Source organism: Staurois parvus, unplaced genomic scaffold (assembly GCF_062004578.1).
Source record: "Staurois parvus isolate SC_StPar_1 unplaced genomic scaffold, SC_StPar_1.0 ptg001642l, whole genome shotgun sequence".
Lineage (NCBI taxonomy): Eukaryota > Metazoa > Chordata > Amphibia > Anura > Ranidae > Staurois > Staurois parvus.
In genome coordinates this window covers 1136778-1266564 of record NW_028319438.1, presented here as the reverse complement: position 1 = coordinate 1266564, position 129787 = coordinate 1136778, and the positions used below count along the sequence as shown (strand labels likewise).

Here is a 129787-nt window from a genome sequence, read left to right as displayed (position 1 = left end):
AGATTGCATTCTTTGTGCAACAGACTTCAGTGGAACTGCACCAAAAAAGCAAGTGTTGCGATTTTGATGCATTTTGGGTTTTTGGGGGTTTTTTTGTCAATAGGAAAGTATTACCTATGATGCCACTTTGCACACTCTGGCAGTCAAGTAGTATGAAAGTCGCACTACATGAACAGAACTGTCATTCTCCTAGATTGTAAGCTCCCAGGATCAGGTCCCTCCTATCCCTCTTGTATTGAACTGTATTGTTGCTGTATTGTCCCCCATTATATTGTAAAGTGCTGAGCAAACTGTTGGCGCTATATAAATCCTGTATAATAATAATAAATAAATCCTGTATAATAATAATAATAATAAATAAATCCTGTATAATAATAATATATAAATCCTGTATAATAATAATAATAATAATAATAATATATAAATCCTGTATAATAATAATATATAAATCCTGTATAATAATAATAATAATATATAAATCCTGTATAATAATAATATATAAATCCTGTATAATAATAATAATAATAATATATAAATCCTGTATAATAATATATAAATCCTGTATAATAATAATAAATAAATCCTGTATTATAATAATAATAATATATAAATCCTGTTTAATAATAATAATATATAAATCCTGTATAATAATATATAAATCCTGTATAATAATAATACATAAATCCTGTATAATAATAATAATAATATATAAATCCTGTATAATAATGATAATATATAAATCCTGTATAATAATAATATATAAATCCTGTATAATAATAATATATAAATCCTGTATAATAATGATAATATATAAATCCTGTATAATAATAATAATAATAATATATAAATCATGTATAATATATAAATCCTGTATAATAATAATAATATATAAATCCTGTATAATAATAATATATAAATCCTGTATAATAATAATTATATATAAATCCTGTATAATATTAATAATATATAAATCCTGTATAATAATAATAATAATATATAAATCCTGTATAATAATATATAAATCCTGTATAATAATAATAAATAAATCCCGTATAATAATAATAATAATATATAAATCCTGTATAATAATAATAATATATAAATCCTGTATAATAATAATATATAAATCCTGTATAATAATAATAAATAAATCCTGTATAATAATATTAATAATAATAATATATAAATCCTGTATAATAATGATAATATATAAATCCTGTATAATAATAATAATAATAATATATAAATCCTGTATAATAATAATAAATAAATCCTGTATAATAATGATAATATATAAATCCTGTATAATAATAATAATAATAAATAAATCCTGTATAATAATAATATATAAATCCTGTATAATAATAATAATAATATATAAATCCTGTATAATATTAATAATATATAAATCCTGTATAATAATAATATATAAATCCTGTATAATAATATATAAATTCTGTATAATAATAATAAATAAATCCTGTATAATAATAATAATAAATAAATTCTGTATAATAATAATAATATATAAATCCTGTATAATAATAATAATAATAATAATATATAAATCCTGTATAATAATAATACTTTCCTATTAGCAAAAAAAATGTTTTTAAAAAGTGGCATCAAAGTTGCACCCATCCAAAGTTGTATCAAAGACCCATAAAAAAAAATTTGCAAAACATATCAAAAACGCATAGAAGACGCAAAATGTGTTGCAAAATTGCCTCAATCACAACACACATTGGTGTGAACCTAGCCTACTTCAGCTGATCTGATTAGCAGCCCTATTTAAGGCTCCGTTCACACCAATGTGCTTTCTGGTGCTTTTTGCAGAAACGCACTACAGTCCATTTAACATGGTTCCCTATGGGACACATTCACATCTGTGCATTTTTTTGTGTTTTTGAAAAGGGTCAGAGACTTTTTTAAAAGCAAAAAGCAGCGTTTTTGCTACAATAGAGTTCAATGGAGAAGCTGCTGAAATGCATAGTAGTGCGTTTTTGCTGCATTTTTTGCATTTTTATTTTGTCCAGCAACAAACAAAAATTCCACTTTAACCACTTCCCGTCCGGCCCATGTATATAAACAGCCGGACAGTGGCAGTGCAGGGTCGGGTGGCCATTTCTAAACATCCTCCCCGCCCCCTGCTTGTGTGCTCTCCCTGGGAGCTTGCGGCACCGCGATCCGGTGCCCGCTGTGTCATTTGGACACAGTGGAACACTGATCGTTGTACGGGACCTCTGTGTGAGGTCCCGATCATGTGATCACTGATTGGCCAATCAGTGATCACATGCAAAGTAGTAAGCAAGATGTCACTTCTGATATCATTGCTTACAATGTGTGAAATCTGTGAATGATCACAGAGATCACATGGTACAGGGCTATTCACAACAGCCTTGTACCATGTGACAAGCTGTGACCAATCACAGCTCACACAGTATTTCTCAATGGCTGCAAGAATGCAGACAGAGAGAAAGAGAAATGATTTATGGGTGTAAAAGCAATCAGTGTAAAAAAAAAAATCTTCATCACCCCCCACAAGTAGTACAGTGTCACTATGGTGACACTACTGCTAGGTATGTAAAAAAAACCAAAAAAACATAAATAATAATATAAAAAGAAAAATAAAAATGTAAAAAAATTTAGAAAAAGTATAATTTTTGGTTATAAACTAATTTGGGTTATTTTTTTGTTTACCAAAAAGATAACGGAATACATTTTGGCCAAGATTTATGAAGAAATATTATTTATTTGCAATTTTTTTTTCAAAATTTTTGGACTTTTTCATTTATATAGCAAAAAAAAAAAAATCCCAGTGGTGAATAAATACCACCAAAATAAAGTTTTATCTGTCCCAAAAAAAATGCATATGGGTAGAGTGTTGCATGACCGCGCAATTGTCATTCAAAGTGTGATAGCGCTGAAAGCTGAAAATTGGCCTGGACAGGAAGGGGGTGACAGTGTCCGGACATGAAGTGGTTAACAAAAAAGAAAGAGCTAAACAAAACGTAAAACGTGGTAAAAACGCATCAAAAACGCATGTAGAGAAACACAAAACAAACTGCAAAAAGCACTAGAGAAAGCGTCAAACGCAAAATGCATATATGTGAACGAAGCCTTGAGAAAGGGCAATCAGGGTCCATATCCAAAATCAGAGATGAAAGGGTGTTGCCAGCCACTGATTTTAGGAATGTTGGGGGGGAGGGGGGAGAGAGGTAATTGCCTTGATCCTCCAGAAGACATTGGAAGGTGAGTGCGCATGCTTTTCTTTTTTGTACCTGCTTGAAAATAGCTGTATAGAGAGCCCATTGCTTTCAGCCAAGTCACACCTGACCAGGGGCGGACTGACAACTCATGGAGCCCCTGGGCAATAGGGGATCATGGGGCCCCTGCAGGGGCGGACTGACAACTCATGGGGGCCCTCGGGCAATAGGGGATCATGGGGCCCCTGTGTCCTTGCCCAAACTTCAAAAATGCCTATGAAAAAGGTACCAGGGGCATCTCATGGGGCTCCCTACTGACCCCGGGCCCCCGAGTTTCCAAATGGTCAGTCCGCCCCTGGGCCCCTGTGTCCTTGCCCACACACAAAACACACCCAAAAAAGCCTATAAAAAAGGTACCAGGGGCATTTCATGGGGCCCCCTACTGACCCTGGGCCCTCGGGCAGTGCCCGAGTTCTCGAATGGTCAGTCCGCCCCTGCACCTGACCCATAGACTTGAATGGCGAGAGGAGCAGTAAGGCTCTGTTCACAGCAATGCATTTTTCAGTGCTTTTTGCAGAAACGCACTACAGTCCATTTAACATGGTTTCCTATGGAACACGTTCACATCGATGCTTTTTTTGAGCTGCTGCATTTTTGGAAAGGGTCAGGGACTGTTTTAAAAAGCAAAAAGAAGTGTTTTTGCTACAATAGAGTTCAATGGAGAATCTGCTGAAATGCACGGTAGTGCGTTTTTGCCGCCCTTTTTGTATTTTTATTCTACCCAGCAAAAAAAAAAATTCCACTTAAAAAAAAGAGCTACACAAAATGCAGCAAAAACGCGTGTAGAGAAATGCAAAACGAACTGTGAAAAGCACTGCAGTTCAGACAAAAAGCAAACTGCATAGGTGTGAATGGAGCCTAAGAGCCCATTCACATGTCAGATTAGGGGCAGACTTATGCAGGCCATACACGGGTTGAACATCGGCCGATTTAAAAAAAAAAAAAAAAAAAAAAGACGAAAAATCGGTCATTTGATTGGCCGACGTTACCACCAACATTAAAAAATCATCCGATGTTTGACCCGTCTATGGCCGGCATTAGACAGAGATGGGAGCACACCATACAATGTGACAGCAATACAAATACATTATTTGGATTACAGTGTTTTTATTTGGATACATTTGTTGCAACCGCAAGACTTTTCATATAAATTATAATAGCGGACTGGACTTCCAGTTCATAGGAAGGATTCAGGTGTCTCCCATTTCCTCCTCCTCCTCCTAAAACGGCTGGCCAATTAACCCACTTATGCAGGCCATAGACGGGTCAAAAATCAGCCGAAAAAAAAATCGTCCGATTTTCGCACCTTTAGTGGGTTAATTGGTCGGCCGTTTTTTGGGGTTTTGGCACATTTTTTTTTATTGGTAAAGTTGGAAAAAAATTGGCTGATTTTGCCGATCGGCCGATTTTCCTGGCAATGATGGGCCAACCAGCCGATCGTTTTACTGATAAAAAATATGCGCATGAGCTGTGGCCTGCAAGAAGAAAAAAAAGAATTCCAGTCCGCTATTATATTTTATATGAAAAGTATTGCGGTTGCAACAATGTATCCATTTGTATCCAAATAAAACCATCTGTATCCGAAATGGATACAGTGTTGCAACCGCAAGACTTTTTCATGTCAAAAATAATAGCAGAGCTCTCTGCAAGGGACAGAAGTAATTAAATGTTGGCCATAGACGGGATGAAAATCGGCCAATTTTTTTTTTTTTTTTTTTTTACCATTGGTGGTAACGTCGGCCTATTGAATGACTGATTTTTCGTTTTATTTATTTTTTTAAAAAAACGTCCGGTTTTCAAGCCGTCTATGGCCTGCATAACGATGTGAAAATTGGCCAATTTTTTTTTTGGACCCGTCTATGGTCAGCATTAGGCTACTTTCACACTAATCTGCATATGCTTTTGCGGTGCACTTTTTGTACAGGACATGCGACTCAAAAACCTCACCAAAAATACATTGAGGGTGCATTTTTGATGCATTTTTGCCGCATTTGTCATTGATTTCAATAGGGAGATGCGTTTTTGGTGTGTGTGTGTGTGTTTTTTTTTGTTACCGCACCAGACCAAAAATACAGCAAGCAGGATTTTAAAAAAATGTGCCAGACCTACAACGGATCAGTGTAAGGAGTTCCATAGGAATACATGGTCGCACAATTTTCTTCTGCAAAAGCGGAAGAAAAACGGATCCATGTGAAAGCAGCCTTAGGCCTGCCAAAGAAAATGTGATTCTTTGGGCCCCCGGGCGGCGCCCGAGTTTTCGAATGGTCAGTCCGCCCCTGCACCTGACCCATAGACTTACATGCCGAGAGGAGCAGCGGGGGGTGCAGTCCGCACTGGGTGACACCAACCGCACGGGGTGACACTGGACCCGCTCCACAAAAAGGTAACTTGTAAAGCAAGGTAAGTTGTAAAGCAAGCCAATGATCCCCGCAGGATGGATCCGATCCATCCGCAGGATCGTCGGCATATAACCTATACGGGGTGACACCGGACCCGCTCCAAGAAATGTAAGTTGTAAAGAAAGCCGACGATCGTTGGCTTGCTTTACAACTTACCTTTTTGTGGAGCGGGTCCGGTGTCACCCCGTGTGGTCAGTGTCTCCCGGTGCGGACCGCACCCCCCGCTGCACCTGCCTCGGGACGCCACTGGTCCCCGGTGGCCAACCTGTGGCCCTCTGGTATATATTGTGCAGCCCTCAGACCTCAACAATTTGTAGTGGGAACAGTGATTGGGGTAATAGAATTGATCTCTACTAGCTTCCTGTCCCACGTTCCCAGTTTAATTTGCCTTCTGCAGCATATCCCCAGCCACAAATGTGGCATGTCCTCACTCTTTGACCTTCATTGTTTCTATTAGGTCTGCAGTTTCTAAATATTACATATATTGAACATTACGTGTGGCTCTTTGGTGATGCCAGGGGCCACATTTGAGGCCACCGGCAAATGAGTTGACAAACCACTGGCATACGTAATGAACCAATATGGCTGCCACCGTCAAACATTACCATCATTGATTAGGTTAGGTACAAGAAAGTGGACCTTAAAGTGCAACTACAGTCTGGCTCTCCGGTACCCCCACCCCTCCGGTGCTGCCATTATGATGCTTGTGCTGATGGGCACTGCTGGAAGCACAGTTGATTTCTCGTGTATGTGCAAAGACTGGAAAGGTGTGGGACTTCTGTGATAGCTGTCTTTCTGCATGTGAGGGAAAGTTTGCGTGTGCACAGGTGAAGGGGAAAATCAGCGCATGCAAAACTGTGCCGCAGGGTCTCAGGACATCTGCGCATGCACAGGTGGCAGGGAGGAAACTACAGAATTCTCGCCTAAATGAGAAATACGTAAGTACTAAGAAAAAATAATGTCCAGGTCAGGGGCGGACTGACAACTCATGGGGCCCCCGGGCAATAGGGGATCATGGGGCCCCTGTGTCCTTGCCCAAACTCAAAAAAGCCTATGAAAAAGGTACCAGGGGCATCTCGTGGGGCCCCATACTGACCCCAGGCCCTTGGGCAGTGCCCGAGTTTCCAAATGGTCAGTCCACCCCTGGTCCAGGTTTATGTAGCAGGGGCCGGACCACAGAAACATGGAGAAGAAGACATTTCCATCTTTATAATCTGTTTACCTTCACTTTCTGCTGTTGCGCTGCACTCTCCCCTCTAGTCAGCAGAGAGAGAACTATAGTCAGAAAACCCTATGGATTCCTAGACAGAAAACAGAAGATCATGGGATTTGAAGTCCAGAAAGTAAGCCTTGCTGTGGGGCTTATGGACCCTTTGCACTATAATTCCCAAGAGACACTAGGGCAGGGAGGAGCAGTGGAGCTGCTTTTCTGAGACTGTCCGGCTAAGTTCTTTCTCTTGGCGTCGACGGAACCAATGAGAGCACATGTGCTGCACACCAGACCGCTGAGAGGCCAGACCAGTGGAGGCACCAGAGGCAATGCAGCACAGACCTCAGCAAACGCATCAGCACTGTTGCCAAAGCAAGAGGCATCCTCTCACCCTTTACTTCCCCCCTTAATCTCTGGAGGCATTTTGTGGAGAGACTGAGGGGGGCCCTTTTCTACAGCAATAATTCACAGCCATACCCCAGGGAATGGTGAGAGGGCACTGCCAATTGTTCACACTGTTAGCAGGGACTGAGCTACTGGAGGCAGGACATTAAGTATACTGCACCTGTACCGCACCTATACTGCATACTGGCTTACTAAAACTGTTAAGTGCACCACTGCTTCTTAAAGGGCCCCAACGATAGCCAGCACAATGAAAACAGAAAGGACTGCCCCTCCCGTAAAAACATCCTGCAAGTCCCCTTTGTTCCCCTCTCCCATTTCCTTTATTTCTATAGACAGTGCACTTCCAGTTGGTCTAGGCCTAGCATAGTTGCCATCGATGCCTTTGGCAGTATAGTTCCTGTGTTCAGTAAATCAAGCTTTATTACTGCTCACTGCTACACTTTAGGTGAGTAGCCTTGCTACTTGTTTATACTGATCTGGACACCGATGGGTTTATTTTACTCAAGATGGCTTACTCAGAATTTCATGCATTTCTGCATAGTAACCAATCAGCTTCCAGGTTCTATTGTCAAAGCTTAATTGAACAAGCTGAGGTTAGAAGCTGATTGGCTGCCATGCACAGCTGCACCAGATTTCTGGGTGAATTAGCTTTAGTAAATAAACCCCCAAGTGTCCTCTTAAAGTGGAGTTCCACCTGAAAAAAAAAAATTAAAAAAAGTCAGCAGCTACAAAAACTGTAGCTGCTGCCTTTTAAAATACAGACACTTACCTGTCCCGAGGTCCAGTGGTGTCCTCACCATAGCTGGTTTCACCAGTGATCTTCTCTCCATGGCATCTTCAGTGTGGGCACTCGGGTGTGACAGCTTGCGGCTTCACAGCCCGGTGCCCACTACACATGCGCAAGTAGCCCTGCCCTTTGTGAATGGTCCGGTAGTCTTCTGGGACCCGTCACGTGTCTCAGAAGACTACGGGGAGGAAGGGGGGGAGGATAACTTCTGATCGTCTAGTCCAGTGGTGGGCAACCTTTTTTTTCAACTGAGCCAAATCTCGCCAAAACCACGATTGAAATTTATTTTGAGAGCCACATTTTTAAAACTGAAAATACATAGGATGGTACACTGTTTTTAGTTTCAATAAGTTTTTATAGTAATTCATCCCCCATAGTAATTCATCCCCCATATAGTAATTCATCCCCCATATAGTAATTCATCCCCCATATAGTAATTCATCCCCCATAGTAATTCATCCCCCATATAGTAATTCATCCCCCCTATAGTAATTCATCCCCCCTATAGTAATTCATCCCCCCTATAGTAATTCATCCCCCCTATAGTAATTAATCCCCCATATAGTAATTAATCCCCCATAGTAATTCATCCCCCATATAGTAATTCATCCCCCATATAGTAATTCATCCCTCATATAGTAATTCATCCCCCCCAGTACTATTCCCCCCCAAGTAGTAAGCCAAGTCCCCCCTGTGTCAATTCACTTACCTTTGCTCCGCGCGTTCCTCTCGCCGTATTCCCGCGCCGTTCCGGTCTTCAGGGCGGACTGTGAGAGGAACCTAGCTCCTCTCACGTTCGTGACGCTGCCCCGCCTACACACATCCTGACAGCCAATCACTGGCTATCAGGATGTGAGTGGCAGCGAGACTGGCCAATCATTGCATTTGAGCGCGCTGCCCTGGCTGTTTTTTTTTTTTGGATCACGCTGCAGAGTCCCTGCCGCCTGAGAGGAGGGAGGGGAGCGGGCGCCCGGCACACAAGAGCCTCATTAAAGCGTGTAAAGAGCCGCATGTGGCTCGCGAGCCGCGGCTTGCCGACCACTGGTCTAGTCGATCGCAGCGGAAGTGGGTGAGGGTAAATGTCAAATTCAGGTACCCGCTCCCCAAAGGTGCCAATCCTAATGGGAGGCGGGGGACAAAGGCTTAAAGCGGAACTTCCCCTTTTGGGTGGAACTCCGCTTTAAGTCTAATCCTCATTAGTAATCACTCTGTATGCTAACTTTTCTTACCATTGTTTATCCATTTCTATACTTCACTACCAAACCTATCAGATTGGTTATTACTAAATGGTTCAGTGCCTGTTTTCTGTGATATAGCATGACTACTGGATACAAAGTATTACTTTCAGTGATTTTCTATGATATTCCATGCTTTGTACAATCAACCTAGTGTGTCAGCGGGGCTGAAGATTTTAACCACTTGACCTCCAGAGGATTTACCCCCCTTAATGACCAGGCCTCTTTTTGCTACTTGGCGCTGCACTAATTCAACTGATAATTGCGCGGTCATGCAATGCTGCACCCAAACGAAATTTACGTCCTTTTTTTCACACAAATAGAGCTTTCTTTTGGTGGTATTTGATCACCTGTGCGCTTTTTCACGCTATAAACAAAAAAAGGCCAAACATTTTAAAGAAAAACAATATTTTTTACTTTCAGCTATAAAAAATATATAGTAAACTCAAAGTTGGTAATAAATATAGGCCAAAATGTATTCTGCTCCATGTTTTTGGTAAAAAAAATCCCAATAAGTGTATATTGATTGCTTTGTGTGGAAGTTATAGCGTCTACAAACTATGGTATAGATACTGTAATTTACGCCATTTTTTTGCTATACAGCGCTGTGCTAGTTTAACGGACAATTGCGCGGTTATGCAATACGGTACATAAATAAAATTTACATCCTTTTTTTCCCCACAAATTGAGCTGTCTTTCGGTGGAATTTGATCGCCTGTGCGGTTTTTATTTTTTGCGCTAAAAAAAAAAAGGCTGACAATTTTGGGGAAAAAACAATATTCTGGACTTTTTGCTATAAAACATGTCCAGTAAAAAAAAAATTAAAAATCAAATTTAGTCATAAATTTCTGCCAAAATACATTCTGCGACATGTCTTTGCTAAAAAAAAAAAAAACAATACGTGTAAATTAATTGGTTTACGTGAAAGTTATAGCGTTTACAAATGGCGGGAAAAATACTGGGATTTTTAGTTTTTTTTTTATACTAATAATGGCGGCGATCAGCGACTTATGGCGGGACTGCGGCGGACATTCTGACATTGGGGGGGTGACATCCCCAGTGACACCAATACAGTGATCAGTGCAAAAAAAAAAAAACACTGACACTGTACTAATGGCACTGGGGAGGAAGGGGTTAACTTTATTATTCAGGGAAAGGGTTAACTGTGTGAGGGGAGTGTTTTACTAGGGGGCGGGGTGTGTACTGGATGGAGACAGGCTGATCGGGAGAGAGAAACTCTTCTGCCCGATCAGCGTGTCCTGGAGCTGTCAGGGAACTGACAGAAAGCACAGCTACTGCAGCTGTGCTCTCTGTCAGTGATTGCTGCTGATCGCCGGGAGATAGCCGGTAAGGACCGGCTGTGACCCGGCGACTGACATCCGCGGCTGTGATCGGTGGGACAGGTAGGGCGGCGGCACGCCTCGCGCTCGCCCCCTACCTGTTTACAAAACACACGATTTAAAACGTGGTTTTGCCTGCCAGTGCCGCCCTGCCGCCGTATTTATACAGTGGCTGGGCGGCATGTGGTTAAGGAGGTCGAGACAAAAATCAGAAGACCTATCTCAACCAGCGGATCCTACAGGGGTAACTCGGCATGTAAGGGGGGAGGGAAACAGGCAGGGCAGCATGACGTGACCTTTTAAGGGTGAAGGTCCACTTCAAGCAAGTCTACACAAATACATTGTTAGTCCTCATGCACTCTGGACATTTTTACAGCCGTTGTTTTTGGCTTTTGCCATTTTTTTTTCTACAGCCAGTAAACCCCCCAGCATGTTATCCTATGTGTCCATACACACATAGACTGGAATCAGCATTTTTTGGCTGAAAAAAAAAAAACCCAGGACTAGTGGGTTTCTAGAGGAGTTTTTTAGCTATAAAAATGCTCTAGCGCTGAAAAACGCAGCAAACCGGTATTTTTGGTGTTAAAAAACAAAAACGTGGGAAAACTCCACTAAACTCTAATGCAAAAATGCTGAAAAACTCCGGTTTTTAATGTGAATTTACACTGCTAACGTTACCAGCGTTATCAAAACGTCAAGTATACATGAGGAAGTAATGTGTCAAGAGTAGCAAGAGTAGAATTCTATATGAAAGTGACACCTTCTAGATCTCCAGCCCAGTGACTATACCTAGGACGTGATTATTATTATTATACAGGATTCATATAGCGCCAACAGTTTGCTCAGCGCTTTGCAATATAAAGGAGACAATACAGCAACAATACAGTTCAATACAAGAGGGATAGGAGGGCCCTGATCCTTGGAGCTTACAATCTAAGAGGGAGGGGCTAGTGGTACAAAAGGTAGTAACTGTGGGGGATGGACTGGTAGAAGGAATAGAAGATTCCATTATTAGCTGAGGGCAGGATAGGCTTCCCTGAAGAGATAGGTTTTCAGAGATCGCCTAAAAGTGGGCAGAGTAGGCGATAGTCGGATAGATTGGGGTAGAGAGTTCCAGAGGATGGGGGAGGCTCTGGAGAAGTCCTGGAGACAAGCATGGGAGGAAGAGACAAGGGAGCTAGAGAGCAGGAGATCATGCAAGGAGCGAAGAGGACGGTTTGGGTGAAATTTAGTGACAAGATTGGTGAAGTAATTTGGGGCAGAGTTATAAATTGTTTTATATGTTATTGTTTTGAATTTTATCCATTGGGCAATGGGAAGCCAGTGGAGGGATTGGCAGAGAGCGGTGGAGGACACTGAGTGGAGGCCAGTGGAGGGATTGGCAGAGAGGGGTGGAGGCCAGTGGAGGGATTGGCAGAGAGGGGTGGAGGACACTGAGCGGAGGCCAGTGGAGGGATTGGCAGAGAGGGATGGAGGACACTGAGCAGAGGCCAGTGGAGGGATTGGCAGAGAGGGATGGAGGCTTCCCTGAAGAGTGGTTTTCAGAGATCGCCTAAAAGTCAGCAGAGTAGCTGATAGTCTGATAAATTTGGGTAGAGAGTTCCAAAGGATGGGGGAAGCTGTGGAGGAGTCCTGGAGACGAGCATGGGAGGAGGAGACAAGGGATGATGTCATCGGTCTGCTTCAGGCAGTGGAAGCCTTTCCTCGGTCTCCTCTCCTCAGTGATTAGACTGCCCAGTGCAACCTAAACGATCCATTCAATTTGTATCACATCCTGCAGCCCCTTCCACTACAAAGTTGGCATTTGTATAGTATATGGTCAGCCTAAATGTTACATTAACACTTTCTCTAGCATGCATGTACTCAACACAAAACAAGTCTGATGTTCTGTTTTTAACTTGACGTCCACACACACACATATATATATATATATATATAAGAGAAGAGTTCCTTTTTGCAATGACTATTATAATTCAGTTGGGTCAGGTCCTTGTCTGCGGCACGTTGCCACATCTGTATGTTCTTCATCGCTGGAACCGCTATCTTTCTATCTCCCTCTCTCTTCCTGATAAGTCACACGGTACGGCGTATAGGAAGTGCCTGGCCACATACTGCTGACATTGTGGCTTCAGACAGTTTTTATACGAAGAAAAGAACGTCACCAGAAAGAGGGGTGAGTAGGATCAACTCGCTTTTATACTTCCATGTACAGCAAGTACAAATCTCCTGCACTTCCTTCATGGAGGTGAGGTCCCTTCAGCTGGGACAGGCAACATTTACAATTAGTAAGCTACATTCCTCTCCTGAAAAGACAGGAGCTGGGAACCACTGTACTGGTGGCTACATCTGTGAGGACAGTGGTGGGCGGCCTGCCATTTCCAACCACTGGCTGAACTGGCAAAAGCAAGGGATGGAGTGTACATTTAGAGTAGGTTTTTTTTGGACCCCTTAAAAAAGTAGTAGGTGGGTCTGTGGGGGGGGGGGGGGTTAAATTCACACCAACCACTGTATGAGGAGCTTATGGGTATGTGTGTTTGTGTGTATGTATGTATATATTGGTGTCGTAGGGCGGCACAGTGGCTTAGTGGTTAGCACGTCTGCTGTGTAGTAAATGGGTCATGGGTTCAATTCCCAACCAAGGCACCTCTTGCATGGAGTTTGCATGTTCTTCCTGTGCTTTCGTGAGTTTTCCTCCGAGTACTCCGGAGACATGCTGGTAGGTTAATTGGCTCCTGTCTAAATTGTCCTAGTTTCATCCCCCTGGCCATGTGGGATCTCCTGCATGGTAGGGGTTGAGGAAAGACCTGGCAACCTACCCTGTAAAATAATTCATGGAAAAAAGTCGCTTATGAGTGACGGTCCATGCAATCGCCAAGGGTCGGATATGACTGAATGGATGGATAGATATATTGGTGTCAGTGGGAGGTACAGTAAATATGGTCCCATGATTGGTGTCATTGAGAGAAATAATGCCTCGTAATCGGTGGCATTAGTAGCAATAATGCATCATCAATGCTGTCAGTGGAAGGAATTGTGGTGTTGGGGAGAAAAATAGTGCCCCTTAGTTGATGTCAATGGTAAGAATAGTGCACCATCATGGTGTTCATGGGAGGAATAGTGCCCTGTCAGTGGTGTTGGTGATAGAAATAATGCCCCATCATTGGTGCCAGTGGGGAAATAGTGTCTCAGGTATCAGTTACAAAGTTAGTCTGGCTGAAAAAAGACAAAAGTCCATCCAATTCAACCAAAAAAAAAGAAAAAAGTTATAACCCTATACCCACAGTTGATCCAGAGGAAGGCAAAAAAAACCCAGCAAAGCAAGATCCAATCTGCTCCTGCAGGGGAAAAAATTCCTTCCTGATCCCCCGAGAGGCAATCGGACATTCCCTGGATCAACTTTACCTATAAATGTTATATCCAGTTATATTCTGTGTATCCAAGAAAGAATCCAGGACTTTTTTGAAGCAATCCACTGAGCTGGCCAGAACCAACTCTTGAGGGAGTCTATTCCACATTTTCACAGCTCTCACTGTGAAGAAACCTTTCCGTGTTTGAAGATTAAATCTCTTTTCCTCCAGATGTAAAGAGCGCCCCCTTGTCCTCTGTGATGACCTCAGGGGGAATAACTCTACACTGAGTTCACTATATGAACCACTGATGTATTTATACATGGAGATCATATCCCCCCTTATGTATTATACATGGAGATCATATCCCCCCTTATGTATTATACATGGAGATCATATCCCCCCTTATGTATTATACATGGAGATCATATCCCCCCTTATGTATTATACATGGAGATCATATACCCCCTTATGGATTATACATGGAGATCATATCCCCCTTATGCATTATACATGGAAATCATATCCCCCCCTTATGTATTATACATGGTGATCATTCTCCCCCCCCTTATGTATTATACATGGAGATCATATCCCCCCTTATGTATTATACATGGTGATCATATCCCCCTTATGTATTATACATGGAGATCATATCCCCCTTATGTATTATACATGGAGATCATATACCCCCTTATGGATTATACATGGTGATCATATCCCCCTTATGCATTATACATGGAAATCATATCCCCCCCTTATGTATTATACATGGTGATCATTCTCCCCCCCTTATGTATTATACATGGAGATCATATCCCCCTTATGTATTATACATGGAGATCATATCCCCCTTATGTATTATACATGGAGATCATATCCCCCTTATGTATTATACATGGTGATCATATCCCCCCTTATGTATTATACATGGTGATCATATCCCCCCTTATGTATTATACATGGTGATCATATCCCCCCTTATGTATTATACATGGAGATCATATCCCCCCCTTATGTATTATACATGGTGATCATATCCCCCCTTATGTATTATACATGGAGATCATATCCCCCCTTATGTATTATACATGGTGATCATATCCCCCCTTATGTATTATACATGGAGATCATATCCCCCCTTATGTATTATACATGGAGATCATATCCCCCCCTTATGTATTATACATGGAGATCATATCCCCCCTTATGTATTATACATGGTGATCATATCCCCCCTTATGTATTATACATGGAGATCATATCCCCCCTTATGTATTATACATGGTGATCATATCCCCCTTATGTATTATACATGGAGATCATATCCCCCCCTTATGTATTATACATGGAGATCATATCCCCCCCTTATGTATTATACATGGTGATCATATCCCCCCTTATGTATTATACATGGAGATCATATCCCCCCTTATGTATTATACATGGAGATCATATCCCCCCTTAATCTCCTCTTCTCAAGAGAGAATAAATTCAATTCCACTAATCTTTCCTCCATGCCTCTTATCAGTTTGGTTGCCCTTCTCTGTACTTTCTCCAGTTCCCCAGTGTTCTTTCTGGGAACTGGTGCCCAAAACTGAACTGCATATTCCAGGCAAGCAAATCATAAGTAGACCAAAAACATCCATGATGATCATAGTGCCAACTTTTTTTTTTATCTATAGAGTTCTTTAGCTGTGGGTGTTCCAACATTACAAAGTTCACCCAGAATGGATAACAATCAAAGTGACACCAGCCCGCTGCTCAGGATAATTCAAGAGCCCTATTTACCAACACCTATAACAAGTAAGTACAAAACTTTCAGACAAAAATGATAATTTAATGATCTTGCATTCAATCTGAGGTGCCCCTTGTGCTGCTGGTAGTAGGTTTAGTAGAAATCCAAAGTCCTTGATGCCCACCCTACCCCCGCAGCCGCAATATTCTGGAGCTGTAAGGGTAATACAAGCCAAGCTGACTTTGCCCGCTCTTTTTAACCCTCCTCCATTCATAGGAGCTGTGCTCTATCTTCTATCAATGAAACCAGATCCATGATGTTAGGGATCCGGGTATGACCAGAAATGTGTGGACTGACACAGGGAAACACAGGCTCCAGGTATAGTATAAACAATACAATTTATTAAAGACTAAACATAAACACAGTGCAACCAAACCTCCAACAGATAACAATAAGAACAATACTAAGCGTAGTCGGGCGGGCCGGGTCGGTAGCAAAAGGGCAGGCAAGGTACAAGGAGCAGGCGGAAGCGTAGTCAGGAATAGCCGAGGTCAGGACAGGCAGAGTTTATGCAGCGTCAGGATTAAAGCAGAATCAGGATCAGGCAGGAAGCAGACAGGATGCAGGTACAGGGGCTCATGGGAAACATACACCAAGGCCCTGATCACAGGCCTGGCCATTCCTTAAATACACCTGCTGTAATCAGCCTCAGGTGATGACTCATTGCAGGAGTAAGCCTCTGGTTGCTGAGAGCACCCGCTGGCCAGCCCTGGTACTGCAGCCCACAAGGCAGGTGAGTCCCACCACCACTGGCAAGTCCATTCCTGACACATGAATGGAGGAGGCGGGCCTTTCTTTCATCCTCCATTCATAGAGATCTTTTCATTTATGGAAGCTATAGTACAGCTTCTACAAATAGAGGAGGCGGGCAGAAAGGACAGGCACAGTTGGCAAGTGCCTATGACAGGTTCCTTGACTTGTATTAACCCCTGCAGCACTGATAGATTACAGCTGCGGGGTTAGGATATGGTCAGAGGACTTCAGATTTCAGCTAAAACCGCAATCAGCTGCACTAGGGACTCTTCACATTGAATGGAAATACCATCCCTTGTGTTTTTTAACCATTTGCTTTCCAAGCCTATTCTGACACTTCTCTCCTACATGTAAAAATGTTTTTTTTTTGCTAGAAAATGACTTGGAACCGCAAAGATGTGTGTATATATATATATATATATATATATATATATATATATATATATATATAATTTTAGGCAGAAGCCCTAGAGAATAAAATAGTGAGTGTTGCAATATCACATGGTATTTGTGTTTTTTTGTTTTTGTTTTTTTTCAATGCAATTTTTTTGAAAAAAAAAAACTTTGATTTTTAGTGCACACAAACACAATATAACACCCATTTTTTCAATAAAATATGAAAAAAGATGTTACACCAAGTAAATAGATGCTTAACATGCCGTGCTTTAAAATTGCGTATACCTGTGGAACAGCGCCAAACTACGGCACCTAAAAAATCTCTATAGGTGACGCTTTAAATGCCTTTACAGGTTATCAGTTTAGAGTTACACAGGAGGTCTGGGGCTAGAATTATTGCTCTCACTCTGACATTCACCATGATACCTCATGTGTGGTGCGATCCTCGTTTACGTAAGTGTGCGGCACCAACACTTGTATTCTCCTTTGTGCGTAAGTATGGGGATAGGGCACTTTTCCAATTTTTATTTATTTATTTTACACTGTCTCTAATTCTTTTTTATCACTTTTATTGCTGCCACAAGGAATGCAAACATCCCTTGTGACTATTATTATTAATTATAATACAGGATTTATATAGCACCAACAGTTTGCTGAGCGCTTTACAATATAAGGGAGACAATACAATTACAATACATTTCAGTACAGAAGGAATAGGAGGGCCCGGCTCGTGGAGCTTACAATCTAAAGGAAGGGGGAGGTGATTCAAAAGGTGATAGCTGCGGGGGATGATCCAAGTACAGTTCTTAGGTGGAGGTGGGGTAGGCTTCCCTGATGAAGTGGGTTTTCAAAGATCGCCTAAAGGCAGACAGGGTGGGGTCTGACCGGACATGCTGTGGTAGGGAGTTCCAGAGGATGGGAGAGGCTCTGGAGAAGTCCTGGAGGCGAGCGTGGGAGGAGGTGATGAGGGAGCTAGAGAGGAGGATATCATGGGAGGAGCAGAGTGGGCGATTTGGGCGGTATCTGTGGATGAGTTTGGCGATGTAGCTAGGGGCAGTGTTCTGGATGGCTTTGTAAGCTGTGGTTAGTATTTTGAATTGTATACATTTGGTTAGTGCAGTGTTTCTCAACTCCAGTCCTCATGGACCCCCAACAGGTCATGTTTTCAGGATTTCCATTATTTTGCACAGGTGATTTGATCAGTTTCACTGCCTTAGTAATTACCACAGCTGTTTCATCTGAGGGAAATCCTGAAAACATGACCTGTTGGGGGTCCATGAGGACTGGAGTTGAGAAACACTGGGTTAGTGGAAGCCAGTGAAGGGATTGGCAGAGAGAGGCAGCAGTCGCTGATCGGTTGGTAAGGTGTATGAGTTTAGCAGCAGCATTCATAATAGACTGAAGGGGGGATAGCCTGTGTAATGGTAGACCAGTTAGGAGGGAGTTGCAGTGACAACAATCAGCAGTGACAGGTCCTCTTTACAGAAAATGCACAATCCCAGATTATTTTTATTTATTTCAGGTACTTGTATAGCTCCATCAATTTACACAGCGCTTTACATATATATTGTACATTCACATCAGTCCCTAACCCTCAAGGGGCGTACAATCTAAGGTCCCTAACTCACATTCATACATACACATACTAGGGACAATTTAGACTGGAGCCAATTAACCTACCAGCATGTCTTTGGAGTGTGGGAGGAAACCCATGCAGGCACAAGGAGAACATGCAAACTCCAAGCAGGTGGTGTCATGGTTGGGATTCGAACCAATGACCGTAGTACTGCCAGGTGGAAATACCAACAATTTAGCTACTGTGCTGCCCTTTGCACACTTTCCTGCACGAAATGGCTGTATGCATGGGTGGGTGCTGCAGCGATCATCGGCTATAACTGAGCCAACGGAGAGAAATGCTTGATGAAGGGTCCTGCGAGACTCCGAAACGTTGCCTTACTGTAACTTTATAAACCTTCATTAAAGCCTTTTTGGACTCACATTGGAGATCCTTGGTGTGCCAGTGACATTTATCTCCGAGGGCCTCTTTACAGAGACATCTGGGGTCTCCCAGTTGTCTCCTCTGCCCTTAACAGCATTGCATCAGACCTAGATTGGTCTAATCCAGCAATGGGCAAACTACGGCCCGGCGGACCTTTTAATCCGGCCCGCGGAGCTAGGCTCCCGCTAGGCTCCTCTCACAGTCCGCCGTGAAGACCAGTGTAGCATGAAAATCTGTCCCCCTCGACGTATCTGCGCATGTGCCGGAGATCGCCGATTGGCTGCTAATGCCTGAAACTGGCACATGCGCAGATACGTCGAGGGGGACAGATCCTCATAGGAGACAGATTTTCATGCTACACCGGAACGGCGCGGGAATACGGCGAGAGGAACGCGCGGAGCAAAGGTAAGTGAATTGACACAGGGGGGACTTGGGGACTTAATATGGGGGATGAATTAATATGCGGAATGAATTACTATAGGGGGGATGAATTACTATATGGGGGATGAATTACTATATGGGGGATGAATTACTATGGGGGATGAATTAATATGCGGAATGAATTACTATAGGGGGGATGAATTACTATATGGGGGATGAATTACTATATGGGGGATGAATTACTATATGGGGGATGAATTACTATGGGGGATGAATTACTATGGGGGATGAATTACTATATGGGGGATGAATTACTATATGGGGGATGAATTACTATATGGGGGATGAATTACTATATGGGGGATGAATTACTATGGGGGATGAATTACTATATGGGGGATGAATTACTATATGGGGGATGAATTACTATATGGGGGATGAATTACTATATGGGGGATGAATTACTATATGGGGGATGAATTACTATATGGGGGATGAATTACTGTGGGGGATGAATTACTATGCTTACTATGGGCAGAATATTACTATACTTACTATGGATGACACATACACATCATTCATCTACTCTTGGTCCGGCCCCTGGGTCCAATATATGAACCCATTGCGGCCCTCAAGTCAAAAAGTTTGCCCACCCCTGGTCTAATCCCATTCTTGTACAAGCTAGTAATCGCTTGTAAACACAAGACAGGAACCAGAAGTGACAAAATACTGGCCACCTTCAGTTCCTAATAACAAAGAGGTGACTGGAGAAGATCTGATCTCTGGAAACCCTCTATGGTAGGCCAGAGCAACCGCAGGCTTCAGTGCCAGGCCACCCCGATCGCACGGAGGGCAGTAGGGGGGAGAATGACCTGACCCAACGTCTCCTGTCGCCTGTAAAACCAATCCAGCGGTTATTTCAGTTTTTACAATAAAAGGAATTGCCAGCTGAAAGCAAACCACAGGCATCATCCCGGTAGAACCACTTCAACCAGAGGACATGCGGGTCCATCCTATGGGAAGGAAGTGGTTTAACATAAGTGGCTAAACTTAGGCATTAAATACCCTTTGCTTTAACCCGGCTTTGTAATCTTATTGCCCTTTCTATAAAAATGCTGAGTTTACAGGGACTCCTAGTTGTATGACTTTTCCCTTCTGTGTTTTCTCCTCAGTTGTACTAAAGTGCATCCTGGTTGGAATTAATATAACCAGTATTGCTATAGGTGAGTACCACATGTGTGTTTTACTACAACATTCTATTACCGCCATTCCCAACCTTCTCTATCCTCAGGCTTGTAAGAGCTAGCTTACCAATACACATGACAGGGTATAGGATATATTTATTTATTTATTACAGGTACTTATATAGCGCCATCAATGTACGCAGCACTTTACATATATATTGCACATTCACATCAGTCCCTAACCCTCAAGGGGCGTACAATCTAAGGTCCCTAACTCACATTCATACATACACATACTAGGGAAAATTTAGACAGGAGCCAATTCACATATCAGCATTAAAGTAAAACATGGCACCTGCCCCAGTCTATAACTGGCTTATGAAGCAAGGACTACGTGAACTGGGCAACGTCAATATAAAAAGGAAAATTAAAAAACGGGTTCAAAAATCAACTTGCCAGCCAGCTTGCTTTTTTTATTCTCCTATTTTATTGACATGCGTTGCCCGGTTCACATAGTTCTTGCTTCATAAGCGAGTTATAGACGGGACGGGTGCCATATTTTACTTTACTGTTGATTTTAAGGTGAGTGGGTGCACTGGGTGCCCTGGCTGCCATTGCGCTACATGCTGGGTGTCCTTTGCACTCCTGTACCTTTAAGAGGGGTGGGCTCCCTGATGTGCACCCGCCCTTGGTCTATCCTTTAATTCATGTGCCTCTATTATGGGGGCTCTCGAATTTGTAGAGTTAGGACCACAGAATACCAGGGTGCCGTGACGAGGCTCTGTGGCTTACGTATGTATTTGCAAATGTGTGCTAACTAAATCCCTGTTTTTAACGCATACTGTTAGACAGGTTATTTTGGTTGTTGGCAAGCTGGCTGGCAAGTTGATTTTTGAACCCTTTTTTTTATTATCGACATAACCTATCAGCATGTCTTTGGAGTGTGGGAGGAAATCAGAGTACCCGGAAAAAACCCGCACAGGGAGGACATGCAAACTCCAGGCAGGTGGTGCCGTGGTTGGGATTCGAACGAACAACCCTAGTACTACCAGGCAGAAATGCTAACCGTTTAGCCACTGTACCTGTAGACTTATACCACAAGGATAACCACACAAGCCACTACAATAAACATATACAGAAACTGTCGCCCATCTAACATAATGCATTGCCAAAAAACTCATATTGCACGCAAAGGACTGTGGTTAGAGTGGCTCTTGTTGCACATGAAAGCCCCAAAATTCTCTTTCAGCCATGTTTTACTCCAAATTTACTGTGCTGAGCCAACTTGCCAAGCATACAAATCTAGTGGTGCCTGAACCTCAGAATATTGCTTGTTTTTTAGTTGGACGTGCAGAGCCATGTTTGGTGTAAGGTCAGGGCTGAGAGGCTCTGCAGAGCAGCTCTCTGGGACTCCCCCCCCCCCCCCCCCCCCCCCTCTGAAACTTTGGAGAAAGTTCTAGAAGCAGTGGATGGAGGTGAAGAGTGGCTGATCTGCACTTCTGAGGGATTCTGGCCAATCCCCAACAGGAAGCTTGGCAAGGGACCAGGACAGCCCTTAAAAATGTCAGATTTAGGAGCAGAAGAGTTCGGATGGAAGATGGGAAGAGAGAGGAAGTGAGGCTGGAGAGCAGGAGCCTGGGAGGGGCTCCAGATGGAGAGGGGCTCACCTAAAGGAGAGGACCTTGGACGGAGGAAAGCTCAGGACTTCATTGACCCCCCCCCCCCTGTACCTATGTCATGGCAAATATTGTAGTACCCTCCTAGTTTGGTGCTAGTAAGTTTAGGCAAATTTACTGATGGCTCCTCTGCAGCCAGATGAGCAGGTTGATTACTTCTGGCTGTTCTGGGTTTCACAGATTGCAAGTTTGATTGCTCCTCTCTGTATTCCAGAATTCTATTGGTGGTTCTGAAACATACTTGTGGAGTAACCAAATGAGCAGCCTGAATGTTTATGCTGCTTCAGCCAGTCCCTGGTTAGGAGAGTGCTCAGCAGGGGGCTGAGGTGTACATAAATAGTCTGGGTGCCTAGAACAGCAGGGTCCGTTGCCTGGTGGCGAGAGACCCAGCCTGGAGGGACTGTCTGCCCTCCTCGGCTATCCATTGGAGCCTGCAAGTGGTTCAATGCAGTCCCAGCTCAGGGAGAGCTGAGAGACCGGTTCCTAGAGTGAAAAGAACAGTCTGGAGTACAGCCTGCAGAGAATCTGGAGGAGAGGCTCATGGTACAGTGTCTGGCTGGTACTGGAAGGAGGCATCTGTGTATACAGGGACACAGTGAGTAATGGCTTCTGAGTGATCCTGGAGAGACTGTTGCTGTTTTGACCTCTTTTGTGAGAGACCATTCCAGAGTTCGCTGGCTCAGGGCTGTTTCCAGTGTAGTATCCCCCTGAAGCTGAATTGTCCACATTCTCCTATAAAAGAGGCTTACTTTGAAAAATTTTGTGTCACTAGAGAGTGTCCCCTCAAAGGTGTACTAGTTCTGGAGTATGCCAAGGCTCACCCCATTCCCCATCCCAGTTCTTCAACCAATAAACCCCCCAGAAAAGTTACTCCTGCCTGGTTGAATGGAGAGACTGAGAAACTACTGTGTGCCTGGCTTCTGTGCACCCAATCGAGAATAGAACGGGACCAGTTTGGGGTCTGTGCTACATACAGTATATATTGGAGAGCACAAATATACAGATCCACATATGGTTTTATATTTAATTTGAAAATTCAGATAGTTGGGAAGGGTTAGTTAGAACACGTCATGTTTTAAGTTCACTAAAAAATGTTGTGCTTGTTTTTCTGATGTTCATTATTATCCTAAATTATTTGTAGAAAGCATAGACTTAGCCCTGCCACCACTAGAGCTGCTATCTCTCTATTCAACATAGTAAGGGGTGCAGTAGAGGAAAGCTGAAAAAAAAATGTCTTCCTACATTCACACCACCACTGTCAGGAGACCTGGCCAGGAGAGGCACCAGCCCTTGCCACTCCCTCTGCACCTGAAAAACAAAGGAACCAAGAGTTGGGGCACTCAGGAAGCGACATCACCCCATACAAAAATGACTCGAGTGCACATAAACTGGCACATCCCCAGGGATGTCTATCAAAGCTCCAGCACCACCAGACAGAAGGATCCAAACCAGGCCAGTCCACCAAGGTGGTAGAGAGAAGGTCCTAACATCTTCCTCCTCATAAAGAGGAAGGGACTGTGGGGCAAAGATTAAGGAGGGTGCATGTAGTCTGGAACATCCTCAGGCAGGGATATCCATTCACTGCCCCAGTACCACTGACCAGAAGGACCCAAACCAGGCCAGGCAAGTCCTCCGAGGAGGTAGGGAGTAGTCCCTGACCTCTTCCTGCTCAGATATAGGAAGGGACTGTTGAGCAAGGGTTATCCATTCACTGACCCAGTATCACTGACCCAGTATCATTGACTGGAAGGATCCAAAACTGGCCAGGCAAATCCACCAAGGTGATAGGGAGTAGGCCCAGACCCCTTCCTGCCTGTAAAGAGGAAGGGACTGTGGAGCAAAGATCATGGAGGAAGAAGGGATTGGCTGGAGGATTGCAGATGAGAGCCTTGGGCTGAGCCTCCTTTCACCAGGTCCCAAATGATATGTCTTCTCATGCAGAAAACACAAAAGCTGACCAGTTCTGTAGAGGGACTTATTTTTTTAAATTTTGTGGTGATATGTTTCCTGTTCCTGATGGAAGCTATGATCATTTAACGTGCTGTCTTTGCCTGGTTTTCCTCTGTACATGATGGAGTGTAATGACAAATTTGGATCCTAAAGTCTGTTTTCATTCACAGGAGCCATTTACTTCCATGATTGCCCTGGACAGTACCTGATACCCTACTACCTGATCATATCAGGGGTGGCGGGTATCCTGTTCCTTTGCCTAACCTGCCTTCCATGTGGGGATGGACGGGAACCCCCAACAACCAGTCTGGCCACTCTCTGTGCTCAAGGAGTGATGCTCGTCTTCATGTTTGCCTTCTTCATAGCAGGTAAATATTCAGCAGAGCCACACAGCATCATATAAAGGGTGTGCACAAGACAAGGGACAAGGGGTGGCACAGTAGATTGGCAGAGGGGTTCTTCTTTACTCCCAGTTTGCTTTGCGACCAATAATAAGTAGAGGCAAAAGGGTGTTCCCAGAGTAGATGTTGCATATAAGCTTGGCAAAAACAGTCAGTTTCACAATAATTGTTACAGGGAAATCTTGTGACATAAGGTGTGCAGTGATGAGTGCTGCAGAAGAAATGGTACTGGTGTTCATAAATTCTGATAGGGGATTGCAGGCACACATAGTAGGGTGTAGGCATGAATAGTGAGGAGGGGGAAAAGTGCTGCGTTACATAGATTAGAGTACTGGCAGCCACATAGAGGGGAGGGTTCAGGCAATAACAGAGGAGAGAGTGCTGGAAATTACAGAGGAGAGCAAGCAGGCAATTACAGAGAGAGAGAGAGAGCAGGCAGTCATACAGAAAAGAGCATGCAGGCAATTACAGAGAGAGCGTGCAGGCAGTCATACAGAAAAGAGCGTGCAGGCAGTCATACAGAAAAGAGCGTGCGGGCAGTCATACAGAAAAGAGCGTGCAGGCAATTACAGCGAGGGAGTGCAGGCAGTCATACAGAAAAGAGCTTGCGGGCAATTACAGAGAGGATTGCAGGCAGTCGTACAGAAAAGAGCATACAGGCAATTACAGAGAGGGAGTGCAGGCAGTCATACAGAAAAGAGCTTGCGGGCAATTACAGAGAGGATTGCAGGCAGTCATACAGAAAAGAGCATACAGGCAATTACAGAGAGGGAGTGCAGGCAGTCATACAGAAAAGACAGTGCAGGCAATTACAGAGAGGAAGTGCAGGCAGACATACAGAAAAGAGCACACAGGCAATTACAGAGAGAGAGAGCAGGCAGACATACAGAAAAGAGCCCACAGGCAATTACAGAGAGAGTGCAGGCAAACATACAGAAAAGAGCACGCAGGAAATTACAGAGAGGGAGTGCAGGCAGTCATACAGAAAAGACAGTGCAGGCAATTACAGAGAGGAAGTGCAGGCAGACATACAGAAAAGAGCACACAGGCAATTACAGAGAGAGAGAGCAGGCAGACATACAGAAAAGAGCCCACAGGCAATTACAGAGAGAGAGAGCAGGCAGACATACAGAAAAGAGCCCACAGGCAATTACAGAGAGAGTGCAGGCAAACATACAGAAAAGAGCACGCAGGCAATTACAGAGAGGGAGTGCAGGCAGTCATACAGAAAAGAGCACGCAGGCAATTACAGAGAGGGAGTGCAGGCAGTCATACAGAAAAGAGAGTGCAGACAAAACAGAGAGAGAATGTAGGCAGGCATAGAGAAGAGTGAGTGCAGCAGTCCCAGTATAAAGAGCAGAGTTTATAGATTCAAGTACAGGCAACCAGAGGAGAGATGCAGGCAACCAAACAAAGGAGAAAATGCAAGCAGTAAAAGTGAGAAAGGTTCAGAGGGTTATAGAGTTGAGAGTACAGGAGGTCACAAAGAGGAGAGAGTGTAGAGCACAGGGCAGGCAGAGATAGAAGAAAGTATAATGTATGTCATGTTTCACATGACTGTCATATGCCTTTAAGTGTTCTTTGTATTTTATCTCTGCTCCTCCTCCTTTTCTTTTTGGTTTAGTTCATGCTGTATAGATAGATCCCTTTTATTAATTTTCTCAGTAATGCACCTCAGCTTCAAGCCTCATGTCATGAAGTAGATCACATATTATCTCTTGACCTATCCGATGTTCATTGTTGTAAGATTCTCTTAGTTTATGGAATAAACTTCACAAGATCTACAAGGTGTTGTCTGGATCGAGTCACGGCCTGTGTTATTCAACTAAGATTGGAGTTATCGCTATCTCATCACAACTGTAAGTTACAGAGATCACACTATCACTGCTTAGATTGGAGAGACAGAACAGTGTAGGCATACAGAAGAGAGTGCAGTGTAGGCATACAGAAGAGAGCGCAGGGTAGGCCTGACAGCAGACAGAGAAAAGAGCAGAGCACAGGACGAACAGACAGACAGAGGAGAGAGTGCAGGGCAGACAGACAGAAGAGAACCCAGAATACATGTAATGCCAGAGCAGGCAGCACAGGAAGTCATATTTATCCTTTCTCTCTCTCTCTCTTCTCTGCAGGCAATGTCTGGGTCTATTCCTTGTACACTGAACCCTGGGATTCTCCAACAGACCTGAAGAGATGTAACCGAGTCCTTTACCTCTACGCCTTCTGGATCACAACGGTGTGCCACCTGTGCTTTGCCGTCCTGCTCCTCACTTATCTGTGTTTACTGACCATCCTCTGTATTCTCAAGAGAACGTTTTCCTAAGCACCTTCACCATGAACCACAAGGACTTTGTACAATGTACATTTCTGGGATGTACACCCTATGTGTGTAGCATACATTGTATACAGCAGCTATTCTAATGGAGATAAACGACACATAAATTGGAGATGAATTGTGTAGCAGAATTTTAAAGTGCATCTAAATTCAAGCACAAAAGCAATATTTTGCAGCTTCCCAGACCTTAAGTGGCTGCACTAGTTTTCCTTTTTCGGGCTTCTTTTTCTACTTGGTGATCCTGCCAGCAACATACTTCCTGTCCTAGGATGACAATGCTCACTCACTGTACTGTATGGAGAAGCAGTGTTGTCACCCTAGGACTGGACTATAGAACACACCATTCTTTCCTTAAAATAAATGGAAGGGGTTCTGTAGTCCTCAGAGAAATATGGTAACAATGTAAATGATAACCGTTCAGCACAGGAAGTGCTAACAAGATTTCTGGCAGGACGAACAGGTATTTTTTTTTCTGTCTAACAGTTTGCATTAAAACGGGTTTAGTTAGCACACATTTGCAAATACATGGGGAGCCTCGTCATGGCACCCCAGTATTCTGTAGTTAATAACTTTCCAATTTTAGGAGCCCCCATAGTAGAGGCACATGTATTTAATGGATAGACCAAGGGCATGTGGACCTGAGGGAGCCCACCACTCCTTAAAGGTACAGGAGTGTACTGGACACCCAGCATGCAGTACCATGGCAGCCAGGGTGTCCAGCGTGCCCCCTCAACCAACAATTCAACAGTACAAAAACATCCACTGTCCCAGTCTATAACTGGCCTTCACAACAAGGAGCACATGGAAGGGCGATGCATGGCAAACAACAAAGAAGAAAAATTCCCAGCTTACACTTGCCAGCCAACCTGCAAACAAAGCGAATTACATGTCTAACAGTATGCATTTTTTTAATTAATCGCTCTGAGCGTTCACCACCTTTTTGTCCATCATTAGAGACCGATCTGCTCTCTCCATGGGCCATAATCCGTGGGCAGAAGCCTAGCCCCTAGTCCACTCCAAAAGTCCCTGTCCTGGCTGGGTCCCCCACACTGCTACACTGCACACTGCACACTAATTCAAAGACTGATTTGAACAGCTCAAAGTTCTATTTACAGCGCTGCAGTATATGTCAGAGATATATAAATGTCCAATAATAATAGGGTGTGACTGTGGGGACATTAACCACTTCCCATCCGGCCATTGTATATAAACGGCCGGACGATGGCAGTGCAGGGGTGGGTGGCCGTTTATAAACGTCCTCCCCACACCCTGCTTGTGCGCGCTCCCTGGGAGCGCGCAGCTCCATGATCCGGTGCCCGCTGTGTCCTCCGGACACAGTGGAACACTGATTATCGGACGAGACCTCTGTGCGAGGTCCCAAGCATGTGATCACTGATTGGCCAATCGGTGATCACATGAATAGTAGTAAGCAAGATGTCACTTCTGACATCATTGCTTACTATGTGTGAAATCTGTGAATGATCACAGAGATCACATGGTACAAGGATATTCACAACAGCCTTGTACTATGTGACAAGCTGTAACCAATCACAGCTCACACAGTATTTCTCAATGTCTGCAATAATGCAGCCAGAGAGAAGGAGAAATTATTGCTTTTACAGCCTTTATGGGTGTAAAAGCAATCAGCGTAAAAAAAAAAAAAAAAATCTTCATCACCCCCCACAAGTAGTACAGTGTCACCATGTAGTTCTAGTGTGACAAGTAAGTTTAAAAAAAACATAAATAATATAAAAAAAAAAAAAGTAAAACATTTTTTTAAAAATTATAATTTTTGGTTATAAACTAATTTGGGTTATTTTTTTTTTTTTTTTTTTACTAAAAAGAAAACAGAATAAAATTTGACCAAGACTTATGATGAAATACTATTTATTTGCAAAATTTTGTAAGAAAAAAACACTTTTTTTTAAATTTTGTGGACTTTTTCATTTAAATAGCAAAAAAAAATAAAAATATGAATAAATACCACAAAAATAAAGCTTTATCTGTCTCACAAAAATGCTAAAACATTAATATGGGTACAGTGTTGCATGACCGTGCAATTGTCATTCAAAATGTGATAGCACTGGAAGCTGAAAATTGGCCTGGACAGGAAGGGGGTAAAAGTGTCCGGACTGGAAGTGGTTAAACTGTAAGCTCTTCTGGTGCAGAGACTGATGTGTCAAGATCAACTGTAACGGGAGTATCTTCCAACTACTGTTCAACCAGCCTGGAATGGAACTTCTCACTGTCAGAAGGTGTGTGGCACTGGCACTCAGGGTCAGCCTATCCACTCTGTGCTTTAGTCCCTCCAGACTCTGTAGTTTATAATAGTCTCTTCTGGTCTGTGTGAAAATACAACGGCAGCAACTTCATGGACAGCACTTTCCCTCAGTTCTCTCTCAGTCTTCTTCTTGAAGACCCTCTTTATAAAGATAAAAATAAATATCAAAGCCCTCTAATCTGGGGTTTCTCACTCAGTTAGCAGGGACAGGAAATGATGTGCATAAATAAATCTATGATCGTAAGAAGCACAGCTACCTACAATTGCAGGCAGTAGAGGGTGTCACGATTGCACGGTCGCCGCAACCAACATGCGACAATCGCACGACCGCGACTAACAGTAATATGTCCCGCCCGCAGCGTCAGACCCCAGACCTTCTCACCAAACTCGTGACCGAAGGACCGGCCGATCTTAAAACCACAGTGTGACGCGCGTAACAAGGCCACACCCAGCTACACCCTGCACAGCGATTTTCCAGCTAATGGGCCACAATCGGTGCCTGCAGCCTGATGTGCGCTTGTTACTGGGTCGGGTTAATTACGCAACTAACCCTTTCAAACTGCCACCACCATCTTTGGTACAGAGAAGACGGAAACTCTGTCAGAAATACACTGTAATGATTGAAAAGTCACCTGTCGAATATGGTCAACTACAGGCCAATTGGGCAGGGAGTAAACAAACACAGTAGCGTCTCTTTAAAAGTCAGGAATTTGTGAATTGCAAGTAAGCGCTCAAAAACAGTTTAACACTTTCAGAAAGAAAGATTTATTACTAAAAGAGTCAAACAGGTGCAATAAAATATGTACAAAGATGTCACGAAAAAAAAATAAATTATATATATATATATATGTGTATGTATATAAAGATACAGCAAAGAGATAATAGGAAGGAAGTTACAGGGTTAAGTTACTTGCCCATATGCCTTGTTTTGCAGATCCAAGTTGCAGAGCAGGATGATTCTTTGATCTCCTTTTGTTACGATGTTCAGCTGAGGAGATGTGTTAAAAACTTAAACTTTCAGGCTTGCAGCCTGTCCTCTTTAAAAATCCCTCTGAAAGGGGGGTTGCTCTGACTACGCTGTGTTGGGAGGGGTCAGGGGAACTCTGATTTAAACTAACAGCTTCATACTCCATGATATGAAACATACAGTTGACCTGAGGAATGTTCAATTACTGCTGGTCAGTTTTATGATGTGTGGGCCTACAGTTTTGGGTCAGTGCTTCCCAATTCTGAGAAATGCTGGCCTTATCAGAACGTAGGTGAGAGGTTACATTTTCGCAGACGGCTGGCACCAAACTAGGAATGCCTAGCCTGTGGTTGACCCCCCACCATCTGTCACTCAGGAAGGGAGGGGGTAGGGAGTGTGAGGAATAAGGAATACTTCACTAAAAAAATAAAATAAAAGGGGAACTCCGCATCCAACTCTGATGAGCTAGTTTGCTACAGAGGGCAGCACATCCCTACATATTAGTTTATTGAATTATTATTGATATTAATAATAAATATTAAATAATTTAAAAAAATCATGAAATAAATATTATATTAAAGCGGAGTTCCACCTAAAAGTGGAAGCTCCGCTTACCTGCCTCCTGCTCCCCCTCCAGTGCCACATTTGGCACCTTTTGGGGGGGAGTGGGTACCTGGTTTTGACAGGTATCTGCTCCCACTTCCGGCCCCCCCCCCCCCCCACAGCCCTCTGGGAAACTCAACAGGTCCCAGAGGACTGCAGTCCGTTCACAAAGCACAGGGAGCTTTGTGCATGTGCCATTAGGAAACTGGCTGCCGGTTTCCCTTTGTCAAAATGGCGTCACCAGCACCCGACAGCTGATTGAAGAATAGGCTCGGGGTGAGGACACCGCTGGATCCCTTTACAGGTAAGTGCCCTGATATTAAGAGTCAACAGCTACAGTATTTACTTTTAATTTTTCTGGGGGGGGGGGGGGGGCTGGAACTCCGCTTTAAATATACATTATGATTTACTGCCATTGTGGTACAGCAGTGCAGTATAGGTCAAAGGTAACCACTTGCACGTCATGTGCACTTGTACGTCATGTTTTTGACATTAAATTCTGGGGTTATGGCTGCAGCCTTAGGTACCAGACTACAGCGGATTTGCTGCTGGATCACTTTTAGAAGAAGAGGGAGGTGTCTCTGTCCCCAACCCCCCCCCCCCCCCTCTGGTGGTTCCTGGGCTTACCTGGCTGATCGGTGGTGCCCAAGAACCGATCTGGCACTGGCGGCGTGGAGGCATAGAGACATTCATCTCTATGGCCTAGGAAGACTAGAGTGACGTCATGATGCCACTTCTGGTTCTGGTCAAATATTCAAATATATATGATTTTAATAGCTGAAAGTTCCTCTTTACAGCACTGCAGTATATGTCCGAGATATATAAATGTCCAATAATAATAGGGTGTGACTGTGGGGACATTAAAGTGTAAGCTCTTCTGGTGTAGAGACTGATGTGTCAAGATCAACGGTAATGGGAGTATCCTCCAACTGCTGTTTAACCAGCCTGGAATGGAACTTTTCACTGGCAGAAGGTGTTGTGTGGCACTAGAACTCAGAGTCATCCTATGTACCGATCTGGCGCTGGCGGCGTTGAGGCATAGAGACACTCATCTCTATGGCCTAGGAGGACCAGAGTGACGTCATGACGCCACTTCCAGTTCCGGTCAAATTTTCAATCAAATATATATGATTTGAATAGCTGAAAGTTCCTCTTTACAGCACTGCAGTATATGTCAGAGATATATAAATGTCCAATAATAATAGGGTGTGACTGTGGGAACATTAAAGTGTAAGCTCTTGTGGTTCAGAGACTGATGTGTCAAGATCAATGGTAACGGGAGTATCCTCCAACTGCTGTTCAACCAGCCTGGAATGGAGCCTTTCACTGGCAGAAGGTGTCGTGTGGCACTGGAACTCAGAGTCAGCCTAGGTATGTATTGATCTGGCGCTGGCAGCGTCGAGGCATTGAGACACTCACCTCTATGGCCTAGGAAGACCAGAGTGGTGTCATGACGCCACTTCCGGTTCTGGTCAAATATTCAATCAAATATATATGATTTGAATAGCTGAAAGTTCCTCTTTACAGCACTGCAGTTTTTGTCAGCGATATATAAATGTCCAATAATAATAGGGTGTGACTGTGAGAACATTAAACTGTAAGCTCTTCTGGTGCAGAGACTGATGTGTCAAGATCAAAGGTAACGGGAGTATCCTCCAACTTCTGTTCAACCAGCCTGGAATGGAACATCTCACAGGCAGAAGGTGCCGTGTGGCACTGGAACTGAGCCTATCTATGTACCGATCTGGTGCTGGCGTCGTCGAGGTATAGAGACACTCATTATATGGCCTAGGAGGACCAGAGTGATGTCATGAAGCCACTTTTGGTTTCGGTCAAATATATACAGTTGCAAGAAAAAAGTATGTGAACCCCTTGGGATTACGTGGAGTTTTGCATGAATTGGGCATAAAATGTGCTCTGAACGTCATCTAAGTCACAACAATAGAAGAACACAGTCTGCTGAACATTGATCTTGAACATTGATTGATCTTGATCGTAGGTCTTCTGAGAGCTCTTTTCTGCGAGGCACGGTTCACATCAGGCAGTGCTTCTTGAAACCAGTACACCCAAAACAGGTGTGTGTTTTTTAAGGGCAGGACAGCTGTCAGCAACACAGCCAATATCATCACACTGATTGGAATCAAGGTTGGCTCACTCCTGGCTCCAATTGTCTCTGGGAGAAGTCATTAAGCTAGGGCCTCACATACTTTTTCCTCCCTGCACTGTGAATGTTTACATGTTATGTGCAATTAAACCATGGCAACATCTAATGTTTGTGTAGTATTATGTTCAGCAGACTGTGTTCTTCTATTGTTGTGACTTAGATGACGTTCATAGCACATTTTATGCCCAATTCATGCAAAACTCCACGTAATCCCAAGGGGTTCACATACTTTTTCTTGCAACTGTGTATATGTATGTATATGTATATATATATATATATATATACACACACACACAGTATATAAATGTTTTTTCTGCTTTTAAAGATAGAGGAGAGATTTAGAGTCTTACAGACCCCAGATTTCTCCATAAAGAGGACCTGTCATGCTGTAATGTTACCTCAAGGGATGCTTACATTTCTTGCGAAAGCAATAAAAATGACTAAAGAAAATGTAATAAAATAAATAATAAAAGGAAATTATTTTTTAAAGTGCCCCCGTGCTCGCACACAGTGGTGAACGCATACATAGGCCTCGCCCACTTACGTAAACGGTGTTCGCACCGCACATGTAAGGTATCACCGCGAGATGGCAGAGTGAGAGCAATAATTCTCGCACTGGACCTCCTCTGTAGCTCTAATCTGCTAACCTGTAGACATTTTTAAAGCGTCGTCTATGGAGATTTTTAAGTACCGCAGTTTGGCGCCATTCCACAAGTGTGCGTAATATTCAAAGCGTGACATGTTGGGTATCTATTTACTCAGCGTAACATCATCTTTCATAATTTACAAACATTTGAGGTATATATTGTGTTTTGTTTTTTTATGTCATCAAAGTGTATTTTTTCCCCCAACAAAGTGTGTTTGAAAAACCGCTGCGCAAAAAAATTTGCAATGGCTGTCATTTTGTTCTTGGGGCCTCTGCTAAAACATATAACGTTTAGGGGTTCTAAGTATTTTCTAGCCAAAATCACAGATTTTTACTTGTAAACAAAGAGTGCCAGAAAAGGTCCTTAGGTGGATAAATGTATAATAACAGGGTGTCATTGTAATGACAAGCTCCTCTTGCAAAGATTGAGGAGAATGGTTTCAAAACAGCAACAGCAGTATATGATAGCGCTATATAAATGTATAGTAATAATAAAAATGTCTCCACTATCAGCGCCATAATACATGTGCCCATTCCGTTGGATACAGTGTGCTTTAGTCTCCAACAAAATGGCGGCGATAACCTCTCAGAAAACACCTCCTTCCTACTCCCAAAAGCAGAAGCTCTCTCACGTAGCGTAACAATACACAGCCAACAGTGCGAGGACAGCCTGAAGTTCTAAAGCAGAGCCAATCACAGGGAAGACACGAGAACAAATCAGAAACGAGAAACGGTCCTATGTTAGCTTTCCCCACTCATTTAACTCGGGGGGCGGGACTCGAACTATGATTGACAGCTAGCCTGGCCGAAGAGGTCCCTGGAACGAAGAAGTGGCCGGGGAAGGAACCTATGGGGAGAGGAGGGGTGGGATGTGAGGAGGCGGGGCGGGGAGTGAAGGAGGAAGTAGCAGCTGGGTGTAGAAGCAGCAGACATGGTGAGTGGTCATGTGATGTCTTGTACAATGTTTTTCTTTTATTAGAGGGAATGTTACCGAATTACTTTTGTGTTTGATAAAGTTGTGTGAATACAATACAATGTATAGAATACCATGAGCTGTCTAAAGCCAGCTCTTGCTGTATCTCAGTACCTCTAATTGTGTGTGTTGGTGGGGTCATGGCTCCATTCTGCCTGATAGAAGATACAACACCCCCAAGAGACCCCTCTAACCTCCACACTACCCCCCCCCCCCCCCCCCGTCCTGCTCAGATGCAGAGTATGGACAGCTAGATCATCTACTCAGCACTAATGACCCCCCCCCCCCCAGTGACACCAAAGCCCCCACCCTAACCACAGCAAGTGCACCACCTTCCCCCTCTGCAGAGCGCCCCCTTCCGCAGAGCGCCCCCTTCCCCCTCCGCAGAGCGCCCCCTTCCCCCTCCGCAGAGCGCCCCCTTCTCCCTCCGCAGAGCGCCCCCTTCCCCCTCCGCAGAGCGCCCCCTTCCCCCTCCGCAGAGCGCCCCCTTCCCCCTCCGCAGAGCGTCTCCTTCTTCCTCTGCAGAGCACTAGCATCCCCTTTCCCCCTCCAGAGCACCAGCGCCCCGGTTCCCCCTCTCCAAAAAGAGCCAATGCCCCTTCACTCTCCACAGAATGCCCCCGTTTTCTATCCACGGAGTGCCTGAGCCCTCCCCTTTCCATCAGAAGTCCTTGTGACAGGGTGACAACGCATAATCATAGCTGGAAGATGCGGACAGAACGTGGTCACCCTATACCAGGAAGTGTGTGGAACAAGAACCCTAATGGCGGGATCACCCGGGATTGTTTTAATGAAATCTGTGAACTTAAACGATTGAAAACAACTCTTGATAAGTTACGTGTTAGAGATTGTGTGAGGTGTCAGTGTTTGGATGTTCATCGACTTTAATAACATAGGAGCCCAATGTGCCTGAATTCCAGGGACAGGCTATGGAGCATAGTCCCTGCAAGTGTCCCTGGTGTTCAGGATTACAGGATGAATGTACTTCTATAATGAACACCTCTAACCCTCCCACACCCCTCCAGATATAATCTGCACTAACACCCCCACCCAACCACCCCCCCCGGAGCTATCGCCACTCACCTCACCCCACCCAACCACCCCCTCTGGAACTAACACCACCTGCTTCACCCAACCCAACCACCTCTCCGGAGCTATCGCCACTCACCTCACCCAACCACCACTCCGGAACCAACACCAACCACCTCACCCAACCCCACCACACCTCCAGAACCAACACCACCCAACCACCCCTTCGGAACCAACACCACCCGCCTCACCCTAACCACCCCTTTGGAACCAACACCACCCGCCTCAACCAACCCAACCACCCCTCCGGAACCAACACCACCCAACCCAACCACCCCTCCAGAACCAACACCACCCGCCTCACCCAACAACACCTCCAGAACCAAAACCACCCAACCACCCCTCCGGAACCAACACCACCCACTTCACCCAACCCAACCACACCTCCAGGACCAACACCACCCAACCCAACCACCCCTCCGGAACCAACACCACCCGCCTCACCCAACCACACCTCCAGAACCAAAACCACCCCTCCGGAACCAACACCACCCACCTCACCCAACCCAACCACCCCTCCAGAACCAACACAACCCAACCACCCCTCCGGAACCAAAACCACCCGCCTCACCCAACCCAAACACACCTCCGGAACCAACACCACCCGCCTCACCCAACCCAACCACACCTTCGGAACCAACACCACCCAACCACCGCTCCAGAACCAACACCAACCAACCCAACCACCCCTCCGGAACTAACACCACCCGCCTCACCCAACCCAACCACCTCTCCAGAACCAACACCAACCACCTCACCCAACCCAACCTAACCCAACCACCCCTCCAGAAATAATCTGCACTAACACCCCCACCCAACCACCACTCCGGAACTATCACCACTCACCTCACCCAACCCAACCACCCCTCCAGAACTGACACCAATTACTTTTGGTCCCTTGAAAAGGGGGGATTGCTACTCTTAAGTGCTAAACCCTTCCTCCAATTTGGAAGTACATACCCTCAAATTAAACCCGAGAGCGTGCACTTTCAGCCCATATCCATTATAGAGCTATAGCTGGAATATGTTTTGGTTATTACCTGAAAAAAACTAAAATTGTACCTGTGTCCAAATATATATGGACCTAACTGAACATCCCCACTCACCCCAACTACACCTCTAGAACTAACTTGCACCATCACCTTCCCTTCCTCAGAACTAGTCTGGACTAACACACCCAACCTTCACCCATTCCCCCCATATCTAACACCACCCACCCCCCACCACCCCTCCAGAACTAACCTGCACTAATATTCCACCAAGCCAACCACCACACTCCTCAAGAATTAACCAGCACCAACACCCTCACCTACCTCAATCACCCCTCTAGAACTAATCTGCCCCCCACTCCACCCAACCACACCACTCCTCAAGAACTAACCTGCATCCCACTCCACCTAACCACACCACCCCTCCAGAACTAACCTGCACCCCACTCCACCCAACCACACCACTCCTCAAGAACTAACCTGCACCCCACTCCACTGAATCACACCACCCCTCCAGAACTACCCTGTACTAATAGCCCACCAAGCCAACCACCAAACTCCTCAAGAATTAACCAGCATTAACACCCTCCCCTTCCTCAGTCACCCCTCCAGAACTAACCTGCCCCCCACTCCACCCAACCACACCACTCCTCAAGAACTAACCTGCGCAAACCCTCCTCATTCCACTCATCCCATCCTCTCCTCTCCTGTAATATGTTGTGGGCTGAGTCTGTGGCCATTAATGTAATCATTCTTTTTCCCTTTTTTTTTTTTTTTTAAGATTCTGCATTTTCAATTTCTGTTTTTTTCTTTCTCAGACTTCCACACTTACTCAGGGTCTGGAGCGGATCCCGGATCAGCTGGGGTACTTGGTGATGAGCGAGGATGGCGTGTTGGCGGTAACTTTTGATAAGTGTGGAGAATAGTTAAAAGCTCTGTTGGAATTTTATGTGCAGTCTATGCCCCCTCTGGGAAGATTTGCCCTCACTTCCTGTTGGGACAGCAAGTGATGAGAAGTCTGCAGTGGGGACACAGACTACAACAATGTTTCAGTTGAAGTACAGAAGGCTTAGAACCTCGATCAGGTTTTGTGTCGGCTTGCCCTGGTGACAATTGCTCCCCCCATTTTTGGTAAAGGGACAGGGAGGGAGGTGAAATCTCTGCAATGGGATCAAAGAGGGCAATAAAAAGTAATTATCAAAAGCCAAAAAATGATAAGGCCAATGATAGAGACCCTGTCACTGGGGGAGAGGGTGGCAAACTGCTGCAGGCAGAAGTGCAGAGCCCTAAAAGGTGCAGAGGCCAAAATTCAGGAGCTTCTAATAATGCTGACGTTTGCTCGCCACATTCTGGCCCCTTTCACACGGGGCGGACCCGTCAGCGGATTTGCTTGCTCAGCTGGGGATCCCTCCACTAATCCCCGCTGAGCAAGTGGATGACAGGTCACTCCACTTATGCAGAGCGGACACAGACACAGCCCGCTGTCCAATATGGGCAGTCAAATGGAAATGGACCGCCTGTACGTTTGTATCCGACTGTCATCCCATCCGGTGCATGGAAGGGAAATGGATCCTGATCCGTCTTTTTGGTGGATCGGATCAGATTGGATGTCGGCGGGTGTAAATGGACACGTGTCTGTTTACACCCACCATGTAATAGAGGAGAATAGACATTCCGATCAGGTCCGCCTGAAAAACATCCGTGTGAAAGGGGCCTCTGCCTCCTGCACATTCCTATTGGCTAGTCAGGCTGCCCATCAAAGTAAAAGGCCAATAAGGAATATGTGGGAGGTGGGGTGTGGCAGCAAGGTCTAACACTACCTGGAAGTGCTGAAGCTTTGCTTGTGAGAATGGACCAGAATTCAGCTGGAACATATGGCAGGCTGTTCCCTCTCTAGGACCTGCATCCTCTGGGATGGCGTCCCTTTGTGTGTCAACCACTTCAGTGCCAGCATGCAATACCCCTTCATTACCAGGCCATTTATCAGCACTGAGATAGTTTGACTGACAATGACTTGTCCTGCTACACTACCAAGTTCATCTGAGATCATTTTTTTGGAACAGATTGTTTTGGTGGCATTTAGTAATCACTGGGATTTTTGTTTTTTGTACTAAAAAAAGCCCCCCCCAAATTATTATACAGGATTTATATATCGCTGACAGTTTGCTCAGCGCTTTACATTATGGGGCGAGACAGTACACGAGACAGTACAGTAACAATACGATTCAATACACGAGGGGTTCAAGGGCCCTGCTCCTTGGAGCTTACAATCTAGGAGGGAGGGGATAGTGGTACAGGAGGAAATAGCTGTGGGGGATGGAGTGGTAGGAAGAGTAGAGGAGTTCAGTAATTAGCTGAGGGCGGGATAGGCTTCCCTGAAGAGATGGGTTTTAAGAGTGCGCCTAAAGGTGAGCAGAGTAGGTGATAGTCTGATGGATTGGGGTAAGGAATTCCAGAGGATGGGGGAAGCCTTGGAGACGAGCATGGGAGGAGACCAGGGAACTAGAGAGTAGGAGGTCTTGTGAGGAGCGAAGAGTGTGGTATTTGGAGACAATATCGATGATGTAGTTTGGGGCAGTGTTATGAACAGCTTTGTACATCAGTGTTAGCGTTTTGAATTTTATCCGTTGGGCAATTGGAAGCCAGTGGAGGGATTGGCGGGGGGGATGGGGGGGGGGTTGGCAGATACGATATAATGAGGGAGTGAACGGGCATATCTTGGAGATGTTGCGGAGGTGAAGTCTACGCAAGTTTGTCAGCGAATGGACCTGGGGTTGGAAGGACAGATTGGAGTCTAGGATGACACCTAGTACCCTGGCATGAGGGGTGGGACTGATGGTAGTGGTGTCGGTCAGTTTTGGAAAGATTTAGATTGAGGAAGTGGAGTGACATCCAATCCGATATGTCGCTTAGTAGGCTTGTGATACGGGTGGAGACTGAAGGGGTGAGGTGAGGGGTAGAGAGATAGATTTGCGTGTTGACGGCATAATGAAGAGAAATGACCTGTTTTTGGAAAGTGGATACTCCAAGGTGATCTCGTTCTTCCACAATTTTTTGGAAATGAAGAAATATGCTGCTATTTAGGAAAGGTAGGGGGGCACAGTGGCTAAATGGTTAGCACTTCCACTGGCAGTACTCGGGTCATTGGTTTGAATCCCAACCACGGCACCACCTGCCTGGGGTTTGCGTGTTCTCCCTGTGTCTGTGTGGGTTTCCTCCGGGCACTCCGGTTTCCTCCCACACTCCAAAGACATGCTGGTAGGTGAATTGGCTCCTGTCTAAATTGTCCCTAGTATGTGTATGTATGAATGTGAGTTAGGGACCTTAGATTGTACGCCTCTTGAGGGTTAGGGACTGATGTGAATGTACAATATGTATGTAAAGTGCTGCATACATTGACGGCGCTATATAAGTACCTGAAATAGCAATAAATAAATTGCTTGAGAGTTAGGGACTGATGTGAATGTAGAAAATATATATAGGTAAGCTGGAACATAAGAACTAAGAGGTTGCATGACCTAGCAGCAATGTCCTCCATTTCCTAGCGTTAATGTTTTCCTATGTGTCCATGTACACATCGTCGTTTACAGTCGTTTTTTTTTTTTTTAACACACCAAACTTCCGTTCAGGAGTAGATTTTACCGGCGTTTCAAACATCAAATGCTTGTAAACGCAGTTAACCACATTTATAAGCATTTGCGTTTAGAGCTTTTTAACTGTTCCATATCCAGATGCTGTCCAGAGACTTTTTTCATCACCAGAAATGCATGCAAAGTGTTTTCCATGGATTCAAATGGACCCGGTACACCAGCGCAGTCAGTTCCAGGTTTTGCGTGAAGGATAAAATGGTAGAACGTGACGCATTATGCTCATGATGGGATCCATAGTGAATACAACCAGAAAAGACAGGTCATCTCAACAAACACTGCTCTCTCTGCTTCTGCTCTCTCTATTCCTCTCAAAATGTCTCAAATAGTTAATTTGTTACTGTTTTTCAGTGCATTCTGGGCATTTGGGGAGGTCTCCTGAGGTTATCTTTTAAAAATGCTCATAAACGCGGTATGCAAACGTGGCCAAACTGACGTTTTTAGCCTACTTTTTCAACAGTTTCCATCGTTCAGAAGTTTTCCAAATGCCCCGTGTACATGAGCACTTATTGCATGTGTTTTATAGCAAAAAGTAAAAAACATTTTTTTTTTTTTTCAGTCTTTTTTTGTTTCTAGCGCAAAAAAAAAAAAAAAACAGTGGTGATCAAATACCACCAAAAGAAAGCTCTATTTGTGGGGAAAAATTATATAAATTTCATTTGTGTACAGCATTGCATGGCCACGTAATTGTTAAAGTAGCACATATAGCAAAAGAAAAGCCTGGTCATGAGAGGGGGTATATCTTCTGGAGGGCAAATGGTTAAACCAAATGAAATTATTTCACTTGTCTTTATAAGTGAGCTGCCTAGAATGTCACGTATTGTGCTTTTTGTCTTTTTTTTTTTTTTTTTTTTTCTGTGTATGTTCTTTCTGTGCTGTTTAAATCTTTATTAACCTCCCTGGCGGTATTCCCGAGTGTAACTCGGGGTAAAGTTTCAGTACCACAAGCTGTGACCCCGAGCTACACTCGGGAATACACTGCAGCGTTGCTCCGGGATCTCTTCTTCACTTACCTTGTTCTGCGTTCCCGCGATGTCCCTCCTGCAGTGTCCCCTTTTAATGTCCTCCGGCCAATGCCGGCATCTGTCTTCTGGGTTCCATCCCTGCAATGTCAGGACGTACGGGGGTCGGAACCAGCAGGAAATTAAAAAAATGTGGAAAAGTGACATTCACTAAAATCACATAGTATAACATTGCTGTATCAAACCATTTCACATACATTTTGTCCCGAGTGCTTTGTCCGGCGCCCTGCCTGCATTTTTACTGTTCTTTCTACCTGGAAACTGAGAAACGTCCATGGCGTCCAAAAAGCGTCCCTTTAGGTCAAAAGCGGTTTTAGACCGGCTAGAGAACAGCGATAGTAAATCAGAACCACTTGCAGAATTGAGTGATAATGATTCGTGGGGGAAATTCCTCATCAGACACTGAAAACGATTCTGCGACTTTGCTCAGTGATGTGCGAACTTGGCGCTCTATTTCACATTTCAGTGTTTTTGGTTTGATTATATTATTGAATTAAATTTATTTTATTATTTTTTATGATTACTTATTATATTATTATTTATGATTTCGTGTTTCTAATTTTAACATACCCGGGATGTTTACTAGACTCTTGTTCGGACAGATTTCAGTGAGTTATTCCTAAAAATTACAGGCCTACAATAAAAAAAATACATATTTCCATGAAAAAAAATGTACCGCTTTCAGCACAGAAATACTGACATAATCAGGCCGCTAGGGAGGTTAATGAGAATGTAATTTTGGGTGATCTCTTTCTGTATGCAGAGTGCCGGTGATCTAGAGAACGATGAACATTTTGCCGGTGTGATCCGAGAGATGGTGACTACAGCTTGCAGCTTCCGCAAACTTGGGGACCAGGTACCATTTAAACGCATGAGCAGTAAGTAACCGAATGCTGATAATTGGGACTTGAGGGGGGAACCCTTGGTGTTTCATGATGATACAACACATCCTTGTTTTCTGTCCTGCACAGTTGTGTTCGGGGAGCACTCCTTCTTAGTCACCGTCTCCGGACAGAAGATCTACGTGGTGAAGAGACACAATGTTGTCCGTGAACCAATCAACGTTTGATCGCTTGTGACCACACCCTCTGCGTTTCTTATACATACAGACTGGACTGAGCCCTGGTGAAGAGATGGTCCTCATTCTGGTCATAGTGGGAAATTCTGCTTTCAGATTGTAAACTGTCTCGCCGATAACCTGTTTGTAAATATTAAGGTTTTTTTCTTGCAGTTACATTGTCCCAAAACAGGTGCAAGTTCCCTCTGGGCAGTCATTTTTTTTGGTGCAATCATGGAAGACCTCTTCACTTTTGTGGTTGGCAGTTTTGTTTTGACAGACAGTGGAGGGAAGCAATGATAGAATAGTGAATAGAGGTGGGCTCATGCGTATTTGGATCTCCACCTGAGCGATCCCACCAGGAAGCTGTCACCTGTATGGGGCCAATTATCTGTGCATGGGGTATTCCCTGTCTTGCAGCCACACATATACAAGGGGGAGTGGAATGCCTCGGCTGCTCATGATTAGCCCAGAATAGTGACAGCTTGCTGGCGGGCTTGCTCAGGTGGGTTTGGGCTAGGATCTGAGCTCATTCCTAATAGAGAAGAGCTTTCTTCTACACAGTGGAAACTTGTCAAGGTCAATTTGGGTCTCTGTTTTAGGTTGAAGTACTGAAATCAATATGCAAGGTTTACTTTATTCTTCACATGATGACTTACTTTAAGGGTGCAGCTTAACCTGTATGCAGTTTGGAATGGTATATCTACTCTGCCAGTAAGATCGGGCATTCTACCCCACATTTTATTATGTGAATAAAAAAAAAAATAAAATAAAATAAAAAAAAGAGAATTCCACTGTGCTTGTAAAAGCGGGCATTGCACTTTCATAGAATAAATAAAATGTTAACATGTTTCATGTTTTATTTCTGCTTGGGAAAGTTTAAAGTGGTTCTGAAGGCTGAATGGTTTTTTGCATGCAGCCTTTTTTTTCCCATTCTGAAAAAAAATGGCATTTTCAAAATACTCATTAAATATACAGTGGGGTGTTTTCTTTCCAAACTGGGGTCATTTTGTGGGTGTTTCTGCTGTCCTGGTACTCCCAGGGCCTTCGAAAGTGTGATGGGTAGTCTGGAAATTAGATGTGTAATTTATGCCTCCAGAACGCCTGAAGGTGCTCCTTGGATGTTGGACCTCTGTATGTGGCCAGGCTGTGAAAAAGTCTGACGTGATATTCCCATGCTCAAGAGGAGTAGCAGAATGTATTTTGGGGTGTAATTGCAATTATGCCTATGCCGTGTGTGAGAAATAATCTGTTAAAATGACAAATTTGTAAAAAAAAAAAAACCCAAATTTTATTTAATTAATATTCCAAAGAATTGTGCTTGAGGTGATTGTAGCCGTATTAGTGCACTTGCGACAGAAACAATTGAGTACTGACGTGATACTTTTTTTATTTGCACTAACATACAATTTTGAGGACAAGCTTTCGGGGTATGTCCCCTTCTTCAAGGTCCAGGCAATAATTCTGCTAAAACGTTGTGAAGTAGTACTGCCGGGACCTTGAAGTGGTTAACCACTTCAAGTCCGGACACTTTCACCCCCTTCCTGTCCAGGCCAATTTTCAGGTTTCAGCGCTATCACACTTTGAATGACAATTGCACGGTCATGCAACACTTTACCCATATGAATTTTTTTACCATTTTTTTTTAGACAGATAAAGCTTTATTTTGGTGGCATTTATTCACCTCTGGGATTTTTATTTTTTTTGCTATGTTAATGAAAAAGTCCAAACATTTTGAAAAAAAGTGTTTTTCTTATAAAATTTTGCAAATAAACAATATTTCATCATAAATCTTGGTCAAAATGTATTCCATTATCTTTTTAGTAAAAAAAAAAAAAAAACCCAAATTAGTTTATAACCAAAAATTATAATTTTTAAACTTTTTTTTTTTACATTTTTATTTTTTTATATTTTTTTTTTTTGTTTTTTTACATACTGTCACCCTAACAGTACAGTGTCACCATGGTGACACTGTACTGCTTGGGGGGGGGGGTGATGCTATGGGTTTTACACCCATATAGAATGTAAAAGCAATCATTTCTCTTTCTCTCTGTCTGCATTCTTGTAGTCATTGAGAAGTACTGAGTGAGCTGTGATTGGTCACAGCTTGTCACATGGTACAAGGCTGTTGTGAATAGCCTTGTACCATGTGGCCTGTGTGATCATTCACAGAATTCACACGTAGTAAGCAATGATGTCACAAGTCTGGAGGACACCGGATCGCGCTGATGCGCGCTCCCAGGGAGTGTGCACAAGCAGGGGCGGGGAGGACGTTTATAAACGGCCACCCGACCCTGCACTGCCACCATTCGGCCGTTTATATACAACAGCCGGACGGGAAGTGGTTAATAAAGGTGCTAAGAGTGAGAGAGGTACGTGTTTGATAGTAACAAAGTTCACAGTAATAGAGGTGCAAGAAGTGCAGAGGGCTGGCTGTTGGTTGACTAAACAGTCAACAGTTCTGCATACTTCCTGGTTAGAGTGAGACAGTAGTAAACCTTGTGGCCTTTGACATCCAAGGAAGTTTTTTTTTTTTTTAACTTTATTGCAGGTTGCTTTTAATGCCTGAGTTAGGGCCTGATGTTGATGCCATGAATCCACTCGATTCTACATCTTATGGAATCGTTGAAGCCCTGCCAACACAATGGTGCCCTTTGCTGGAAACACTTGAACTTGGGGGATGCCCACCTATTTTTAGGTCGTATAGATAAGTGTGATGGTCAGGTGTTCACAAACTGTTGCCCATTATAGTGTAATTCAACATTCTACTTTGACCTATTGCAGTTCTGTCCGGTGTTTACCATGATATGATACAGCTCCCTACTAAAGGATTGGTGAAGGGTTACAACATGCACTGTAAACAGTAACCATAACTGGATGCATTTTTATAAATCAAAACATGGTGGTAGCTTCAGAACCTGATCAGATTTCACCATCATCGGGTTGGCATTGGTGTTTTTAGATTACGGCTTATAACATCGGTAACTGATCTCTGAGGCCTAGTTGTGTATAGAATTGGGTAGTGGTCCCAACATACTCCATCTGAAACTAGTGATGAGTCTGCATTGATCGGTTGTCTCATCTATACACCACCATCCTCAGTTTTCATCAGGGAAGCTGGAACACAAGAACTAAGAGGTTGCATGACTAGCTGCAATGTCTTCCATTGCTTAGCTTTAAGAACTGATGCCCCCTCCAGTAAAGAGGTCAGTGGCCTTGTCGATGGTGAATGCAGCATGCTGTCACAGAAAGGCATTTTTTAGTTAGTTTCATGCTGCTTTGGCGTTACTATGCATTTACAATAAGGGCTCATGTACACTGCAGCTGATAAACTCACGTTTAGGATCATTCAGCGTTTTTTCCAGCAGCCCCTGAACTCTCCCTAATGTTTCCTATGTGTCCATGTACACATCTTCATTTACAGTTGTTTTTTTGAATGCACCAAACTTGCATTCAGCAGTCGATTTTATCAGCATTTCAAACACAAAACGCTTGTAGACGTGGAAAATTGCGTTTATAAGCGTTTGAAATTTTTTTTTTTAACTCTTCCAGTTCCCGATGCTGTCCAGAGCCTTTTTTCATCATGAAAAATGCATGCAAAGCATTTTCAAGGTGCTCAGATGAGCAAAACACTGAACACAGGATGTTCCTACCAAGTTTGTCACACATTGTAATGACCAATTCACACATCAGACCTCTCCCACCCTTGGTTAATGACCATTCACACCTCAAATTCCTCATGAAGACCCCCTACCAGGTGACCTTAATGACTCCCTCCACCAGACACCTTTCCCACCCTTGGAACCAAAAGAAATGTTAATGAGCAACTTGCACCTAAGCTAATATCAACACATACTGCTGTCTCTGCTTCTACTCTTTGTATTTCTCTGAAACAATCTGAAATAGTTAATAATTTACCACTTTTCAGTGCATTCTGGGCATTTTGGAGGTTCTCCTGTGCTTATCTTTAAAAATGCTTCCGAACGCGGCTAAACAGACATTTTTTAACCTACGTTTTCCAGCAGTCAGTTTCCATCGTTCAGAAGTGTCCCGTGTACATGGGGCCTAAAATAGGATTTTGGTACGAACTCCAAAATAAAGTCCATTTTTTGAAATCCATTTAGGGACACTAGAAGCCTTTTACCTTACTGCTGCCTACAGGAGGATTGGACATTGTCAAACAAAAACATAAGACAGACCAAGCTAACCTCTCTGGTTAACCAGAATGCCTCAGTTTTGTAGTAAAGCAGTACCTACGGCATGACTATGAACACAGAAGAGTGGAAGAACTAGTGTCACTCAAATCATCTTCTAGAACATTTTACGGGGACTATAAAAATCCCATTTTCTTTCTCATCCATTAAGGAACACAAAGAGGTTGATTTACTAAAACTGGAGAGTGAAAAATCTGGTGCAGCTGTGCATAGAAACCAATCAGCTCCCACGTTTTTTTTTGTTTTTTTTTGTCAACCCAGTCTTTCATCTTTGGGACATCCAAAAGCAGTCCAACTGGGCAATCACAACAAACCAACTCTAGCAGACCTAATGAAAAACAGAGAACTGTCTGCAGCTCAAAGAGCCACCTGAAGGACCTTATGCCTGAAACTAGCATGTGATGAGGCTGATTCACGCCGAAACACGAACATGTTGTCATTTTGTTTCGGACACGTAGTTCATTGAAGAATTTTGTTTCAGATGCATTTGTGGTGTTGAACAGATTTTTTTGGGAAATATTATACAGGATTTATATAGCGCTGACAGTTTGCGCAGCGCTTTACAAAATGAATTTGTTTTGTATCTTCACCATTCAATTCATATATTTGTTGGTCTGCATGGATTCAAGACATTTTGCAATTTTTTTCCTGAAGATTGCTATATATTCGATTTCTGTTTCAATATTTCGGGTGGATTTGTTATTCATATATCTAAACTATTTTATATTTTTGGACACAATGGAATAAATATAATCTTCTCCCCAAATTTTCCAAACCTAAGAATTCGACTGTGGAGTTAAACTGACTGTGGCAACTACAAGTTCAATCTAATCACAACTTTTGAAAATTGAATTTATTTCCCCATGGGCCCCAACTACTATCTCATGTGACATCATCCAAATGAAACAAATGCATTCGTTAGAACTTTTTGGGGATTCGTTGACATTGCTTACTATGTCCTTCTGGAAATTTGTATACATCCGAATCTAAGAAAATCAAATTTTCTTCCAAAAATCGATTCATTACGAAATGAACTGCACATGTCTAGAGCCTGTAATGTCCACCTGATAAGTTGTGAACAGAAGACCAGCTGCGTCACTAAAACAGAATAGAAAGGGCAGAAAATCAGCCCTTGATAGTACAGAGAGCCAAACAGTAGTCTAGGCCCAGTTGTAGAGGACTGGATTTGTCCCATGGAGAATCAGCTAGGTTGGAAGCCCTGAGACTCACACCAAGTGAAGTAAGCCTTCCAGGACCGATAAGAGACCTTACAGGAAGTCGACTTCCTAGTTTTTAGCATGGCAGGAATCAGATTTGAAGATGGCCCAGTCTCCCAAAATCTGGGCTTCAACAACCTTGCCATTAAACCCAGCAGACAAAGAAGTTTCTAGAGAGGAAAGGCATAGATCAGGGTGTACTGACTAAGTGGAGCCACCAGTGCATGCACTACTTCCACTAGAGCACGGATGTCAAACTGGCGGCCCTCCAGCTGTTGCCAAACTACAAGTCCCATGAGGCATTGCAGGATTGACAGTTACAAGCAAACCTCCCATAAGGCAGAGGCATGATGGGACTTGTAGTTTCGCAAAAGCTGGAGGGCCACCAGTTTGACACCCCTGCAGTAGAGGATCATTGTACCTTTAGACAAACCTGTTCAGTTTCTTGTTAAACCTGGAAGCCAGGAGGTCCACATCTGATGTCTTTTGCCTGCAACAAAGGTCCTGAAACACTTCTGGGTGTAGGGACCACCCGGGTCCAAGCTCTGTTAACTGAGGAAGTTTGGCTGCCAACTCTAAGGGATATGATGTACAGTATATGGTGGACATATAGAGTAGGAATGGGAAATTCTTCTTGTTCCTTCCTGATGTTTGATGTATGTTACGACAGTGGTGCTGTCTGACTGAAGCTAGATTGCCCAACTTTCCAACAGCATGGTCCAAAACTGTACAGACAAACATACTGCTTCCAGGATGTTGATCAATAAAAGAGAGGACTCTCCAGGGCAGAATTCCTGAGCCATAAAGCCAGAGACAACTTAGACCTGAATGTTGCACTGCAGAAGTCTGAAGTGAAACTGGGCTAATGAAACTGCCTCAAAGGTTACCATCAGGCCCAAGTATAATGCAAAAGTGGAAAGTCAAATGTCTCCTAGCTTAAGGTGCTCAAGTTTAAGGTCAAAGAGGCTGAAGTTTCTCCTGTGGATTAAACACTTTGGCCTAAACTGTGTCTAGGACTAGATATACAGTCAGGTCCATAAATATTGGGACATCAACACAATTTTAACATTTTTGGCTCTATACACCACCACAATGGATTTGAAATGAAACGAACAAGATGTGCTTTAACTGAAGACTGTCAGCTTTAATTTGAGGGTATTTACATCCAAATCAGGTGAACGGTGTAGGAATTACAACAGTTTGCATATGTGTCTCCCACTTGTTAAGGGACCTAAAGTAATGGGACAGAATATTAATCATAAATCAGACTTTCACTTTTTAATACTTGGTTGCAAATCCTTTGCAGTCAATTACAGCCTGAAGTCTGGAACGCATAGACATCACCAGACGCTGGGTTTCATCCCTGGTGATGCTCTGCCAGGCCTCTACTGCAACTGTCTTCAATTCCTGCTTGTTCTTGGGGCATTTTCCCTTCAGTTTTGTCTTCAGCAAGTGAAATGCATGCTCAGTCGGATTCAGGTCAGGTGATTGACTTGGCAATTGCATAACATTCCACTTCTTTCCCTTAAAAAACTCTGGTTGCTTTTGCAGTATGCTTTGGGTCATTGTCCATCTGCACTGTGAAGCGTCCAATGAGTTCTGAAGCATTTGGCTGAATATGAGCAGATAATATTGCCCGAAATACTTCAGAATTCATCCGGCTGCTTTTGTCAGCAGTCACATCATCAATAAATACAAGAGAACCAGTTCCATTGGCAGCCATACATGCCCACGCCATGACACTACCACCACCATGCTTCACTGATGAGGTGGTATGCTTAGGATCATGAGCAGTTCCTTTCCTTCTCCATACTCTTCTCTTCCCATCACTCTGGTACAAGTTGATCTTGGTCTCATCTGTCCATAGGATGTTGTTCCAGAACTGTGAAGGCTTTTTTAGATGCCGTTTGGCAAACTCTAATCTGGCCTTCCTGTTTTTGAGGCTCACCAATGGTTTACATCTTGTGGTGAACCCACTGTATTCACTCTGGTGAAGTCTTCTCTTGATTGTTGACTTTGACACACATACACCTACCTCCTGGAGAGTGTTCTTGATCTGGCCAACTGTTGTGAAGGGTGTTTTCTTCACCAAGGAAAGAATTCTTCGGTCATCCACCACAGTTGTTTTCCGTGGTCTTCCGGGTCTTTTGGTGTTACCTGTGACCATGAAAATGTATAAACTACCATAACAGCCTAAGCCACATGTGTCAAACACAAGGCCCGCAGGCCAAATCCTGTCTGCCAGGCTATTTCATGAGCACCCCCCTTCGTCACCGCCCTCACCTTGTCTCAGCAGTCGGCAGCAGAGGACAGAACTCTTCCCCCTGATCCTGCACTTCTTTGTGTAGCCGCAGCACCCCCTCATCTCCACCTCCCCTGGTCTCAGAGTTCAGCATACTCTGGCAGCGGACTCCAGCCCTCTTCTGGTCCTCCTTCAGACCCTTCACTTTCTGCTTCCCAGCAGCAGCACAAGGTGAGGGGGTGCACTGTCATGTAAGGGAAGGTGGGGGACTCTTGGCATCCGATGAAAGGGGATCGGTGAGGTGCTCTAGACTTCTAGTCTTACAGATACAACCGGCCCTTTGAAGGCAACCATAATGCTGATGAGACCCGTGATGAAATCGAGTGACACCCCTGGCCTAAGCTGTAAGCACATACCTTCACCTGTATGACCTGTTAGAGCAGTACCATCAGGAACTGCACACTCTGGATGCAACCTTTCTTGGTAGGGTGGAGTAAGCAACTAAAAAATGTCATCATAACGAACAGAAGTAGAAAATGTTGGTAACACTTTTTTTGAAGTGAAAATTATGAAAAAATACATTTGGGATTTGCACTAAGCTATAATAAAAAAAAAAACTATCCTGTCACATATCTTTCTCATGTTACCTAATGTCCCATACACACGATAAGAAAATCGTCTGACAAATTTCACAGAACCACTGATCGAACAATTTTCTCTTTGTTGATGAGCAGGATGTTTTAACCGATAACGATATTGTGAATGAAAAAATGCGGTTGAACAACAGTGAAAAATGTTGTTTTGCATACGAACGATCGATTTTCTATGTGGCGGTATGAGCGGAAACAGAAGATGACCCGGATGTTTATGTCCGAGGAATCTTCGTAAACACGAAATAAAAATCCAAATGTAAAAAGTAGATCGGCCCAATGAGATCATGAAACCAGAATTCTGCAGATTATATTTTATGTATCACTATTTATGTATATAGGTCATGTGATAAACGATATTATACTCATTGCTGGGAATCGTTGTGTATATCGCTTGTTCTGGCCGGAAGGGCGTGGCTACAAGATCACACGCACACCGCATCACTTCCACTTGTACGGAAGACGTCAACACTACGTATTGCCCGACGAACGATTTTTTTTAAATTTAGATTTGGTTAATGTGGGCCACGATATCGACCAACGAACGAACGTGTCTTAGTCGTCGGATGACCAAGCGGTCAATTTTCTAATCGTGTATTCCCACCTTATGCCCCTGCCCTGACCCCAGGGCCTACAACAAACACTACCAGAATTGTAGTGATTTTCTTTATTTAACCCACTTTATTACATTTATATTGGTATCGCCTAGATTGTAAGCTCCAAGGATCATCCCTCTTGTATTGAACTGTATTGTCTCCCGTTATACTGTAAAGCGCTAAGCAAACTTTTGGCGCTATATAAATCCTGTATAATAATAATATATAAATCCTGTATAATAATAATAATAATATATAAATCCTGTGTAATAATAATAATAATATATAAATCCTGTAAAATAATAATAATAATAATATATAAATCCTGTAAAATAATATATAAATCCTGTATAATAATAATATATAAATCCTGTATAATAATAATATATAAATCCTGTGTAATAATAATAATATATAAATCCTGTATAATAATAATAATAATATACAAATCCTGTATAATAATAATATACAAATCCTGTATAATAATAATAATATATAAATCCTGTATAATAATAATATATAAATCCTGTATAATATAATAATATATAAATCCTGTATAATAATAATAATATAAATCCTGTATAATAATAATAATATATAAATCCTGTATTATAATAATAATAATAATAACATATAAATCCTGTATATTAATAATAATAAACTCACTCCACAAATAACACAGCCAGACAATTGTCCTTTAAACTTCAGTGTGTATTTTTGCACCTTATTGTTCAGAATAAATTATAAACGCATAAAATAAAACATAAAGTGCAACATGGAAAAAACATGTCAGAAACATCCATTAAAAAAAAAATGTAAAACCAAAAAAAAAAAAAAAAAATGTCCAGTGTAAGTAGATTTTCAGAAAGCACTCAAGTATCAGCAGGAATGTCGGAGTGACAAGTGCAGCGTGCGGCGGTGTGCCTCTGTGTATCGGCGAGTTAGCACAACACACGCTCTGTGCCCTGTATCCGGTGACAGCCGGGAAAAACATACTGTGCTAAAGACACAGACCCCAAAGTTATCCAAGCAGGAATGGATTCACAGCTTCGTGACTGGCAGTGTCTGAAGGAGAAACTGTCTGTGTTGCCCGAAATAACCAATTAACTTTAAGGTATCACCTTGAAAATTAGATGCAAGCAAACACCTTTTCTTAAGTCATGGAAAAGTCTAGCTCTTCCCACAATGAATTCCAGACAAAGGAACATATAGGTTTGGCTAGTGATAGAGAGTTAGTACCCCTTTGGGTTTTTGCTTACCTGTGTCCCTGCTGGGGAGATTTTCTCTCACTTCCTGTACTATAGATAACTAGGATACTGATGTAGTCTAAACCTGCTGAATCCTCCAAGGATGCCAGTGGCAGTGTCACCGTCTCCATAGGAAGATATGGAGAAAGGGGGAACAAGAACCCTACAATGGCCTTCGTGACACCACAAAGGAAGTGAGAGCATTTCATCCCTGGCAGAAAATCAAACTATTCTATACTTTCTCCAAAACAAGGTTTTCCTTGTCCTTCCAGTGTAAGTGAATATATAGCAGAATGGAAAGAGACATCCATTCTCCCAAGAACACCAAGCTAAACTGAGGTGGTGGGAGGAGTTAAAGCCTCAAAGGGACTGGCCTTCAGTTTTCTATTTGTCTAGTGTCTGTTTCTCCTGTAGGTGGCAGCACAACCCTAGGTTAATTATCAAGCGGTGTCCCTCAATGGACCATGAGGAAAATATTCAATATAGTCCTGTTGCAGGCAGAAGCAGTCATTTTAGAATTATCTAGCTGCTACAATTTTGTTTATATTATACAGCTCCAAAGATTTCTTATACCCGCCACTAGTCAGAGAGGCGTTTCCTCGAATTTGGCTGCTCCAGTAAGGTTCAGCCTGGCACATATAAATGAAGACTAGTGACTGGTATGAATGATGGCTTCAAAAGCTGTAACATGGAAAGGAAAACTGGGTACAGGCTACTTTTCAGTTACTATCTACTGTTTCAAGTCTTTTAAAGGGTAATCGCACTATAAAACAAAGTGCACTTATCCCTTTTGCGCCCCTCAGCTGACCTAACCTAGAGTCACCTTCCCCTCCACAGATGCATACTCATCTTGATCTGACAGCCACAGTTCTGTTGTTTGTTTACATCCAGCAGTGAAAGTCTTCATTGTCTTGGCTGCACATTAGGGCCCCATAGAACTCTACAGAGCTGTGTTTTGAGACCCAAGGCAGAGAAGGACCAAAGAAGCCAATAGGGTTGTAATGTATGGCCAGGAGAGTAAAGACTTGCACTGTTAGAAGTAAACACACATGGACCATGGCCGTTGAATTGAGCCAAGTATGTAGACCTCTACGGGGCTGTGTTTCAAGACCCAAGGCAGAGAAGGACCAAAGAAGCCAATAGGGTTGTAATGTATGGCCAGGAGAGTAAAGACTTGCACTGTTGGATGTAAACACACATGGACCATGGTTGTTGGATTGAGCCAACTATGTAGGCCTCTACGGGGCTGTGTTTCGAGATTCAAGGCAGAGAAGAACCAAAAAAGCCAATAGGGTTGTAAAGTATGGCCAGGAGAGTAAAGACTTGCACTGTTGGATGTAAACACACATGGACCATGGCCGTTAAATTGAGCCAAGTATGTAGACCTCTACGGGGCTGTGTTTCAAGGCCCAAGGCAGAGAAGGACCAAAGAAGCCAATAGGGTTGTAAAGTATGGCCAGGAGAGTAAAGACTTGCACTGTTGGATGTAAACACACATGGACCATGGCAGTAGGACTGAGCCAACTATGTAGACCTCTATGGGGCTGTGTTTTGAGACCCAAGGCAGAGAAGGACCAAAGAAGCCAATAGGGTTGTAATGTATGGACAGGAGAGTAAAGACTTGCACTGTTGGATGTAAACACACATGGACCATGGCCGTTGGATTGAGCCAACTATGTAGACCTCTACGGGGCTGTGTTTCGAGACCCAAGGCAGAGAAGGAGCAAAGAAGCCAATAGGGTTGTAATGTATGGACAGGAGAGTAAAGAATTGCACTGTTGGATGTAAACACACATGGACCATGGCCGTTGGATTGAGCCAACTATGTATGCATCTGTTGAGGGGGACAGTAGGTTAGGTCAGCTCAGGAGTTGGGTAAATGGAAAAATGCACATTAAAGTGCACTTATCCTTTCACTTTGCTATAAGGGCACTTAAGAGAGCTCCAAGAAACAGAACTAGAAAAGGACAGTGGGAGGCAAGTGTGATTTGGTAATTCTCTTACATCTGTGTGGTTCCTAAATATGGGTCTCTGATAACCAACGACAGTGCAGCATTACCCTCCTCGCAATGCTTCTAAATATAAATTTCCTGCTGCATTGGAAGTCTCTGGGGCCGTCATATGCAACAACTTATTCCATTAAAAAACCCAACAGGGAGCGGGACTATGGAGCTAACCTTACCGCAGCACAGTTTTCAGGTGGGGCAGCATCTTGGAAAAAGGTAAGTGTAATTAAAACATTCTACTTCCCTCCCATCCTCCTTTCCAATCACATTTCCTAGGGCTCCCTTAAAGTGGAACTTAAAAAAATAAATAAATGTGAACAGGCAGGTTTTTTTTTGTTTTTGTTAAGTGAAAAGAATACTATGGGGGAGATTTACTAAAACTGGAGCACTCAGAATCTGGTGCAGCTGTGCATGGTAGCCGATCAGATTCTAACTTCAGCTTGTTCTATTAAGCTTTTACACTAAAACCTGGAAGCGGATTTGTTGCACCAGATTTTGCAGTCTCCATCTTTAGTAAATAACCCCCAATGTCTCTTCTGCAATAAAGTTTTTTTTAATTTACCTCCCTGTGCGCAAGTGCAGCTCAGTATTCAGTTTTAGCATTCGTCGAGATAAATGAACTCTCACGCATGCATGGAAGTAATGTCATCTCAACCCAGCCAATGAAAATGGCTGAGGTTCAGAACCTGACAGAGATGTCAGTGGCCGGTGAGGAGGCTCTGTGACACTGCAGCAGTGGAGTGAAGGAGGATATAGTGCCATTTTAATAGGAGAGTATGACACATTGACAGGGCAGCACAAATGGTTCATTCAGACAGAATCAATCATGAAGCCATTGTGAATCATCACCCGAATCTGACAGCTACCCGCTCCCACTTCCGGTCCGATCGCCTAGGCTTTCGGAAGCGGAAGGTGTCCTCCCTCCCTGTAGTCTTTTGAGACAGGTCCCAGAAGACTACAGGACCATTCATGAAGCGCAGCGCTACTCGCACATGTGCAGTGGGTACCCGGCTGTGAAGCCGCAAGCTATCACAGCCGGGTGCCCACACTGAAATGCCGGCCTCCTGGAATCCAGGACAGCCGGTGAAACGGACTGCGGGGGACACACCACGGGACCGAGGGACCGGTAAGTGGCTGTTTTTTTAAAAGTCAGCAGCTACAGTTTTTGTAGCTGCTGACTTTTATTTTTTGGTGAGTGGAATTCCACTTTAACAACTCTGCTATTACAACAAATGGAAAAAACATCTTGAAAAAAGCATTTATTACCAGTTTTGATCCCCCAGCCTTGTCCTTGAAGTATCCAGGGCTGTGCCTGTAGATGACTTTATATGGCTGTGTCTGCCATCTCCCCTACAGGCAAAAACGTTACACTTTAAATATCAAATTTGTCTGAAGGTTGGAAGGGTTTAATAAATATACTATTCTATCACATTCGCAGAAAAAAAAAATCTTTTTCTTTTGTCTAATGGCACAGTGCCACTTGGTGGCTCATCTATATTCTGCCAGCAGATTGAGCGAAGAATCAAGTATTCATAACAGAAAGGTTGTCCTTTTATGTCACCTACGGGATCTGGTGTCATTACTGCCAGTGAAATATAGGAAAGCTGCCATTACAGACCTCATAAAATCCTAGTTGCCTGGCAGTCATTCTGATCTACTAACTTTAATACTTTTGCTGCTGCAAGCATGCAGCAAATGAATGCAATTAAAGGAATGCGCTAAACATATCACTAGATAAATCAATAAAAAAGAAAAAATACGTGCAAAAGTGTTGATAAATAAATAAATGTCCAAAAAATACATATGTCCAAAAAATATATATATATCTCCAAAAAAAAAACAGATAGGGGTTTATTTACTAAAGCTGGAGAGTCCAAAATCAGACTCCCTTCTGCATAGAAACCAATCAGCTTCTAACCTCAGCTTGTTCAATGAAGCTTTGGCAATGAAACCTGGAAGCTGATTGGTTTCTATGCAGAAGGGAGTCTGATTTTGGACTCTCCAGCTTTAGTAAATAAACCCCATAGTGTCCACACCAGGGGCGGACTGACCATTCGAACACTCGGGAACTGCCCGAGGTCAGTAGGGGGCCCCATGAAATGCCCCTGGTACCTTTTTATAGGCTTTTTTTGAGTGTGGGCAAGGACACAGGGGCCCCATGATCCCCTATTGCCCGGGGGCCCCATGAGTTGTCAGTCCGCCCCTGGTCCACACCGTGTCAAATCCACCACCAAAGAAGTTGGATCACTCACCAGAACTCAATGCTGATCAACAATTGGACCAGCACAAAACGCTTTTGCTCTGGGAGCAGTAGATATCAAAGCTCTAGATCATTTCCAGGGGTATATATCATCTCTAAATCGTATATCTCCATATCATTGGGACCATGTTTAAAAGTAAAAGGAAGAGATCATAGTGCAGCAAGCTTCAAATCATTTAAAAGCTTTAATGTATAGATCACACTCACATTTATAGGAGATATACGATTTAGAGATGATATATACCCCTGGAAATGATCTAGAGCTTTGAATGGTGGCGATTCATCCTATAGGATATCGGTTGCTTGCAGAGTATTGCATCCAAGAACCTAATTGATATCTACTGCTCCCAGAGCAAAAGCGTTTTGTGCTGGTCCAATTGTTGATCAGCATTGAGTTCTGGTGAGTGATCCAACTTCTTTGGTGGGGAATTTGACACAGTGTGGACACTATGGGGTTTATTTACTAAAGCTGGAGAGTGCAAAATCAGACTCCCTTCTGCATAGAAACCAATCAGCTTCCAGGTTTCATTGCCAAAGCTTCATTGAACAAGCTGAGGTTAGAAGCTGATTGGTTTCTATGCAGAAGGGAGTCTGATTTTGGACTCTCCAGCTTTAGTAAATAAACCCTTTTTTTTGGAGATATATATATATTTTTTAGACATATATATTTTTTAGATATTTATTTATCAACACTTTTGCACGTATTTTTTCTTTTTTATTGATTTATCTAGTGATATGTTCATTTAGCGCATTCCTTTAATTGCACTTATTTGGTCAAAAAAAATGTATATGAGTCTTTTGAAGTAGGAATTTGCTGCTTTAGTCTCTCAGGGTGTGGCGCTTATCTAACAATACTTTGATGCAGCAAATGAAGTCTCAATGACCTGATGATCCTGCCAGTAACACACTTCCTGTGATAGGGTGACAATGCTCACTCACCATACTGTATCTATGGAAAAACAGCATTGCCGTCTCAGGACAGGACTACAATAACATCCCCCTCCATAACACTGAAGGGAGGAGTTCTGTAGTCCTCAGCAATACCTGCTAAGAGTGTAGCACAGGCAGACAGCACAGAAAGTTATCAGCTGACAAGATTTTTGTCAAGACCAGCAAGTATTTTTTGCACTTATTGAAGTGATAAATAAAACACTTTCAGGCTATATTTAAGAGGGCTCCTAGATTGTAAGCTCCCAGGATCAGGCCCTCCTATCCCTCTTGTATTGAACTGTATTGTTGCTGTATTGTCTCCTGTTATATTGTAAAGTGCTGAGCAAACTGTTGGCATCATAAATCCTGTATAATAATAATATATAAATCCTGTATAATAATAATAACAGGGCAAAAGGGACTAAATACGAGAAATTTGCTGATAGGGTTTACAAACCCTTTAACTTGGTATAACAGCCAGTCAGCTAGAATTTTCAGAAGCAGAGGTCCGCCACGGCAGTTTATATTTTGTTCCTCAGCTTGATTCATTTACACATACAAAATATGCAACCAAAATCCCTCGCTTTACCTAAACGTGTAACTATGCTGCACTACCTAAAACAATCCTGAAGGTGGCACAATAATACCTCCAAACAACTACCTCCGCCACCCAGCTTGTCCAGTATTTGAAGTGATTCTGTCACAGCAAAGAAATACAGAAACTTCAGGATTATCCCTTTAAGGCAGGGGTGGGCAACTGTGGCCCTCCAGCTGTTGCAGAACTACAAGTCCCATGAGGCATTGTAAAACTGACAGTTACAAGCATGACTCCCAAAGGCAGAGGCATGATGGGACTTGTAGTTCACCAACAGCTGGCGGGCCACAGTTGCCCACCCCTGCTTTAAAGGGATGATTTATCATTTGTGATCCCTAAGTAAACTTCCAGTGAAAATGACTGCCTTTGTATTAATAGATATCCATACATGTTAGTTTTAGTGGTTCTTTAGTCTTAATTTCTCATCAAGGGAGGGTCAGCTGCCAGGGAATGCTGGGACATGCAGTGCCTAATGAGCAGGAAAAGACTGATAGTCAAAAACTTGTGTGTTGGACCCTTTAGCCCCGGTTCACATACATGCGGCCGTCCGGGCCGCATTTTGCACGGGCACGAGAACCCATTCATTTGAATGGACTCCCGTGCCCCGTAGGGAAAGAAGTCCCTGCACTTCTTTGGAAAACACAGCCCACACGGGAACCTCGGTTCCCAGTACGGTTGCATCCTCCTGTGTGGGCGGTGTGCCATTAGAACTAATGGCAACCTCCTGCGGGTCCGCATTTCTCTGTGTGGGTGGTGCAGCTGCACAGATCCGCAGCGGCATCACCCGCACAGATGTGAACCTAGCCTAACGGTTGATTTACTAACCCTAGGTTCACATCTGTGCGGGTGGTGCTGCTGCGGATCCGCATGAAAATCCGTGCAACCGCACCACCCGCACAGAGAATTGCGGACCCGCTGGCGGGTGCCATTAGTTCTAATAGAACGCAGCCCGCACTGGGAAACGCAACCGTACTGGGAACTGAGGTTCCAGTGCGGGCTGCGTTTTCCAAAGTAGTGCAGGGACTTCTTCCCTGCGTGTCACGGGAGTCCATTCAAATGAATGCGCTCTCATGCCCATGCAAAACGTGGCCCGCACAGACGCATAGATGTGAACCGGGGGTAAAGCTGGAGAGTGCAACATTTGGTGCAGCTCTGTACAGAAACCAATCAGCTTCCAGGTTTTATTTGTCAAAGTTTAATTGAACAAGCTGATTGGCTGTAATACACAGCTGTACCAGATTCTGAGTGCTTCAGTTTTAGTAAATCCCCCCCTCTAGGTCTACACACAGATGACCTGTCAATCATGCAATAGAACCAATCATGTGCAATGATGGGAGGGCTATATTCAAGACCCATCCTTCGTCAGGAGACAAACTTTACAGTGACTTTGTGACTATCAAAAGAAAAAAAAAAAACAAACAAAAACCTGAAGACCTTTCCCTGCAAAATAAAACCCCATAGGGCCAATTCACACCTTACTGAACTGCCATGCAGGTATTCTCATAGATTGAGGCACGCTGTACGTTAGGTAGGCTGTTCAAAATGAATGAGCCGCAGCGCACCTTTATTACACCACAGTGCCCATTGTGGGTTGAGGTTCGCCACGCCGCATTGTGGAGGTGCGATGAGATGCCATTTAAAATGCATGGCAGTTCAACAAATCCAAGCAACTGTATGTTGCTGTAATGCCCATGTTTTACGGCAGAAGTATCCAAATACCTCTCTGGTGGGCAGCAAGTCCTAATTAAAGAGTGGCGGGGCTAGAGGATGGTACCACAGAACGTGGGAAAGGGGGGGAGGCACTAGACACTCAGTACCTGGAAGTCAGATGCTGAAGCTCTTAGAAAGAGCAAAGGACTTGCCACCCTCCAGAGAGGTACATATTAAGGCCTTGTTGACATGGGCAGTGAGGCCTGGACACCATGAACGGGTCCTGTGTTTATGCGTCCCTAGCTGCCAGTTACTGCATGCATGCAGCCCATAAGTCTAAGGATGCAGTGGTTGCAAGGACACAGCAACTCGTCTTAACGTGACAGGCGTGTAAGTAGTGGTTGTGTCCCCATACACTTGCATGGACTGTCTGCATGCAGCACTCGCCAGCTATGGACCAACAAATAGCCTGTTCACTGTGTATGGGCCTCAGTGCCTGTGTGAGTGAAGCCTAAGGCTTCATTTACTACAGTGTATGCCTGTGTAAGGGTTGCGTTTACCCGCATGGGGTGCAAGGGTTGCGTTTACCCGCATGGGGTGCAAGGGTTGCGTTTACCCGCATGGGGTGCAAGGGTTGCGTTTACCCGCATGGGGTGCAAGGGTTGCGTTTACCCGCATGGGGTGCAAGGGTTGTGTTTACCCGCATGGGGTGCAAGGGTTGCATTTACCCGCATGGGGTGCAAGGGTTGCGTTTACCCGCATGGGGTGCAAGGGTTGCGTTTACCCGCATGGGGTGCAAGGGTTTGCGTTTACCCGCATGGGGTGCACAGGTGTTCCGTGCATCCCTGTGTGGGCAATATTATTGATGTCAATTGGGACACCGCGTCCGGACGGACACAGCTGTTGCACCAAATTTATCATATGTATGGGTGCATGGCCGCGAGTGCAAACAGGGTAAACATAACCCTTGCACGGGTGCATGTTGTGGTACGCCCCATGTGTACGAGGCCAAAAAGTCTTCCTTTCAGAGGACTTCTATTTCTTTTTTTTGGATAGCGATAAAGTTGCTTTACTAAGAAATATTTACTGATCCAAAAGTTGAAAAGTGGGCAAAAGCCTTGAGGTTTTAGCTTGGTATGAAAATGTTGCCTCTCATGTGTGCCGCACTGGTGGCTGCTGCTTCACCACAGCCGCCCAGAGAATGTCCACATGGTTGTGCCAAAAAGAGACTGGAACCGGCATCTTCTGATGATGTCATCCAACCCAGAAATGTTGCCTTTGCAACTTCCAGTCAATCAGCGGCCGCCAGACAGGAAGTGGCTGGCTCCTCCCCACACACAAACTAGGAAGCCTGACAGCCCACCTTCCATTTCAGGCTGGACTGCTGGCAAAGAGAAGCGGTATCAGCGGTCCTGGTCCTCTGCAGGAACTGAAAAAAGAAGACACACAACCGCCACCTTCCAGTCAGAGGAGGTATCGCAGCTGGCCAATGAGAAGGTACAGCACACGCAGGAACACGCGCCCTGAGCCCCTGGAGCTCACAGCCCCCGAGACTCAGAGCTCCTGCACAGGTTCCATTGGAAACATGTTGCCCCCCCATCCAGAGAAAATACTAAGTGAAGGCCTGGAGGACCGACTTTTAAGTGTCGGGGGTTACCATGACTTCTGTTCCGATGGGAGGAGCTCTACATCTTAGGGGCTGTCCTGGAAGACATATCGAGAAATGTTGCTTACAGTCAACCCCTTGCAGGGATGCCACCATTGAAGCCATAAAACTAACAGTTGGGGCTGAAGCATGGCGATCACAGTGGGTCGGGTCACTTGCAGCGCAGCTCCTTCATTCAGAAAAGGTCTAGTATGCTTTTCAAAGGCATTTTGTGATTGGACAAAAATAGCTTGCAATGTTCATACACCCTTTGTCCAATCACAGAACGCCTTGCACATTTGAAAAGAAGACAAGCTGTTTTCTGAATGGAGCAGCTGCACCGTGAGCAACCCACTGTGCTCAATGTCAGAGGTTGCATGTAAGTAACACTGTTCAAGAATGCAGCCACCAATGAGACAAACATCATTAGAGGAACGTAGCTCATGTTCCAATCACGTTTTTGCCCACAGGTCAACAAAGTGTAGGGGGAGGGACATACAATGTACCATGTGCAAATGTTAGTACACGCTGTCATGCAGTGTGGGTTACAACCCAGGCTACGGTACTTGTGGCCTACAAACATGTCCTGCAACTAACTGCCTTTCTAGATTTGCTTTAGCAGACCTTTTCGATGGCCCTTTAATACGTATACATTTTTCTCCTCTTTGGCCAAGGCATTTTTTCTGCTTTCTTGAGGAAACCATTGCAGCTATAAATGGCTAGTCTCTAAGTGCAAACCGATAAACGGTATTTGGCGGAACCGGAAAACACTGGCGATCTGTGTCTGAAATGCCTGGTTAAAAATAACAAAAAAAACAGCAAAAAATGTAAACAGAAAAAAACCCTGAATGTACAAGAGATGGTGGCAAAGAGAAGGGGGTACAGTCCGTTCTCCCATCTCATTTCCTATATCACACGGGGTGAGTCACTGACCCCATTTGTACGTTAAGCTCCTCCCATCCCATTCTTTGGTCCCAATGTCCCACCCACACAAGCTTCCCAAAGCTCCATTCGTACTACCAGTGTTTGGCTTCAGTTACCCACCCCGACAGGCTGATTTTTTTTGTTCCTGGTCCCTCCCACCCCAAAGGCTGTGTCTGTTCGCTTTTTCCCTGTGCACACAGCCTACGTTTGGCCCCAAGATCCCCGTTTGCGTAGGCCACTGGTGGCCCTCATCCAACCCAAGCTCTATTTGGCCCATATATCTTCCTGGGCCGAGATTGTGTTTGGCCCTTCATTTCCCATCCAGGAGAGGCTCTGTGTGGCTTCAATCTCCCATCCAGTACAGGCTTGTTTGGTCTACGCCCTTCGTCCATCCCAAGCGTTGTTTGGTTCCCCCGTCCGCTGTGCGATTTTAGGAGGTTCCACTTCTGCTTGGCAGCATTGGCGGAGGTCACTGCACTGGATTGACCACCAGAACTTTGCACTGGCGCTTGGCTATTTTATCCAGCGATAGGGTGGCCCGCTCAGGGGGCAGGTAGAGGGGGCGGCCCAAGGGGGATCCTACAGGTGGAGTGATTGCACGACGCTCCATAACGCTGCCGGTTCTATACAAAGAGAGAAGGATAAATACACTTTAATGTCGCATGAGCCTAATCCAAAGACCTGTTATGTATACAATCAAAGTGGACCTACAGGTTAACACTCCAGCCTAAACCGCCCTGAAATTAAATACAGTTGCAAGAAAAAGTATGTGAACCCCTTGGGATTACGTGGAGTTTTGCATGAATTGGGCATAAAATGTGCTCTGAACGTCATCTAAGTCACAACAATAGAAGAACACAGTCTGCTGAACATAATACTACACAAACATTAGATGTTGCCATGGTTTAATTGCACATAACATGTAAACATTCACAGTGCAGGGAGGAAAAAGTATGTGAACCCCTAGCTTAATGACTTCTCCCAGAGCTATTTAGAGCCAGGAGTGAGCCAACCTTGACTCCAATCAGTGTGATGATATTGGATGTGTTGCTGACAGCTGTCCTGCCCTTAAAAAACACACACCTGCTTTGGGTTTACTGGTTTCAAGAAGTACTGTCTGATGTGAGCCATGCCTCGCAGAAAAGAGCTCTCAGAAGACCTACGATCAATAATTGTTGACTTGCATGAAGCTGGAAAGGGTTACAAAAGTATCTCCAAAAGCCTTGATGTTCATGTGTCCACAGTAAGACAGACTGTCTACAAATGGAGAAAGTTTAGCACTGTTGCTACTCTCCCTAGGTGTGGTCGTCCTGTAAAAATGACTGCAAGAGCACAGCGCAGAATGCTGCATGAGGTAAAGAAGAATCCCAGAGTGTCAGCTAAAGACCTACAGAAATCTCTGGCACATGCTAACATTTTTGTTGACACATCTACAATAAGGAAAACATGAAACAAGAATGGAGTACATGGGAGGACACCACGGAGGAAGCCATTGCTGTCCAAAAAGAATATTGCAGCACGTTTGAAGTTTGCAAAAGAGCACCTGGATGTTCCACAGCACTACTGGCAAAATACACTGTGGACAGATGAAACCAAGATTGAGTTGTTTGGGAAGAACACACAACACTATGTGTGGAGAAAAAAAGGCCCAGCACACCAACATCAAAACCTCATCCCCGCTGTAAAACATGGCGGAGGGAGCATCATGGTTTGGGGCTGCTTTGCTGCCTCAGGGCCTGGACGGATTGTTGTCATTAATGGGAAAATGAATTCCAGAGTTTATCAAGACATTTTGCAGGAAAACGTACGACCATCTGTCTGCCAACTGAAGCTCCGCAGAGGATGGGTGATGCAACAGGACAATGACCCAAAGCATACAAGTAATTCAACAAAACAATGGCTGCAACAGCACAGAATACGCCTTCTGGAGTGGCCCAGTCAGAGTCCTGACCTCAACCCCATTGAAATGCTGTGGCATGACCTTAAGAGAGCGATTCACACCAGACATCCCAAGAATATTGCCACACTGAAACAGTTTTGTGAAGAGGAGTGGTCCAAAATTACTCCAGATCGTTGTGCAGGTCTGATCTGCAACTACAGGAAACGTTTGGTTGAGGTTATTGCTGCCAAAGGAGGGTCAAACTGTTATTAAGTCCAAAGGTTCACATACTTTTTCCTCCCTGCACTGTGAATGTTTACATATTATGTGCAATTAAACCATGGCAACATCTAATGTTTGTGTAGTATTATGTTCAGCAGACTGTGTTCTTCTATGGTTGTGACTTAGATGACGTTCAGAGCACATTTTATGCCCAATTCATGCAAAACTCCACGTAATCTCAAGGGGTTCACATACTTTTTCTTGCAACTGTAGGTCTCCTGTCTTATGCCTGGTACACAGTTTTTTTTCTTTCATTCAGTCCAGCGGATGTGAGGATCTCGCAAGGAGGTATCTGTACTATGTGATGTTAGTACAGCAATCTCCCCGTTGAGCTATTGTGTTCTAAAAGGGGGACTGCTCCTGGCCAGAACACACCAGTCAGAGCTCATGTGCAGGGGCGGACTGACAACTCATGGGGCCCCAAGGCAATAGGGGATCATGGGGCCCATGTGTCCTTGCCCAAACTCAAAAAAGCCTTTCAAAAATGTACCAGGAGCATCTCATGGGGCCCCCTACTGACCCCGGGCCCTCGGGCAGCACCCAAGTTTCTAAATGGTCAGTCCGCCCCTGCTCATGTGCCAATCGGAAGATGTTTTTCTAGAATGCCAATTCTGGACATTTGGCCGGCTTCTATCAGACAGGCTGCTGTACACATGGGCCACATGTCAGCTGGTTTCTGTTGAACCGGCAGATATTCATCCCATGTGTACTGGGCTTTAGAGAAACTGTTCCTCTGGGATCCCACCATGGCTGCTCATCTGACAAGGTGGTTAGATATCTTTACTACATGGTGAAGATCAGCCAATCTGAAATGTGACCCTCCCCTTTAACATAGGTCAGGTGACCTAATGACTGCCTAGGGATCCCTGGGAAGCAGTATTTCACAAGTTCATTGAAAGTGGTTGTAAACCCAAAAAATCTAAATTGAAATGACCAGTCTAACCCACACAGCAAAGCAGCAAAAGTCATTTGTCCGTAGTCTGGCCAAGAAAGGAGCAGCCAGTCATCTGAAATTCTCTCTGCTTTCCTACGGTAAAAAAACCCGACATATGACAAACAATTGTGTCGCTACACCCGCTTTCCTGTGACTGACAGACTAACTAGGAGTCTCATGCATGAGCATGAGAGGGGGCGTGTGTCCCGCAGCCATCCACACAGATCACTCCCGAAACAGCCTAGCTCCGGAATTACTCAGCGGACCGTGCTGACACTATGTGCTTACCTGTACTAACAGAGGAAGAGGGGGGATACATGCTTTCACAGGTCAAAATTATCAACTGGGGGGAGCAAATGGCCACACAGATTTAACTCCTCAATGACTGGCCACGTTTACTGTGTAAGTTTAGAGCGTTACTTGAAAGTAGGGCGGTACAGTAAAAGTGCCCAGCAGCCATTGAGGGGTTAATTGTGATCCTTCTGCTCGGCTCCCTCCCTAGGAGCTGTGGGGTAAATCCCTAGGAGCTGTGGGGTAAATCTGTGTGAGGTTGTATGGCTGCCGTTAGTTGATAATGATGACCTGTTAAATGTATTCCCCGACCACCCCCCCTCCGTCAGTAGAGATAGACACATAATGTCGTCAGGGTCCTGCTGAATAATTCCCGAACGTTGCTCAGCTCCCTCCAGCCTATGAAAGTCTGCAGTCTCTGGTGCCTTAAATGCTGCCCATTGCTGACTCCTAATTAGTGTGTCAGTTATAGCAGAGGGGGTGAGGCGACACAAATGTTTTTCACATGTCAGGTTTTTTCACTGTAGGAAAGCAGAGAGGATTTCAGATGACTGGCTGCTCCTATTTTTGGCCAGACTAGGGACAGATGACTTCTGCTGCAATGCTGTGTGAGCTAGGCTGGTCATTTCAAATTTTGATTTTTTGGGGATTACAACCACTGTAAGCATTTCTACATAAAACCAATGATTGTTTATGGGAGAGCCCATTCCTATAACTGTCCAGCACATGTTGAAGTCATACAAAAAATAGCAGCCTAATAATTATCAGTTTTTGTTAAAGATTCAATGAGCACCTATTTATAGCTGTCCTAATATTGATAGGATCACAAGTCATTGGGGATAATTTACTAAAACTGGAGCACTCAAAATCAGGTACAGCTGTGCATTGTAGCCAATCGGCATCTGATTTCAGCTTGGTCAATTAAGCTTTGACAATAAAACCTGGATGCAGATTGGTTTCTCTGCAGAGCTGCACCAGAATTTCCACTCTCTAGTTTTAGCAAGTAAACCCCATGGTGTTTTCACCGTCACAATCCCTTTTAAATGAAACGGTCAGAGCCAAAAAGCTAAGTCAACAAGGTTAATGACCAGTGGGAATCTTGTGGTGCCTCAGTCAAGTACTGACTTAATTCTGTATATCTCTAGGCATATCTACAGTGGGGTAAAAAAGTATTTAGTCAGCCACCAATTGTGCAAGTTCTCGCACTTAAAAAGATGAGAGAGGCCTGTAATTGGCATCATAGGTAGACCTCAACTATGAGAGACAAAATGAGAAAAAAAATCCAGATAATCACATTGGCTGATTTGGAAAGAATTTATTTGCAAATTATGGTGGAAAATAAGTATTTGGTCAATATCAAAAGTTCATCTCAATACTTTGTTATATATCCTTTGTTGGCAATGACAGAGGTCAGATGTTTCCTGTAAGTCTTCACAAGGTTGGCACACACTGTTGCTGGTATGTTGGCCCATCCTCCATGCAGATCTCCTCTAGAGCAGTGATGTTTTGGGGCTGGCGCTGGGCAACACGGACTTTCAACTCCCTCCAAAGGTTTTCTATGGGGTTGAGATCTGGAGACTGGCTAGGCCACTCCAGGACCTTGAAATGCTTCTTATGAAGCCACTCCTTCCTTGCCCGGGCGGTATTTGGGATCATTGTCATGTTGGAAGACCCAGCCACGTTTCATCTTCAATGCCCTTGCTGATAGAAGGAGGTTTGCACTCAGAATCTCACGATACATGGCCCCATTCATTCTGTCCTGTACATGGATCAGTCGTCTGGGTCCCTTTGCGGAGAAACAGCCCCAAAGCATGATGTTGCCACCCCCATGCTTCACAGTAGGTATGGTGTTCTTTGGATGCAACTCAGCATTCTCTCTCCTCCAAACACGACGAGTTTTGTTTCTACCAAACAGTTCTATTTTGGTTTCATCTGACCATATGACATTCTCCCAATCCTCTTCTGGATCATCCAAATGCTCTCTAGCAAACTTCAGACGGGCCCAGACATGTACTGGCTTAAGCAGGGGGACACGTCTGGCACTGCAGGATCTCAGTCCCTGGCGGCGTAGTGTGTTACTGATGGTAGCCTTTGTTATGTTGGTCCCAGCTCTCTGCAGGTCATTCACTAGGTCCCCCCCGTGTGGTCCTGGGATTTTTGCTCACCGTTCTTGTGATCATTTTGACCCCACGGGGTGAGATCTTGCGTGGAGCCCAAGATCGAGGGAGATTATCAGTGGTCTTGTATGTCTTCCATTTTCTAATTATTGCTCCCACAGTTGATTTGTTCACACCAAGCTGCTTGCCTATTGCAGATTCAGTCTTCCCAGCCTGGTGCAGGTCTACAATTTTGTTTCTGGTGTCCTTCGACAGTTCTTTAGTCTTCACCATAGTGGAGTTTGGAGTGTGACTGTTTGAGGTTGTGGACAGGTGTCTTTTATACTGATAACAAGTTCAAACAGGTGCCATTGATACAGGTAATGAGTGCAGGACAGAGGAGCCTCTTAAAGAAGAAGGTACAGGTCTGTGAGAGCCAGAAATCTTGCTTGTTTGTAGGTGACCAAATACTTATTTTCCACCATAATTTGCAAATAAATTCTTTCCAGATCAGCCAGTGGGATTGTCTGGATTTGTTTTCTCATTTTGTCTCTCATAGTTGAGGTCTCCCTATGATGCCAATTACAGGCCTCTCTCATCTTTGTAAGTGGGAGAACTTGCACAATTGGTGGCTGACTAAATACTTTTTTGCCCCACTGTATTTATTTTTGTTTTTGAGAAGAGTGTGGAAGAGTTGGATCCCTTGTCAAGTTTTTATTACAGTCTGTGCTACCACTGGGGAGAGTCAGCCTCTCTGTCTTGGTGACCACTATCCCCAGGACAAACATAATGAGAAATCTAATAGGGACACTTGTGGTGGTGACATAAGGCCCACCATACACGTTACACTCTGACCATATCATCCCTGTACAATTGACCTTAAATCTACCAAAACCATGTAATATGAGGACCTCCCTAAAGTATCCAACCAATCGGGCCCTGCACTACATACTTGGTAGATCTAAAGGCGACAGTACAGATTGCACTGTTTCTATTGCGTTTAACCCCTTCGTGCCGGCGCCTCCTCACCCTTTAAGGGTTTCAGAAGGCGGGGCAGGGTTTAGGATCATGTGACCGCCGTGACACGCCATCATGGCGGGCACATAATAGGGAAAAGTCCCGATCAAAAGAGGAGATTGGGACCTTTCCATAGGTACCTGACATGTGTGCTGGGAGCGCACAGGGCACACGCTCTCAGCACATGTTCTTTTTTAACAGAACGCAAATGTGCGGCTGCTCGGCGTCTAGACCCAGACGCCGGGAGGCCGCACATTTGCGTTCGGCCAGCGTGAAGAGATTAAGAGAGGTTTTATCCTCTTGCTTTCTGTGGTGTCTGAGACAGAAAATATAAGAAAACCTACCAAAAAGACACAGACAGCAATAACCAGATAAGAGCTTTTAAAAGGCAAGTTCACCTTTTAAAAAAAAAAAAAAAAAATGAAGAGGTAAACTTATCTCAATTGGTGATGAGCTGTCAGTCCCACGTAGCCTATGCGGCGGTCTGGGAATTTAAAATCCCTGCTCTTTTCTGTAGGGCTATTGGGACAGACCAGAGCGATTCTGATTGGTCAGTGCCACCACATAACCAATTTGACCTATTGGAATCTCTCTGGTTTATCCTAGAACCCCTACAGAAAGAAGCAGAACAGCAGGGACTTCAGATCCCCTGACCGCTGCACCGGCTGTGTGTGCACTAACAGCTCATCGCCCACAGAGTTAAGTACAGTGGGGACTGGAGGGGGTGGGGAGGATGTACAGAGTTCATTTACCTTTTCATTTTTCTGGAATTGTGAACTAACCCTTTAAGCATTTCTCACTCTATCCAAAACTAAAAAATAAACTTTTTTTGCAGCAGGTGCACTAAAATCTTCAAACCAAAATATAGATCCTTGTGTACCCTTTGGATCCTAGGCCCGGTCTGTACACAGGTCCGTGACGTCTACCTATGTGGACTCTAAGCCCCACCCTCTGTCTTTTATCAGTCCAATTTCTAAATGCTGGTGGCTAATAGACACTTTGGAATTTTACGGTCAAATTGCAGGGGTGGTACCTAATGTTAATTTGAACTAAGTCCTGTTTACAGTTTGGGCTTTAACTCCACAAGGACACAAAAGTTGGTTTGAAGATTCAAGATTTACTGTGGGCAACACAACATGTCTGCACTCCCACAGAATGATTTGTTTTGATACTTCCTAGGCCCGGACAGCTACACTTTGAGGCTGGGTTCACACTTGGAACCTCATTCCAGTGCAAATCACATGCGAATTCTGTGCGATGCAATTTGAGTCATACATTTGTTTGGCTCAAATCGCACCAAAAAGGTGCAGGACTGCACTAGAATCAGATCGCAAAGGTATTCACACCCATGCAATCCGATTCTGCACATCGCACCGCGTTTTGCATACTGATTTCGGGGTGTTGTTAACTTAACATACACACCCGCACTGATTCGCATGAACAGAGCGCGATTGTGATGCGGTGTGGAATTTGCACAGAAAACACTGTGTATTCCGGACCGCATCAGTGTGAATCAAGGCTAAGAGGGAGTAATGCTGATCCATAAAGCAGTTGGATTGATTCCTCACCGGATGAGTTGACCGCGAGGGGGCTGCTGGTGAGAGAAAGACTGGGATCTCCCAAGAGCGCCCCCTTGCTGCTGCCTTTCCAGATCCCTAAGGGCCGGACTGCTGGGACTACTTCTTCTTGAAACAGGACGAGCGTCCGGAGGAGCCTGCGACACACTAGCGGTGAACTGCAGCTTCAGCTTCATATGTTGGCTTAGCTAGAAGGGAAAACAGACGTGAAATCAAAAGTCTAGTTGAAGTGGTCATGGTAATGGTGTTGAAGCATATTTCCACCTTTGCAGTCAAGGTTTTCTTTAAGCAAATTTAGGGTGAGCTTGTCCCAAGTCTGTCTGTCCTCATTAAGGCTAGGGTCACATCTGTACGGGTGGTGCCGATGCGGATCCGCACGAAAATCCGTGCAGCCGCACCACCCGAACAGAGAAATGCAGACCCGTGGGCAGGTGCCATTAGTTCTAATGGCATGCCACTCGCACTGGAAAACGCAACCGTACTGGGAACCGAGGTTCCAGTGCGGGCTGCGTTTTTCAAAGAAGTGCAGGGACTTCTTCCCTGCGTGTCAGGGACATGGGAGCCCATTCAAATGAATGGGCTCTCGTGCCTGCGCAAAACGCAGCCTGCATATATGTGAACCGGGGCTAACACACAATGCAAGAAACCAAGCCTCTACACCTTTAACACGTTGTTAGGATGGACAGTGTAACAAATCTTGATAATAGATAATGAAGATTTGCCTGCCCAAAACCCTAATAAACAAAGACAAACTAGTAGGATTTTTCCTTGCAGGATGATTTGTTTGGGGTACTGTGTGGGTGCTGGCATTGGGGGACTGGAAGTACAGACTAACTTCGGAGTCCACCCGTCCTGAGTTTCCTCCTGCGTTAGTCTCCTGCCGAAAGGGGAGATATGTGACAGGAGTCACTTTGGGTGGGGGCAGGGGCGGACTGACCATTTGGAAACTCAGGCACTGCCCGAGGGCCCGGGGTCAGTAGGGGGCCCCATGAGATGTCCCTGATACCTTTTTCATAGGCTTTTGAGTTTGGGCAAGGACACACGGGCCCCATGATCCTCTATTGCCCGCAGGCTCCATGAGTTGTCAGTCCGCCCCTGGGTGGGGGGCCCATGGAACACAGCTCACTCTGGAGAGATGGGGAGACCCCTGTCTCAGCTCCCCATATCCTTCTTATGTGTAAGTCACCCTGTGCCTGTTAGGGGTACAGGGTGACCTGTCCTAATATTGGGGTGGGGGGTTGTTGACTGTTTAATGCCATGTGGTTGCATCCAATTGTTCTGTTGTGTGTCTTGCTTGGGAACAAACTATTATGGGATGTATGCGGCCAGACTCATCCACCTTACTAACCGCTCCGTATCCGCCACCCCCCTCTGCCAATCCCTCCACTGGCTTCCGATTGCCCAACGGATAAAATTCAAAATGCTAACATTGAAGTATAAAGCTGTTCATAACACTGCCCCAAACTACATCACCGATCTGGTATCCAAATACCACCCAAAACGTACTCTCCGCTCCTCACAAGACCTCCTACTCTCTAGTTCCTTGGTCTCCTCCTCCCATGCCCGTCTCCAGGACTTCTCCAGGGCTTCCCCCATCCTCTGGAACTCCCTACCCCAATCCATCAGACTATCACTTACTCTCCTCACCTTTAGGTGCACCCTGAAAACCTATCTCTTCAGGGAAGCCTACCCCACCCCCTGCTAATTACTGAACTCCTCCACTCTTCCTACCACTCCCTCCCCCACAGCTATTTCCTCCTGTACCACTATCCCTTCCCTCCTAGATTGTAAGGAGCAGGGCCCTCGAACCCCTCGTGTATTGAATTGTATTGTTACTGTACTATCTCGTGTATTGTCTCCCATTATAATGTACAGCGCTGAGCAAACTATTGGTACTACATAAATCCTGTATAATAATAATAATGTGTTTGTGTATTGGCTTGGTGGGGAAGGGGGGGGGGGGGTGTCTCCAGCAGCGCCCCCTCCTGATGGGACTGTCTGTTGGTGTGTCTCTTGCTGCTAAGGGTGGATTGCCCCGCCCTGTGTCATTATGCAGGGAGGGGGGGTTTGTTCCCTTGAGTGTATATATCTTGTATCTGTGTTGAAATAAAGTAGTCTATTTCCTGGTTTACTTCAAGTCTGGTGTCGTCTAGTCTTGTTTGGTCTACTGTGGTGCCTGTGGTCGGTGTTCAGACAGGGAAGCGTTATCCTAACGGAAGTACCCAAGTGCAGTCTGGGGACAGTTCCGTTACACAGGAGGATCCAATATAGAGCGTCTAAAAAAAATAAGCCGCAATTTTATTTTATTTTTTAAGTTACACTATGTGAATGAGGACATGTAACAAATAAAGTCGTTGGTATCTCATTTTGGCTGCAAAAGTAGAAATACACTTTAAAGTGTAAAAACATAGTACAGTTGGTAATCAGGGGCACAGTAAAAATATCACAGATCAGCAATTTTGGTAATGGAGGGCTGTTGAGATTGCAGGCTTCTATTAGAGGTGCCTTATAAGATAAGTGTGCTTCAGCATGCATTGATTTAGGGCTCGTTCACACCATACGTGCATGAAAACTCCTAGATTGTAAGCTCCCAGGATCAGGCCCTCCTATCCCTCTTGTATTGAACTGTACTGTTGCTGTACTGTCTCCCATTATAATGTAAAGCGCTGAGCAAACTGTTGGCGCCATATAAATCCTGTATAATAATAATAACAACATCAATCAACAACCACCCACTGCAATATTAGGGCAGATCACCCTGTACTCCTAACAGGCACAGGGTGACTTACACATAAGAGGGATATGGGGAGCTGAGACAGGGGTCTCCCCACCTCTCCAAAGTGAGCTAGGTTCCATGGGCCCCACTCCCAAAGTGACTCCCGCCTCCCGGCGTCTGAAACTCTTAAAGGGCCGGGAGGCACCGGCAGGAAGGGGTTAAGGATAAGGCACTATATTTCTCTTTCTTCCATATATTCAAACTGTGCAGAAACAAGGAGAAGCAGAGAGATTATTAAAGCAAACCTGTTTTTTGCCTATTCATTCCACAGAATAAAACTAACTTTCATGGAACTGAGCAAGCATGTTTATGCATGAAACTGTCCAGACAGTACTGCACATGTGACTATCATCCACTCCAGGTCCATGGCCACCATTATCCATTACTATAAAAGAATTGGTGTTGCTGAAGGCTTATTAGTCCAGGCTAGAGTTGGTTAATTCCCATCTGCCCACAGAAGCAAGATGTCCTTCCTCCACAGACAAAGAGTGAGTCATGAGATAATTGCAGACAATCTCTGGAATAATGAATCGTCTGGGAATATTACAGTATGTCTTATGTTTTCATCAAAGCGGAGGAGAGGGTCAGGTCATACACTGTACCATTCAAGCACTTATCACTTCACCACACACGGTCTCTGATAATGACAGGGTAGGAGCAGTGCTGGAGGACGGCAGGCTGAAGGTCAGACAAAGATTTGTTTTTTTTTCATCAGCGGCAGATAACCTGCCTTCAATCACAGGGGAATTGTGGGGTTTGGCACAGCTATGCAGGACAAAATAACAGTTGATAGACAAAATAACAGCTGGGTAGGATAAGAGCTATGTGTTGGACAAAAATTGCTCCTCACTGAATCGGCTTCAGTTTCAAATGAATGTAACCTCACAAAATAGTTTTACATGCATATTCTGTTATTTTTTCACTTTGTTTTTTTTTTTGTTGCAGTCTGCTCGGTTTTTAGCATTTCAATTATTCAAAAATACCTGGTAACTGCCAGTTTCCTTTATCAGAAGCTAAACTGTGAGGTGATGGTCAGTTTTCATCTCTGTGCTTCCTTCTTAGAGACACAGGACATTGTGGCAATGCACGGTGTAATTTTACATCCCCCTGACGAAGCCACGTGACCCGGTGGCGCAACGCGTAAGGGAGGGGCACTGACGTCACCACGCACGTGAGATCATAGCAGCGAGTATAGGCTGTGTGTTTTCAGAACACACAGAGGAGGGTCTATAAGGTGTGTTATTATTGCTTCTATTGTGAGTGTATAGAATACTGATTGCAAATAAAAGGTGTTTAAGGATAAGGCACTATATTTCTCTTTCTTCCATATATTCAAACTGTGGAGAAACAAGGAGAGACGGAGAGATCAGGGGCGGACTGACAACTCATGGGGCCCCTGTGTCCCTGTCCTAACTCAAAAAAGCCTATGAAAAAAGGTACCAGGGGCATTTCATGGGGCCCCCTACTGACCCCGGGCCCTCGGGCTGTGCCCGAGTTTCCAAATGGTCAGTCCGCCCCTGGGAGAGATGGAAAGATAGATCTCTATCCTGCAGCACATAAAGGAAGAGGTCCATGTAACCTAATCTTTATCAAGGGAGCAAACCACCAAGAAAATCCCAATGGATGAAACACAGAATTACATCTAACATCCTGCATATTACTAACACAGAGCAGATGACCAATCCTGTCATTTAAAACACAAAGCTCTGGTTGCCCAATTGCATGTTATGCTTCCATTGAGGGGAGCGCATATCGATATTCAAATTCGGAGGGCACTTTTACAAGAAAAGCACCTGTTGGAATATATGAATTGACTTTGGGACTATCACTATATTCATTTATATTATTTTAATTTATATATTTTATATCTATATATTTTATATTTATATATTTTATATTTATTTTTCGATTAATGTTTTTTAGGTCAAAGCACACTAATATGGGTATTTTATGATTTATTAAGCACATGTAGTATTTTTCGGAGCGCGACATAATTGCACTTTCACTTTTTGGTTATGTTACACATTTATAGGAGTGTGTGTATTAGGGCCAGCGAACCATAGTAATATAAATGGTATCATTTCATTATTACAGTAGATCCTAGTGGCTCACAAGCACTTTATTATTATATACCTCCCATAGTTCGTTTATCTGCCATGCCCCCCCTCCCCCCCCCCCCCCCCCCCCGCCTAGGCCTTGCTGTGTTAACCTGCAGCAGCTCCCAGCAAAGTCTTGCTGCCAAAACTGCAGTACAGACAGACGAACATACTGCTGTGTGCAACATCGCTCTGCCTGTAGCATCCTGGTCTAGCTCAGCATTGTCACTGCAGATGGAGGGCCAAACGTACCGCAGCAGCAGCATCACCAACACCACCTGAAATGTCTGCCTGCATAACAAATCTGACATGCTCCTGCTAGGCAGAGGAGGTACCTAAAGGAAGGCTGGACAGTTATATATACATATAAAGCCATTTATAAGTCTGCCCCAAATTACATCACCAATCTTGTCTCCAAATATCACCCAAACTATCCTATCTGCTCCTCCCACTACCTCCTGCCCTCCTCTTCCCATGCTCGTCTCCAGGACTTCTCAAGAGCCTCCCCCATCCTCTGGAACTCTCTACCGCAATCTATCTGACTATCGTCTACTCTGCCCACTTTTAGATGATCTCTGAAAACCTCTCTCTTCAGGGAAGCCTATCCTGCCCTCAGCTAATAATGGAATCTTCTACTCCTCCTACCAGTCCATCCCGCACAGTTACTACCTTTTGTACCACTAGCCCCTCCCTCTTAGATTGTAAGCTCCAAGGAGCAGGGCCCTCCTATCCCTCTTGTATTGTTGCTGTATTGTCTCCCTTTATTTTGTAAAGTGCTGAGCAAACTGTTGGTGCTATATAAATCCTGTATTATAATAATAATAATATTAACACCCCCCCACAAAAAAAAAAGGCTCATAAAAATCTACTAAAAGCTCATCCACGTCATTAGGCCAGCTGGAAATCCAGCATTCGATCAGCCACTGCAGCAGTGATCTTTTTTTTTTAGTTTTAACTTCGTTTATTGAAATAAAATTGCAGATCAGGGTATTCTGACTGGAAAGAGGGGTTAAGTAGCCCCCGTTGTTAGTGCAGCTGAGGGGGTGGGGGATTTCACATCGCTTGTGTGGATGCTGTAATCTGAGTTTTTTCTTCATTCAGCCTGGCTGGTTGAATGGAAAAACTAACAGTTATTACCCAGCTGAAGTAGTTAATAGCCATCAGGAAACCCCATCTTGGTGGAAACTCTGGCCTGCTTGCTTTCCTGCTGGTCAAGACCTATCCACCCCTGAGCTGGATATTCATTGGGAGACCACTGCCTGCTCATTTTTAGGCCATCCTATAGTTACTACCTGCTGAATTAGGACTGTATTTATGGCTGACTGCAGCAGAGAGTCAATAAGTATTCCCCTATGGTTATACCTCCAAGATGCCCTATCCCAAACCACAGGGTGCTTGTAAGAGAATCAGGGATACTGTTGTCACAGAGATGCAGAATTCAAGCTGGAGAATCTATTTAAAGTGGTTCTAAGGCAGTGGTTCTCAACCTGTGGGTCACGACCCCTTTGAGGGTCGAACGACCCTTTCACAGGGGTCGCCTAAGACCATCGGAAAACACATATTTCCGATGTGTAAAGAGCAGCTACTGTGTAGAAAGCAGCTGCTGTGTTGAAAGCAGCTACTCTCTTGAAAGCAGCTACTGTGTAGAAAGCAGCTACTGTGTTTAAAGCAGCCACTCTGTTAAAAGCAGCTACTGTGTTGAAAGCAGCTACAGTGTTGAAAGCAGCAGTATTGGAGGTAAAACGACACTCATGAATTATAATTACTGGGTAAATAATTTTATGGTTGGGGGTCACCACAACATGAGGAACTGTATTAAAGGGTCGCGGCATTAGGAAGGTTGAGAACCACTGCTCTAAGGGCTCAAGGTTTTTTTTTTACCTTTGTGCATTTTATGCACGAAGGTAAAAATCCTTGAGTGCAGCAGCCCCCCTAATACTTACCTGAGCCTGATCGCGATCCAGCGGTGTGCATGAGAGCAGTGTCTCTCCCTCCTCATTGGCCGAGATAGAAGCGGGATCTGGATACAAATGGAGAAACAGAAAAAGGGCGCACCGACCTAGTGCATTATTGTTTAAAATAATTTATTGAAGAAACAAAATAGGTATCATACTCACAATGGACATAGGTTGGCTCTGAGGAAGAGGTTGTGTCCTTGAAACGCGTTAGCCAGTTGGTCATCCAGGGTTCCATCGTATGGACTCAGATGTTGTTTGGATCATACATCTTGTTCAGTTTGACATGCCTGTGTTATTATGTCCATTTTGAGTATGATACCTATTTTTGCTTCTTCAATAAATTATTTTAAAAGATAATGCACTAGGTCGGTGCGCCCTTTTTCTGTTTCTCCATTTGTATCCAGTGTATTTGGAGCACCCCGATCTGTTGAGGGCAGCAAGCAGTGCATATTCCAGAAAATTCCAGAACATTCCTATTGGGTCTACTGAGTCCTTTCCTAGCGCAGGAGTAAAGTGTTTGTTGTGATAGAAGCGGGATCCACTGGCTCCCACTACTATCAATCACAACCAGTAAGCCAATACGGAGAGAGCATGGGGCAGGGCTGAGCCACGCTCTGTGTGTGAATGGACAGAGGAGCTCAGCCGCGAACCTGCTCGGGTATCTCCATAGCAAGCTGCCAGGAGAGGGGCAAGGCGAGCCTGCAGGGGTCCCGAGAAGAGGAGGATCGGGGCCGCTTTGTGCAAAACCACTGTACACAGAACAGGTAAGTATAACATGCTTGTTATTTTAATTCACAAAAAAAAACCTGTAGCGTCACTTTATTTTTATAATAATAGATCATAGAAGAACCCTAGAGATATTGGAACTTCCTTTACGCTACAGACCCTCATACATCAGCCTACTGCTAACAAGTTTTGGGTTTGTGTTGATGGCATCTGTATGACTTCAGTTTAACCATTTGCCGCCCGCCCTATGGCCGAATGGCGGCCGGCAAATGTCATCAGCGTTCCGGGTGGACGCCATATGGCGTCCTCCCGCAAATGCGCAGATTGCGCTCCTGCAGACCCACGCAGCGGCGCGATCTGTCACCGGCCGTGTACCTCGGACACGGCCGATGACAGATCTGAGTATCGACCCCCGTTGCCGGTACCATGTGACCGTCACATGACAGTTGTATACAATGGATGGCTTCATTCATGCCCATTGTATACTTGTGTCTAGCTGTGAATGGTCACAGCGATCACATGCACTTGTCATGTGATTACTGGGGCCAAAGCACAAAAAAAAAAAAAAAAAAAAAAAACCCTGAATGAATCGATGTCATTCAGGTAAATGCTTGCAAATTCTTTGCTATAAGCAAATTGTGTAAAAAAAAAAAAATTCTGATTACTTCCCCAAAGTAATACAATGTTACTTTGGTAACATTGTACTACTTTGGTCATAGTGAAATATGGAAAAAAATCTTAAAAAAAGAAAAAAAATTTAATAAAAAATAATAAAAAATATATATATATATGTTTTATTTTTTATACTGTCACCAGTCAGTGTCCCTGATCACGGACTTCCGTGAATGAATGAAGTGCAAGTCTCGGCAGCCTTAGCGGCTGTGGGCTTGAAGTTTTTAATGAACTACCACAGTGCTATGGAGTGCCCTGGTAGTTCATTCAAGCTTCCTGTCTGAATATCTGCTTGCCCGATTACATCCCATACAACAAGCAGATATTCTGACAGGTCTGCAGGAGACCTGCATGGCATCAGCGATATACTGATCACTGGTGCAATGCTTTCCAGGCTCCTTTGGACAAAAATAATAAAATGCAAATTTTTTTTACCTGCAAAAAAAAAAAAAATGTGCATTTATTATTTTTGTCCAAAAGGGGAACTTATCCTTTAAGACATTTCTGAGATCATTCAGAATTTAACAGGTGAAACTGACCTGCAGATGATCAGCTTCAAGTGGGTTTTGCTTTCCATAGACTTATAATAAAATCTGCTTAAAGTAACCAAAAGCCGAAGGAGACACGCACCTAACCACTTCCTTTCCGGCCGTTGTATATAAACGGCCAGACGGTGGCAGTGCATGGTCGGGTGGCCATTTATAAATGGCCTCCCCGCCCCCTGCTTGTGCACGCTCCCTGGGAGCGTGGAGCACCGCGATCCGGTGCCCGCTGTGTCCTCCGGACACAGTGGAACACCAATCGTAGGACGGGACCTCTGTGAGGTCCTGATCATTTGATCACTGATTGGCTAATCAGTGATCACATGCAGAGTAGTAAGCAAGATGTCACTTGTGACATCATTGCTTACTACGTGTGAAATCTGTGAATGATCACAGAGGTCACATGGTACAAGGATATTCACAACAGCCTTGTACAATGTGACAAGCTGTGACCAATCACAGCTCACACAGTAGTTCTCAATGGCTGCAAGAATGCAGCCAGAGAGGAGAAATGACTGCTTTTACAGCCTTTATGGGTGTAAAAGTAATAAGTGTAAAAAAAAAAATCTTTATCACCCCCCACAAGTTGTACAGTGTCACCATGGTGACGCTGTACTGCTAGGGTGACAGTATGTAAAAAAATAAATAAATAATAATATAAAAAAAAAAAATGGGAAAAAAAGTTTAAAAATTATACATTTTTGGTTATAAACTAATTTGGATTTTTTTTTTTTACTAAAAAGATAAACGGAATACATTTTGGCCAAGATTTATGATGAAATACTATTTATTTGCAAACTTTTATACGAAAAACACTTTTTTTCAATATTTTGGGACTTTTTCATTTACAAAGCAAAAAAAATCCCAGTGGTGAATAAATACCACCAAAATAAAGCTTTATCTGTCTCAAAAAAATTCATTTGGGTACAGTGTTGCATGACCGCGCAATTGTCATTCAAAGTGTGATAGCACCGAAAGCTGAAAATTGGCCTGGGCAGGAAGGGGGTGAAAGTGTCCGGACTGGAAGTGGTAAAAAAACCAAACTGAGAAGATTATGACAGTTCCCTACTGCTCACCTCAAACAAACCAGCTTTTAAAGCCATGAAGGTGACACCGATGGTCACTGAGCTGCCTTTCCGACAGAATCCCAGACTATTAATTGGAGTGTAACACACCATGGCCTCCTGGGCGGCTTGCGTCATACGTCGCTCCTCTTCTGACAAGCACCGACCTGTGGAAAGCCGGACATTTAGCACATCCTTGTGTCCTACACGACAATGGTCGTTTTCTCCTCTTGCTGCCCCTTTCTACTCACCACCTGCTGCCATGTTGATGTCCGGTGACCACACCAGCCGGACAGCTAGGAAGTCCTGCAGGTCGTTCAGCAGCGTGTAGGTGACACGAAACGTAGAGTGAGCCTGAACAGGAGAGTCACAGCGAGCGGTCATGACAAACCGCGGCCTCTCCAGCCGAATACTTGGGAGCCTGGAAGAGTGAGTAACGTTGATCACATGTTGAAGTTACTGGCCAGAACAATCTAACTGGTGGCTTTGATAACTTACTTGTAGTGGGTGTAAATCCCAGATGTATATGGCAGTTTCGGAGTTGACCAGTGAACTATAGCAACTAATGGAACCTCCAAACCCTGACAAAACAGAAAAAAGGAGAGAAACATGACCAAACAGTGAAGACACAGGGACAAATATGGCAAGAGAGATTGTGAAAGATATGCAGGTGCAAAAACCCGTGCCTAAGATGATGCAGTTTCAACAGCAATTACTCTTTTTTTTGCAGAAAATTCTTTTAAAAGAATAAAAAAAAAAAAAAAGAAATTTAAATAAAAAGAGAATTCCTCAACATCACAAAAAAGATGGATGTAGTTTCAACAGCAATGACTCCTTTTTTTTGCAGAAAATTCTTTTAAAAGAGCAAAAAAAAAAAAACCTAAAAAAAGAGAATTCCTCAATATCACAAAATAAGATGATGCAGTTTCAACAGCAATGACTCCTTTTTTTGCAGAAAATTCTTTTAAAAGAACAAAATAAAAAAAAGAAAAGAAAAAGAATTCCTCAACATCACTAAAAAAAGATGATGTAGTTTCAACAGCAATGACTCCTTTTTTTGCAGAAAATTCTTTTAAAAGAACAAAACAAAAATAAAAAATTAGAATTCCTCAACATCACTAAAAAAAGATAATGTAGTTTCAACAGCAATGACTCCTTTTTTTTTGCAGAAAGTTCTTTTAAAAGAATAAAACAAAACAAAAATAAAAAAAATGAGAATTCCTCAACATCAATAAAAAAAGATGATGCAGTTTCAACAGCAATGACTCCTTTTTTTTGCAGAAAATTCTTTTAAAAGAACAAAAAATAAATAAAAAAATAAGAATTCCTCAACATCACTAAAAAAAAGATGATGTAGTTTCAACAGCAATGACTCCTTTTTTTTGCAAAAAGTTCTTTTAAAAAAACAAAAATAAATAAATAAGAGAAATCCTCAGCATCCCAAAAACAAAATTCACCAAAATTCGTGAACTACATGCAAAAATAGGTCAGTGACAGAGTATAAAACATATTAGAGATCAGTAGATCCAGACATTGACATCGGGCCACAACTAAAGCCGGCCATAAATAGACTGAATCTTGGCCAGTTCATCGGGGACCTGCCAGGATTTGATCCATCTATGGGCAGGCTGGTTGTACCCAATTCCACCTGCCTGGAGTTTGCATGTTCTCTCTGTGCCTACGTGGGTTTCCTCCAGGTACTCCGGTTTCCTCCCACACTCCAAAGACATGCTGGTAGGTGAATTGGCTCCTGTCTAAATTGTCCCTAGTATGTGTATATATGAATGTAAGTTAGGGACCTTAGATTGTACACCCCTTGAGGGTTAGGGACCTTAGATTGTACGCCCCTTGAGGGTTAGGGACTGATGTGAATGTACAATATATATGTAAAGTGCTGCGTAAATTGATGGCGCTATATAAGTACCTGAAATAAATAAGAAATAAAGTCGATCCATCGATCAACCTTGGTAAAACCGGACTGTCGTATTTCTTTACATGTGATTACTGCCGGCAGCTATGGCCTCTATCAATAATCATTGTGTTCTACCGGCCAGGAAGGCTCCCTGCCAGGAGAACACAATAGAGCTGACTGTGTTGATGGGGGAATCTAGCAATTTTCTTTCTTCACACCCATTGTGGAAGGAAAGCAAATTGCTTTCAGTAAAGCAGGCCATAGATTATGCAGAGTTAAAGTTTTCTGAAATAAAAAAAATACAGAAATTTAAAAGAGTTATTTCACCTTTTCAGAAGGAAAAAAAAAAAAAAAAAGCAACACCCTGCACCCTCCCTACTGTACTTACCTTCAGAGGTGATGAGCTGTAAGTGTCCCCTGCGCAGCCGGTCCAAGGATTTGAAATCCCCACTCTTCTCCCTCTTATTTCTGCAGAGCTTCCGGGACAGATCAGACCGATTCTCTGTGCTGGTGCTGACCAATCAGAATCACTGTTATCCATCCCAGAAGTCCCACAGAAAAAAGCGTGGATTTAAGATGCCCAGACTGCTACACCAGCTGCAGGGGCACTGACAGCTCATCAGCCACTGAGGTAAGTACAGCGGGGCCCCGGGGTGTGGGGAGGTTGTAGGATGTTCGTTCACCTTTTCAGAAAAAAATTTAAAAAAGGTGAACTTACACTTTAACTTCTTCCTACCCTATCAAAACTAACACACGGATAAATCATTTTATATGCCTGTAATACTTTCCATCTCACCTCTTTGGCATCCTCAGGGGGGCGTTCTCCTGCCTGCAGCTGAAACAGGAAGTTGTGCTCCTCCAGGGAGCAGAGCATACTGGGTAACTGAGAAGAGCAGCTGTGCAGTCGCAGGAATGAGGCCATACTGACATCTCCTGACTGGTGACTGTGGACAAAGGACAATCATGTAAAGTGTATGTTACCCCCCCAAAAAAATACCATTCCATATATAAGTGTGTATATTCATAAGGTTCTCTGTAAATCTGTTGCTGTAAAATACCCGGTGATCTTGCCGATTCCTCTTGGTTCTGGTTTTAATCTGACCACGCCAAGCATGGAAGCAGATCTGTGCTGGCGTGGTCAAGTTGCTCCCTGGGATTGGAGGTAGGATACAGAATGGTGCATGGTGTGCCTGATTCTCTCACAGTTTCCTCTTATGCTGCTGTGCCCTGTATTATCAGTGTACTGGACGCCATACTTCCTAGATTGTAAGCTCCAAGGATCAGGCCCTCCTATCCCTCTTGTATTGAACTGTATTGTTGCTGTATTGTCTCCCTTTATATTGTAAAGTGCTGAGCAAACTGTTGGCGCTATATAAATCCTGTATAATAATATATAAATCCTGTATTATAATAATAATAATATATAAATCCTGTATTATAATAATAATAATATATAAATCCTGTATAATAATAATATATAAATCCTGTATAATAATAATATATAAACCCTGTATTATATTAACAATAATATATAAATCCTGTATAATAATATATAAATCCTGTATAATAATATATAAATCCTGTATTATAATAATAATAATATATAAACCCTGTATTATAATAATATTATATAAATCCTGTATAATAATAATATATAAATCCTGTATAATAATAATATATAAATCCTGTATAATAATAATATATAAATCCTGTATAATAATAATAATATATAAATCCTGTATAATAATAATAACAATAATATATAAATCCTGTATAATAATAATATATAAATCCTGTATAATAATATATAAATCCTGTATTATAATAATAATAATAATAATATTATATAAACCCTGTATTATAATAATAATATATAAATCCTGTATAATAATAATAACAATAATATATAAATCCTGTATAATAATAATAATATATAAATCCTGTATAATAATAATATATAAATCCTGTTTAATAATAATAATAATAATAATAATATATAAATCCTGTATACTAATAATAATAATATATAAATCCTGTATAATAATAATAATAATAATATTATAATTCCTGTATAATAATAATATATAAATCCTGTATAATAATAATAATATATAATTCCTGTATAATAATAATATATAAATCCTGTATACTAATATTAATAATAATAATATATAAATCCTGTATAATAATAATAATAATGTTAATATAAATCCTGTATAATAATAATAATATAAATCCTGTATAATAATAATACCACCACCTGCCTGGAGTTTGCATGTTCACCCTGTGCCTGCGTGGGTTTCCTCCGGGTACTCAGGTTTCCTCCCACACTCCAAAGACATGCTGGTAGGTTAATCGGCTCCTGTCTAAATTGTCCCTAGTATGTGTATGTATGAATGTGAGTTAGGGACCTTAGACTGTACGTCCCTTGAGGGTTAGGGACCTTAGATTGTACGCCCCTTGTGGGTTAGGGACCTTAGATTGTACGCCCCTTGTGGGTTAGGGACCTTAGATTGTACACCCCTTGTGGGTTAGGGACCTTAGATTGTACGCCCCTTGTGGGTTAGGGACCTTAGATTGTGCGCCACTTGAGGGTTAGGGACTGATGTGAATGTACAATATATATGTAAAGCGCTGAGTAAATTGATGGCGCTATATAAGTACCTGAAATAAATAAAAATAAATAAATGTATACTCTGATAGTCATCCTTTGATTACACAGGCAGACACACCAGTTGGATTGCTCTGCATACAGCTGTAGGAAGACAGTGACAAAGGATGTCAATCATCCTTTTATCCTCACCCACAGCCTGAGGAGGCTTCTGAATATCTCCATGGAGCTCAAGACGTGATGTCAGTGCAAGGCGCTGAGTATGGATTTGGGTATCTGCCCACAGCCCCCAGGGCTAGGAGGAGAGGAAAGGACACAGCAGTACACTTTATCAATGACTAATGCAGGCCATAGATGGCTCGAAAAGCGGGTGTTTTGTCGTCCGATAAACGAACCATCGGTTGTTCGTTAAACCGACGTTACCACCAATTATTACGAAAATCGGCCGACCAAGTCATAAAGTTCACCCCATATAACAGGAGAAACTTCTTTTCCTCCCAGGTTACGGCTCATGCGCATATTTTTTTCATAAAAACTATTGTACGATTTGATCATCATTGATGCGAAAATCAGTCGTTTTCCACAAATTTTCCAACATGACCGATAATCCAAAAGTGGAAAAACCGCAAAAACCGGCCGACGAATTAACCCACTAAGTGTGCGAAAATTGGACGATTAATCTTTCGGACGAAAAATCGGCCGATTTTCGAACTGTCTGTGGCCGGCATAAATTAAGCAAAAAAAAGGAACTTACAGATAGATATATATTAGATATTCAGATAAACAGCATGTTAAAAGCAGAACTACACTGCATCCGAGCATCACAAACCAAAAACACTATTTAATTCACTTTTTATATATCTAAAGCAAACTCATCTACACCATCCATCCATACATACATGTCTCCATGTTTTATTTTATTGAGAAACCACTTTGAACCACAGTAGTGCTAGCCATGGCCATCTTGAGTAAGGGCGGGTGATTCATGTAGCATTTACTTCCTTGAATCCATCTGCCCTCAGCTCAAGCATGCGAGATGATGTGCTTAGCTGAGAAAATCCCTTCTGAAGACTCCAGGGATGATATAATTGCCTAGGCATGGAAACCAGGAAGTAACTGAAGAATTGTAGTACAAAAAAAAAAAAAGCTTAAAACAGGTAAATATGATTATTATTATTATACAGGATTTATATGGCGCCAACAGTTTGCTCAGCACTTTACAATATAAAGGGAGACAATACAGCAACAATAGAGTTCAATACAAGAGGGTTAGGAGGGCCCTGATCCTGGGAGCTTACAATCTAGGAGGGAATATATGATATACTTTTCTATCTATCTCAAATCTACTTCTATCTATCTACTGATCTATCATCTATTTTTCTCATATTTAATCAATCTATCTATTACCTATCTCACATCTACTTCTATCTATATCTATCTATCTATCTATCTATCTATCTATCTATCTATCACCTATCTCACATCTACAGGTGAAACTGGAAAACATCGTGCAAAAGTTCATTTATTTCAGTAATGCAACTTAAAAGGTGAAACTAATATATGAGAGAGACTCATTACATGCAAAGCAAGATAGTTCAAGCCGTGATTTGTCATCATTGTGATGATTATGTCTTACAGCTCATGAAAACCCCAAATCCACAATCTCAGAAAATGAGAATATTGTGAAAAGGTGGAATATTCTCGGCTCAAAGTGTCCCACTCTAATCAGATAATTAAGCCATAACACCTGCAAAGGGTTCCTGAGCCTTTAAATGGTCTCTCAGTCTGGTTCAGTAGGAACCACAATCATGGGAAGACTGCTGACCTGACAGTTGTGCAGAAAACCATCATTGACACCCTCCATAAGGAGGGAAAGCCTTGAAAGGTAATTGCAAAAGAAGTTGGATGTTCCCAAAGTGCTGTATCAAAGCACATTAATAGAAAGTTATGTGGAAGGGAAAAGTGTGGAAGAAAAAGGTGCACAAGCAGCAGGGATGACCGCAGCCTGGAGAGGATTGTCAGGAAAAGGCCATTCAAAAGTGTTGGGGACTTTCACAAGGTGTGGACTGAGGCTGGAGTCAGTGCATCAAGAGCCACCACACACAGACGGATCCTGGATATGGGCTTCAAATGTCGTATTCCTCTTGTCAAGCCGCTCCTGAACTACAAACAACGTCAGAAGCGTCTTACCTGGGCTAAAGAAAAACAGACCTGGTCTGTTGCTCAGTGGTCCAAAGTCCTCTTTTCTGATGAGAGCAACTTTTGCATCTCATTTGGAAACCAAGGACCCCGAGTATGGAGGAAGAATGGAGAGGCCCAAGGACCACGAGTATGGAGGAAGAATGGAGAGGCACAAGGACCCCGAGTATGGAGGAAGAATGGAGAGGCCCAAGGACCCCCGAGTATGGAGGAAGAATGGAGAGGCACAAGGACCCAGAGTATGGAGGAAGAATGGAAAGGCACAAGGACCCCGAGTATGGAGGAAGAATGGAGAGGCCCAAGGACCCCGAGTATGGAGGAAGAATGGAGAGGCACACACTGCAAGATGCTTGAAGTCCAGTGTGAAGTTTCCACAGTCTGTGTTGATTTGGGGAGCCATGTCATCTGCTGGTGTTGGTCCACTGTGCTTCATTAAGTCCAGGGTCAACGCAGCCGTCTACCAGGAGATTTTGGAGCACTTCATGCTTCCTTCCACAGACAAGCTTTATGGGGACGCTGACTTCATTTTCCAGCAGGACTTGGCACTGCCCACACTGCCAAAAGCACCAAAACCTGGATCAATGACCGTGGGATTATTGTACTTGATTGGCTAGCAAACTCGCCTGACCTGAACCCCATAGAGAATCTATGGGGCATTGCCAAGAGAAAGATGAGAGACATGAGACCGAACAATGCAGAAGAGCTGAAGGCCGCTATTGAAGCATCCTGGTCTTCCATAACACCTCAGCAGTGCCACAGGCTGATAGCTTCCATGCCACGCCGCATTGAGGCAGTAATTGCAGCAAAAGGGGCCCAAACCAAGTACTGAGTACATATGCATGCTTCTACTTTTCAAAGGTCCGATATTGTTCTATGTACAATCCTTGTTTTATTGATTGCATGGAATATTCTCATTTTCTGAGATTGTGGATTTGGGGTTTTCATGAGCTGTAAGCCATAATCATCACAATGATGACAAATCACGGCTTGAACTATCTTGCTTTGCATGTAATGAGTCTCATATATTAGTTTCACCTTTTAAGTTGTATTACTGAAATAAATGAACTTTTGCACGATATTCTAATTTTTCGAGTTTCACCTGTACTTCTATCTATCTATCTATCTATCTATCTATCTACGTATCTATCTACCTATCTACTAATGCTAGTAGCAGAAGGAATACAAATAGTCAATATGGATGGAGTGAGTGAAGTTCCCCATTAACCAGAGGGTAAGCATTATTATGACGTGGACAACTTGTGTTCGGTTTACAGATACTTCAAATCAGTTTATATTATATAAAATTGTGTAGCGCTCCACTAATATTCCCAATTGTGATAAGTGAACAAAAATAATCTCAATATAAATTATTATTATTCCACTTATAAATTATTAATGAAAATGTAATCCATAAACCATGTAAAGTGCTTATAGTGACAAAAAAAAATTAAATTCTTATTCAAATGTGATAATCAGAAAAAAACATTATAAAAATAAAAAAATATGAAAAAATATCTTAATAAAATGATATCATCATTTTTTAGTCACGCATTAAAATGAGCATGTGTATGGTGTAAGCAAACCACAAAAATATTGTTTATTGGAATATTAATTTAATTATTGTAATACAGCATAGTAGCTCGCAAGCACTATAATTACTTCATTTCTTCAAATCAGTTTCCATCCCAACCACAGACCACCTGCCTGGAGTTTGCATGTTCTCCCTGTGCCTGCGTGGGTTTCCTCTGGGTACTCCGGTTTCCTCCCACACTCCAAAGACATGCTGGTAGGTGAATTGGCTCCTGTCTAAATTGTCCCTAGTATGTGTATGTATGAATGTGAGTTAGGGCCTTAGATTGTACGCCCCTTGAGGGTTAGGGACCTTAGATTGTACACCCCTTGAGGGTTAGGGACCTTAGATTGTACACCCCTTGAGGGTTAGGGACCTTAGATTGTACGCCCCTTGAGGGTTAGGGACTCTATATATGTAAAGTGCTGTGTAAATGGACAGCGCTATATAAGTACCTGAAATAAATTCCTTTTAGGAGTCATGTTACTCCCATTGAATTCCTTATGTATTGCCATGCAGTATGCACCAAACCAGGGCTGGTTTGTATTTCAAAAAGGCTTATCTAACAAAGCGCCTGAAAAAAAAAGAACAGCCCACATTGCAATGAATCACGTCCCAACCTGTACTGGTAGGACGACAGGTAGTGAAAGAACACAGAGAATTCCTCTATTAGTTGTGGAGTAGCACAGACAGTACTACGGAAACCACAATCCATGAAATACAGAAGTATCTGCTAGCTGCTGGGTGACCACAGGTTTCTAAAATATTAGGATTTTTAACATTTAGTTTACAAGAGTTATTTCATCCAAAACCAATCATAGATACTGGTTGTAAGAATGGTTCAGGACAGTGATGGAGGAAAATCGGTCAGGCTCAGGACTTAAATCTGCATCTGCCATTTTTAATACTGTATTATTATTATTATTATTATTACATCGGGTTTATATAGGGCAAAGGGTTTGCTCAGCGCTGTACAATAGAGGGGGGGACAATACATGAAACATTACAGCAACTACAAACAGCGCACGAGGGGTTAGAGGGCCCTACTCTTTCGAGCTTAGAATCTAGGAGGGAGGGGGTAGTGGTACAGGAGGAAGTGGCTGTGGGGGATGGAGTGGTAGGAGGAATGAAGGAGAACGGCTGTTAGGTGAGGGTGGGGTAGGCTTCCCTGAAGAGGTGGGTTTTCAGGGAGCGCCTGAAGGTGGGGAGGGAAGGTGACAGTCTGATGGATTGGGGTAGTGAGTTCCAGAGGATGGGGGAGGACTTGGAGAAGTCTTGCAGTCTTGCGTGGGAGGAGGAGACCAGGGAGCAGGATAGGAGGAGGTCCTGTGAAGAGCGAAGGGTACGGGTAGGGTGGTACCTGGGAATCAGGTTGGTGAGGTAGTTAGGGGCAGTGTTGTGAACGGCTTTGTAGGTCAGAGTGAGTAGTTTGAATTTGATGCGTTGGGCAATAGGGGGCCAGTGGAGGGATAGGCAGAGGGGGGTGGCAGAGGTGGAGCGGTTGGTGAGGTGGATGAGTCTGGCCGATGAGTTCAGGATGGTCTGAAGCGGGGAGAGCCTGCACTGGGGTAGGCCGGTGAGGAGGAAGTTGCAGTAGTCAAGGCGTGAGATAATCAGGGAGTGTACTAGTAGTTTAGTGGTGTCTGGGGTAAGGAAGGAGCGTATCTTGGCGATGTTGCGGAGGTAAGGCAGTGGTGTAAAAATGATTATGAATTTCAAAAGCTGAGGAAGAGTGTGCAATAACATCATGGCTCAGCCGCCTGGTTTTACCGCCATCTGCGTGAATGAGCCCAATAAGAGCAGCAGGCTGCAGTCCTCTAATGTAAAGGCACATGAGGTTTTTCTAGCAGAAAATGACTGAAATCCAAGTTTATAGACTTTGCTGTGCTCTTTGTGGCTCATACATAGACCCGTCTGTATGCTAGTAACAGAAGGATTCTAGGCAACTTCCTTCAGAAGCCGCCTGCATCCTAGCAACTGAGGACTCTAGGTCACAGTAGCTACCTGCTTCCTAACAACAGAGAGCAAGAGTGGGTCCTAGCAATGGAGGATGGTAGGTAGCTTCAGTGAGCAGCACTAGTTTCTGTATTTCCATATGACCAGAGAGATCAGTGATTGCTTGTTGGCTGTTGAGATTGTTAAGAAAAGCCTGACACTAACTATTCTTAAAAATGTTCCCTCCCCCGTCCTCCTACATATTCTGTATACGGTGCTTAACCACTTGCTACAGGGCACTTATACACCCTTCCTGCCCAGGCCAATTTTCAGCTTTCAGCGCTGTCGCACTTTGACTGACAATTGTGCGGTCATGCAACATTGTACCCATATGACATTTTTAGAATTTTTTTCACACATAGAGCTTTTATTGGTGGTATTTACTCGCCGCTGTGTTATATTTTTTGCACTATAAACAACAACAAAAAAAGCAAAAAATTAAAAAAAGGTTTTTTTTCTTTGTTTCTATTACAAAATTTTGCAAACAGGTAATTTTTCTCCTTCACTGATGTGCGTTGATGAGGCTGCACTGATTTTTCGGCACTGATGAGGTGGCACGGATAGGCAGCACTGATATGCAACAATGATGGGCACTGATAGGCGGCACTGACTGGCAAGCACTGATGGATGACACTGCTGGGCACAGGTGGGTGGCACTACTAGGCACAAGTGGGTGGCACTGCAGGGCACAGGTGGGTGGCACTACTAGGCACTGAAGGGCACAAGTGGGTGGCACTGCAGGGCACAGGTGGGTGGCACTACTAGGCACTGAAGGGCACAAGTGGGTGGCACTAAGGCACTGAAGGGTACAAGTGAGTGGCACGGTTGGGCACAGGTGGGTGGCATTACTAGGCACTGAAGGGCACAAGTGGGTGGCACTGCTGAGCACTGATCACCAGTGCTCTGATGATCAGTGCCAATCCGTCCTCTGACAATTGCTGGTTATCGGCAGTCCTTTCCTCACGCTGTGACAGGAAAGTGCAGCAGATAACCGGCAACTGCATTTACCAGATGATCTGCTGTGTCATTGGACACAGCTGATCACATGGTAAAAGGCCGCTGTGATTGGACTTTTACCACATCATGTGATCAACTGTGTCCATAGGACACAGCTGTCACGGAGATCGCCGAGGGCGTGTGTTCTAAGAGGACATCATATGACGCCCTCCAGAACTGGACAACCGCGCTGTAGCTGTCATTTGGCTATAGCACAGTTAGCAAATGGTTGAAAAAAAATCCATATACAGTACCTACCTTTCTTACGTGATCCTGCAGCTCCAGCTTCCCAGTGTAAGGGAGCACTCAACAAAGGCTATGAATTTTGGGAGCTATGAAGTCACCCATAGGCTCCCAAGTCCTAGATGTTGTTGGAGCTCATTCCTCTCCCCTGCAACAGCCTCTCACCAACACAGAAGATCTGGAGTTGCAGTATCATGTGACCAGACTGGTAAGTACATAGGGTAAGTACACAGATCTTTTTTCAAACAGGATATTTAGGATAGGTAGGAGGAGGGGGAGGGAATGTTTTTAGGAGTTTGGTTATTAGCTTAGTAGTTAGTGTTCGGTTTTTCTTCCACGCTTATGTCTACAGTCTGGCCATGGGTTCACTTTAAACAGGCTGCTATTAAAGTGTTACTAAACCCACAGCAGTACAATCAGTCTGTATATGCAGTAAAGCATGCTTGTTATACTCACTGTGGAACCTAAGGGGTTAATCCTCTGCATTGTGTAAAAGTACTGTTTGATCCTGACTTCTCTGATCCTCCCCTTCTTCCAGTGTCCCCCTCTTATCTCCTGATAATACAGATCATGTGGAGTCACTCTGCACATGCTCAGTTTTGTGTGCATTGCTAGAGAGGTTTTTTTTTTTTGCTGTTTTTTTGGGAGAGTGCATGTGATCCACACAGAGATCAGGGGTTCTGCATCCTCCTAGAGCAGAAATAAAACTTCCCCTACAAACTTTTACCAGTGCTCTGCTGGACACTGATAGAAGTCACAAGACTTCTCTAACTGTTGATGAGAAAAGGTATTTAGCAGTTTATATTTACTAAAATAATTGCATTTCTATGTTCTGTGTAATGTAGGAAACCAGAAAGAATGAATGCAGGGTCCTGGGTTTAGTAACACTTTAAAGAATAAGTTCACCTTTTGGACAAAAATACCAAATGCAAATTTTTTTGCAGGCAAAAAAATGTGCATTTATTATTTTTGTCTGCAGGAGCCTGGAAAGCATTGCACCACTGGTGCCATGCAGGTCTCCTGCAGACCTGTCAGAATATCTGCTTTCCATACGGGATGTTCAAGCAAGCAGATATTCTGACAGGAAGCTTCAATGAACTACCATGGTGCTCCACAGCGCCGTGGTAGTTCACTGAAAACAGCCGCTAAGGCTGTCGGGACTTGTAGGCACTCATTCACAGAAACCTGCACCCTATGATTATGTGCTGCGCACGAAACGCGTCAGGGTAAGGGGCTACAGCATCCTGACGTCCCCGCCGCCGTTGGCGGCCATCTTTATACACATGGTCAGTTTCCTGATTCATCCTTTCCTTGTATAATTTTTATCTTTGTTGGAATAAATTACCCCATTAAATGCAGTATCACGCTATGTGGCATTATTCTTTGGTTGTCTGCGAGTCTCACCACTCGCACAGACCAGTTTAGAGGTGTCCGGAGATCGCGATACCATTGGAGGGGTCCTCAAAGACACCAGCGTGGGAACCTGACTACGCCTGGAAGGGGTTATCCTGACTGACCTGATGAGACGATTGCCTGGCAGCACAGGGTCATTGGTTCAAATGCCAACCACGGCTCCACCTGCCTGGACTTTTCATGTTCTACCTGTGTCTGCATAGGTTTCCTCCAGGTAGTACGGTTTCCTCCCACACGCCAAAGACATGCTGGTAGGTGAATTGTCTCCTGTCTAAATTGTCCCTAGTATGTGTATGTATGAATGTGAGTTAGGGACCTTAGATTGTACACCCCTTGAGGGTTAGGGACCTTAGATTGTACACCCCTTGAGGGTTAGGGACCTTAGATTGTACACCCCTTGAGGGTTAGGGACCTTAGATTGTACACCCCTTGAGGGTTAGGGACCTTAGATTGTACACCCCTTGAGGGTTAGGGACCTTAGATTGTACACCCCTTGAGGGTTAGGGACCTTAGATTGTACACCCCTTGAGGGTTAGGGACCTTAGATTGTACACCCCTTGAGGGTTAGGGACCTTAGATTGTACACCCCTTGAGGTTTAGGGACCTTAGATTGTACACCCCTTGAGGGTTAGGGACCTTAGATTGTATCCCCCTTGAGGGTTAGGGACCTTAGATTGTACACCCCTTGAGGGTTAGGGACCTTAGATTGTACACCCCTTGAGGGTTAGGGACCTTAGATTGTACACCCCTTGAGGGTTAGGGACCTTAGATTGTACATCCCTTGAGGGTTAGGGACCTTAGATTGTACGCCCCTTGAGGGTTAGGGACTGATGTGAATGTACAATATATATGTAAATCGCTGTGTAAATTGACGGCGCTATATAAGTACGTATAATAAATACATTTCACAGGAAGCTACAAGGACAGATTTCTGTACTTACAGAAAATGCACTTAGCCTGAAAAAATGAAACCAATGTAACCAACCCATCTTAGGGCTTAAAACCTGAATTATTTTTCAGTGAATTCTGGGCATTTGGAAGGGTCTCCTGAGATTTTCTTTTAAAAACGCTTCTAAACGCACACAAACGCGGTAAGCAAACGCGGCTAAACTGACATTTTTTAACCTACGTTTTCCAGCAGTCAGTTTCTATTGTTCAGAAGAGTTTTCCAAACGTCCCGTGTACATGAGCCCTAAAAGTGAACACGCTCTCCTCCTCCCATAAATCAGGGTCAGGATTCAGATTCTTGCACAAGTCCAGTATTTACTGGTTCTCTTTTCACAAAAAGTAGCGAAGATTTGTATGGTGTGAACACATAAACTTGTTGTTCTCACTTACCAGACGTTGTCCACCAGCAGTACGGAACCGTCCGGCATGACAGGAAGGTAACTGGCGTTGAAATTGGGGAGTATTCGTACATCCCGAATACAGAGGTCGTCCTGAGAGGAGGTGTTGAGCACTGAGAGAGGAAGAAAGATGGAGGGAGGGTGAGGGCAGCTGTATCACCTACTCCTGGTCACTGCGCCCTTTTCTCCCAGATCTCACCTTTCAGAGCTGTAAGATGTTTCCCGGACACGTTGAACTGTCGGCACCTGAGGGTGGGAGGTGGGAGCACGGTGAGGAGTGTACTCACTGCCAGAGAGAAGAGAAGTCACTCAGAGAGGGGGGAGAGCAATTAGCAGTTATCAAAGGGAAGGCGATTAGTGGCAGAGCTAAAGGAAAACTATAGCATTCTAAAGTTGATTGTAAACCACAGACATGAAATATGAACAAAGCATATCCCTCTATAGTGTGTACTTGTCTTAATTAGAGCACTAAGTGTCATTTCGGTTTGCTGCTTCTTTCCTCTGCTATCAGCATTAGTAGTTTCAGACGCATTTTCCTGACACCAAGAGAAAAATGGTGACAGGGGAGGGCACAGCCTGTGACTGACAACCTCAACTCTGTTCCTGTATGCTATGTGAAAGGGGGTGTGTCACTTCCCACCAATCAGCTCTTAAGAGCTCTCCTCACTGATGTAACTTCAGTTCCACACCCCCTGCTTTTCAAAGCTCAGAGATCCTGTGTAAATTCTGCACTTTGAATGGACGTAGGGGACAGATTGCTGCAGATAAACAGGTGCAACTTATATAGGAGAATTTGTTTCATCTCTGTGTATCAGCCACTTCACTGGGTATATGTAAGGGTTTACAACCCCTGCAACATCTTAGGTATACAGATAAATGTGATCCATAAGAAACGGATGATGTCACAAGGAGTGATAAAAGCTGCGTTTTGCTACAGCAAGAAGGAAAAAGAAACAAAAATATTCTGGAGGGGAGAGAGAGTTTCAGGGGCGCATTTGAGTAATGCCTGGATTTACAATTCAAGCATTCGGTTTAATATATAGATAGCCTCACCTGTATGTCCAGGTAATACCCAACTTTCCCCCTAAACCTCCATCTTCCCCTTATGATCATTACCCAGCATTATTGCTGGAAACTATAAATCTACAAAAACTACAAATGTGTGGCCTCCCGGTGTCTGGGTCTAGACGGTGAGCAGCCGCACATTTGTGTTCATCTAGCAAAAAACATATGTGCTGAGAGTGCGCGCCCTGCGCGCTTCCAGCACACGTCCGGTACTCACGGAAAGGTCCCGGTCCGCTCTTTCGATCGGGACCTTTCCCGATCATGTGACCGTCGTGATGACGCGTCATGGCGGTCACATGATTTCTAAACCACGCCCCTCCCGGCGTCTGAAACTCTTAAAGGGCCGGGAGGCGCCGGCGGGAAGGGGTTAATCACTAGCCTATGGGGCACTTATACCCCCTTCCTTACCACGCCAATTGTCAGCTTTCAGCGCTGTCGCACTTTGAATGACAATTGCGCAGTCATGCAACACTGTACCCATACGAGATTTTTATCATTTTTTACTCACAAATAGAGCTTTCTTTTGGTGGTATTTACTGGTCTCTGGGTGTTTTACTTTTTGTGCTATAAGCAAAAAAAAGAGCAAAAAATCTGAAAAAAAAAAAAAAGTTTCTTTGTTTCCATTATAAAATTTTGTAAACAAGTAATTTTTATCCTTCACTGATGTGCGTAGATGAGGCTGCACTGATAAGCAACACTGATAGTCGGCACTGATAGGCAGCACTGCTGGGCACTAACTGGCAGCACTGATAGGCGGCACTGATGGGCACTAACTGGCAGCACTGATAGGCGGCACTGATGGGCACTGGTGGGCGGCACTGATGGGCACCGATCATCAGGGCACTGATCATCACTGCCCTGATAATCGGTGCCGATACCTGTTCTGACAAGACAACTGCCGGTTCTCGGCAGTACTTTCCTCATGCTCTGACAGCAATTGCATTTCCCGGTGATCAGCGTGACAATGGACATGGCTGATCATGTGGTAAAAGGCTGCTGTGATTGGCTTTTTACCACATCACGTGATCAGCTTTGTCCGTAGGACACAGCGATCATGGAGATCCCCGGGGGCACTCAGGAGAGCGCGTTCTGGGAGGACGTCATATGACAGCCTCCCAGAACTGGCCGGCCATCATTCAGCTATCTGCGGTCGGCAACTAGTTAAAAGCTATCAAATTATAAATAAATAAATAAAAAGCTTCAATGTAAATATGTGAAAGTTACTTTAAAACTAGGATTATGAAAATCTTACGACTTAAAATGCATGCCTATTGAAAACATCCCATAGTTTCCCTTGAACACAGAATATACAATGATCTTTCCTGCACAGTGACAGAAAATGAAGACGTTAGTAGGTTAGTTTAAAACTTTTCTATCCAGTGGTGTTCTCCTTGTTGCAGTTTCACTTCTTTAGGCCTTATACTGGGAATAAGCTCTTTAAAGGACAAGTTCACATTTTTTTCTAAATTCTAGTTCCCCTAATATACTGTACTAACTACCATTCATGTACCTCTGTTGCAGAAAAATAAAAGTTCTCTTTGATTTTTAGATCAAGGCCTTACCTTAGTCCCTCTCTGACCTCATGACTTCCTAGATTTGGGACATGAAAACCAATAAGACACAGGAAGCAGTTCACCAGCTGACCTCAGCGCACACACACACCTTGTACCCATCAACTATGTCTGAACAGCATCCCCAAAATGGGCAGCACAGTGGCTATATGGTTAGCACTTCCACCTGGCAGTACTAGGGTTGTTGGTTTGAATCCCAGCCACGGCACCACCTGCCTGGAGTTTGCATGTTCTTCCTGTGCCTGCGTGGGTTTCCTCCGGGTACTCCAGTTTCCTCCCACACTCCAAAAAACGTCCTGGTAGGTTAATTGGATCCTGTCTAAAATTGGCCCTAGTATGTACACATGAATGTAACTTAGGGACCTTAGATTGTACACCCCTTGAGGGTTAGGGACTGATGTGAATGTACAATATATATGTAAAGCGCTGCGTAAATTGGTGGCGCTATATAAGCACCTGAAATAACCAGGTTTCCACTACTGATCACTTGGCAAAGACATTGATTTATTGACATTAACCATATTGGTGTGCTGTGGTGCCATTCATTATGAATTATTATTATTATACAGTATTTATATAGCGCTAGAAGGTTTGCTCAGCACTGTACATTATAGTCGGGGACAGAACATGAGACAATACAGTAACAAAACAATACACGAGGGGTACGAGGGCCCTGCTCTTTAGAGCTTACAATCTAGGAGGGAGGGGGTAGTGGTACAGGAGGAAGTGGCTGTGGGGGATGGAGTGGTAGGAGGAGTGGAGGAGATCGGCTGTTAGGTGAGGGCGGGGTAGGCTTCCCTGAAGAGATGGGTATTCAGGGTGCGCCTAAAGGTGAGGAGGGTAGGTGACAGTCTGATGGATTGGGGTAGGGAGTTTCAGAGGATGGGGGAAGTCCTGGAGAAGTCCTGCAGTCGGGCGTGGGTGGAGAAGACCAGGGAGCTAGAAAGTAGGAGGTCTTGTGAGGAGCGAAGAGTACGGGTTGGGTGGTATTTGGGTATCAGGTCGGTGAGGTAGTTTGGGGAGGCATTATGAATGGCTTTGTATGTCAGTGTTAGTAGTTTGAATTTAATGCGTTGAGGCAATCGGGAGCCAGTGGAGGGAATGACAGAGGGGGGTGGCAGAAGAGAAGAGGTTGGTAAGGTGGATGAGTCTGGCCGCTGAGTTCAGGATTGACTGAAGCAGGGATAGCCTGTGTTGGGGTAGGCCGGTGAGAAAGGAGTTGTAGTAGTCCAGGCGTGAGATAATAAGGGAGTGAACGAGTTGTTTAGCAGTGTCTGGGGTTAGGAACGGACGTATTTTGGAGATGTTGCGGAGGTGGAGCCTGCATGAGTTTGCCAGCGATTGGACATGGGGTTGGAAGGACAGGTTTGAGTCTAGGGTGACACCTAGGACTTTGGCTTGCGGGGTGGGACTGATGGTGGAGTTGTTGGTCGTGATGGAGAGGATGGGGGGGCACGGGCTGGGGGGAAAATTAGGAGCTGGTTCAATTTGGGGAAATGGAGCGACATCCAGTCTGATATGTCGTTCAGTAGGTGGGTGATTCGGGCGGAGACTAAAGGGGTGAGGTGAGGGATGGAGAGGTAAATTTGCGTGTCATTGGTGTAGAGGTGATAGTTGAAGCCGTGGGAGTGTATCAGTTTGCCGAGGGATGAGGTGTAGATGGAGAAGAGAAGGGGCCCGAAGATAGAGCCTTGGGGGACCCCAACAGAGAGGGGAGAGAGGGAGAGGTGGCAGCGTTATAGGTAACGCTGAAGGAGCGTTGGGATAGATAGGAGGAGAGCCAGGAGAGAGCGGAGTCTCTGATGCCAAGGGAGTGTAGTTTATTAAGGAGGAGAGGGTGATCAACTGTGTTGAAGGTCGCGGAGAAGTCGAGGAGTAGGAGGACAGAGTAGTGTCCATTAGCTTTGGTGGTTAGCAGGTCGTTAGTGATTTTAAGTAGGGCGGTTTCGGTGGAGTGTAGGGGACGCAAGCCAGACTGTAGTGGATCGAGGAGGTTGTTGTCAGTGAGGTGGGAGCTTAGGCGATTATAGACTAAGCGCTCAAGGAGCTTGGATGTAAATGGCAGCAGGGAGATGGGTCTAAGGTTGTTCAGGTCGGTGGGGTCCAGGGAGTGTTCTTTTGAGTATGGGGGTGATGTGCGCATGCTTTAGGGGGGAGGGGAATGCGCCAGTAGAGAGGGAGAGATTGAAGATGTTGGTGAGGGAGCGTAGGCTGGAGGTGGAAGGTGCCCGGAGGAGTTGTGAGGGGACAGAGTCGAGGCGGCAAGTGGTGAGGTGGGCTTCTGAGAAGACCTTAGTGACCTCCTCAGTGGTAGCAAGGCTGAAGGAGCAGAGTGTTGGGGAGGTTATAGTGTGTGGGATGCTAGGTGTGGTGGGGGCAGGGCGGTTGCGACGTCAGAGGAAAGGAGATTTGATGGGGTTATAGTGGGAGGGAGGCTAGGTGGGGAGGTAGATTGAGCATTGGCGATGTCCTTATGGATTGCGTCAATCTTGTTTTGGAAGTGATTGGCAATCTCGTGGGCGGTGAGTGAGGTACTGGGTGAAGGCGGGGGGGGGAAGAGTAGGGAGTTGAAAGTGGAGAGGAGCCGGCGAGGACAAATGGAGAGGGTGTTGATGAGGGTTACGAAGTAGGCTTTTTTGGCGGCGTGGAGGGAGGAGGTGTAGGTGAGGAAGGCAGATTTGTAGAGGGAGAACGCTCAAGGGGATCTGGTTTTGCGCCATAGTTGCTCCAGCACGCGACTGTGTCGTGTATATATATGTAAAGCGCTGTGTAAATTGACGGCGCTATAGAAGTACCTGAAATAAATAAATCCCTCCAGGAGTGTTTTTTCCTGGCCTGTCAATGTAGACTGCCACAGCTGTTATGTTTGCACGGCATCCCCAGCGTCCCTCCAGATGGGCCCGGGCCGCATGCTACTCACTAGGGTCACATGCGAGCCACGGGTTGGACACCCCTGATGTAGTGCAAGGGCCTGCCTGGTTGAATACAATGTGAATGGAAAGACAGGTGGGTCCTCCTTTTCCACAGTTTTGGTAACTCTAAAGCAGTGTCAACTCCAGTCCTCATGGACCCCCAACAGGTCATGTTTTCAGGATTTCCATTATTTTGCACAGGTGATTTGATCAGTTTCACTGCCTTACTAATTACCACAGCTGTTTCATCTGAGGGAAATCCTAAAAACATGACCTGTTGGGGGTCCATGAGGACTGGAGTTGAGAAACACTGCTCTAAAGGAACCTGTACAGAGATTGCAAACATAGTTGATGGGTGCAGGGTGTGTGTGCTAATGCGGTCAGCTGGTGAACTGGTTCATTTGTCTTATTGGTTTTCATGTCCCAAATCTACATGATGAAGTTTTCTATGGAACACAGCAGGGGCTAAGGTAAGGTCTTGTTCTAAAAAGCAAAGAACGCTTTTATTTTTCTGCCACAGAGGTACATTACTATATATTGGTACATAGAGCTGGAATTTAGAAAAAAAAAGGGTACTTAGCCTTTAAAACTATGAAGAGTGTGAAAAGAAACCAGAGCAATCAGAGGAACCCCACATAAATAGGAGAATAGCAAACATCATGCAGACAGAGCCAATGGCAGTAATTCAATGCAGGACCACATTGTAAGATCACAAGCCCAACCATTAAGTGACTGCTCTCCCCTCATTAATGAACATATATCATCCTGTCCGGTCTCACCATCACACACTGTTCATTGGAGGTTTAACGTCACGCTGAGCATATGATGAAAAAATTAAACTTACAGTCAAAATGGCCTATCACAGTGATCAGTAGATCCAGATATATAGGCCGCTGAATCATATGCAAATCACAGCTTTTCCTGTAAAAGTCAAGTTTGGCCACATTCCCTCTTTGTCCTAAGCCTTCCTATTGGCCTTTAACCACTTCAATACTGGGCACCTTTACCCCCCTTCCTGCCCAGACCACTTTTCAGCTTTCAGTGTTGTTGCACTTTGAATGACATTTGTGCGCTCATGCAACACTGTACCCATAAAAACAAAAAAAAAATTTTTCACACGAAAGCTTTCTTCTGGTTTTATTTTATCACCACGGAGTTTTATATTTGTTGCTAAATGAAAAGAATTCCCCCCCCCCCCGAAACTTCTAAAAAAAAAAAAAAAGTGTTTTCGTTTCTGTTATAAAATTTTGCGAATAAATAACCTTTCTTCATAAATTTAGGTCAATATGTGATCGGCTACATTTGTTTGGTGAAAATACCCCAAATTATTGTATGTTATTTAGTCTGTAGGAAATTTATATAGCTGGTGAGATGGTAATCAGGGACAATAAAAATAATAATTTAATTTTTTTTTTCAATTTTTTCTATTATTTTTCTCTTTTTTTTTGGCAATTTGAGCAAGTGATCAGGATTTTTTTTTACACAATGTATTTCACTGATATTAGCAACCATTGTTACTGAATTAAACTGATTCATTAAGTCTTTTGTTGTGATTAGCTGTGATTGGGAAAATCTCATCACATGACACAGGTGGGCTGTGATTTCCCCTGTCTGTACCATGTGACTGCTTTGACCAATCACAGCTAACAGCACAATTGTATACAATGGATGGCATGAAAGGAAGCCATCCATTGTATACAATTGTCATGTGATCTGCTGTTACTGGTCACAGCGATCACATGACCCTGGTAAGGGGCCAGTGCAGTGATCTGTCATCGGCCGTGTCCTGTGGACACAGCTGGTGACATATTGCACCACTGCATGGCCACGTAGCCACATGAGCGGCATCTTCAGACAGAACGTCACATGATGTCCACTGAGAAGGAGGAGCATCCTGGCCAGCCGTCAACCTGCTATAAACTGGGTGGGAAGGTGTTAAAGCTGAACTTCAGTCCCATACCTCTGAACCGGTTACACCTACCCCTTTTCAGCGTTGCCATTATACAGAATGCGCATATGTGCCAAAGGGTCCAACCAATAAGGAGGCTTTGAATTCAAAGATGGGAAAATGCTTACAGACAACAGATCAGGATTTGCTATAAGTTCAGCTGCCTAATTCTGTGGATCTGCTAATTGTTCTGACATGCCATTTTCATGAAAGGTAGCTTCTGTTTTTGCATTTTTCATGACCTGCTTATATATATATATGTCACATTTATCCTGACAAGTTTAATTCTCCTGTATAAAGATTCTGTAGACGGGTTCTTAATGTCACCTTGAGCCTTGAACGTGCCCTGTTCTTCTCGGAAAATTTGACCTGGGTTAGAGTTTAGCAGCAGGGATCGATATCCGAGAGTCTTCACCCGCGGCGTTTCTGTGTCCCGCTTCCAGACCGTCACTACAATCTGAGAGACAGAGAGAAGTGTGATAGTGACCTCTATTGTTCTCAGCTGCTTTGGCCAAACAGTAGACATTGTTACCACCAAACGTATTTGTATTTTAATCCATCTACTCTTGTTATTCAGCCCCCCTCTAGTACCATTTTGGCTTTATAAGCAAGTGACCACATTTTTGCAGACTGGGTGTCACATTCTCCACTCTTGCATGTTTTACTATCATCCTCATTGGAGACACCCACCCAGATTTTTTTTTTTTGGTGACAGATTCTCTATTTTGAGACAATCAGGGTCTAAGAGAACCTGCAAGTCTCCCCTGAGCTCCACTGAATGTAATGCAGTGCACGTCGCATGGCAAAGAACAAAAAAAAAGTGCCCGCACCATTTTTGTTATGCAGCACGCAACGCATAAGTGCATTGACAGCTACTATGCTTGTGCGTTAAGTACTGTGCATTGTGGAGATATGGTAAAAGTGCTTTTTTTTCATGCGTTACCAAAATGCACAGGTGAAGAGAGCCTTACGTACATAAACAAGCACAGAAGCAATACTGTCATGTTTAACATGACTGTCATATTGACTGTCATATGCCTTTAAGTGTTTTCTATATGTTGTCTCTGCCCCTCCCTTTCCTTTGGTTTAGTTAATGTTGTATAGATAGACCTCCCCCTTTCCCAGTAAGGCATTGCAGCAAGCCTCATGGCATGGAGCAGAAACATTATGATCTTTTGACCTATCGAATGCTCATTGTTGTAAGATTCTCTCAGTTTATGGAATAAACTTCACAAGATCTACAAGATGTCTTATCGATTGAGTCACTGACTGTGGTATCCAGCTGAGGTTGAAGTTATCGCTATCTCATCACAACTGTAAGTTACAGAGATCACACTATCAATGCTTAGATTGGAGAGACAGAACAAATATGCACTGCGACATTACTGCAGACACAGCTTATGACCTAGCAGAATAATTTAGGATTGTGGGAGGAAATCAGAGCCATCAAAGGGAACACAGCAAGAGCACAAACTTCATGAAGATAGTGGGGTTGACTTACTAAAACTGGAGAGAGCAAAATCTGGTGCAGCCGTGCATAGAAACCAATCAGCTTCCACGTTTTATATTCCAAACTTAACTGAACAAGCTGAAGCTAGAAGCCGATTGGCTACCATGCACAGCTACACCAGATTTTGCACTTCCCTAGTAAATCAACCCGTGTGACCTAGCTGGAAATTCAACCAAGAACCTCAGTTCTGCAATTTCACAGTGCTAACTATTAACACACCATGTTTATGCCTCCTATTTCTACAAGATTTTCTACTAGTAATAGACAACTGACCATAGAGGTCAGTAACAGGCAACTGACCATAGAGGTCAGTAACAGGCAACTGACCATAGAGGTCAGTAACAGGCAACTGACCATAGAGGTCAGTAACAGGCAACTGACCATAGAGGTCAGTAACAGGCAACTGACCATAGAGGTCAGTAACAGGCAACTGACCATAGAGGTCAGTAACAGGCAACTGACCATAGAGGTCAGTAACAGGCAACTGACCATAGAGGTCAGTAACAGGCAACTGACCATAGAGGTCAGTAACAGGCAACTGACCATAGAGGTCAGTAACAGGCAACTGACTATAGAGGTCAGTAACAGGCAACTGACCATAGAGGTCAGTAACAGGCAACTGACTATAGAGGTCAGTAACAGGCAACTGACTATAGAGGTCACTAATACCGAACCTCACCAACTTAAAGATTTACCTTTGCTTTAACTGTTGTTGGTGGCAGACGGTCTAAAGACACAGAGAGGGGAAAGATGACCTCATCGCTGGACACAACGGGATCTGTAACTGGGGTCTGTGAAAAAGGAAGAAATTCAGATCATTAGAGGAAAGCAACAAGCTGAATTTAACCACTTAACCTCCAGAAAGTTTTACCCCCCTTCATGATCAGCACTGGTCACCAGCAAGGCTCCCATCATCCATCCACTACACATCTGCATCAGAGGCTGGTCAGTAGCTCTGAGCAAAGGGATTTGTCCCCGAAACGCGTCAGCCACACTGACAGTTGGAACACCTTGCTTGCCGTTGTGGCCATCGTCATTATGCAAATGCTTTTTAGACACATGCTTCGTCTGTGAGTATGTTTTTATCTTTTATACCTTTCAATAAACCTTGGATAATGCACTAGGTGTGATTGCCACCTGTTTATTCTCTATCTACTGGCTGATCTCCCCGTCTGAGGAGGGCTGCACCCCTGAAGCATCTCCTTTGGTTGTCGCTGTCCTGGTTCCCTTGGCTTCCCTTTGGCTGTGCATTTCCTGAGGCGCTGGAGAGTACATACGACTGTCTCTGAGGGTCTAAAAAGTATTTGTTGGTAACGTGCTGGTCAGCAGACATGGCGATCACGATCAGACGCAACGCAACGCTACAGGCAGACAGCAGAAGGAGCTGCAGGGGAAATGCGCATCGGAATAGTGACAGATTACTAAGCAAGATGATAGAAGACAAGCCAGCGAAAATGAAAGCTTACACAGCAAGACAGAAGTAGGCAGTAAATGTTAATTATTCATTAATGGATCGAAAAGGAAAACTAAATGGAGAAACAGAGGCGGGGCTCATATTACAGTGATCCTGTCAATGATCGTTTATTTTCCAAAGAATGCTGCCAGGAATTCATTCAAGTTATTGCAATGTTTTTATCAGTCCTGCTCTTGCTGGCATACAGACAGGGCTGCTGTTACAAACCACGGGGCCCCATACAGCCAACCTGACAGGGCCCCCACCCCTCCCAATTTAGCTGTTTGCTATGCTTCAGTTATGAATGAACATATTGAGTGACCGATACCGATCACTCATTCTGTTCATTCAGGAAAGGAAACGGGCTGGTAAATGTGACATATTTACGGACCCTTCCCCCACTCTCCATCCTGAAGGACCCTTTTGTGTGCTTGCAGCTGTCAGTGGGAAGGAGAGGGTGGAAGAAGGCAGCACTTTGGGGATGGGGGCAAACAGGGGGAAACGTATGCACAGGGAGGGTGATGGGTGTTGCTGGAGGGCAATTACTGAAGCTAAAAGCCAGCGGGATGCAGAGAAGCCAGCTTTCAGTTGCTGCAGAGAGCCACACAGGGGATCTGTTCCAGCAATTGCATTCCCCCTTCCCCCGCTGCCTTGCTGATCACCTTCCCTGCCCACATCCGATTCACCCAGCAGCCTGGCCCCCCCTGCTGGCCTGGGCCCTGTAGAGGTGGATCGGTGGTACCCCCTTATCCGCGGCCCTGCATACAGACCAAAATACTCCACTGTGCACTGCAGAATAACCTCTTCATTCGCTGGCCAAGCTGGCCGCCTGGAGCCTCCTGAACATATGCAAAACAGCAGCATCGTTTCTGTTTGGATAAACTGTTTGGATCCTCGGCTCCTAACAGTCTAATGAAGCCATTTTCAAGCAGGGGTCTTCTAGAGTGGTGGTCTCCAAACTTTTGCTTGCCTTTTCTGGCCCTTGTAACACTATGCCTCCTACTGACACCAACAATGGGGCACTAGGCCTACCACTGTGACGAATGATGGGGCACCATTCCTCCCACTGACACCAATGATGGGACACTATTCCTCCCACTGACACCAATGATGAGGCACTATTCCTTCCACTGATACCAATGATGGGGCACTATTCCTCCCACTGATACCAATGATGGGGCACTATTCCTCCCACTGATACCAATGATGGGGCACTATTCCTCCCACTGATACCAGTGATGGGGCACTATTCCTCCCACTGACACCAATGATGGGGCACTATTCCTCCCACTGATACCAATGATGGGGCACTATTCCTCCCACTGATACCAGTGATGGGGCACTATTCCTCCCACTGACACCAATGATGAGGCACTATTCCTCCCACTGACACCAATGATGGGGCACTATTCCTCCCACTGATACCAATCATGGGGCACTATTCCTCCCACTGACACCAATGATGGGGCACTATTCCTCCCACTGATAATGATGGGACACTATTCCTCCCACTGATACCAATGATGGGGCACTATTCCTCCCACTGATACCAATCATGGGGCACTATTCCTCCCACTGATATTGATGGGACACTATTCCTCCCACTGATACCAATGATGGGGCACTATTCCTCCCACTGATACCAATGATGGGGAACTGTTCCTCCCACTGATAATGATGGGACACTATTCCCCCACTGATATCAATGATGGGACACTATACCCCCACTGATAACAATGACGGGACACTATTCCTCCCACTGAAACCAATGACGGGGCACTATTCCTCCCACTGATACCAATGACGGGGCACTATTCCTCCCACTGATACCAATGACAGGGCACTATTCCTCCCACTGATACCAATGATGGGACACTATTCCTCCCACTGACACCAATGATGGGGCACTATTCCTCCCACTGATACCAATGATGGGGCACTATTCCTCCCACTGATACCAATGATGGGGCACTATTCCTCCCACTGATACCAATGATGGGGCACTATTCCCTCCACTGACACCAATGATGGGGCACTATTCCTCCCACTGATACCAATGATGGGGCACTATTCCTCCCACTGATACCAATAATGGGACACCATTCCTTCCACTGATACCAATGATGGGGCACTATTCCTCCCACTGACACCAATGATGGGGCACTATTCCTTCCACTGATACCAATGATGAGCCACTATTCCTCCCACTGATACCAATGATGAGCCACTATTCCTCCCACTGATACCATTGAAGGGACACTATTCCTTCCACTTACACCAATGATGGGGAACTATTCCTTCCACTAGTACCAACAACGGGGCAATATTTCTCCCACTGACACCCACAATATGCTATTGTTCTGCTGACACCAACGATGGGGCATGATTCCTCCACTAAAGATGTGGAATTGTTTACTCCAATAGTTTCTAGGACATTTTCTGGACAGATCTCTCTCCTGTCACTCTCTCTGACGATCGACAGGTCCCAGCTATGAATCATTGGCTGGGACCCAGAGATCTGCTTGTAAAGGAGCCAGTGAGAGTTCAGACGGGTGAGCGAGAGAGCGCGCACGCCCCCTACCCAGTAATGTAGAATCACGTATACATACATGACTCTGTGCAGACGGCCCACACTGTAGCAGTATATCTACAGTGCATGGTCGGCAAGTGGTTAAAGTGGTATTAAACCAAAAATGTAATTCATTGCAGCTTAACAATCTTTACATCTGGTGGCTGCATTAGCTTTCTTTTTTTAAGCTTTTCCCTTGGGTTTCACCTAGCCAGTAACGTACCTCCTATATTAGAACACCCCAGTCTGGATGAAGGAGGATAGGGGGCACCTTTGGACAGCAGCATTGTCAGTCTGGGTGGAGGTGAGTGTTAGTGTATTTAAATCTGCTATATTACCTAACAAATTGAGACCAAACCCCAGCTCAGACTGCAGTTACACAAGCAGTTACAGCAACATTTTTTTCCTTTTAAGATAAAAGTTTTTACATGAATAAAGAAAAGCTGATCATTATAAGCACCCCTGTCAGTGGTAAACGGTTTGTCTCAACACTTAACATATGCATGAGAGCTTGGTTTGTTGAAAAATAACAGACTTACTGGCTGGATCACCAAGTAAAAATAAAGGGGAAAAAAAAAAAGAAAATGAATGCAGCCATCAATTCTGAGAATTGGCAAGCAGCAATATAACAAATGCTTGCTTTTGGGTTTAATACTGCTTTAAAATTGGATTTTATGCTACTATACAAAATGGTCCACAGGGTTGGAAAAAAAAACGCAGTTATTTACCTGTTAACTGTATTTCCAGGAATCTTCTAGGACAGCTCACTTGAGAGATAGGCTCCTCCCAGGAAACACCCGCTCCACCTTTTTCCTCTATAAGTAGCCTCTCTCCCAGGGGACCCTCAGTATAAGAATATGACCGAAGGCCTAGGAGAAAGCATAAAAATGGTAGTAGAGACACAATGACGATTTCAAGCATGACGAAACCCTAGTACATAATCACACAGCAATCGGGAGGGAGTTACGCTGTCCTAGAAGATTCCTGGAAATACAGTTAACAGGTAAATAACTGCGTTTTCCCGAGTCATCTTCTAGGACAGCTCACTTGAGAGGAGTAGAATAGAAATACATGCTCTAGGGTGGGCCCTTTGTTCGTAGGACCTTCCTGCCGAACACCTGGTCCTTGCTGCCGATTAGGTCAAATCTGGAGTGTCTAGCGAAGGTTGCGAAACTGGACCATGTTGCGGCATTGCAGATCTGTCCAGGGGAGGCCCCCGCCTTTTCCGCCCAGGTGGCTGCGGTGGCCCTGGTCGAATGCGCCTTTAGGCTGGCCGGTGGTGACAGACGCAGCTCTATAACCTTCAGAAATGGCCTCTCCTACCCATCTTGTGATGGTGCCTTTGGAGGCACTGTCCCCCTTCCTTGGATCATCAATTCTGCTGTAGTCTCCCTCCAGGGATGGTATTATTTCTTCCTGCGACTTATGAGAATGTGACGCAACCTTAGGTAGAAACGCCGGATCCGTGCGGAGGATGGTTCTGTCCCGCAGGCTAGTGCAGTATGGTTCTATTACCAACAGATCTTGCAGTTCGCTGACTCTGCGGGCAGACGTAATTGCTCCAAGCAGGATGGTTTTAGGAGTCAAAAAGTCTAAAGGAGCACACCTCCAAAGGCTCAAAAAGGTTCTTGCTGAAAAAACTCGTCAGAACTGTGCCCAGGTCCCATGTAGGGTGCTTCGGCGTGGGCAGGACTCGGCGCCTAGAGATACCTCTCAGGGACCTGATTACTAATGGGTCTGCCGCCAATCCTAATTCCAGAAAGTTTGATAGTACTGCTACCTGCACCTTAAGGGAATTTGCAGCCAGGTTCTTATCTACCCCGGCTTGGAGGAATTCCCATGCTGTATGTAAGATGGGAGCCCCCGGCGACCCATTCCTATCTTTCCAGGCGGAGAACTTCTTCCAAGTTAATCATATACGGTGTTTGTCGATTTCTTCCTTCTGTCTAAGATGGTGGCGACCACTTTCTCTGACAGGCCTTTCCTGGCTAGCCTGTCCCACTCAGAAGCCACGCTGCTAGGGAGAGTTCTCCTGGGTGAGGGTGTAGCACCTCCCCTCGCCCCCCCGTAAATCGTGTGAGGGCGGTATCATCCATGGGTCCGTTGAGCTTACTTCCTTCAGCTGGGCAAACCATGGCCCTTTGGGCCAAAACGGTACAATCAGGATGACTTTGGCTTGGGATGACTGAATCTTCTGCATCACTTCCGGCAACAGTCTGAACGGAGGAAACCCATAGAGAAGGTCTCCCTCCCAATGCGGGGCTAATGCATCTCTCCCTGCATTCCTGGGGTCCTTCTGCAGGCTGCAGTACCTCCCCAGTTTTGTATTTTGGCTGTTGGTGAAGAGATCCGCGGAGGGAGTGCCCCATCTGGCGCAGGTTTGATTGAATGCTGTACGGCTGAGGCACCACTCTGTTTGAGTGACCTCTCTCCGGCTCATTTGGTCCGCCAACTGTTTGAGATATCCTTTCAGATGCGCTGCTATGATGGACTCTAGGTTTGTCTCTGCCCAGCTCAGGAGGGTTTCTGCCAGATCCATCAGTCTCGGGGCCCTCGTGCCCCCCCTATCTGTTTAAGTACGTGACAACCGTTGTGTTGTCGGACAAGATCTGAACTTCCTTCCCCTCTCGTACCCTGGAAAGCCAACAATTCCTTGTAGTTTGATGATCTGTCCGAGATTTTCGCGTCCCACCTGCCCTGGGCCAGGCGGTCTTCCATGTGAGCACCCCACTCAGACATACTCACATCTGTGGTGATTCTTTCCGGGCTGACCTGCAGCCATTTTCTCCCAGCCTCTAAGGTGTGGATGTTCTCCCCCCCCCCCCCCTTTAGCGAATTCCTCATGCGTGTGAGGCGGATCCTGGAATCTAAGGCTGCTTGGCTGCCATTCCAGTGGGAGAGGACATGGTCCTGCAGTATTCTGGAGTGAAACTGTGCCCATTGCACTCCGGGTATGGCAGCTGTCCTGCGCCCCACTAACCTCATTGCAGCACTGGCATACTAGGGCCAATTAACCTACCAGCATGTCTTCAGAGTGTGGGAGGAAACCCACGCAGTCACAGGGAGAACATGCAAACTCCAGGCAGGTGGTGCTGTGGCTGGGATTTGAACCAACGACCCGAGTACTGTCAGGCGGAAGTGCTAACCATTTAGCCACTGTGCTGCCCATCCGTGCAGGTCGCCATCCCCCGTTAGGTATAAGCAGGTATTCTTGGAATCCAGGGCATACCTCAGATACGTGATCCTTCTGGGAGGTATTAGCTGGGATATTCCCCCCCTATTGATTAGCCATCCCAAGTACTCTGGGAAGGAATTTGTGCACCGTACGTGGGATTCCACACCCCTCTCTGTATTTGCAAATAAAAGTAGCGGTTCTGCTCGGACATTGGTGAATATCCTTGGAGCTGATGACAGACCGGAGGGGAGTGCATGAAAATGGGAGTACCCAGAGGAAACCCCTGCAAGCGCGGGCGAACACTCAAACTCCATGCAGGGGGCGCCACGGTCGGGGACCGAAGCCACAACCCATACACCGCAAGGCAGACGCGCCAACCACTATGGCTCAGGAGAGACCAGAACTCCTGGACTCAAACAGTCTGAGAGTCTCTGCCACCAAAGGGGCTGGGATTACAGATGCACGCCCCTGCATGCTGCCTCCGTTGAACTGAAATAGAATTGTTGCCCCTGCGCCTTCCAGCGCAACCCTGAGAAACTTCTCTGATTTCTCCCTTATCGGGACATGCAGATATGTGTCCTTCAAATCCATCCAAGCCACAAATACGCCCTGGTGGCAGTAGTTCTGTTCACTGTGTGTATGGTCTCCTTGCAAAACTTTTTTTTTTTTTTTTTTTTTTTTTTTTTGTTTTTGGTCCCACAAACTCGTTCCCCTTTTTCAGGTTGAGTATCATTCCGCAGGTTCCCAACGCCTTCCTTCTAAGGAAGAAATGGGAGTAGAAAACCACTCCCCCTCTCTTCCTCCTCCAGCTGGCAAATTACATTCTGCCCGAGCATCCCATCCAGGAGGTCTACTAACATGTCCGCTTTTCCCCTGTCCTTTGGCAGGGGTGTTGCGAAGAACCTTTGAGGGGGGGGGGGGGGGGGTCTTGAGAACTCTATTCTGTAGCCATTCGGAATGCATCTAAGATAAAGTGTTCCGAGTGATTTTTAGCCACTGTATGTGGAAGCGTCCCAGCCTTCCTCCCACTTGGCTCCTCCGGTCACTTGGACCGGTTCCTGGATCTATTCTGGTTGGGGTTGAAGAGGAAGTCTTCCATTCCCCTTGACTAATCCTTGATCCCCAGCCTGTGCCTAGTCTCCTTTTGTCGTATTTAGAGGCAAGATCCCCCTGCCAAGGTTCTAACCAGATAGCTCTTCTGGCAGAATTTACAAGCGCAGTAGACTTTTGCTTGTAAATCAAATAGCTTCCATCGATGCGTCTGCAGTGAAAGCCACAGTTTCCCCTAAGACCGGCAGCGACTCCTGGATCTCTCCCGCCGAGGCGCCTTGTTCTAGAAAGGGGAGCATCTGGCCTTGTGCAAGTTAAGAGTAGATTTTGTGCCTGAGCCTGGGTTTGAACCTGGGCCTTTTTGCAGTGATAGACTAAGTTGCTTCTCTCTGAGCCACACGGAATGCTGTCCCCACGGTGCAGCATCTTCTTCCTTGAATGGGAATCCCCACTTGAGGTATTTGGGAAAGAGCCTCCTTTTCCGGCTCCTCCCATTCCCTTCTGATGGAGGACCATAAAGTAGAATACGCATGGACTGCGTGGCCGCTCTTCCCTTTTTTTTTTTTTTTTTTTTTTTTAAGACCTGCATACAGCTGGTCATGGAGGGAGAGATCCGGTTGTTCCTCCTCCAGGTCATCTCCCTGAGGTGCCTGGTTGGGGCTTTGTCCTGGGCGGGACCCGGACTCTTAGAAATCAATGCATGTACAGGGAGAGCATGCAACCCATGCAAAGCATGCAGGAGGTGTCATAGTCGGGAATCAAACCCACAACCCATTCACTGCAAGGCAGACATGCTAACCACCAAGCCTCTGTGCCACCCCCCTGTGGGCCCACCTGGGGATGAGGAACATAGGGCGCCCATCCGCCGTGCAGCCCCCTTGGGGCCCCTACGTGGCCCCCCAGCACCCAGAAAGCCCCTAGGTAGTGTAGGGAAGAAGGGCAGGGGGGAATGAGAGGGCGGGCGGGGTGTTTGTGGCAGCCAAAAAGGCCCTTACCTGCTGCAGGCCTCCCCCAGCCTTGACAGATCTGCCTCCATCCTTGCCTCGAACTCCCCCTTGGTGCGGCTGTTTAGCAGGGCTTAGCGGGCTCCGCCCTCTCCCTGGGGTCCTCATGCGCCGGCCTCCCTCTCACGGCCGCCGGTGGAAGAAGCGGCCGTGGTGTGGGCGAGTTCTACGGCCCGCCGCCCATAGCCCACATGGCGGCAGCGCCGCTTCCTGTTCCTGCGCCGGAAGTGACGTCACTTCCCGGCGCCCGGAAATGACGCGACTCCGGCGTCCTTCCGACCACCGTCCATGCTGCAGAGATCCCGGAAAAGGTAAGCTCACCTCAGCCCAAGGGAAAGGCAATCCTGCCCAGGTCGGCGTAGCGGGCTCTGCCCCCCTGGAGAGCCCCGCTAGGACCATTTGGGGTCTGTCACCCCCACCCCAGAGGGGTTTACACGAAGGGGACCTGACTGAAGCCCCCTCACAAGGCCCCTGCCTTGCTTAGAAAAGGAGGAAAGGGGGGCCTCAGCCAGGGGGCCTCTGTACCTCGCCAGGTGGCCCTAGAAAAATAACAAAACGGGCGTAGCTCACTCCTGGCCTGAGGAAACACTAATACTGAGGGTCCCCTGGGAGAGAGGCTACTTATAGAGGAAAAAGGTGGAGCGGGTGTTTCCTGGGAGGAGCCTATCTCTCAAGTGAGCTGTCCTAGAAGATGACTCGGGAAAAATGTACATAATTTTCAAAAGTATTTACAAATCATGAACTGAAAATTGTTATTTTCATATCCCTTTGCTGTGGAAACCATAAGCACGCTCTGTTGCCAGCAGATGACGACATCACAAACCACATAATTAGTTGAATGGAGTCCAAATGTATGCAATTACTGCATGATCTCAAAACAAACACACCACATGATCTCAATATACAGATTTGTGTATCTGGAAGGTCCTAGTTTGTTGGAGAACATGCATCATGAAGGCCGAGGAGCCTGATCCAGAGCCTGAATCAGCATTACAGACCGTCCCCGAAGCTCCCAAGCTTTTACTGAGACTGCACTGATCTGGAGGCACTGCTTCTATTGTTGTATTAGAAGACAATGAAGGAGGTGATTGAAGAGCTGATTGAAGAATCCAAAGTAAAAATAATAAAAAATTTAAAGCAACTTTATAGCAAGTACACATTTTTTTGTTTTTTTGGGGTTTTTTTTTTTTTATTCCTTTCAAAAACAATTTTTTTGTTTTTCTTTTGCCCACTCTTTTTGTTCTAACTTAACTTTTAACTTGTTTCCACAACCTGAGGATCAGACTGTTGCTGATGTATGTATTGTCTTATGACTGGAGTTTGGTTTGTTTTATAGTACCCGTATTCCTTGTATTTTTCAAAAGCTATTTTGTAAACAGATGATATATTTCTCCATTGAATAGAAAAAAAAAAAGAAAAACCGCACAACCCCACTGAAAAAAAAAAAAAAAAAAAAAATATTTAAAGCACTCGTAAAAGGTTATTATTTTTTTAAATTTAAACAAACATGTTATACTTACCTGCTCTGTGCAATAGTTTTGCACAGAGCAGCCCCGATCCTCCTCTTCTGAGTTCCCTCTCGGATTCTGTCCACCAAAACATAGCTAGAAGAAGATTGTTTGCCATGCCTAGTTGCTCTGGTATAACCCTAGGTTCACATCTGTGCGGGTGGTGCCGCTGTGGGTCCGCACGAAAATCCGTGCCGCCGCACCACCCGCACGGAGAAATGCTGACCCATGAGCGGGTGCCATTAGTTCTAATGGCACGCCGCCCGCACTGGAAAACGCAACCGTACTGGGAACTGAGGTTCCCGTGTGGGCTGCATTTTCCAAAGAAGTGCAGGGACTTCTTCCCTGCGTGTCACGGGACACGGGAGTCCATTCACATGAATGGGCTCTGGTGCCCGTGCAAACCTCAGCCCGCACAGCCGCATATATGTGAACCGGGGGTAACACTGGTGGTAATGCTTACTGCTCTCTGAAAAATGATCTGTGGTAGACTGCCTTTCAGAAGGTGGTGTGTAACGGAACTGGCCACAGACTGCGCTTGGGTATTTCTGTTAGACTCCCGCTTCCCCGTCCGAACACCGACCACAGACACCACAGCAGACCATACAAGACTAGACGACACCAGTCTTGAAGTAAACTAGTTTATTTTAACACAGATACAAGATATATACATTCAAGGGAACAATCCCCCCTCCCTGCATAATGACACAGGGCAGGGCAATCTACATTTAGTAACAAGAGACACACCAGCAGACAGTCCCAGCAGGAGGGAGGGCTGCTGGAGACACCCCCCACCAAGCCAATACACATAAACACATACATCCCATAATAGTTTGCTCCCAAGCAAGACACACAATACAACAATGGGATGCAACCACATAACACCAAACAATCCAAACCCCCCACCCCATCTATACATGTCTACACAATATTAGGACAGATCACCCTGTACCCCTAACAGGCACAGGGTGACTTACACATAATAGGGATATGGGGAGCTGAGACAGGGGTTTCCCCACCTTTCCAAAGTAAGCTGTGTTTCATGGGCCCCCCCACCCAAAATGACAGTACAGCAGCATCTGGCAGGCTTTCAGGGGGTACTACTGACACTTTTCTTTTTTCTAAGACATGTCGTGGCATTGTGGCCACAATATGTACACAGCCCTGCCAAACTGCAATGTCAGAATTCCAGTGGGTGGCCGGGGTTGGGTGGGCAGTAAAACTGTGGCTCAATCATCTGCTTTGATCTACTACTACAATATGGAAAGAATATAGCACAGAGATGTCCTATATAACTCCAGGTAAGGAGGGCATTTGTCAGAATAGAAACAACAGGCTAATGATAACACCGAGGGAACTGCAGAGATCCACAGATGGGCGATATCATCCAAGGGACAACCATAACGTACATGATTCACAAGCTAAGCTTTATAAAAATTTAAAAATTTTAAAATAATGCAGAAAAAGCCAAATTACATTCGGTTTGTAGATTCTCAGATGTGGGAAAGAATGCTAGCATGAAGATTCTCTAGGTGACGCGCCTTAGACAACGGGCCATTATAAGGTGTCAACCCCTTAAACACATGCATTTTGCCCAGGGATACATATTTCTGTATTCAGCAGATTCCCCCCCCCCCCCTTTGACAGCAGAAGAATAGCCAGAGGCCAGGACAACCTATTCCAGCCCCATAATGTGCAGAAACACATTAACGTGTCAAATGTAACAGGTAGCTATCCAATGACAAATGTCTGACTCTGAAGAATCAGCAGTTCTGGAATGCAATCATTTCAGAGAGAGCCATCAAGCAAAATATTTAAGAAGCCATCAATGAAAGTTGCTGCTTTACATTGACAGATTCTCACTGCCTTTAAATCCCTTTAATAGAACAAGATATAGGGAAGGGTGCAGGTATGAAAAAACATAGCAACATGTATAATGTGGGTGGCAGGTATGCCAAGGACAGGCTGACATGTACAGGGAGGGTGACAGGTTTGACAAGACGGTGACATGTATGGTGAGGGTGACAGGTTTGACAAGACGGTGACAACATGTATGGTGAGGGTGACAGGTTTGACAAGACGGTGACAACAAGTATGGTGAGGGTGACAGGTTTGACAAGACGGTGACAACATGTATGGTGAGGGTGACAGGTTTGACAAGACGGTGACAACATGTATGGTGAGGGTGACAGGTTTGACAAGACGGTGACAACATGTATGGTGAGGGTGACAGGTTTGACAAGACGGTGGCAACATGTATGGTGAGGGTGACAGGTTTGACAAGACGGTGACAACATGTATGGGGAGGATGACGGATATGATACACTGACATGTATGGTGAGGGTGGCAGGTATGACAAGCAAGGACATGCTGACATATACGGGCAGCACAGTGGCTAAATGGTTAGCATTTCCGCCTGGCAGTACTCGGGTCGTTGGTTTGAATCCCAACCACGGCACCACCAGCCTGGAGTTTGCATGTTCTCCCTGTGCCTGCGTAGGTTTCCTCCGGGAACCCCGGTTTCCTCCCACACTCCAAAGACATGCTGGTAGGTGAATTGGCACCTGTCTAAATTGTCCCTAGTATGTGTATGTATAAATATAAGTTAGGGACCTTAGATTGTACACCCCTTGAGGGTTAGGGACCTTAGATTGTACGCCCCTTGAGGGTTAGGGACCTTAGATTGTACACCCCTTGAGGGTTAGGGACCTTAGATTGTACACCCCTTGAGGGTTAGGGACTGATGTGAATGTACAATATATATGTAAAGTGCTGCACAAATTGACGGCGCTATATAAGTATCTGATATAAATAATAAATAGATATATGTTGAGGGTGACAGGTATGCCAAGGACAGGCTGACATGTACGACAAGACGATGACAACATGTATGGGGAGGATGACGGATATGATAAGGACAGGCTGACATATATGATGAGGGTGACAGGTATGCCAAGGACAGGCTGACATATATAGTGAGGGTGACAGGTATGCCAAGGACAGGCTGACATATATGATGAGGATGACAGGTATGCCAAGGACAGGCTGACATATATGATGAGGGTGAAAAGAATGCCAAGGACAGGCTGACATACAGTCATGGCCGAAATTGTTGGCACCCTTGATATTTTTCCTGAAAATCAAGTATTTCACACAAAAAAGGTATTGCATTAACACATGTTTTGCTATACACATGTTTATTCCCTTTGTATGTATTGGAACAAATATAAAACAGAGGCAGAAAAGCAAATATGACATAATGTCACACAAAACCCCAAAAATGGGCTGGACAAAAGTATTGGCACCCTTAACTTAATATTTGGTTGCACACCCTTTGGAAAACATAACTGAAATCAGTCGCTTCCTATAACCATCAATAAGCTTCTGACACCTCTCACCCGGAATTTTGGACCACTCTTCCTTTGCAAACAGCTCCAGGTCTCTCTTATTGGAAGGACACCTTTTCCCAACAGCAATTTTAAGATCTCTCCACAGGTGTTCAATGGGATTTAGATCTGGGCTCATTGCTGGCCACTTCAGAACTCTCCAGCGCTTCTTTGCCATCCATTTCTGAGTGCTTTTTGACGTATGTTTGGGGTCATTGTCCTGCTGGAAGACCCAGGATCTTGGACGCAAACCCAGCTTTCTGACACTGGGCCCTACAGTGCGACCCAAAATCCTTTGGTAATCCTCAGATTTCATGATGCCTTGCACACAGTCAAGGCACCCAGTGCCAGAGGCAGCAAAACAACCCCAAAACATCATTGAACCTCCACCATATTTTACCGTAGGTACTGTGTTTTGTTCTTTGTAGGCCTCATTCCGTTTTCGGTAAACAGTAGAATGATGTGCTTTACCGAAAAGCTCTATCTTGGTCTCATCTGTCCACAAGACGTTTTCCCAGAAGGCTTTTGGCTTACTCAAGTACATTTTGGCAAACTGTAGTCTTGCTTTTTTATGTCTCTGTGTCAGCAGTGGGGTCCTCCTGGGTCTCCTGCCATAGCGTTTCATTTCATTTAAATGTCGACGGATAGTTCGCGCTGACACTGATGCTCCCTGAGCCTGCAGGACAGCTTGAATGTCTTTGGAACATGTTTGGGGCTGCTTATCCACCATCCGGACTATTCTGCGTTGCAATCTTTCATCAATTTTCCTCATCCGTCCACGACCAGGGAGATTAGCTACAGTGCCATGGGTTGCAAACTTCTTGATAATGTTGCGCACTGTGGACAAAGGCAAATCTAGTTCTCTGGAGATGGACTTGTAACCTTGAGATTGTTGATATTTTGCCACAATTTTGGTTCTCAGGTCCTCAGACAGTTCTCGTCTCCTCTTTCTGTTGTCCATGCTTAGTGTGGCACAGACAGACACACAATGCAAAGGTTAAGTGAACGTCTCTCCTTTTTATCTGCTTTCAGGTGTGATTTCTATATTGCCCACACCTGTTACTTGCCCCAGGTGAGTTTACAGGAGCATCACATGCTTGTAACATTCTTATTTATCCGCAGTTGTGAAAGGGTGCCAATACTTTTGTCCAGCCCATTTTTGGAGGTTTGTGTGACATTATGTCGAATTTGCTTTCTTTCCTCCCTTTTTTTGTTTTGTCCCAATACACACAAAGGGAATAAACATGTGTATAGCAAAACATGTGTTAATGCAATACGTTTCGTGAGAAATACATGATTTCCTGGAGAAATATCAAGGGTGCCAACAATTTCGGCCATGACTGTATATGAGGGCGACAGGTATGCCAAGGACAGGCTGACATATATGATGAGGGTGACAGGTATGCCAAGGACAGGCTGACATATATGATGAGGGTGACAGGTATGCCAAGGACAGGCTGACATATATGATGAGGGTGACAGGTATGCCAAGGACAGGCTGACATATATGATGAGGGTGACAGGTATGCCAAGGACAGGCTGACATATATGATGAGGGTGAAAAGTATGCCAAGGACAGGCTGACATATATGATGAGGGTGAAAAGTATGCCAAGGACAGGCTGACATATATGATGAGGGTGACAGGTATGCCAAGGACAGGCTGACATATATGATGAGGGTGACAGGTATGCCAAGGACAGGCTGACATATATGATGAGGGTGAAAAGAATGCCAAGGACAGGCTGACATATATGAGGGTGACAGGTATGCCAAGGACAGGCTGACATATATGATGAGGGTGACAGGTATGCCAAGGACAGGCTGATATTTACAGGTGGAGTGACAGGTTAAGGAGATACCGGCCGATGTACAGGTAGGGTGACCGGTATAATAAGAACACACTGACCTATACGGGGAGAGTGACAAGCATGACAAGGACACACTGACATGTACAGGGAGGATGACAGGTATAACAAAGACACATCGACCATTACAAAAAGAGTGACATGTAAAACAAGGAGATGCTGACATGCACAGGGAGGGTGACAGGTATGACAAGGACACATCAACATGTGCAGGAAGGGTGACCGGTATGACAAGGACACATCAACCTGCGCAGGAAGGGTGACCGGTAGGACAAGGACACATCAACATGTGCAGGAAGGGTGACCGGTATGACAAGGACACATCAACCTGCGCAGGAAGGGTGACCGGTAGGACAAGGACACATCAACATGTGCAGGAAGGGTGACAGGTATGACAAGGACACATTACCATGCGCAGGAAGGGTGACCGGTATGACAAGGACACATCACCATGCGCAGGAAGGGTGACAGGTATGACAAGGACACATCAACATGTGCAGGAAGGGTGACAGGTATGACAAGGACACATTACCATGCGCAGGAAGGGTGACAGGTATGACAAAGACACATCAACCTGCGCAGGAAGGGTGACAGGTAGGACAAGGACATTGACATGGGTGATCAGGAACATGAAAGTAGTGCCAAGGCAGGATAACTGGAGTGCCATACGTGACAGCAGTGACCGGGTAGGATTATACAGGTGACAGATGAAGGAGAAGAATGGCATGTAACAGTATGAGATCAGAGCAGAGAATGAAGTGACAGAAGGAGATCTATAGGAATGACAGGTGTCTCAGAAGCAGGGGCAAGGACCACAGAACACCCGGTTGGAGGGATGACGGGGTGACAGGAATAATAATGCAAGATGGAAAATAAAGCTTATGTCTGTTATTGGCTCTAACTAGTCTGATGGTATCAGCAGCTCATCTCTCACAGTTATTACCTTTTCTACCCCTTGCTGCTCCCTATTTGATTGTAAGCTCTCATGAGCAGGACCCTCCTAACCCTCTTGTATTGTACTGTAACTGTGCTTTCTCCTTTAATATTGTACAATACTGTGCAAACCGCTTGTTACCACTGTATAAATCCTGTATAACAATGAAAAATGTCGCCAAACAATACATTGTAGATCGCAGGAAAAGGGGGGCAATGGGATAACAGAGGAGATGGACATTGCATGTCTCTCTCTCCCCTGCTGTCAGGCCCAGATAACAGACAGTGACAGGGAAGGGGGACAAAGTGACAGCAATGACCGTTTCTCTTCCACAGCTTCCTACCAAGCTTCATGGGGAAGAATAACAGACAACAAATGACAGGTCCTCTTTCTGGCCTGAGGGTCAGGCTCTGATAACAGATCAACACCAAAGTTCTACAACACACTGTCATGCTAGCCAGCAAAAAAAAAATAATCAAAGGTTCATGTTTGTATACAAATACATATGAAGCCACTCTGGCATGTCATGACTGTTAACAGACATGATGATGACAGGTTCTCTTAGTATCAGGCTCTAAAGGGGAAGGTATGAGGAATAATGTGCAGTGACAGGTTCTCTTAGTATCAGGCTCTAAAGGGGAAGGTATGAGGAATAATGTGCAGTGACAGGTTCTCTTAGTATCAGGCTCTAAGGGGGAAGGTATGAAGAATAACGTGCAGTGACAGGTTCTCTTAGTATCAGGCTCTAAGGGGGAAGGTATGAGGAATAACGTGCAGTGACAGGTTCTCTTAGTATCAGGGTCTAAGGGGAAGGTATGAGGAAAAACATGCAATGACAGGTTCTCTTAATATCAGGGTCTAAGGGGAAGGTATGAGGAATAACATGCAGTGACAGGTTCTCTTAGTATCAGGGTCTAAGGGGAAGGTATGAGGAAAAACATGCAATGACAGGTTCTCTTAATATCAGGGTCTAAGGGGAAGGTATGAGGAATAACGTGCAGTGACAGGTTCTCTTAGTATCAGGGTCTGAGGGGGAAGGTATGAGGAATAACGTGCAGTGACAGGTTCTCTTAGTATCAGGGTCTAAGGCAGCAATGGGCAAACTACGGCCCGGCGGACCTTATAATCCGGCCCGCGGAGCTAAGCTCCCGCTAGGCTCCTCTCACAGTCCGCCCTGAAGACCGGGTGTAGCATGAAAATCTGTGTCCTATGAGGATCTGTCCCCCTCGACGTATCTGCGCATGTGCCGGAGATCGCCGATCGGCTGCTAATGCCTGAAACTGGCACATGCGCAGATACGTCGAGGGGGACAGATCCTCATAGGACACAGATTTTCATGCTACACCGGAACGGCGCGGGAACACGGCGAGAGGAACGAGCGGAGCAAAGGTAAGTGAATTGACACAGGGGGGACTTGGGGACTTAATATGGGGGATGAATTAATATAGGGGGGATGAATTACTATGGGGGATGAATTACTATGGGGGGGATGAATTACTATATGGGGGATGAATTACTATGGGGGGGATGAATTACTATATGGGGGGATGAATTACTATATGGGGGGATGAATTACTATATGGGGGGATGAATTACTATATGGGGGATGAATTACTATATGGGGGGATGAATTACTATAGGGGGGATGAATTACTATAGGGGGGATGAATTACTATATGGGGGATGAATTACTATGGGGGATGAATTACTATATGGGGGATGAATTACTATATGGGGGATGAATTACTATATGGGGGGTGAATTACTATATGGGGGATGAATTACTATATGGGGGATGAATTACTATATGGGGGATGAATTACTATGGGGGATGAATTACTATGGGGGATGAATTACTATGGGGGATGAATTACTATATGGGGGATGAATTACTATGGGGGATGAATTACTATGGGGGATGAATTACTATGGGGGATGAATTACTATATGGGGGATGAATTACTATGGGGGATGAATTACTATATGGGGGATTAATTACTATGCTTACTATGGGGGAATATTACTATACTTACTATGGATGACACATACACATCATTCATCTACTCTTGGTCCGGCCCCCCGGGTCCAATATATGAACCCATTGCGGCCCTCAAGTCAAAAAGTTTGCCCACCCCTGGTCTAAGGGGAAGGTATGAGGAATAACGTGCAGTGACAGGTTCTCTTAGTATCAGGGTCTAAGGGGGAAGGTATGAGGAATAACATGCAGTGACAGGTTCTCTTAGTATCAGGGTCTAAGGGGGAAGGTATGAGGAATGACATGCAGTGACAGGTTCTCTTAGTATCAGGGTCAGAGGGGGAAGGTATGAGGAATGACATGCAGTGACAGGTTCTCTTAGTATCAGGGTCTAAGGGGGAAGGGATGAGGAATAACATGCAGTGACAGGTTCTCTTAGTATCAGGGTCTAAGGGGGAAGGTATGAGGAATAACATGCAGTGACAGGTTCTCTTAGTATCAGGGTCTAAGGGGGAAGGGATGAGGAATAACATGCAGTGACAGGTTCTCTTAGTATCAGGGTCTGAGGGAGAAGGTATGAGGAATAACGTGCAGTGACAGGTTCTCTTAGTATCAGGGTCTAAGGGGGAAGGTATGAGGAATGACATGCAGTGACAGGTTCTCTTAGTATCAGGGTCTGAGGGGGAAGGTATGAGGAATGACATGCAGTGACAGGTTCTCTTAATATCAGGGTCTAAGGGAGAAGGTATGAGGAATAACGTGCAGTGACAGGTTCTCTTAGTATCAGGGTCTGAGGGGGAAGGTATGAGGAATAACATGCAGTGACAGGTTCTCTTAGTATCAGGGTCTGAGGGGGAAGGTATGAGGAATAACATGCAGTGACAGGTTCTCTTAGTATCAGGGTCTGAGGGGGAAGGTATGAGGAATAACATGCAGTGACAGGTTCTCTTAGTATCAGGGTCTAAGGGGGAAGGTATGAGGAATGACATGCAGTGACAGGTTCTCTTAGTATCAGGGTCTGAGGGGGAAGGTATGAGGAATGGCATGCAGTGACAGGTTCTCTTAGTATCAGGGTCTAAGGGGGAAGGTATGAGGAATGACATGCAGTGACAGGTTCTCTTAGTATCAGGCTGTGGAATATATAAGTAAAGATAAGTAGGGACAGACAATGACAGGTCCTCTTACTATCAGGCTATATGAAGAAGGTATGAGGAATGGCATGCAGTGACAGGTTGCTTTTCTCAGGCTGTGGAAGATATAAGTAAAGATAAGTAGGGACAGACAATGACAGGTCCTCTTACTATCAGGCTATATGAAGAAGGTATGAGGAATGGCATGCAGTGACAGGTTCTCTTTCTGAGGCGATATGTGGAGAATATCAGTAGTGATAGGCAGTGACAGACAATGAAAGGTTTTCTTAGTATCAATCTCTCTAGGGAAGAATTGAGAGGAATGACATGCAATGACAAGTTATTTTTTTTAACCCCTCTATTGGCCAAAGTATGTGGAGTGACATGCATTGACAATCAGGTTCTCTTGCTCAGTGTCAGTCTCTATGGAGTAAGGTATCAAGAATGAGATGCAAAGACAAGTCTACTTAGTGTCAGGCTGTGTGGGGGGGGAAGGAATGGAGAGAATCCCACTGTGACACACGGTGACAAAAAATGACAGGTCCTTTTAGTGTGTCTCTATGGAGGAAGGTATCAGGAGAGACATGCAGTACCAATAATGATAGGTCCTCTTAGTATCAGGATCTATGAGGGAAGGTATGAGGAATGACATGCAGAGACAGTAATAACAGGTCCTCTTAGTGTCAGGCTCTATGAGGGAAGGTATGAGGAAGGACATGCAGTGACAGTAATGACAGGACCTCTTAGTGTCAGGATCTATGAGGGAAGGTATGAGGAATGACATGCAGTGACAGTAATGACAGGACCTCTTAGTATCAGGATCTATGAGGGAAGGTATGAGGAAGGACATGCAGTGCCAGTAATGACAGGTCCTCTTAGTGTCAGGATCTATGAGGGAAGGTATGAGGAAGGACATGCAGTGACAGTAATGACAGGACCTCTTAGTGTCAGGATCTATGAGGGAAGGTATCAGGAGAGACATGCAGTGACAGTAATGACAGGTCCTCTTAGTATCAGGATCTATGAGGGAAGGTATGAGGAATGACATGCAGTGACAGTAATGACAGGTCCTCTTAGTGTCAGGATCTATGAGGGAAGGTATGAGGAAGGACATGCAGTGACAGTAATGACAGGACCTCTTAGTATCAGGATCTATGAGGGAAGGTATCAGGAGAGACATGCAGTGACAGTAATGACAGGTCCTCTTAGTGTCAGGCTCTATGAGGGAAGGTATAAGGAATGACATGCAGTGACAGTAATGACAGGTCCTCTTAGTATCAGGATCTATGAGGGAAGGTATGAGGAATGACATGCAGTGACAGTAATGACAGGTCCTCTTAGTGTCAGGATCTATGAGGGAAGGTATGAGGAATGACATGCAGTGACAGTAATGACAGGTCCTCTTAGTGTCAGGATCTATGAGGGAAGGTATGAGGAAGGACATGCAGTGACAGTAATGACAGGACCTCTTAGTATCAGGATCTATGAGGGAAGGTATCAGGAGAGACATGCAGTGACAGTAATGATAGGTCCTCTTAGTGTCAGGCTCTATGAGGGAAGGTATGAGGAATGACATGCAGTGACAGTAATGACAGGTCCTCTTAGTATCAGGATCTATGAGGGAAGGTATCAGGAGAGACATGCAGTGACAGTAATGACAGGTCCTCTTAGTGTCAGGCTCTATGAGGGAAGGTATAAGGAATGACATGCAGTGACAGTAATGACAGGTCCTCTTAGTATCAGGATCTATGAGGGAAGGTATGAGGAATGACATGCAGTGACAGTAATGACAGGTCCTCTTAGTGTCAGGCTCTATGAGGGAAGGTATGAGGAATGACATGCAGTGACAGTAATGACAGGTCCTCTTAGTATCAGGATCTATGAGGGAAGGTATGAGGAATGACATGCAGTGACAGTAATGACAGGTCCTCTTAGTATCAGGATCTATGAGGGAAGGTATCAGGAGAGACATGCAGTGACAGTAATGACAGGACCTCTTAGTATCAGGATCTATGAGGGAAGGTATCAGGAGAGACATGCAGTGACAGTAATGACAGGACCTCTTAGTATCAGGATCTATGAGGGAAGGTATGAGGAATGACATGCAGTGACAGTAATGACAGGTCCTCTTTCTCAGTCATTGTCCGACAGTCTCTACGAAGGAAGGTAAATGAAGTATAATTTGACATTTTCTCTCTCCCAGTCTCTATGTTATGACATTCTCTCTCTCTCACACCCCTCCATGTTGTCAGTGTCATTCTCTGTGAGGGAGGGTATGAGGAGAGGTATGATACTCAGTGACAGTCCCTGTGGCACACCCCTGTATGGAGGAGGGTATGGGTATTATACAATGACAGGTCCTCTTAGTCTCGGTCTCTATGGGGGGAAGGTATGAGGAGTATTATACAATGAGAGGTCCTCTTTGTGTCTGTCTATATAGGGGAAGGTATGACAGTCAGTGACATGCAATGACAGGTCCTCTTAGTGTCAGTCTTTATGGGAGAGGGTATTGGTATTATCCTATGACAGGTCCTCATAGTCTCTGTCTCTATAGGGGAAGATATGAGGAGTATTAAACAATGAGAAGTCATTTTAGTGTCTGTCTCTATGGGGGAAGGTATGAGGAATAACATGCAGTGACCATAATGACAGGTCCTCTTTCTCAGTCTCTATGTGGAGTATCATGCAGTGACACACAATGACAGTTAGGACAGGTCCTCAAGCTACATAGGGGAAGGTATGAGGAGTGACAATCGGTGACAGGTTCTCTAAGTGTCAGTCTCTATGTGGAGGTACAAATATTATCATACAATGACAGGTCCTTTTGGTGATAGTCCTTATGGGGGAGGAGGGTATGAGGAGAGGTATAAAACTCAGTGACAGTCCCTGTGGCACACCCCTGTGTGTGTGTGTGGGGGGGGGGGAGTGGGTATTATACAATGACAGGTCCTTTTGGTGTCAATCTCCATGGGGAGGTATATGGAGTATAATATGATATATTCTCATTCATTCCCCCTCCATGCTCTCTATGAGGGAAGGTATACACTATGACACATTATTGGCAGTCTCTCGCCCCCCCCCCCCCCCCATGCTCTCTATGGGAGATATATATATACATACACATACATACATACATACATACATACAATGACTCATCATCAGTATCTCCCCCCTCCATGCTCTCTATGGGATATATATATATATATATATACATACATACAATGACCCATCATCAGTATCTCCCCCCTCCATGATCTCTATGGGATATATATATACATACAATGACACATCATCAGTATCTCTCCCCCCTCCATGATCTCTATGGGATATATATATACATACAATGACCCATCATCAGTATCTCTCCCCCCTCCATGATCTCTATGGGATATATATATACATACAATGACCCATCATCAGTATCTCCCCCCTCCATGATCTCTATGGGATATATATATACATACAATGACCCATCATCAGTATCTCTCCCCCCTCCATGATCTCTATGGGATATATATATACATACAATGACCCATCATCAGTATCTCTCCCCCCTCCATGATCTCTATGGGATATATATATACATACAATGACCCATCATCAGTATCTCTCTCCCCCCTCCATGCTCTCTATGGGATAGAGATATATATATATATATATATATATATATATATACACACACAATGACACATCAGTATCTCTCCCCCCTCCATGATCTCTATGGGATATATATATATACATACAATGACCCATCATCAGTATCTCTCTCCCCCCTCCATGATCTCTATGGGATATATATATACATACAATGACCCATCATCGGTATCTCTTTCCCCCCTCCATGCTCTCTATGGGATATATATATACATACAATGACCCATCATCAGTATCTCCCCCCTCCATGATCTCTATGGGATATATATATACATACAATGACCCATCATCGGTATCTCTTTCCCCCCTCCATGCTCTCTATGGGATATATATATATATATATACACAATGACACATCAGTATCTCCCCCCTCCATGCTCTCTATGGGATATATATATACATACAATGACCCATCATCAGTATCTCTCTCCCCCCTCCATGATCTCTATGGGATATATATATATACATACAATGACCCATCATCAGTATCTCCCCCCTCCATGATCTCTATGGGATATATATATACATACAATGACCCATCATCAGTATCTCTCCCCTCCATGATCTCTATGGGATATATATATATATATACACAATGACACATCAGTATCTCTCACCCCTCCATGCTCCCCGGCGGGCTGTTGCTGTAGCTGCGGCTGTTGCTGGCTGAGGATGGCCCGGCAGTGTCGGTAGGCCCTCCCCGGTGCGGTGTCCCCGCCGTCCTCGTCCTCCTCGTCCACCGCCGCTGCCTCCTCCTCCCCCGGACACACGCTGGCCAGAGCAGAGAGAGAGGCGGCCAGCGGCGCCCAGGAAGAGGAGGCCTCGCTCCCCGGACTATCCTGAGCCGCCTCCTCCCCTCTCAGGCGCAGCACCAGCAGGAAGCGGAGGGTCTCGCCCAGGTAGAGGTGGTTCCGGCGGGGCAGGGTGCGGTAACGGGCCGGCAGGTCGGAGGGGAGCAGCGGACAGGCCGGGAAAATCATGGAGTAATCGCACTGCGACTCCATGATGAGATCCCCCGGCCCAGGCCAGAGCGAACGAGCGCCGACACGGCGAGCGTCACCCCCGGCAACAGGTCGGAGCAGAGGAGTGCCGAGCAGGAGCCTGGAGTGTGCAGCGAGTGAGCTTCGCCTGGCAACGACGGCGGAAGCAGGGTCTCCTAGCAACTAGCTCAGACTGATGCTCTGTGGGGGTAACCTAGCAACAGGGCCGAGCACCAGAAACTAACCCTGGCTGATGCAGGGTATCCTAGAGACAGGGTAACCTAGCAACAGACATCCCTAATGTACAAGACCAGAAACCAGAGAAAAGGTGACCCATGGTAATGATATAAGACCCAAACCATGGGGACGAAGCAGTCCAGGATTCGCTTAGCAACAAGAGAGGTATAACAACAGTTCTGGGAAATCCTAGCAACAAGATTAAGTGATCCACAGTAACCTAGTAATCAGAACTGAGTGATCACGGGTAGCCTAGCAACAGGACAAGACCAGAAACTGAAGAAAGGTGTCCTAACCATAGGGACTAAGCTGTCTAGGCTTGCATAGCAACAAGGACAGTATAGCAACAATTCTGGGATATCCTAGCAACAAGATTAAGTGATCCACAGTAATCCAGTAACCAAGACTGAGTGATCCAGGGTAAACTAACAACTAGGACTGACTGATCCTAACCTAGCAAAACAACTCAATGATCCATGGTGACCTAGCAACAAGGATTACGTTGTCCAGGGCATCATGCTAACAAGATTAAGTGATTCAGGGTAACCTGGCAACAGGTACAGAGTGATCATGGTAACCTAGCAACAAGTGTTGCGTAATCCAGTGTAACCTAGCAACAAGGTATACCTTGCCCAGGGTATCATGGCAGCAAGATTAAGTGGTCCAGGGTACCCTTGTAACAAGAGCTAAGTGATCCAGGGTAACCTAGCAACAAGGACTGAGTGATCCAGGGTAATTAGCCTTAAGGACTAAGTAATCCAGGGAAACCTAGCAACAAAGGGTTTCTTGATCCAGGGTAACCTAGCAACAAAGGCTGATTGATCCAGGGTAACCTAGCAACAAGAGCTGAGTGATTCAGCGTAACCTAGCAGCAAGGGCTGAGTAATCTAGGGTAACCTAGCAACAAGAACTGAGTGATCCAGGGTAATTAGCCTTAGGGACTAAGTAATCCAGGGAAACCTAGCAACAAAAGGTTGAGTGATCCAGGGTAACCTAGCAACAAAGGCTGATTGATCCAGGGTAACCTAGCAACAAGAACTGAGTGATCCAGGGTAATTAGCCTTAAGGACTAAGTAATCCAGGGAAACCTAGCAACAAAGGGTTGCTTGATCCAGGGTAACCTAGCAACAAAGCCTGATTGATCCAGGGTAACCTAGCAACAAGAGCTGAGTGTTCCAGTGTAACCTAGCA

General features: G+C 44.6%; 3 protein-coding genes across 3 annotated transcripts; 2 read left to right on the top strand and 1 right to left on the bottom strand.

Annotated features, from left to right (window-relative positions):
* Window positions 1-12732: 12732 nt before the first annotated feature.
* LOC149434898 (transmembrane protein 272-like) lies at window positions 12733-28819 on the top strand. Its single transcript, XM_089663218.1, has 5 exons — window positions 12733-12815; window positions 15675-15795; window positions 20489-20539; window positions 24297-24494; window positions 26657-28819. Exons 2-5 carry the CDS (start codon window positions 15720-15722, stop codon window positions 26845-26847), a joined length of 516 nt encoding a protein of 171 aa, XP_089519344.1. The 5' UTR covers window positions 12733-12815; window positions 15675-15719; the 3' UTR covers window positions 26848-28819.
* A 5560-nt stretch (window positions 28820-34379) lies between these two features.
* On the top strand, window positions 34380-43148 carry LAMTOR4 (late endosomal/lysosomal adaptor, MAPK and MTOR activator 4). The gene is made up of 4 exons (XM_089663235.1): window positions 34380-34454; window positions 37390-37470; window positions 42004-42118; window positions 42212-43148. The coding sequence occupies exons 1-4, from the start codon at window positions 34452-34454 to the stop codon at window positions 42307-42309; spliced, it is 297 nt and encodes a 98-aa protein (XP_089519361.1). The 5' UTR covers window positions 34380-34451; the 3' UTR covers window positions 42310-43148.
* Window positions 43149-59207: 16059 nt separating this feature from the next.
* TRAPPC14 (trafficking protein particle complex subunit 14) lies at window positions 59208-128434 on the bottom strand. The gene is made up of 11 exons (XM_089663234.1): window positions 127997-128434; window positions 104370-104465; window positions 102492-102621; window positions 94868-94954; window positions 94661-94781; window positions 83092-83239; window positions 80882-80964; window positions 80635-80804; window positions 80396-80550; window positions 70541-70737; window positions 59208-63096 (listed from the first exon to the last, which is right to left on the bottom strand). Exons 1-11 carry the CDS (start codon window positions 128381-128383, stop codon window positions 62943-62945), a joined length of 1728 nt encoding a protein of 575 aa, XP_089519360.1. The 5' UTR covers window positions 128384-128434; the 3' UTR covers window positions 59208-62942.
* Between the last annotated feature and the right edge of the window lie 1353 nt (window positions 128435-129787).

What these genes read in the sequence shown, in the direction of transcription:
- LOC149434898 (XM_089663218.1), top strand. Translation starts at nt 15,720, where the DNA reads ATGGATAACAATCAAAGTGACACCAGCCCGCTGCTCAGGATAATTCAA. An exon ending in TTTACCAACACCTATAACAA is followed by an intron (nt 15,796 to 20,488) that starts GTAAGTACAAAA and finishes TTTTCTCCTCAG; the next exon opens with TTGTACTAAAGTGCATCCTG. An exon ending in GTTTGCCTTCTTCATAGCAG is followed by an intron (nt 24,495 to 26,656) that starts GTAAATATTCAG and finishes TCTTCTCTGCAG; the next exon opens with GCAATGTCTGGGTCTATTCC.
- LAMTOR4 (XM_089663235.1), top strand. An exon ending in GCGAGGATGGCGTGTTGGCG is followed by an intron (nt 37,471 to 42,003) that starts GTAACTTTTGAT and finishes TTCTGTATGCAG; the next exon opens with AGTGCCGGTGATCTAGAGAA. An exon ending in ACCATTTAAACGCATGAGCA is followed by an intron (nt 42,119 to 42,211) that starts GTAAGTAACCGA and finishes TGTCCTGCACAG; the next exon opens with TTGTGTTCGGGGAGCACTCC.
- TRAPPC14 (XM_089663234.1), bottom strand. Translation starts at nt 128,383, where the DNA reads ATGGAGTCGCAGTGCGATTACTCCATGATTTTCCCGGCCTGTCCGCTG. An exon ending in CCCCTGAGGATGCCAAAGAG is followed by an intron (nt 80,965 to 83,091) that starts GTGAGATGGAAA and finishes CTGTTTTGTCAG; the next exon opens with GGTTTGGAGGTTCCATTAGT. An exon ending in CCTCGCGGTCAACTCATCCG is followed by an intron (nt 63,097 to 70,540) that starts GTGAGGAATCAA and finishes CTCTTTGTATAG; the next exon opens with AACCGGCAGCGTTATGGAGC.